This window comes from Callorhinchus milii, unplaced genomic scaffold, assembly GCF_018977255.1.
Source record: "Callorhinchus milii isolate IMCB2004 unplaced genomic scaffold, IMCB_Cmil_1.0 Scaffold3, whole genome shotgun sequence".
Classification (NCBI taxonomy): Eukaryota; Metazoa; Chordata; class Chondrichthyes; order Chimaeriformes; family Callorhinchidae; genus Callorhinchus; species Callorhinchus milii.
The window spans coordinates 51,314,046-51,417,162 of record NW_024704744.1 but is presented as its reverse complement, the minus strand read 5'-3'; the positions used below and the strand labels follow the sequence as shown (position 1 = coordinate 51,417,162).

At 41.5% G+C, this 103,117-nt stretch overlaps 3 protein-coding genes across 3 annotated transcripts; 2 read left to right on the top strand and 1 right to left on the bottom strand.

Moving 5' to 3' along the window:
* The first annotated feature begins 8,266 nt into the window (after positions 1-8,266).
* snx3 (sorting nexin 3) lies at positions 8,267-19,787 on the top strand. Its single transcript, NM_001292168.1, is given in 4 exon segments — positions 8,267-8,470; positions 16,171-16,266; positions 16,737-16,861; positions 18,817-19,787. Coding segments are annotated over 4 exon segments (489 nt in total). The 5' UTR covers positions 8,267-8,308; the 3' UTR covers positions 18,923-19,787.
* A 1,548-nt stretch (positions 19,788-21,335) lies between these two features.
* Positions 21,336-44,395, bottom strand: nr2e1 (nuclear receptor subfamily 2, group E, member 1). The gene is given in 10 exon segments (XM_007892895.2): positions 21,336-22,626; positions 24,714-24,819; positions 25,882-26,031; positions 29,468-29,564; positions 31,366-31,512; positions 34,005-34,135; positions 34,138-34,230; positions 37,211-37,298; positions 38,272-38,417; positions 44,314-44,395. Coding segments are annotated over 10 exon segments (1,146 nt in total). The 5' UTR covers positions 44,339-44,395; the 3' UTR covers positions 21,336-22,463.
* A 22,683-nt stretch (positions 44,396-67,078) lies between these two features.
* Positions 67,079-77,582, top strand: ostm1 (osteoclastogenesis associated transmembrane protein 1). The gene is given in 6 exon segments (NM_001292177.1): positions 67,079-67,526; positions 72,116-72,230; positions 73,027-73,124; positions 75,059-75,196; positions 75,856-76,021; positions 76,416-77,582. Coding segments are annotated over 6 exon segments (1,026 nt in total). The 5' UTR covers positions 67,079-67,091; the 3' UTR covers positions 76,490-77,582.
* The last annotated feature ends 25,535 nt before the right edge of the window (positions 77,583-103,117 follow it).

Genomic DNA, 103,117 nt, shown 5'->3' with positions numbered 1-103,117 from the left:
CTCCACACACTAACTACGCCCGCTCCCACACACTAACTACCCCCGCCACACTCCACACACTAACTACGCCCACTCCCACACACTAACTACGCCCACTCCCACACACTAACTACGCCCGCTCCCACACACTAACTACACCCGCTCCCACACACTAACTACACCCGCTCCCACACACTAACTACACCCGCTCCCACACACTAACTACCCCGCTCCCACACACTAACTACGCCCGCTCCCACACACTAACTACGCCCGCTCCCACACACTAACTACGCCCGCTCCCACACACTAACTACGCCCGCTCCCACACACTAACTACGCCCCGCACACTAACTACGCCCGCTCCCACACACTAACTACGCCCGCTCCCACACACTAACTACACCCGCTCCCACACACTAACTACGCCCGCTCCCACACACTAACTACGCCCGCTCCCACACACTAACTACGCCCGCTCCCACACACTAACTACGCCCGCTCCCACACACTAACTACGCCCGCTCCCACACACTAACTACACCCGCTCCCACACACTAACTACACCCGCTCCCACACACTAACTACGCCCGCTCCCACACACTAACTACGCCCGCTCCCACACACTAACTACACCCACACATTACAGGGTCAAACGAGACACCCAGGTTCCTGACGGGCTTAGTGAGGTTGAGTGTGCAGCCGTGGAGGCTGACGCTGCCAGCGCCCGAGGTGCGGAGGCACTGGCGTGAGCCAATCAGGAGGGTCTCGGTCTTCAGTTGGAGAAAGTTGTCCCTCATCCAGGACTTGATGTCGGACAGGCAGTCGATCAGGACGCCAGTAGTGCTGGAGTTAAGGATGGAGGCAGAGAGATAGAGTGGGGTGTCATCCACATACATGTGGAAATTTACCCCATGTCTGCGGATGATGTCACCAAGGGCGAGCACGTAGAGGGTGAAGAGGAGGGGACCGAGGACAGAGCCCTGAGGAACACCGCACGAGACGGTGCCGGGCCTGGAGGAGAAGCCGTTTGCTTAGGCAGCGTGAAAGATAGGACCTGAACCAGCCAAGGACAAAACCTTGGAAGTTGAGGTGGGAGGAGAGGTGGTGGAGGAGGATTGAATGGTCCACAGTGTCAAAAGCAGCGGAGAGGTCGAGGAGGACGAGGAGGCAGAGGGAGCCCTGGTCACACATGGTCAGGATGTCACTTGTGACCTTGACTAGCCTGCACTCTCTCATGTACACTAACTACAGGTTGCTCTCACGCATACACTAACTGGAGACTGCTCTCACACACACACACTGCAAGCTTCCCTCTCTGCTGGGATCAGGGTGCTCTTTCACCATAGCAGCATGTCTTGAATAAGGGATTTTTTTTTAATTTGAAAAAAAATCCTCACCGTTAAGCAGAGTTTAAAGCATCTTGCAATTTGGTATACAATTCTGCATGGGGTCCAGTACAGATGTTGACTATTTTTTGTAAATATTGGGTTCAATTGTCCAATGGGTTAATAAACACTCACGTACTAATTACCTAGTAATAACCCTTACATTTTTTACTTAATTTCTTTCTCATTCTCAAAATCATTATTTTTTCCAGTTATGTTTTCTACTTTAAATGTCTCTCCTTTCCTGAAAGGATTTTGTTCTTGTTTTCCTTCAACTAGGTGAAGTTTTCACAGGTACCTGGTGTCTGGTACTTTCTCATGTGTACCTTTCTCATGTGTGACTGTTGAGAGTAAGTGCTGGCAGTGACTGTAGAAAGCATCCTGGTTTAGCCTAGCTTGAACTTGTCTTGAAACACGTGCATCTACAACAGAAAAGTTGTTTAATGATCAGGAGCCAGAACCATGACTGATATCTCCCTCTCTAAGTTGCAGAGAATTACATAGACTGATTTTTTTAAAATCAAAATATATATATTTATTTGTTAGTATATATTTACGCTTGTCTCAGACAGTATCAAACCCATTCCAGAAGATGCAACATGTTATTATCCATTTATGGAAAGCAAACAAACCCAGCACCTTGTGGCGTGTGGGGCTTGCCTCTGCGCACTCCACTTTGGTGAAGGGACCAAGGCTTCCCTACCTTGGCGTTCTGCCGCCCTTTGCATACACAGTTAGAAATGGGGTCTTTTCTACAGGGAGCTAGTCCTGGCTCCGCCATCATTTTGCAGGATGGTGAGCCTTTACCTCACTCCCTGCTGCTCCCCCATTTCTGGGGGGAGGCAGGCAGACATACTCCTTCATGCATGCATTACGTTTTCTCTTAAATACGTTGAAGATGGGATGCGAAACCAATTTTAATGCCTCTAATGCCACCCTGGTTGTACAGCACAGATTGGAGATCAAACATGAGACTTTCAAAGTCTGTATGGCTCAGCATTCTCACTGAATAAACTTGCTGAGCTTCTGGGGAACATTTTCAATTGATGAAACAAAGCTGCTAGCAAACTGCTCGATTTGTGCCCATTACCAGCTTACAGGGGCTTGGAATAATGTCAATTCCTTTGAAACATTGTGTTCTTCTTCATTCAGATTTGAAGTAAGATTGATGTTAATTTTCAAAGCTCACCATGCATTAACTACTAGTTTATGGACTCCGAACATTTTTTCAAATCAAGTATTCATTATTAGAACTGCACTTTCAAAGCTGTACTCTATCGTCCGAGTTATTCGCCAACTTCTTGGTTTCAATGGGTTCAATACATTATAAAGCTTGTTTTCACAAATGTTATATATTTAATACATGTAAGATTACAGAGATTTCTTTTATCCTTGGTACAGAATCCCTAAGACTTTCCACTCTAAGACAAATCTATTGAGTGTTGGTTCAGGGGTTGAAGCAAACAAAAAACGTCTGATGTGTACAGCAGAATACCAAAAAGTAGCTTCTTGGTACATTCAGTTATTCAAAGCCTTTTAAAAAAACAAATGTGTATGGAGGTAATATACATTTTAAGATGTACTATATAGCAATGGACACAGAATTAGAAAATATTCTGCATTTAAATATGACCTGTATATATAAATAACTAATGTATTGCCTTGACTATATGACTACTGCATTTGCCTACAAAAGCAGTGTAAATAAATGTTTTACTCACTACATGGCTGTTTCTGGGACATTGCTTTGTACAACTTTTCTGCATTTCATCCAGAAAACACACAGTCACTACTTTACAGTATATCCTGTGAAGCATTTTGTGACGTCTGGATGACGTGAAATGCAAATGCAAGGATAATTATTATTACTTTACACACAGGAATGCGATATTTCAAGTGTTAAGTAACACACTTCTCTACCCTTTCTCTTGTATGAAGCAAGTCCATTGACAGAAAGATTAAAAAACTTCCAAAATGGAGGTACGAGTTCATTGTAACTGCAAAAGGAAGTATGGCATGCAAATTAAAACTTGCCTTTGCCAAGTTTTATGAAATATGCTAATAATAATGCATTTGATATAGTGCCTTATTATATTTTTGTCAATATTTCAAAGGACCTCTCAGGATTTTACTGTAAGGTGTAGTTACTTTATATTTATAGGTGAACACGGCAGTCAATTTGCACATAACAATGCCCCACAAAATCCCATGGAGTGAATGACCAATTGTATTTGGAGGATTGTTGGCCAGGTCACCAGTGGAACTCCCTTCTCTTTTGAAGTAGTGCCACGGGATCTTTAACATCCACCTGAACAAGCAGACAAGACCTTGGTTTAACTTTTCATGCAAAGAACAACTGGCATTTATGTGGCACCCTTCATGCAGGTAGCATCACATAGTGCTTAACAGTGGTGTGACTTGACGCCGACTGAGAAAGGGAGCGGAGGTGACTGAAGGCACGATCTAAGAGGAAAGTTTTCAGGTGTGATTTGAAGATGGGCAAAGAGGGTGGGGGCAAGATGGAGGGCCTGAGTCAGAGAGATTCAGGGCAAAGTGACCAAAAGCACGGCCTCCAATTGCGGAGTGGAGGGCACTTTTAACAAGGCAGTGCTCTCCCAGAACTTCATTGAACTGTCAGGGTAGACTATGAACTCAAATTCCCTATGGAGAAGTAGGTGATTCACCAGCATTACATTTTCTCAAATCATACTCTGATGAAATGAACTTGCACAGCAAAGTATGTCACATTTTGATAAATTACACTGTCTTTGAGACATGGTGTACCATCCTTGAGATAAAACTTTAAATCTTTTCCACAATATATGTAATAACAGAGTAAATATTCTAGGTTAGAAATCAACCATGCTTTGCTTCTGTCTTGATAGTTTCATAGATCATAGAACGATTAAATAAAGGTTACTTTGTTTGATGGTTTATTCTCTCAGATCAAAGTCGAAAGAATGTCTCAACACCAAGTAGTTGAATGGACCCAAACAACCATTGGACCTGAAGAGAAGGAGAACAATGAGCAAGCAAAACTCAACAAGGCGATTCCATCTCAGCAGCACTGTCCTCGACCCGAACATCATATGCCTGGGGCTGGGCCTGAGCAGGTCACCACCCACTCACTTAAGTGGCTCAGAGGTAGCTTAGGAGCACCCAGATCTTAGTGCTTCCATACCAGTGGAGGCAAGTCTTGAATTTGCATTTGAAGTTAATTCTTGAAATGTTGATAATCTGTTTGGCTCATTGTGCAAAGTTTTGGGGATCAAGGTAAAGGAATTTGCTCATTGTACTGCAATTTGAGTCATTATTTTGGTTCTGGAGACAAGGGCCTATTTTAGACTATATTTTCTTGGGTATATTGTTTAATACACAGTATGGTGGTATTCTATGTCTGATATTTAATTTGCATTTCAGATGCTCTCTGTTATAATGTATTATCAGTTAACCATCCGAATCTCAGACTGCCTATCACAGATAGACTCTATTTGTGTTTGTAATAGCACATTTTGTCAGCATTCCCAATTGAGTTGACCGTTTCCAATACTTACCAGTTTCCCTAAAAATATTTGATGGTTTCTGGCTCTAGTTCTCCTGATGTTTTGAGCTGCTGTATATCTTGCCTTCTCAATTCTGAGCTTGTTTATCACTCTCCTGCATTTCCTGTCAGAAAAAAAGAGGCTGAGAATACAAACAGGAGAAGGGGGAAATGTAGATTTATCACCTTGAGATTTTAATGAGTATTGGTCAGTTGAAGCTATGTCACAGGAAACAATAGCAAGGATCCCATTCCTGAAAGGGCAATCGATGGGATAAACTGTGAGGAGAAGCAGATTGAAGGTGCTAGGATTGTGCTTGTAATTGTAATAGTAAAACAGCTTCCAGTCCTCTAGAATCATACAGTACAGAAGGAGGCCATTCGGCCCATTGTGTCTGTCCGGCTTTTTGAAAAGAGCTGTACAAATCAATCCCACTTCCCCGCTCTCTCCCCATAGCCCTGCGAACGTGTTCCTCGCCAAATAATTATCTACTTCTCTCTTAAAAGTTGTTATCGAATTGGCTTCCACTCTGACTGAAAATAACATGAGTCATACATTGAGATGATATGAGGAACCTATACAACTATTCACCTGGCTACAATAGATGCTGTTATTGTATCAGCCCAACTGATCCCAATAGCACATTTGTAACAAACATCATCACTCTCTTTAACCTTTGAAACACTTAGTTACACACAATTTATTGTTCTAACTGTACATAAGCACATGATAAGATGGAAACATGAGTAGATCATTCAGAACCTGTTCCACCAATTCATTAGATAATGGCTGATCTGCAACTTAGTATAATTTTCCTGCCCTTCCATCTGGATACCCCAGCCTACCAAAATCGACCTCCCTCTTTAATATTTCAATATTCAATTGACCCAGCAGCGTTATGGAAATGTGGAACTCACTACGGGTAGTGAGTTCCACATTTCCATAACCGTTTTAATGTTGTAAGACTTAACCACTAGTTTGAAAATAGCCACAGTCATAAAAGTTAATGATACAATTTGATACTGCACCAGTTTATAGACTGCTTGAGAACCAGTTCAAATAGAATTGAAAACTGCTTCTGCCTGCAATCTACCTTGTTTGGTTTGCGATTTGGAATGCAACACCCCACCTCATCAACATGGCATCAAATATATTGTTCAAATCATGGTGGTTTTCATTTGGGAAATAAGAAACAATCAGTAATGTTTGTCCATTATGTATAATATGAGATGAATGCTAGTAAATTAGAATAATCCAATATCTGGGCTCAGCAGGGAAGAAACAATTATTTGGTGCTTACATTACAATCACAACTTGCCTTTATTTATATAACGCCTTCACATAGGATAACATCTTGGAGTGCTATAACAATGATGGGATTGGATGTTGAGAAAGAGGGGGAAGGTGACCATAGGCACAGTCAAAAAGGTGTAAAGGCAGGATTCAAAGACAGAAAGATCGAGCGAGGGAGTTCCAGAGATACAGTCACAGAAAGCACATAGCAGCCCAAATTAGCCAAGCAGAGGGCACAAGCAGAAAAGTAGGGTGGAAAATGATCACTGAAAGAGGGTGGTGCTATGGTGTTGAGGATTCACAGTTGAAGGGTGAGGAACTTGAAGTTGTTTCGTTGGGTGACAGGCAACCATTAGAGGCCAACCGGGGCAGCTATGATGCACTTGCAGAGTTTAGTGTGGATGAGGATGGCGGAGCTTTGTATTAGCTGGAACATTTGGATTAAGTTTGGAGTGTGCTTGGGTAAATTTGGGATTGGATCATGCATATTGAACTTGTACGTTGGTAGTACTCATTGAATTTTGACCTCATAGAATGATTCTGACTTGTGGATACTGCTACTCCTGGAATCTACTTCATTTAAATAATACAGCAAGAGTATCTGTTCCCAATTTAAATGACATAAAAGGCAGTAAGTGCCCTCCCTTTTACCCTTTATTCAAATTAGGGAAAATAAGTAGTGTTTTTCTATCATTTACATTTTGGGAGCAGGTTGAATATTATCCTCACATTTTGTATATTACAAGTCGTGAGAACGGCTCTAAGCTCTTAACACTGTAAAGTGGAGTGACTGTATTTTGTGGGTGAATGGACAGCCAATTATTCTTGTGGTATTTTGTGCCTTCAGTTGATTCATTTTTAATCTGCTGTATATGGATTAATATTAATGCCTGATCATTATGTCTTAGTTATGCTGTAGACACCGACTTGTTGTGGTACTTGCAACACAGGAATTGAGAGCTGGCAAACCACAATTACATTGTCTGCTTCCCATTCTTCTCGCCTGCGAGTTAAACTGGGGAAATCGGATCTCTCTGTACAAACACAATTTAAGTGGCTGAATGCTGGTAAATTTTAAAGCTATTAAAGAATTGTGATTTCCCTTGGCTCTTTAATAACGTTAAAGACATGCTATTAAATCTTGTACCATTTTAACCATGATTCCCTGGAATCAATCGATAGTCTCTGCAGTTGTAAACAGTCAGATGCCAATGACGTGAACACGAGATCTGTAAATGAAATTTTCTGTGAAACAAAAGGAAATAAAATCAAGCACTGTTGCTTTGAAAAAAAGGACAGCTAAAACAGGTATAGCCACCACTGTATTCCCAATTATTTCTATTAGTATATTTGTATATAGGAGCAGGAAAAGGACACAGGAACAGGACAAATGATCTATGGTAAACTAGTTTACTTAGGTTCATTAACAGGACCCTCTGAAACCTATTCCATCAACCTTTCTGTCTCAGCACGAATCCCTCAGCCCCTCCTGTTGAACAATTTCATAGACCGTACAGCACCCACACAGGCAATTCGGTTCAACTAATTTGTCCGGTGTTTATACTCCTTTTCAGCCTCCACTCATCCTATTCCTGTTCTTGTTAGATTGGGAATTTACACAACCACGTCCCTCCCTAAACTGTCTCCAGCTGTGGGCTTCCTGAGGCTGCTGGAGCTCTCTGCTCCAGGTTCAGGTCATCTCCAGCTCTCATCCATTCGTTTACTTCAGAAGCAAATGGCGCTTCACTTCAAGAGCCATTAATGGTTCAAGTTTGCATTTTAACTCACTCTTTACGTGTTTTGCATTTTTCTTCGCAACAAATTGTATTTTTTCCCCCTGTGTGTGTGTGTGTGTCAGTCCTGTGTCCATCCTACAGCAGCTCACTGGGGAGGCTTCACTTCCTCCAGGACTGGAGGGAGGAGAGGGGAGGCGCCCCTGGGCCGAGGTGCACCCTGGGGGCTGTAGTTCCCGGGCGCCGCCGCCTCCCGCGCTGACCGGGAGGTAACGCCTTCGCTTCCGGCGAGGACCACATTTCCCAGGGGGCTGCGCGGCGGGTTGGCGTCAGTTGAAGAGCAGCTGATGGTGGAGTAGCCGCGGGAGGAGGAATGGCCGAGGCCGTGCCCGACACCCGGAGGCTGTTGGCTAAGCCGCAGAACCTCAAGGACGCCTACGGGCCCCCGAGCAACTTCCTGGAGATCGACGTGAGCAACCCGCAGACGGTGGGGATCGGGCGGTACCGCTACACCACCTACGAGGTCCGGATAAAGGTGAGCGCGGGGCCGGGGCCGAGCGGGGCCGAGCCGGGGAGGGGAGAGGAGCTGTGGGCCGGAGTGCGGCCACACCAGGCTGACCCCCCCCCCCACACACACACACCACCACACCCGCTCGCAGGTGGAGGGACGCCTGTGTTGGCCTTTGGCCTCTGGCGCGCAGCTCCGGGGACGAAGTTACCAGTGAAAGGCGGCGATTAATTTTGCCGAGAGCTGAAGTCATCAAATGGCGTCTCCCACACTGTGCCGCCCGAGGCTGTGGTTGACACAGTCTTCTCATTACTTCCCCCTTCTTTCTACCTGTGGGACAAGTAGAAAGTATGAGTGCATTCGACTGAACCTGAAACCATGGGGCTGTGAGGGGAGGGGAGAGGGGGGAGAAGACGGCAGTCGTTTGCAGAAGTGCCAGGTTCAGAATTGTGTGCCTCCCCCATTAAACTGCAGCATTTTCCAAACATATATTTCTACCTGTGACCCCCCCAAACAAATTTGACTTCTAAATGGCTTAGTTTGCAGGAGAGCACGTTTCTTCCAGTGCACTGTACTTGCTTTCAGGCATGACTGCCGGAGTGGAGAAACGGCAAGTAATTTGGAAGGCATTCAAAGCTTGCATGGGAAGCTGGAATTAGCTTAAATATAGGGCTGGGTGATCCGATGGTTTGAATGTCAAGGAAAAAATGGTTGGGTGCTGCAAGTACCTTGAATTGGAAATAACATTCTACATTTTGTTTCCTGTGTTGAGCCACGCATTATTTGTACAGTGTACTATTTTTTAAAGGTGCAAACAATGAGAATGGGGAGATGGCCCTTATTTCAATGTAATAACTAGTAACTGGATTGCTAATGTTGACCTCTTGAAATAACAATGTACACTGAATAATTTGCAACATTGTTCCTGCGACTTGGAATAAATGCTCGAATCTTTCCTTGCAATACTGCGTTCACAGCGTAGCAGATGAGCACCCTGCTCCAAGGCCTTCATAAATGCTGATCTCCAATATTCTTCTAGGACAGAAATGACTTGTTTTTTTGTGGCTGCCTCCACTTGACTCTACACAGTGCTCTGATGTGAAGATTTTTGATGTTCACATCTGTACCATAAGTTTGGTGCAGTATATTATGTATTGTTGACAGTTAAATATTCTTGTTTCTTTATGCAGCCATTCTACTCTTCTGCAAAATACAAGTGGCAACCTTTTGTCAGGCAAAAATAACTTATTTTATGCTGTTCAAGCCTCAAAGTGTTAAATACTTTACAGTAATAATTGTCTTTTAATTGTCCATTTAGCTGGAGGATTAACATTAGGACAACTTTCAAATGTCTCTTTGGGGTATGTTTAGTGTCCCACCACCTGTCTTCCATTGGCTCCTTGTTTATACTGCAATGACCTACAATAGACCCCAGAGCTGCAAATTCAACATTTATACTGATAAGGACATTGGTTGCTTTATTGCACTGCTGATATCAGTATTTCCATTGATATGATTATTTTAAAATTATAAATAATCTTAAATTAAAATTTAAGAAATTTATAATTTTGAAAACCATTGATGATCAGAATAAATCAAATCTAAGTTTACTGCGAATAACCTGCACTTCATAATGAAGACCAGCCGATATACAGGTGTGGATTATAAAGTGTCAGCCTGGCTCATTCACTAGCACACTTGCTGCTGAGTTGGAAGGTTGTAGGTTGAAGTCTTATGTTGGGACTTTGAGCCCATAATATAGATTGATGCTAAGATGCTGGATGAGATATTACTGAGGTCTCATCTTTGTTCACATAGACTTTAAAGATCCTATGGCACTACCTGGGGGGAGAAACAAGTTCTTCTCAATGTCCTGACCAACATTCCTCCAGCTGAAATTCATTATCACTCAATTGCTGTTTGTGAGAGTTTGCTCTGTGAAAATTGGCAACTGCATTCATTTACAATTAGTAAATGCACTTCAGCGTAAAGCTTGTAAAGCATTTTGACATGCTTTGATATACAAAGATTATTATAGTCCTATCCTACAAACAGAGGTGGCCAAATGCTGAATTTCTTTCAAGGGGATTTGGATGACATGGTGGAACCATAAACCAGACCAGCAAACACCTTGGTAATGGTGAATTGTCAATATTGTAATGTAGAGTTTGAGATATTAGGGATGCTAATGATCACATTAACAGTACTTAAATTGGATCTAACTTTCCATGCTCTTTGAATCACATAATACCATTAAGATTAGCTTGCTGCACTTCTCCTCCTAAACCAATCTAACAATAATAATCCTTGCATTTGATATAGCGCTTTTCACGTCTTCTAGACATCCCAAAGCGCTTCACAGAATATACTGTAAAGTGAATTGACTGTATTTGTGGGTGAACGCGGCAGCCAATTGTGCACAGCAATGTCCCACAAACAGTCGTGGATTGAAAATAACCAATTTATTATTGTTTAATCTATTTGCAAATATTCCACTAAATCCACATATGTTCAAGTACGTTGGGGTTCATGGACCTGAACGAATTAACACTGGCTTAAACTGGGTTTAATAATTAATCCAAATCTTTGCATTTGATTTAGCACCTTATCAAACAACGTCTCAAAGAGCTTCACAACAACAAAATTACATTTATAGAGCGTCTTTCACATTGGGAGGATGTCCCAAAGCACTGAACAGTCAGGTATCGGGGCCCAAGCCTGGGGGAGGGGTGGTTTAGAGGTGAGGGAAGGCAGAGAGATGGGAGGGCGACCAAAGGCACGATCGAAGAGAAGGGTCTTGAGACCGGCCTTGAAGGAGGCAAGGGAGGAAGCGAGGCGAAGGGACCATGGGATGGGGTTCCAGAGTGTGGGGGCAGAGAGGCTGAAAGCCCGGCCACCGATGGTAGATCGGGAGGGAGAGATGGGAGCAGGCCGGAGCCTGCTGAACGGAGGGAGGGAGCGGGCAGATTGTTAGGGAGTCAGCAGGTCAGAGAGGTAGGAGGGGCAAGGCCATGGATGGCCTTAAAAGTGAGGATGAGGATCTTGAACTCGATCCTCTGGGGGATGGGGAGCCAGTGGAATCGGGCGAGGGTGGGAGTGATGGGGTCACAGAGCCTGGTGCGTGAGAGTACACGGGCTGCAGAGTTTTGGATGATCTGCAGTTTGTGAAGGGAAGAGTTGGGAAGGCCGATGAGGAGGGAGTTCCCGTAGTCGAGCCTTGATGTGACGAATGTGTGGGTGAGGGTTTTGGCAGCCTGAGGGGTGAGGGAGTGGCGGAGTCTGGCAATGTTGCGGAGGTGGTGGTAGGCAGTGCCGGTCATGGCGCGGATGTGGGGGAGAAAGGAAGGGTCAAGCAAGACACCCTGGTTCCTGACTGGCTTAGTGAGGTTGAGTGTGCGGCCATGGAGGCTGATGCTGCCATCGCCCAAGAGTAGATTGACTATATTTTGTGGGTAAAATGTGTCAGCCAGTTTGCGCATAGCAATGTCCTACAAACAGCCATGGATTGAGTGACCAATTTTATTTGGGGGATTGTTGGCCAGGATACCAGGATAATCGTCCTTCTATTTAGAATAATGCCATGAGATTTTTAACATCCACCTGAACAGGCATGCGGTACCTCGGTTTAATGTCTCATCTGAAAGGCGGCACCTTCGACAATGAAAAACACCCCAGTATTGCTTTGGAATATCATCTTAGACGTCTGATTTGAAGTCCTGACGTGGGGCTTGAACCCACAACCATCTGAGCCAGGCTGACCCCGGTGGTTCATAGTATGATACTGAGACATACAGAGAAGGCAGATTTTGCGTACAGATGTTGGGTTGTCTTTCCTATGCTTATAAGATTAACAAAGTGCTGTACATCTTGCAAGAGAAAAAAATGAAAATTTTGAATATGCAGCTCTGCATGTTTGCAGAAGGCTGCTTTTGGAGTCCTGTAGCTTATTGGTTAGAGCATTTGCCTTGCAAGTAAGAGGACCTGGGTTTGATTCCTGGGCAGAGCGAAATGTTGAGCAAGTTTCCTTGTTCCACATACCTGTTTACCTAGCAGTAAGCAGGAACCTGGTTGTTAGTCGATTGGCAGATCCTTTTTCCGGGGATAATATTCCCTATAAATAATTTGGTCACTCAATCCACGACTGTTTGTGGGACACTGCTATCCGCAATTGGCTGCCACTTTTCGTCCACAAAATATACTGTCAATTCACTTCACAGTATATTCTGTGAAGCACTTTAAGACGGCTTGAAGACGTGATAAGGCGCTATGTCAACTGCAAGGATTATTATGTAATCCATGCTTTTGCTCTATGTCAAACAAGCTTCAATGATCTACTGTGCAAAAGAGGGTTGTTAATAGTAGTCTTGGCTGTCTGACGAAAACAACAACAAACATTCGCATACTGCATTTCACGTCGGGAGAATGTCCCAAGGTGTTGGCAATAATATGACATCTCTAAAAGATTCTTTTTCAAAACTGTCCACATAGACAATATTCATTTGGCATCTAGAAGCTTCTTAAGTTGACATGTAATGTTAATTGAGAAATCTGACCATATGCTGTACAACCTCAAACTTTAATTCATGATGAATAGTTATGTTTGGAATTTGCATACTTAATCTGCTGCAAAAATCTTGCTGCCTACAACCAAGGCCACCTCTTGATCTCATTATCGCCCAAGGGCTTGATGTTTCTGAGCTCTCCATGGACAAGGCTGTCTTTGACCATTTCCTCATCTCTCCTCCCAAATCCCCTTTCCTCTGCCAAACTCTCCACTATCTCCTACTCCTGGAAAAATCTTCCTTGAGTCCCTGACAAATGCTTTTTTTTATCCTTGTATCATCTCTCACTCCTGCGTTGCACTCGGAATGATCTCAGTGCAGCCATCAAGCTTCTAAATAGCCATCTCTCCTTGACCTTCAACTCGCTTGCCCCCCTGAAATTTGGACCATCTTCCCTGCCATTTCCACTCCCTTAAATCCCAACTCTGTGCACTTGGATACAGTTGGTACAAGTTCAGGGTTCACTGTTGCATCTGCCTCAAACACCTTCAAGCTCATCGCTTCTCCCTCACAGAAGCCCAAACTCTGTTTTACTCCCAAGGCTATTGTGGAAGCCAAAAACAACCGCAAGGTCCGCTCTGTTTTCCTCCACACATTGTCTCCTCTGCACCCCCACCCTGCACCGCAATCCTCACCTCAAATACCAAAAATATCTGCTTGGCTGCATACTTTTTCACCCTCCTGACTCCTACTCCTTTTTCCCTCGGCTTCTATAACCCCCATATCTTTTGCTGCTGCCTCTATCACTACCCTCACACTACACTCCTTTGCCCCATTTCTTTCTTGTCACTCACAACTATCTTTTTAAGTTCAATATTAAAAAAATAAGCTATGCAATACTGTTAAGGTTCCATACACCAGCTAATATATAAACAATATTGCATATCTTAATTTAATATTGAATATATAAAAGTGTCTAAACATTCCCATGAGAAGAACACTTAAGACTTTCTGTTCCTACTTGAATTTTAAATGTGTGTAGGTATATTTTACTGATCACACACAAGTCTAAATATCTTTGCTGCAAACATCAAGTAATGAGATTATTTTGCTCTGAAAGCTTTTCTGAGCATTTTCAAAAACTGTACATTGTCCGCTCTGAACAATCTAGATCAGTAAAAATCATTTGGCTCTTTGCCTGCATACTAGACTGATACATAAGAGCAGTGTAAAAACCTGTAATAAGCATCTATACTTGACTGTGCTTTGTTTCTAATGGCAGTGTGCTTTTAAGAGATTTTGAAGAAACAGGCATGATAGAGGTTTTTAAGTGCATGTCTCTGAGTTGCTGGAAAACAAATGTACTGAAAGCATTCACTTCAGAGTTGCTTAAAAGCATTCTGAGAAGGAGAAGAAATGCTCTATCTGAAGTATAAATGTTGTGTACAATCCGATTTGAGGTCAACGTTAAGTAATTCTGTTGAGGTATACAGCAGTACGTTAGAGTGTGCTCTGCTCACTGGACTAACCAGCTTTACCCTTCAAGCTCCAGACCATCCAGAGCTCTACAGCCCAATTCCTCTTTCACACCAGGCTCTGCAAGCCCAATGCTGCCATCATCACCTGGCTCTACTTGCTCCCTATTTCTCAGTGGATTGACTTTGTAAGCTCCTGGATCTTTGATGGCCTTGCTCCATCCTATCGCTGTGGCCTCCTGCAACCCCACCTCTGGCCTCCTGTCGAATTGCATACCATGATTGTAATTCTAGTTCAACTGCATATATAGAACCCTTCCCTCGAACTTTCCTATCTTTCCTTAATAACCCGTGTGCTTGCGAATTGTATTTATTCTGTGTCTTATTTTGACATGTCTCCGGTTCTTACCACATGTTCCAGGCAGAGGGCGAAACCTTGGGCAAGTTTTCTTACTCCACACGCCTAATAATAATCCCTCCAAAACCCCAAAAACAATAATAAATTGGTCATTTTCAATCTACGACTGTTTGTGGGACATTGCTGTGCGCAATTGGCTGCCGCGTTCACCCACAAATATACAGTCAATTCACTTTACAGTGTACTCTGTGAAGCGCTTTGGGACGTCCTCCCGACGTGAAAAGCGCTATATCAAATGCAAGGATTATTATGCTTCTAGCATTTTTGTACATGCACCTATTTGTGCTCTTTGCCCTTTATCTTTTGGTTGTTTGTCATCTAATGGAAAGGAGGGGAGTTGCTTCCTGACAAACGGGGCTATTTCTCAACAGCACAGAATCTGCTCTTATATACTTTGGGTGGGGAAAAATAAATTGAAAAGCTGCCAGACATATTGGATCACTAAACTGAAGTTTGAAAATGGCAGGTTCAGTAAGATTATTACCTGGTTCTACAAATTCAGAACACAATGAATATTGTATTCTCAGATCACATTTTGCCCCTTCCTTCTCCCACCCCCATCCTCCTGGACAGGTAGTGAATGAGAGAGAGGTATCAGAAGTTCAAAAGGGAAATTTTAAAGGCAAATTAGTGTGGATTATCCTCTCCAGTCAAATGCTGTACCTGTAACCATGATATGTTCTACAGATTAACTTCATAGACTTCCGTGCCCACAGGTAAATGCTCTGAGTAGGCTCTTTTGACTAGGTTGATCTTTACACTTTTAAGTTAAATAGAAGCTAATCTCTTGTAATTTGAGACAGGGTATTTAAAATGCAATGCCTCATCTGAAAGCTGTGTTGTAAAGGTTTTGTTCTGTGTATTTAAGGTGTACAAAGACTCAAAGGTGAAGAGGGGGAAAGTTCAGGTGAAATTGAAGCTAGCTACGAGGTGAAATTAGAGAGTTGTAATCCAGAATCCAATTTGTTCAAATTAACTGCTTGTCTTAAGTGAGGTTTCTTTTTGTGGAAAGAAAGGTGTTCAGTACAAGAATCCATGAAGTGAAAGCCCTCAGTTTCATCTGATGTTCAGACAAATAGCAGTCCTTTTCAGATTTTTATGGATTATTTTAAATTCTCAGGACATTTTGAAATGGTCTCTGTCTTGACTTGGGGAAGGGAAAGAATGAAAGCTCATTTGAAATTTTGACTAAATTGAACTGAATGTTGTATAAAGATTTTTTTCAGTCAATTCAAAAATAATGCATTTTTGATGTATGTTTGTCCAACAACCCTTTGTCAAAATTGCAGAATTCCTTGATTTATATATTAACTATTTTTAAATTCTTTTCAGACCAATTTGCCAATATTCAAGCTGAAGGAATCTTCAGTCAGGAGAAGATACAGTGACTTTGAATGGCTGAGAAATGAACTGGAAAGGGAAAGCAAGGTAAAGCCAGTGGAGGAAAACAACACTTTTATTCTTGTTTGTACTTGTGAGCTGCAGTTATAATTCTAATTCCATCCATTTTTTTTTCTATTTCTAATTTTGTATTACTGAAAGAGGGGAAAGTGAACTTATCTATTGTGTAGGGGCCTGGGGCTGCGGGAAGGCCCCATGGGCTTGTGCATTCCTCTAATATCCCAGACACTGGCTAGCTGTACTCCTTGATCATAACTTAATTACAATACAATTTATATTACATTTTAGCACCTTTTACATTGTGAGACAACATAGAAGTAAGTCATAGTTGGACTGCAGAATAACTTGGTTTGATGGAAGTTTATAATTTTTCCCTTCACATTCTTAAAAACTGCACTTTTTTTGCAGGAAGAAGGCTTGCTCTCAGATTACTAAAATTGATCTTTTAATGCATAAGGACTTGCTAATATAGATTTGTATGTCTGGTTTTCTCCTAGGTTGTGGTGCCAGCATTGCCTGGCAAAGCAATATTTCGCCAGCTGCCTTTTCGAGGAGATGATGGGATCTTCGATGATTCTTTTATAGAAGAACGAAAGCAAGGGCTTGAACAGTTTATTAACAAGTAAGAAAAGGCTCCGTTTCCTACACCCTCTGAATGTTTCAAAAAGCAAAATGCTACATACTTGGCATTTAAAGAGCTCATTACTGTTGCAAAATTGTATATTCTATTATGAATGAGTTTTGTTTTCATAATTGGTATAAAAACGAAAGTGTTTTTTAAATTCCACAAAGTTGTGCATAGTTTCAAAAATGAAAATCCTTGATGTGTTGTTTTGATCGTACAAGATAACATAATTTTTTTTAATTGTGATTACTTTTGAGAATGATTCCATTACGAGGCTGAGGGCATGGAGGAGTCTGGCTGAGTTTTTAATTTTGTTGTGTTTTCCATATATAATTTATGTAAATTGCCATTAAAATTGTGTTCTTTTTTAAAAAAAGAACGGTCTTCTGTTATTTTTCCACTCACGTACTTTATTTTTGGTCTAAGGTGGTCTTCGTTTAAAGTGAACAATAAAAGTTACACCTGCAATTATTTCTGATTACTGATGTTACCATCTGTTTCATGTGTGAATGTGGCAAGCTCTAGTTTTGAATCATCTTAAATTGAGCTCTGAGTGGAAAGCATGTTCATTCAGACATGTATAGAGCATTGTAAAACAAATGCTGCGAATCCTTAATGTTCCCTCATACCAAAAATGCTCAAAGCTGCTGTTAAGCTTAAAGGATTTTGAGCTTTCAGCAAACTCGTGTATCTCTTTTCCACTTTCTCCTCTCCTTTCTCTCTGTCATCCTCATCATTGGAAGGAGTTCTAACTTTTCAACATAATTTGTTGCTGATTTAAATGAAATCTGGGATTTTTACCAGTCTACATTTATATAATAATAATCCTTGCATTTGATATAGCGCTTTTCACGTCGTGAGGACGTCCCAAAGCGCTTCACAGAACACACTGTAAAGTGAATTGACTGTATATTTGTGGGCGAACGCGGCAGCCAATTGCGCACAGCAATGTCCCACAAACAGTCGTAGATTGAAAATGACCAATTTATTATTGCTTTTAGAGGGATTATTATTAGGCGTGTGGAGTAAGGAAACTTGCCCAAGGTTTTGCCCTGCCTGGAATTGAACTCTGGTCTCTCGCTTGCAAAGCGAGTGCTCTAACCACTGAGCTACAGGACTCTTCTATATTTCTATACCATCTCCTAATGTATAAATAATTCAAAGGACTCTGCTAATTTGTTCAAACATTTGATAGGTGACGAGCATAGGATATATGTGAATTGAAAATGTGCTTTATTGTCAGTCTATAGCAAAAGGAAGAGAAAATGAAACATTGCTTCAGGTTAAAAGCTGAATGTCCAGGTCTGGAACAAAATGTTTAATAGGTCTTAAGGGAAAATAGCAAAATGTAGAATAGTTCTTCTGAGTTTAAATCCCAGGAGAAATTCTATTTGACTCAATTGATAGGATTTAGATCTTTTCCTTATGTTGGTGACTGCCTTACCCTGGTATTTATCTGGAATTAACTATTTTTATTCTGGCTATACTGGTTCCCTGTCTCCCAGCAGATTAAAATTAAAGTCCACTTCTCTGTATTTCCCTATCTCTGCAATCTCTTGTGATCCTACTCCCTCCAACTCTGGATTGCTTCATTCCCATCCTACCATTGGCAAGAGCTTTCACTCACATTTTTTTCCAGCCCTCTGGATCTCTTAATATTCATCTGTTTTGGCCCTTCCATCTCTGCTTTCAAGTCCTGCTCAAAAGTCTGCATCTTAGACTATGCCTTCAGCCAGCTTAACCACTTGCAGATCCTGCTCAGCCTTTGTAAGGCACTTCAACGTGTTCCCCTAACATGAAAGGTGTTATGTGTATAAATTATTGCTTAGAAAATTATCAACTAATGCATAACTGAGCCTGCACCAGTTGAACAGTGGCCCTGTATTCTATTCAAATTTTTTAATATATAACACTATGGCAACATTTTAATTTGAATATTGTTCATTTTTCAGAGTTGCTGGGCACCCTTTGGCACAGAATGAGCGCTGTCTGCATATGTTTCTTCAAGAGGAAACAATAGACAAAAACTACACACCAGCAAAAGTGAAGCTTGCATAAACAGTGTAAATGGACTATAACGCTGATCTGTCCAAAAAAAAAAATCCTTCCATGCCAACTGAGACTTCTGGGTTTTCGTTAATCCTCAGAATACCTTTCTGCCTGCTGATGTTTCTGAATAATTAACAGAATTTCATCTCCGGTGCAGATCACAGGCGAGAGAGACAGGCCTACGTTCAGGGTTAGGAGCAGCTTCTGTAGTTTTGACTTTGTGTTAGAATGTTTGCTTCATGTTGATTCTGAAGGCTTACATTTTGAGCAAAAGGAAGTCGTACACTAATGTGCTCTTTCTAGTTTATACACTATTTTCTTTTGGCAGAAATTACTGCTGCCAGATGGACCTGTGGTTATAAATAAGCACTTCTGACCATTGTATCTATTACTGCTGTTATGAAAGAGTGGTATTTTTTAGAATGCATGCTTTGTAAAGTGTAGTACAAGAATCTAGCTGAGATTATCCAGACTTGGCAAGATGTTTGGTCTGATTTTTCAAGAGTGCATGGTATACAGGCAACCGAACACAATCGCATAGCATTTATGGAATATCTATGGTAAAGCAGTCTGATTAACTTTTCTCTCTTATGTTTTGGACTGAGTAGGAAAATTCTGTTACTTCTATATTCTTCCATCTTTAAGTTCCCAGCCATAACATATATTTGTAGCTATGGTCACTTGTCTAACTAAAAGATGGACATTTGGTCAAAAGTAACACCTGTTTAAAGAAATTTGTTTAGTATATTTTTTTCTCTCCATATTCTTCAGCGAGCTTTTGTACTAAACCCTTCTGCACCTGTTTATCGCACTTTGTTCAATTTAAACTTTTTTGCCTGTAAAAGTTATGTTTTCAAATAAAGTTGACACCTTGAATAACTTTCCAGATGTACCTCAATTGTTTGGGGTTTTTTCCAAGTACTGTACTTTACATAATGTAAAACTGACCACCTTATCTGCAAGGATGAGCCATAATTTCTTGCAGCTCAATATGGATGCGATGGAAGTATTCCTCTTTGGCTCCTGTCAATGTTGTCTTGCTTCTGACTCTGACCTCAACCTCCCATGTTTTTTTTCTCTCAAAATTAGCAAACCAGTGTAACACCTTGACACCTGGTTCAATCCTGAGCTTTCCATTCTTGCATTTGATCCCTAATGAAGACTGTTTACTTCACCCCTGCCACTTCACCTACCACTGCTCCTATCTCTCATGAAATGCAGCCAAACCCTTATTCATATCTTTACCTCCCATTAAGACTTTTCATGTGCACTTTTCACTGGTAGGTATCCTTAACTCCAACTGATCCCAAATTCTGCTGCCTGCGTCCTCCCGCACACCAAACTCTGTATGGCCATCACCTCAATCCTTGTCAGGTTCCACTGTCTCCCACCTCCCAGTAGATTGATTTCAAGGTCTTCACCCATCATATGAATCCCTTCATGCCCTACCACTTCCCTATATCTCTGATCTACCACACTCTGCTTGACTTTCTGTGGGGGTGTGGGGAAGCAGGGTGTCCTTGGATCCTAGCTGGTTTCAAGCTGACATGCTTATTAGTAGAATATCCTTAGTTTGTCCACTCTGCTTGACTAACTTGAGATTGCTGTATGTTCCCTGCACTCTCTGCCATCTTATGTGCCTGAGCCTTTGGATACTATGTCCCTAACCTCTGATATTCTTTCCCTTCCCGATCTATCTCTTTAACTCCCACATTAAAACCTACCTCTTTGATTGTGCCTATAGTAAACTCCCTCTTCCCCCTCTTTGCTCAGTGTCTGACACTGCCTTTTGTAAAGATGTTATTTTACGTTGTTATTGTAGTAGGAAATTCCAGAGGTCACTCATGGTGACGGGAGACGCACAGCAAACTGAGCAGAGTGAGCAACAGAGTGGGATAAGAAGAGATCAGAGAGAGGTAGGTGCTAAGGTGTGAAGGGTTTTATATTCAGAGCGGTTTTAGCTGCACTTTCTGGAATTCCATCTAGAGTCCCTCTGACTCCCTCCCTTCCTCCCCAGCTTTATCGCCTGCCTTAAGACCTATATTTTAGTCACCTTTACCCATACCAACCCTCCTCAGCTCTCCACACGCACATATGAGCTGTCTGAAGCATATCTTCCCGATGTGAAAAGTACTATATAGAATGTAATTTTTAAAAAAATTCTGTATTAACATCAAATTATAAACAACAGAAATGTGACGAAGGAAATAGTTTGTTTTGGAGAGTCATTTTCCTGTTCTTAGTTTCAATAATTTAATGACAAGCACTAATAACTTCTGAACATTCATATTTAATTGTATAATTATACTCTATTCCAAATGAATTACAAGAGTTCTGTTTTTTTTTGACAACTGAGTTATGTTTGATCTTGAAACAGAACAGCTTCACCGTTCTGCAAGATGTCCAAGTGCTGATTTCCTCAGTGCTAAGTTTAAAGTCATTTCTCTCCATTCCTCCTGATTGAAAGATGATTTTTGTTGTCCGTATCACAGACGCCTGTTTTTCCAGAGTTCAAAATAGCAACTCCGGAAGGTTGCAATTGTTCCTGATAATTGAGCCAAATCCCTCAAGGAAAGGCACTTTTAAGGAGTCTGTGTTTTTCCCACAATATTACCTCTATCTGGAATGCCAAGTCTTTCATCTTGTCTGAGAATTGCAGGGTTGACCTTGAGATTTGAGGATCTGGCTGTTGCACCTTTGTGCATGTGGTTCACCCAGCGAGAATCAGGCTGTCATCCCCTTTGGTTTCAGCACTTCGCCACTCACCAGCGAACAGCTGGCTCGATCCTCCGTTTCACACTTCACATTTGGTTTGTCTAATTACACACCCAGTGTGAGCATACACCCATTTTTGTAAAGCATCTTTGAGATGTTAAAAAGGGAAATTAAAAGTACATACTAACAATTTCAGGGGTAAGTATACTGCAGAACACAACCACTATAATATAACTGCTTTTTATATATAGACTAAGATACAGTTGTTTTCGTATGGCATAGAGATTGTGAATGCAGAGACACAAACTGCCCCTACTTACAGCTCCAGCATCTTTCCTCAATGCCACCTTGTGATTCAGCATTTGAAATGTTCTGTCTGCAACATCTTAAGTTTTCAGGTCATGAAAGCATCCATAGTTGTCAATGTTATTCTAAAAGCCAGATCCAGGGAGACCTGAGACAAGTCACCCATTACCTGACACTGACTTGAGCATTCAACACTGGCAACAGAGGAAAAAGCCTCTCTGTCTCTTCCCCTAACTATTTTTTTACGAGACATGCCATGAGTGCCATCCTTTAAGTGAATTGTAAAAGTTCATGATTGTTTAGAAATCTTGTTTTGTTTTTCAAAGACAGGCAAGCTTCAGGGGCTAAATGGAGAGTGCTATAGAGAAACAAACAGCCCCTGTTCACTTTGTAAGTGTGATATATAAAACAAACACATTTTGACGGTCATAGTTACGAGTCCTGTTAGTTCAGCAAGTACAATGCACGAGCTTATGACAGTGCCACTTCTAGTATGATAAAGTTGGTTATCTGGATGAAAATTTTGCAGTTAAATATCACTAGATTTGTACATGTCTGACAATAGTCTTGTGATAGGGACATTTCCGATGGTTTTCTTGAAGAAGACTTCTTCAATAGTAGAGGGATTCACAGAGCGTAAAGCTGGTAGAAGTAAAAGTAATTTTCCAAAACGGCACGGCTGCGTTGGGTACCTGGTGTGCACAGAACAGAGATTTGTTAGTGTTCTCAACAGGTTACTGAATACTTTTAATCTGTACCTTTCTACATGTCAACACAAAGCAGACATATATGGGAATGCTAATAAATGTGTGGGCAATTCGGAATGGCAGTGAGTCAATGTGGGTATCCCCATGTACTCTTCTGCTATGGAACAGAGTAGTAAAACACAGGTTTGGGCCCAAGATCCTTCTCTGGGAACTACCAAATCTCAGCCACTATAGAGATGCTAGCCAGATGCACTTTGGCTCCAAGGTACATTCGGATCACTCATGTGCATCTCTTAAGTGTCTAGAGGATTAGATACCAGATACCTGTCCACCCTCTCACAGCAGGTTAAGTTGGGTAGTTTGAAAGATTAAAAGAGACAAAAAAAATTGAAACAGGATTAATTTGATTGATTTAATTGATTAATTTAAATTGATTAAATTGAAACAGGGCTTCTAAATTTTTCAAATAGCATTAATATTTCCTTATCTGTGCCTGAATCTGTATATTTCAAATATTTAGATAATATACTGGCATTGGAAAGCTAAAATATGGTTTTAAAATATTGTTTACTTTTAAATGATTCTGAACAAGGTGAGAGAATATTAGTACTGTACTATACAACAAAATACTTTTTTTCACTTTGTGCATTAATGTTTAAGTGCTCCCCATCAATATTCCATGGGATAAATGTACAGTTTGAGATCCAACAGTTTTGTTGAAAAACACTCATGGGGAAAGCAGCACTGTAAATGATGCCTTGATGAGATTTAAAGTGCAGTTGTTGTCCTGCCCTAATTTAATCATGCTGACATGTCTTAACATTTAAGGCACTATATCAAATGCACAGATTGTTATCCTCATCGAGTCGATCAACAATTCACTGGATAAGGATAAATGTAACAGAACTATGTTCCTTTCCCGTAAAAGTATATATACTTTTGTCAATATACAATATATATGCTATATTATATATCTGTCAAATCCAAGATTATAATATAAATTATGGCAGATGAATATTATATCAACAGAATAACTAAGGAGATTGCACTACAGTCTTGAAATAGTGTCCATGTCGGAAAGGAATGTTGATCAAGACACTGGGAGAAACTCCCTTGCTCTTTGAACAATATTGTGGGTGTTTTAATGTGCACCTGAGCAGGCAGATAAGACTTCAGTTTAACTTTTTATCTTATTACAAGTGTCATCTTGGCTCAGTTGGTGGCATTGTTGCTTTGGGGCCAGATGGCTGCAGGTTCAAGTCCCACATCACAGATTTTGAGCACATGGTCTATTCCACTGGGAAGTGCTGAGGTCCTATCTGCCTATTTAAGTGGACCTTAAAGAACCTAAAGAGCACTAAAGAATGTTATTCAAAAAGAACAAGAAAGTTTTCCCCAGTACCCTAGCCAATGTATTCTCTAGTTAATATTGGTCATTCACCTCTTGGCTGTTTGTGGTATACTGGTGTGAGCAAATATGCTGCCTTATCCACCTATTAAATACACAATCACTGTTCCAACAATCGTTGTGAAGTGTTTTAAGGTTCTATAACAAATGCAAGGATTATTATTTATGTCATGTAATAAGAATAATTCCTGTGTTTAGTATAATTTATATAAATGCTGAAGTGTCTCAAAGTGCTTCACAGATAATTTGTGCAGTGACTATACTTGCAAACTAGATGGAGGAACTATAAATCAACAGCCAACATGCTCTGTGTGGTGATAATCATGGTGGAGAGTTGGTGACATTGATGTCTTCAAGTGATATTATTATTATCTACCCACGATTTACTGAAAAATAAGGTTACTATAAATGTTTAAGGATTATGGCCCTAATTTCCATGTTTAGGTGGGATGCAGGGAAACCTCAGCTTGGTTTGGATACTCATGGTGATGGGATTCCACAGGTGTCAGACACCAGGCTGACTCCCCCCAAAAAAATCATTCACTACAGTGACTCTCGTTGCAGACATCTGCATGAATCTGTGGCAAAGAAGAAAGGTGTTGTACATTTACAACCTCATTGACCTGTGCCCACCCCCCCACCGCCCCCCCCTCCACCCCTGTACCTGGTGTGGATGTAGCTGTTGAGAGTGAGCTGAGCCTCGTCCTGCAGAGCTGCGATGGCCCCGGAGTTACGGAAATTCCTCAGCTCCGAGCCGCTGTGAGTGGGAACTGGGAACAAAAGAGGGATCCTGTCACTCACTGGAAACAACACAGTTTGGCTCGAAGAAAAAACACGTCGCGGTTGTTGATTTCTAAAGGGCCAGTTATTTTGAATGAGGAACAGAGGCGATTGCGCTATGACAACCCGAAGCAGCCTTTGTAAACCTCAAACTGTAAAAAAAAAAGTAACACTGCGTGTGCCCATACTAATGCCACTCAGTATAAATCAGCATCAGTTTCCCATACAGTAGTGCTAAACTGCTCCTCTACCTTTATATCACGACTTATAAACTCCAATTTGTCAATCTGTCAGTTCGCACCAGGTTTGTTTTTGGCCATTGTATTTTGTCGTGTATTTTTTTTTTCTCTCTCTGCGGAGAAAATGTATTCTAACCCCCTCCCACACTGCACGGGTTTTAGGCTGGAGCCAAAGGAACTAAACCTTTAACGGTGACCTGTGCTGGTGTGTAAATGACTGAAAGACTTCTCTGACTCGCACCCAGAGTCGGGTTGTGAATGCTCGGCGGCGCACTCGCTCCCGATGTTCCCCCATCCTAACCATAACATCCCCAAAGCAGATCCCGATCCCATTCCCATAGCTCCCGCGAACTAGTTTTGACCATTAACATCGGCGCTGCGTGTGGTTTTACAATGAGAGTGGCCGCCTGATCGCTGTACAGAGCCACTCGGTTACACAATAATAATAATAATCCTTGCATTTGATATAGTGCTTTTCACGTCGGGAGGTCGTCCCAAAGCGCTTCACAGAACACACTGTAAAGTGAATTGACTGTATATTTGTGGGAGAACGCGGCAGCCAATTGCACACAGCAATGTCCCACAAACAGTCGTAGATTGAAAATGACCAATTTATTATTGTTTGGGGTTTTTGGAGGGATTATTATTAGGCGAGTGCTCTAACCACTGAGCTACAGGACTCCCGATGTTCCCAATCCTAACGATAACATCCCCAAAGCAGATCCCTGGTGCCAAAGGTCCCGATCCCATTCCAAACTGCTCGGTTAAGGTCGCGGGTGTGGAGCTCGAGTTGTTCTGCAAGTGGCCACTCACCAGCTTTAAAAGTCACGATGCATTTCAAACAGGCAAATTCGGTGGCGTCAACTCGGAGCTGTCGGAATCGCGCCACCACCTCCTGTAAAGCGTGGATTTCCGCAACGATTTTGCTCAGTTTTTGTGAATCGGTGTTATCACTGTTCATTCCTTTAAGAGAAAAAACAGACAGAAATGCATCGATCGTTGGTCAGAAAGCGAAGTTGCAAATATCTCTGCCACCCTTGCTTTGTATTTTCTTTTTTAAAAAAAACAGGTTATTCCCATGAGAATGATTAATTTCTTTCCAAGTGTTAACATGGTCCATCCTGATACCTGACCTGTGTAAATAATAATAATCCTTGCATTTGATATAGCGGCTTCGAGACGTCTCAAAGCGCTTCAGAGAATACACTATAAAGTGAATTGACTGGTGTATTTCGTGGGCAAAACCAGCAGCCCATTGCACACACGGTGTCCCACAACCAGCAGTGAAGTGAGTGGCCAATTTTGTTTTGGTGTAACAGAATAATCTTCAATTCAGGAATACTGATAAACCTTAGAATCTTAGAATCTCTTAAAGAGGAAGTATGAGCCCCATCCTGAGTCCCAGTTCTTAAATTTAAAAAAACAGATCACATAAACTACAATTTGGCTTTTTACCATCCTGCTATAAATTAGCTGAGCCCAAACACCCCAGGGATGGAGAAGTTATATTGTCCTCAGAGCTGCTTGGCTGGAGAGGAGAAAGGTATAGAGGGTCCCTGCAACTGATCGTGGTCTGTTTTATTATTATTATTCTGTTACACTCTGTAAAATGCCCATTTGTGACTATCCAGTGATTGAAGAATTACTACGCTGCACACTGGAATTGTCCGGTTTCAGTCACGATGAATGGCCGGCCATTTGTTGCAGAGACTTCTCAAAGCGCTTAATAATAATACTTACATTTGATATAGTGCTTTATCACGTCATTGAGACGTCACAAAACACCTCATGGAATATATTGTAAAGTGAATTGACTGTATTTTGTGAGTGAAATGCAGCAGCCAATTGTGCAGAACAATGTCCCACAAACATTGAGTGATCAATTTTGTTTGAGGGATTATTACCCTGGAAAGTGATCTACCAATTGACTAACAACCAGGTTCCTACTTATTGCCAGGTAAACAGAGGCATGCAGAGTAATGAAATTGCCTAAGGTTTCGCCTTGCCCAGGAATCAAACCCGAGTCCTCTTGCTTGCGAGGTGAGTGCAATAACCACTACACTATGGGACTCCACTTCACAATACATACTGTAAAGTGGATTGACTATATTTTGTGGGTTAATGCAGCATCTGGTTTCTGCGCACAACGACATCGCACAAACAGCCATGGAGTGAGAGTGAGGTAGGAGAGAACATTGAACAGCGTACACATTAAAAGGAAGGTCTGCACATTTTACTTTATCATTATCAAAATAAGATATTGACAGGAGAACACTGAAGTATTCATAACTGCTGATTAACTGCTGAATATCTAGCCCTTCAGTAAAAGCATATTTGGGAGATTTATACTACATTTACAATTTATGCTACAGTTTTACATTTGCAAAATGCAGACATCTGTATCTATGTGTATGCTCCTTTTACATCTCCTCTCACTGGTACCAAATGAGAATTACTTTTAAATGTTATTGAAGAGGAAGAAGTGTCACCAGCTCTCCAATGACATGACAAACCACTGGACTAGATTGAATCCTTGAAGTTGAAATGTCGACTTTGCATAGGCTGTTTTCTGGCTGCAGTTATACCATAGGAATGCCGATCCACGAGATCCTGAAAATACTGAACTTCAGACACCTGTTTTTGCCAACTGCTTTCCAAATCCAGCCAATGACAACCCTCAGTTAGTCCATTTGGCACATAAACTGCATTAAAAATCTACACATTCTGTGCAGTAATAATAAACCTTGCATTTGGTATAGTGCCTTATCATATTGGAAGGACGTCTCAAAGCGCTTCACAGGATTTACTGTGAAATAAAGTTGCTGTTTATTGTTGGCAAACGTGGCAGCACAATTGCGCACTACAATGTCCCACAAATAACCATGAAATGAGTGACCAATTTTATTTGGCGGATTGTTGTCCAGCACACTAGGAGAAACTCCCTTCTCTTTTTGAATAGTGCCATGGGATATTTCATATGCACCAAAAGAGGCAGATAGGACCTCAGTTTAATGTCTCATCTGAAGGACAGCACCTCTGACAGTGCTGCATTGGAGTGTCATCTTAGACTGGATGAGTTCAAGTCCTGAAATGGGATTTGAATCCACAATCTTCTGATTCAGAGGCGAGAATGCTATCACTGAGCCAAGCTGACAGTATAACTGCAACAGCAATGTAACCTGTTAATACTATCCAGGAGGTTGGTAAGGATTTGAAAAAAGCACTACACAACCTTATTTGAACAATATCACAGTCTATAATTAATCTGAGATCAATACTGATCATAGCGAATATTGTATATAAATTGCATAGATAACCACTTATTTATCATAATTTGTAATATAAAATAGCTCAACAAATTGGCAAAGTAGATCCCAACAGAGATCCTTCTCTTTTAATGAATTGTCCTGTCAGGGCTCAGTACTCAAGGACATATCTTATATTGTTTGTTAAGGTATGATTAGAAACTATAATTTGCATTTGAAAAATATACTAGTGTAATCTTGCAGAAAAGTGGTAAATATTTGTTTTGTTGGTTGACGTGGTATTGTACCTTAAATTATACCAATATTACATTGCACTGTTTATTTCACCATTAGGTGTCACTCCATTACAGACTACTGTTGGACATACCCTTGATTGAACCTTGAGATAAGGTTGATCTTGATTCAGGGGGGCTGTAGTTACTTACTTTATTGGTTCCTTTAAATACTTTTTCAAGGAAATTGAGCATGCAGAGAACCCTGACGTCATTAGTGGAACATAATATAATCAGCCTGGCTCAAATGGTAGCACTTTTGCCTCTGAGTCGGAATGTTGTGTGTTCAAGCCCCACTTGAGGATTTTGAACTCGCTGTCTTCACTAACACTCTAATATAAAGTGCTGGGGTGTACCTTTGTTGGAGGTGTCATATGAGACATTAAACCACTATCCTGGCTGCCTATTCCAAAGTCTTTACGTTGAACCTGTGAAGCATTTTTGAGATGTGCTATCAACACGAAAGGCCTATTTCAAATGCAAGGATTATTATTAATATGTACATAGTGTGGAGTTCTTGGAGTCACCAATTAGCCTAAAACATATATCTAGAACTGGGATGAAGTCTGATGAGTACAATATATGTATATATATTCATACACAGCATACTATATAGAGATATAATGGAACAATTCTGGAACAGAAAAGTGTCTGGCATATTTTCATTAACTGACAAGTAGACACTTACTATTTCTCATGTAAATAGTTGTATCTAAAATAATAATAATGCTTGTATTTGAAACAAAATAAAGATTAAACATGTGTTGAATTATAATTGAAGTGTTATTTGGCTAAACACCTTAAATAGATTTAATTTGTTTATTGTAATTGTTGGATTTTAAAAATGGTCCTGTAACTCACCAGATACAGCCAACAGAGTACTGGAATCAATTGGAATGGCCCACTGGGCTATCCCCAGAACAAAGAGCTCCCTCCAGGCATCTTCCAGAAGTATTAGCTAAAATGAGATTTAAAAAAGCATTGTTTTAGCAATTTAGAGCAGCAAAATCGCAGTTTCTTCAAATGCCACTTTTAAAAGGGGCTGTTAGATAATGCATAAATAAACATTTTAACCAGCGTTTTCTGAAACGGGTGACGCACTTCTAAGGTTTTTATCTTTTTTCTGTTTTTCACTGAAAACTGATAGACTTCCCAACTCTTCCCATGGCTCATGTAATGGACAACCACTGGGCTTTCTGAACATCTTATTTACTGGAATTTAGTCTCTTCACCTGTAGAATTCCTGGCTCATCCTCAGTCTTGCCATTATCACTTGCTCCCTCTCTCCCTTTTACTGATCTTTCTGATCACATTGTCTTTGGGCTATGCTCATTCCCCGCTGTGTCTACATGACTTCTAACACCATGTAATTCAACAGCAACATCAATAAAGACATCTAAATTGGAACTAAATTCTTGTTTTTTGAATAAATAAGATATATTATTTAAAACAAACAAAAACATGTTTAAGCTTTATTGTTATTGGGATATGCTCCTGACATAAAATGCACTATATAATTCTAATTTTGCATTATATTTTATTTAGGTTATACCATTATGTTTATGTTTGAATCAATTCATCTGGAATCAATGGTCAAAGGAAGAAACCGTTTTCTCACCCTTAACTCTCCCTTTCCAATTCTCACTGGAAACGTTACCTTTATTTTCTTGGTTGGAGTTGTCATTGGAGCATAAGTACATACGATCGATCGCACATAGCAGATTGAAGAAAGATTATTGTTTTCTTCAAGATACACCGACACCACTAGGCTATTGAATCCCATTCAGTTACACTGCTTAGGGAAGCATTCTCTGATGAGATTCCTGCTGCTTGTCCATCCAGGACCACCCTACCCGTGGAGAGGCACTGCAGTATCTGGGCAGGCAATATCCGAAGGTGCGGGGGAGCCGTCCACACTGCTCCCAGGCACCTCTGAGGACATTGCCAGAAACCTGGGAATGAGAGCTGGTGGGTGGCCCAATGAGACCGAACTATGTCATGCCTTCTAAAAAAAAACTCCCTCAATTTTAGCTTGGATTTAAAACAAAAATAAAATAAAAAAACAAAACATTTCCAGGGAATGAAGTAGCAGTGCATTGTGACAATATACAGATGCAGGTTTCTCGTCCCAAACTCCTAATTTACATTCATTTATAATTTCTTTGACATTTGACTGCCCTTGAAACTCTACAACATTCAAGTCGGTTCCTTTGTAACATTGCAGTTGCTTAAGATTTCAATTAATATGTTTGTGGATTCCTGTAGCTCAGTGGTTAGAGCACTCGCCTCGCAAGCCAGAGACCTGGGTTTAATCCAAACCTTGGGCAAGTTTCCTAACTCCACACGCCTGATAACAAAACCCTCAAGAAAAAAAACAATAATAAATTTGTCATTTCAATGCATGATTGTTTGTGGGACCCGGCTGTGTGCAATTGGCTGCTGCGTATTGCCCACAAATATACAATTCACTTTACAGTATATTCTGTGAAGGGCTTTGAGACATCTGGAAGACGTGAAAAGCGCTATTTCAAATGCAAGGAATATTATTATTAATATGATTAGAAAGATTCGTATTTACTTTGTAATCCCTAACAGGGCTACCCTTCCAGCACTAACAGTTTCTGCCTTGGAGTCACCCTGAATTGTTGTCTCCTTAATGTGTCAATGACTTCTTCCTAAAGTTACTGTATAGCATACGGTCGGTAAGATGTGGCGGCGAGGGGTGGTGGAGAGAGGGGGTTGCAGTGTGTTGCACTCACCTGATCCTGGAATGGGAGTGTGGAGAACGCTGGCACACTCTTGGCCCACTTGATGCTCATGAAGAGAAGCCTGGCTGCAGATTCACAGACCGATTCAGTTGCCACCTCGTACAGATACATTGGCGTGCCATTCACCTCATGTGGATACTGTAAAGAGGTCACAGTGCAAATGACTAGCAAGAGAACAATCTCAAGTGAGTCACTTCCCAGTCTCTAGTGAATACTGCGTTTCCGAATACAGTATAGCGCACAGTTAGAAGATTATTAAACCAAAATAGCCCTCGTGAGATATTTCACTTATTTGATCTATCTATCGATCGATCTCGCCGTTTATTGTTTGTAGATTGTATTTGAAGAGCGAGGCTATAATTACCGTAGTTTATATCCAAACTTCATACACATCAATCAAATATCAACTTCTAAAATCTGAAAGGAGTTTCCTTCGATCACCCTTCGATCAAGCGAGGGTTATTCTAATATTGCCCACCACATGCAGTACACCAAAAAGCCCTGTCTGTGTATTGTATGTGGGTTTGGCTCTGTGATCGTTGTAACCAAGGTTTGGCTTAAGATTCTGAAACCGCAGTAACCGCTGACTTGAACAGCAGGTTGATCTTGAAGAACAGCTTTTTATTAGGTGGGGGTGGGGGTCTGTCTGTGCTAACAACTTGTTGCTAGCAGATGCACTCTTTGACTCTTTGAACTGACACAAGGCACCACTCTACTCACTGAAGCACTTGAGTTCCTGCGTATTTTGTTTTGGGGGGGCGAGGGGCATTTATATATATCAGAGCCAAGAAGAGTTAAAGTGGTTTTGTGTCAGATAAATGACAAAAGACTGAACAATAAGTAGCTAAAGGAAATTAATATATAAGTACTGCAATGGGGTTTTACAAGGAAAGCCTGTTTTGTATACGAGATGGATTTAAAAAAAACAAAAATATGTTTACTAATGGTAAAGTCCTCACGTTCCTGTCAATAAACATGGAATTATTTTTATGCCTGAGAACCGATTTGTGGAATAATTGTTTTCACTGGATTATTGGAATCCAAGATATGTTTGCGGCTTTGCTAACGAGGACAGTTTCAGTTGCTGGGATCGTGTTGCATTGAAGTCAATCAACAGTTTTTTTTTCTGCTGTCGACAGATTATATTGTCTGGAATCAATGGGAGCAGAGATTGCAAGACAACGTGACAAAAATAGCTTTCCTTCCGTATTCTGATGACGGTTTAGTCAACTGATATTGCTTTCACCCGGGGTTAGCTTGGTACACCCAGCAACAGTAGACATTTGCTAGTGTAAACACCAGGATAATCATAACGTCGCAACTACTGTTCCGGATGCTTGAAAGCGCCCGAAAAGGGAATGTTAATGCTGCAAATGGTCTTTTTGATTGTATGCGGGTGTCTTGTGTATGTGTGTCAAATGCTTTGCAATCTAATTGTGGATGGGTAGGATAACTATCATGAAACTTTTAAATTCATATTTCGGGTAAATTGGCTTATGTTGTTGGAAATACACAAGTTGTCTACTTGTAGGAACAGAGGAACTGGAGGCTATTAGCCCATTGAGTCTATTTCACCAGTTTATTAAACCATGACAGATATTTTAATCTAAATTCCCCGCGTTTCCCCCAAACCCTTAATACCCTTATTGCTTAAGCATCCATATATTTTCCCGTTAAACATCTTATGTTGAGACTGGTTTAAGTGTCCGCTGCTACTTGTGTCCAGTGGTGGGCTTTTGGCTGCACTGCAGTGGTTTAGTGACCTGTCACAGTATGGAGAGTGGGTGCGTGCAGTTGTGGAATAATGTTTGAGCTATGTGCAATATGTTGCTCTAATTGTCTCCTAGTTACTGGCAGTAAGTCTGAAATGAAGGCTAATTACATCACCAAAATTGTTCCTCATTTATCTTTCGCAAGGAAAGGTTCTCTCGGTTTCCACACGCATCAAACATGTGTCGTGTGAGAATGAGTGTGTATGTGTGGGATAGAGGCGAGTGCAACTATTCACCCCTCAGTGGAAAGTAACTTTGGTTTGCAGAAAGGAGGAAAGGAATGAGCTTGGCATTTTGATCCAGCGGGTCTGTATTTGCAGATTTAGGAAATAACGTGTTGGATCTAATTCAGTGTTGTGTTCTTTCTGATATCACCCAGCCCTAACCCCTCGTATGCATTGGTCTTCAGGAATGTTCAAAAGGTGTGGAAAATGTTTCTCTCTTTATCGCCCCCTGTCCAGCAGTCCCAAGAGACTCGAGAGTCCATGTATCTCTGACCACGGGTGTGTAATACACAACAAAGATCTATTGCAGGTTACAGTTGTGTCTCCTCCAATGGATTTGTACTGGTTGTTGGGATGCTCACCGGCTGATCTCTCTCCCAGGCCAGTCCAGCACTCGATTACCTTCTCCATTACCTTCACTGAAAGCCCTATTGCTATCAGAACTACTTTACATGGACAGCGCCCGCCTCTGTATTTTTCCACACTGAGATTCCTACCCCAGTCCAATATTGACCTTTTTTGACAAAACCACCTGAAAAGACCAAAAGAGTACATTTCCGTTTTGTTGGTTGATTTCCTTCCCGTCAATGGAAAGACACCTTTCTGTGAAGTCAAGTGCATCGGTTTAACTTACCTTCGGAGTTGGCTGTGGCAATCCCACCAAAGTCTGGCGGTCGGACCCAGGGGTCAGGTCGATGTTGTGTGTTTCCAACTGGGTGACAGCAGTGAAGAAAGCTGGTCCAGGTAATGCAGCCGCTGGGTAAGGGTGGCGGTTCCGTTCACTTCCTTGTGTCCACGGAAATAAAGCGCTACCTGTTTCCTTATGGTCGACGTCCTGGGACCTCTTTCATGTTGCACAGCTAAGAGGGAAACCAAGCAGGGGAAACTCGATTAGTGAAAGAAAGGGATCTCTTACTACCCTGACACTGATGTAACTATATTTTTGTACGGATTTCCTTGCTGTATGCATTCGGTTTCTGATAATTGTGACTCAGAAATCCCGGCAAGGTTAACAACAAGGATTGAGATGTATCCATCAAAGTGCCATTAAAATGCTTCTTGGTGACAGACCTGCAAAGCGACTTTTCACAATCTCAACGATTTCCAGTTTCAAATCAATATTGGAAACATTCTGAAGTATCTGTCTATCCCGTGGATGTTAAAGTCTTTTGGCACTACTCCAAAAATGGAATAGAGTTTCTCCTGACCAACAATTTCTCACATATAATTGATCGCTTACTCCATCGCTGTTTGTGGGACACTACTTTGCGCGAATTCGTTGTTGTGTTCGCCAAAAAATACACAGTCAATCCACTCCACAGTATATCATGTGAAGCAATTCCATGTGGCTCAACGATGTGATAAGGCGCTATATCAAATTAAAGGATTATTATTATTTAGGAATGAACAATCGCCCACAACCCAAGAGGTAATGTATCGAGTTCGTACAATCCCTCCAATGCAACCCTTAATTACAAAAGAACTAAGGAGATATTTCGCCATTTTCAATATCCCCTAAACTTACCAACAGGCTAAAATCATTCTTTCCAACTTTATCTCCCCTCCACCCCCCACTGGTGTTATTTCAACTCCTTAGTACCCGATACAGTAACTACAGTTTATAGTGTAACTTGTGAAGCGCTTTGAGACGTCCTTCCAACCTGAAGGCACTATACGAAATGTAAGCATTAGTATTATTATTATTATCCTCCACAAGTGAGCAATGGAGAAGATGCCCTCTATATATAAGTGATCAAGTGATCGTTCCGTATTTATTAATTACATCAAATTGGAAAAGCGAGTGCTCTAACCACTGAGCTACAGGACTCCACGATATATAAGTGATCAAGTGATCGTTCCGTATTTATTAATTACATCAAATTGGAAGGTTAGTTGGAACGACGGAATGAAAATGATCTCTCTGTCTATCTAACCCATAGGGTCAAAAAGAGCCACGAAATAAAATATAAAGTGTGTGTATACACGGAGATTTAATATTTCAATATTTGGTTAAATACTCGGCTGCTTGTTTTCTGTGGATGTTCAGATTCATCACTGTTCCGCTGTAACAGTTGACATGAATACGGTTGGGGCAAAACAAGACTCCAGCCCATCTCTGGTGTAAAATTACAATTTCTCCTCTTAATTCTCTACCAACGTATCCAGAAAACATGAAAGCTTGGTTAATGTAATTGGCGAGGATAATTATTTCTATCTTTCCACATACAATATTTACCAAACTCCAACTGAATGAAGACTTTGGTCTTAAAATAAGAAGCAGATTTCCAAAAGTCTGACCTGGTGAGATGATTGATTCTCCCTCAGCATTATGTGTCTAATTTCAGCACTAGGTTGTAGCTTTCTTGCTGTATATGCCGAATACTTAGTTGTCCTATTCACACAATTAAAATACCAATTAAATGACACTGATCCGTATTTGAAGTTGATTTGTTTGCAAGCGTCTCCATATGGTCTTCCAATTAAATCTTAGCAAACTGTTCATGTGTTGTTAATTAAACTAATAAACAGGAAGAGTCTGTCACAAGATAGTTAAAGAATACAGCCCGGATGAGGGAGTTACTATCTTCGGCACAGAGATTGCAAAGCGCTGTTAGCCTTTCTTGTGGCTGAATGGTGGACTCACGACCTGACTGTTGAAAACTGAAGCTACGAGAGAGCATTGGGACTGGACTGTACATTGCTGCCCATTAAGTGAATGCATCAAAACAAACCCAGTTCAATAGCAGACATCACATTGCGATATCTAGTAACGAAGCGATATAAAATGTTCCCCAATTGTGTCATTGAGACATAATCTAATTGTACCATGTTCTAGAAATCATTAAGTTGTCTTTTTTTAAAAAATGTGGACAGTGCAATTGATGGCTACTTTCGACACAAAATATTTTAGAAGAGGGGAAGTGTGAGATAATGCAACGTTAAACTTTTTCTTTTCTTTAAAAGTCACGAGAGCTGTGTAAAATATGCTCCCAATAACTCAATGGGCATTACCTGACGATTTCAGTCATGGTCAGTGAACAAACAGGTCAAAAATGGGGGAAAGGAACAAGGTGTGACAGCAATCGCACTCAATTCGTAAGTGTCTCCTTATGGAAAGGATCCGTGTGCTTTGATTCCTTTGTTGTTTCCCTACACTTTCAAGGAATGGGAATCATTCCAAATTTATTAGAGCGTGTGGTTCATGTTTTTCACTTTGCAAGAGAAAGTGGAAAGTCACTTATTTCAGATTGCGTCAACTATATGGGAATTGCAATTGTTTTAAAATAAGTAAACAATTCTAGAATTAACGTTACTTTATTTCGAGAGTTGGGTAAAAATGCTAGAAAGTGAGGAGTATCGAACACTCATCACATGTATATAGAATTAAGATTAATATGCCTGCGATGGCATAATAGAGTTGGCATGAGGACAGATAATAGAAATTAATTCAATCAAACCACTTTACAATGACTCTCCTGTGGAGCTCTTTGAGACGTCTCGACGACGTTAGAAGGCGCTATATCAAATTGCAAGAATTATTATTTATTATTATAATTTGATTATATATATACTCTAAGTATATATGATACGACGGGTATGAAACGAAATTTGAGGTTAAAAAAACGTACGTGTGTTAATCAAGGTATTACTTGGTATTACTGGTTCAGATTATGGACAGAATAAAAAGCAGTACAGTTTCTGGATCTCGATGCAGGGCAGTAACTTGTTGAAGGTCATCAGCTCCGTTTTTATTTCACAGTATATCAAAACGCGAACATTTTCGGGTGGTGATGATGGTGTATGTGGGAAACAGGAAGAGTTTCATATCAAACGTCTTACCGTCTTTGTTCATGTTAACTTCCAGGCACTTTTTTAGTCGACAGGCTCTGCACTGGTTTCTGTGAGTCTTGTCTACAGGACAACCACCCTTAAAAAGAAAATACAAAACGAAATAATTTTAAAATAGAGAAAGGAGCAATACAAATGCTTTTTTGTATGTTTGATGAAGGAATTTCGCTTGAACAAATGTCTCTCTAATTAAAATAGCATTGGAGTTACTTTATACCAAAGGGAATGAGTATTTTGTATCAAAGGAGTGATCATTGTGCTGAAGTACTTGTAAGTGGGACTGACCTGCGAGCAAACAGATTTGTTTAATTCTGCAGCAAGTTGCTAATCGGTTTTAAACCTACAACAAAAATGGCAGGACGGAAAATTTACAGTTAAGTTTCCAAATGTAATAAAGGTTTGGGTGTTAGGACTGATCACTAATATTCGATTAAAGTTTGGGAAATGGGTAAAGTTCAGCTCCTGCGGAGGTCGGGTTCATTCCTGCCCACACTATCCAATCCCCAAAGGATTACCGTAACAATCGTCCACAGAGTAAAAAATAAAGAGACAATTAATGCACAACTCTCACCCCGCCAAGTAATCAACATAAAGTGGAGTCACTTTGCTGAACACTTTGCGGAAATGTTGATTCCTTTTTTTAAATGCAAAAAAAAAATCAGACTTTTTCGTGATGCTAAATCGAATTTTTTTTTTAAAAAAACGCGCAAATCAATTCCGGAATATTCAGTCGAGTGAGCAATGTTTAACTGGGAAAGGGTAAGACATCTGACGGCTTGGGTTTTTGTGTATAAAAAACCATCCCACAAACAAAACTGTGCTTTGATTCTTTAACGCTGAAGCATTTCTTTTCGAGGGAAGGCAGACAGTGTGTGCGTCTGTGTGTGCATCACATGTGTTTGATGGGTGAATATGAACTAGAAACTAAACGTTGCTTTTAATTTAGATACAGGATGTTTCAGGTATACGTTATACTGCGGGAGAGCTTTATTACTGCCCACAGGCGAGGTGCAGGTGTCGGGGCTGGGTGGGCTCCCGGCTCTGGTTGGTACCTGGTTGCCTGATTTGCAGACATAAGTTCTGTTCCGACGAATACTGCGTTTGAAAAATCCCGAGCAGCCGTCACAGGCGTAAACCCCATAGTGTTTACCGGAGCTGCGATCACCGCACACCTTGCATGGGATATCCAAAATGCGACCTTGAAAAAAACAAGTCAGATTTTGCTCAGTTACGCTTATTGAAAAGTTTCGGGTTCTTCTTCTGCTGATGCCCCGTGAATATCCCCGAGTAAAGGCAGCAATGCAACTGAGCAGAGCTGAGGTCAGGCGCACTGCGAATCAAAATTGAATCAAAATTAACCTCACAAAGCCAGAGGGAGTCAGAGACAAGCGGCGGGGGGGTCAAATCGCAGGCAGTTTGCTGGTTAATAATAACAATGTAATATTCTAATGTATTTGATTTTAACCCTGATCATAAACCCAGACTCCTTTAATTTAAAAAGTTCGCCTTGAACACAGAGTCGGAGACAGAACGTGGATTAAAAATGAAAGGATCCAACGTATTATAGTAATCGTTTCCAAGATATTATAGTTTAACAACAGGGCAACAGGCTGGGGGGGTGGGGGGGTGTAAAACAACGAGAGAAAGAGTTGCTTTTGGACAGACAGGCGGCATATTGCAGTAATATAGTAAATAATCCCTCCAAATTCATTCCCAAACAGAGATCCACTATACCGGTTGGGGATGGAGCTCTCCCAGCCGCACTGCACCTGGAGTTAAAGTATGTCTCAGCGATTGGCGTACAGTAGAAATTCAGTTTTCAACATGTGTTGAAAGTCAATGTTTTCTGACATAACATCTTTGAGTGACCAGACAACAACAACAAATTACTTTGTACAGCGCCTTTCACGTCGAGAGGACGTCCCAGGGAGCTGGACAGGCGGGGATTGGGACTCGTGTGCACTCACTCGGGACTTGTGCGGTTGAACGTTACAAAATAAAACATGTCGTTAAATATTGCAAATGGCATCAACGTGCTGGAATCGTTTTGAAACGGAACAAAACACTGACCTCGACTTCAGCACATACACGTTAAAAGAAAACTAAATTCACTAAAGTTTCCTTTATTGTTTAAGTAAAACGATTCCAAATGGGGCATTGGAAGCAAAGGTGGAAATCCGCGCATTACAGAAGCAAGTGCTCCGTTTCCTCTCCACTTATTTGAAGGGATTTGCCCGCAGTTTGCAACCAAAACATTTCAATGTAAACCACCGTGTGTCAGAATATTGTCCCAGATGAGACTTTGTTGGCTGCAAAATACAGGAGGAAAATGAAAAAAGACAAATAAAAGGTAGCCACGGACGGACATGTTGCAACCTGAAAGGTTATAACTTTGTGAGTCAGAAATACTCTTTCCCAGCAAAGGAAGCAACACAAATACGATCGGAAGAAATAGCGGAGAGGATATTACATTTTGAAATGAAGGCTGAATTTGGCGCCCAAAATGTCAAAGAGTGATGTTTGCCCCTTTATCAAAAACCGTGACCCAATACTAAAAACCATCGGGAGTGATCCCAGTGCTTTTTTTAAAGAGAAAAACAAGTGGCCTATAGCGTAGGCAGTCACTACAGCAGATAATATCTTCGATATAGTGTAAAGTGTTTCGCTGGTTTACCCCTTGTCGCTCAGTTGGGGTTTCTTGGCTCGCACAGTGTTGCTTGTGGCAGATTGTATTCCCAGACCATGGGAATGCAGAGGTGGCGAGGCTGGTTCTGCACAGATTGCGGGAGTGGCAACAAAGTCTGGGGATGGCCAAACTACAAGGTGGGACATGGGGGGGAAAGTGTTGAGTTAATGATTTCCCATTGAACTCGTTGACTGGTCCCAATGAGGACAAGCCGTCACGACTTTCTTTAAATGAATCCCGACAGCTGCTTTTTACACACGAGCTGGAGAAACTGGGACTGCAGTGTGAGGATTAAAATGTGCTCCAAACATGGGAATGCAAAGCGATCCCAGTCAGCCAGAACAGGGAAGAGAGAGAATATCAAATCGTATTTAAAGAGTATTTTGTTGGCTATCGGGATAAACGTCAATGTCTGGTAGAAATACAATAATTTGATGAATGTGTAATTATGGGAACATATTCCCACCTGCCCATTGATTTACCAGTGACCCGTCAAAAACGGTAGCATGGGAATTCGGATATGCCAGAATGCATCCAGGGAAAAGCAACCGATTCCAGGGAAAACCCCGATCCCCTGGTTGTGATTTCACTCCACAGCTCACACAGTGCCCACACTCGTCAGCTCACACCCATCAGCACTGACCAGCGCTCACGATGCACACGCTGACCAGCTCACACTCTGTCCTGTTGATCAGCTCACACTCTGTCCTGTTGATCAGCTCACACTCTGTCCTGTTGATCAGCTCACACACTGTCCTGTTGATCAGCTCACACACTGTCCTGTTGATCAGCTCACACTCTGTCCTGTTGATCAGCTCACACTCTGTCCTGTTGATCAGCTCACACACTGTCCTGTTGATCAGCTCACACTCTGTCCTGTTGATCAGCTCACACATTGTCGACGCTGACCAGCACCGCATCACTCGTCAGAACCGACCTGCACCCACACTGACCAACTCACACGTTGCCCACACTGACCATCTCACACATTGCCCACACTGACCATCTCACACGTTGCCCACACTGACCATCTCACACATTGCCCACACTGGCCACCTCACACGTTGCCCACACTGACCATCTCACACGTTGCCCACACTGACCATCTCACACATTGCCCACACTGGCCATCTCACACATTGCCCACACTGACCCACACCAATCAGCTTCCACGTTGCTACCCACACTGACCAGCTCCTAAATTGTCCACACTGACTAGATACCACATTGCTCACACTGACCAGATCTCACATTGCCACACTGACCAGCTCACACATTGTCTACACTGACCAGCTCCTGCTTTGTCAACTGACTCCCACAGTGATGTTTAATGTTTAGAATGACATGCTAAAGTTACATTGATTGCTTACTTTCATTGTCAAACTGCAGTTCAGCTGTTTACTCTCCCCTTAGACATTTTCAACTTTCCTCATCTTCTGTACAAAGGGTTACAACTTTGATCGGACAAACTTTTTATTTATTTTGAAATCAGATTGCAATAAAAGCTGCCGGATCCCCGAATGTGTTTGGGAAGGATTGAAAGGAAGAGAAATCATACACTGGATTTATTGTAAAAACTCGAGATAGTCAGTGGATATGAAGTTACCACTGTGTGTCGTGTTTAAACTGAAGCTGTTGTGTGATGTGAGCCTACATGTGGACAAGCTTGAACTTTTCTCAGTACTGAGAGGCTGATATTGTAAGCCTTCAGTCCACAAACAACAATAAAAATTTGCTTCAAACTCACAACTGATTACAAAACAAATATAGCCTTTCAATTTGATTGCAACGTAAAAGCCATATAAGCGTCAAGACCACATAGACATTTGTGCATTTCTCAGGTGTGATATCACAGCATAACAGTGTGAAATATAGTCTAAGCCAATACCGCTCGCAAAGAGCAACTTCCAAATATTAAAAAAAGAGAAAGGGGCAAGCAGCATTTAACAAACAGGTCCAGTCACCAGGCGATCGACTGCTTTAGTCTTAACTTGTGCAAAAATGAAAAAAACGATTTTATTCACTAGGAAACATGCCTTTAACTTCTGTCAGCGGGGGGTCATTTGGCACTTATTGTGTGTAACAATTACTTAAAAGTATATGGCATATTCTATTACTGTAATTACCATCAACGTTATAAGCCGTTGAAAGAAGTTATCCTTGATTCGAGAAAAATGATTGCTGGGGGGGGGGGGAAGACTGGGTTTGTATTGCCACCCATACAGCCCACTTGTTTGTGCTCGTATAAACCAACAACGCAGAGTAGGGGAGAGCAGGTTCACCATATCGCTATCAGCCCATCGGCAACTGTGAGGCTCTTGGGGTGAAACATATAGATAAGAAACCATTGATGTGGATTAAAACAATGGGGAAGGCTCTGAGCATCACCTCACAGCAAATGGCTATTGACAGTCCTCACCACTGAATGGGATGGATGGAGCAAGGCAACATCTATGTCTGGGGTTTGCCACTTTGTGGGGATCGGGTCCCTTTCCAGTGGCTGGACTGCAAATTATTTATAGGGCCACATCATTTTCATTTGGTAAAATTAAGTACAAAGCTTCCAATTCAAAACTTTTCTGCAACCGGGAATATTTTTCGGGTATTCAAACATTGCTGGTGTATTCGAAGGAGCAAAACGTTTCCAGAAAATCTGATATATTCGGCGCTTGGGGAATACCTAACACTATATTTTCGTGAACTATTGTAGCATACCTTTCATCTTGTGTTCTTCCCAACCGTTGTGATTCTCTGTGATCACGAATGCCACCCTTTCCTTGTCTAATTTTTTTCATTTAAAATGTCCTTTTTATAACACCGCTTTCTATTGCTCCTTTAAAAATTTTTAAAAAAATGCCAATATGCTATTTGTATTTGTCAATATCTCCTTTTCTCTCTCAACGATTTCTGTTTTCATGTAATATAATTAATCTAACTGGGTGCAGTTGCATAGTTTTTTCATTATTAAGAAATTCCCGTTCCTTTAAAATGATGGTTAGTTTCAGATGTCGCTGTGTATGTGCATAGGCCAAAGTACGTGGATTTTAGTTTGGGGAAAACTTTAGGCTTCATTTTAATCCGTCAAAATCGCCTCGAATTGTTATAGCGCTTCTTACGTGGCATTTTGATTGATCCCACCCAAGTGGTGCTAACTTTAATAAAGATTTCCTTTGCGTGGCCAATTGCCAACGGTTTGTTATGACCTCGGGTTTTAGACTATAGGAAAGTGGTTACTTTCATTCAACCTTCCAGACATTCAGTGTCCAGTCGCACGGTGTAAGATAATGATTGCACTGCAATGTAATTTAAATTCAAGTTTACGACTTCAAGATTAAGGACAAATAGTTATGACGTGCAACGTTTGGATATAAAAATCATTAAGTGGTTCATTGTCAGAGTGAAATTGCATGGAATAATGTTAGTATATTTCAATAGAGTTAAATTATTGTAGTCCAATGAGAAATCTATCTAACCAGTGTTTCATTCCCATAACTCACGAAGAGCGAAGTGACGTACAAATAAAGTTCATAATACTCTGCCATTTCAATACTGAACTTAGATATATTCTGTTGCAAAGGTACGCGGCTCCAAAACAAAATATGGACAGTCTATTTACGCTGAATATGTATTTGGAAGAATCTGGAAGTATGAATGAACTTTTTAAACGGTGTAGATACTGCAATAGGATAAAGGTACACATACCCTACCCACTGTCCCTAAATGTAAAACCATCTATGTGTTCAAAATATCTTAACCATTGTTAGAACTGTTAACCATTTTAGCAAACAATTGGAAGTATCTCAATTAGCTTATATTTTTATGAAGCAACTAACTTCAAAATGTTAAATAGTGCTCTTTCGCTTTCTGATTCCTTTCTAAAAAAAAAGTTGTGAGACTTAAAGATAACAGTTCCCCAACATTATCCACCTCCTGGTCAGACTGATTCTGAATAAGAATATATTCAAACAATACACTGACGGGTAAAATAGTTTGTTTTAAATTAGAGGACTGTCTCAAAATCAAACTGTAAACCCCACGTTAGAGGCTAAATCTTCGACAGCGAGGCCACAAAAACCCCAACCGATTGCCAAACACTGTCCACGTTCTGCATAATATATCTGATTTTCAGTGGGTTAAGTTAGAACGAATGGTGGACTATCTTAACTTAAGTGTTCAACAGTGAGTCAGTTAACAAGGAAAATCTCGTCTCACTTCAACCACAGAATGCGCCCCAACATCATTCAGTCAAATTAAATGAGCTCGTCACTGTGGGTAGAAAACCTTTTGGAAGAAAACATAAACCTACATTTGTTTCCCCCGCAATTTCAGGGCACATTACAGAAATGCTTCTTCAGCCACCTGAGTCTGAAATCATTAACACGAATCCCTATTTATACACATCACCCACTTGTTGATCCGGCGGGCTTGCTCATTCTTGCAGTTCTTGGGTGTAGGGATGGCTGGGATATCGGGGAATGTTTTGCTGTTGAGTATATACGCGCTTTATGTTTGGAGCTGTGGTTGATCCAACAATCCCACAACACAGATTTCTGCGACTCCCTTCCCGTCTCCCGGCGATCACGAGCAGCTCCGAGCGCACCGGGCGAAGTGGTTTAACTTCTTGATCGATCCTCTCAGCCGCTTTTCCACCACAGCCCACTCTGCCTGCAGCCGGCGACGTCCATGAGTGCCCAGATCGCTGCTTCGAGTAGGAAAGGTTGATCCGTCGGTTTACGATCCCTCTCTGTCTCACACGAAGCCCTTTTTTTTGGGGGGGGTGGGGTGGGGGGGGGGGGGGGGGTGGGTGGGGGGTGGGGGGCAGACAGGCGGACCAGCGCAGCGCCGATCCGCAGAGCTGTCAGCGAAACGCAAGTGTCTTGACTTGGATTCGGCCAGGACAGAAAGAGAGGGCTCCCGGCAACGCCACTCAAATCATTTATCAACAACCACCTATATGTTTTTTTTAAAAAGTACTCTGTGGGGCGGTGGGGGGGTGGTGGTGGGGGTGGGGGAGGTGCACCGTGGCAGGGCTCTCCTGGATCTGGGGGGTAAAAAAAAATCAGGATGTGCATCCAAACACACGTTGAGGGATCAGCAGGGTAATAACTTTCCTACCCAATCTGGGCCATGCATTTCGCTGCTTTCTTCACTCCCATTGGATTACTACGTCAGCATGCTCAGGTTTTAAGATGCCAATGGGACTAAAGTTACAATCGCTTCCCAGGAAGACTGGGGGGGGGGGGGGGGGGTGTGGGTGTGGGGGCTGTCATCTGATCCGCACTGGGGAGAGAGAAAAAAAATCACAGCAGCTAAATGTTTGTACAGTATTTCAAATCGGAGACTCACCAGGGCATGTACTTAAGTAAGGCACAGGTCAGAGGCACCCGCTTATTTTTAAAATTATTGTTTCCTGGATGATTGTCTGTGCAGCGAACCTTACCATATCATTTAATTTCAATAAAATGCTATAAACATTGCGGTTGTGGGTTGTCCAGCACATCCAGGTGAGTCCATTTTTATTTAGAAATATATTAGTCAGTGCATCGGGCAGTACGTGTGCATTAAACATAAAGTGTATGTTTTTTTTTGGTCCAGGCGGTTTGGAGCTGCAGGGTGGAAGTAAAGTCAAGCTATTAACAGTAAAAGCAGTGAGTGTACACATAACCTGATAGTAGTCATAGAATCTGCATAGAAAACACGCCGCGTGTTTCTTTTTAACAAACTATGGAGAGTTACATTTATTTTTGCACCAAAAAGAAAACGTTGCCTTTTGCTTAACCCGGTACAAGTGGTCTGGAATGAGCTGGAAAAAAACGACAGAAATATACTGATGTCTCTCGTGGGGAGGTCACAGCTCCCAACACTGGAATTGCGAGTGAATCAGAGCCCCTCTCAGCGGTTATAACCTGTAAAGCCAGAGGTTGTTAACCTCTTTGAGGGGTATTATAAGGTTCGATACACCTCCGGAGCTATCACTCGATCGGCGACTCGCGATTAAAGGCTCATGGCATTGTTCCTGCCCATTCCTGGGAATGTTTTGGCCCCGGGCGCCGCAAATCTTGCTGAGTTTCAGCACATTTAATCTGCTACAGTTCCCGACGACATAATGAGCGCGGATCGGGGGCTCTTGGCTGGAGTGGAGTCTGCTGTAAAGGGTTTTCGTGATGGTGGATGTTGGGCTTAGATTTGGCGCAAATCCCCTTGTCTAACACTGCCGAGGAGCATTCAATCGTTTGATTGTGATCTCCTCTAGGTGATCCAGGGTATCTGTTCCTCGATTAGTGCCAGGAGTCTCATTCAAGGAATGCAACCCCCCCCCCCCCCCCCCCACCACCACCACCTCCCCCCCCCCCCCACCACCCCCTTCATTCAACATCACCGGCCACGTGACCTTATCCAGTCTCTCGGTATCAAAAAGTAGTTTAATGCTATTTTGGAAACATGAGTATGGTTCAGTGAGGTTATAGTGTCATCAGTATTTCTCTGCAATTCAGGTCACTGTATGATGCTATCATTCCAATTGTTTCCATGCTTTAAAGTGACAAAGCTATTTGCTGTTGTGTCATACTGGCTCAAACACATACTTACAGACATACATACATACTGTATACACACAGACATACAGACATACATATGAACATTGAACATAAATATTTATGTACATATACGCAATTGCATGTACGTTGGTACAGACACGTCCAAAACATAACAAGTGCTTCTGCTTTCATTGCAGAAACAACCGTAAGAACTATTAAAAATGACGTGTGTGAAATAATTTAGGACTCACTTTGATTTCCCATAAAACTTCCTCTACTTCCTTCCAATTCGCTTGCTTTACGAATATTGGACATTAACATGTTCTGTCTTGTATTGAAAAGCAGGCTGGTGTCGACACAGAGCCAGAGAATAGTAGTCTTTGTGGGGTAAATGCATTTCATTAAAAGTAAAATGAAGATTTTTTTTAAAAAAAGCTTATCCCGAAACTTTCAAATCTTTCAGTTAGTTTGTTGAATAAATCACACCGAAATTGTTGTATGTTAATTTTTTTTAACCTAAGTAGATGGTGATTTTATTTAACTTATATACTTTGATAACTTGTAATAGCTTCTCCATACTTTTAAAACACAGAAACAAAGTTCCGATGTGATCGTGTCAATATAATTAAAGTCTATGGAGCAAATGCTGATATCATGTATGGTGAAATGCAAACCTCTACATGCCCTTATCATGGGATACTGAATATAGGGTCGCATGTCACAACACTTAATCTCTTCAAAACATAATAGCAACAACAACGACCACAAATTGCATTTATATGCAACTTTTCGTTTTAATTTGATTTAAAGCAGATTACTAACAAACTGAGAGAAAGATGATTTTGTATAAAGGTTTCTAGAATCGAGGCGGAAGATTATTGGTGTATCGGTGTTCTCCCTCCATCTATCCTCCCAGCACGTGGACCAGAAAAGAGGCTTGTCCCTCCTTGACATAACCGGCTATTACCTGTAATGCAAATTAATCAAATCTGACATCAAATGAAATGAAAAGATACAAGTGTATCCCAGGGCACATTGTATTAATATCATCGTCACATCCAGGCTTGAGTCTGTGGCATCGCTAGTACCTTGTCATTGAGTCAGAGAGCAGCCTCCAGCTCCCAGAGGTAAATAGCCTCTCCTTCCATGTATGCAATCACTTACTGGCAGCAAGAGACAATGATGTGTGTAGTTTTTGCAGTATCGCGTTTATAATGTGAAACTTAGAGCAAGAACTCGTGTAAATAAAAGTGCATAGATCCTTCAAAATACAACCTGAGTAATGCGGATTATTAGGCCGAAATATTTATTTTAAATTTTAGTCTGCTGCGAGCATCCTGTGATGCAGTCCGACAGGAATTAAAAACGTAACTTTATTTGTAAAGAAACATTCCCACCTCCATCAATCCTAATGATGCGAATTCAAATTAAATTTTGATTAAATTGATTTGTAACCAATTACGTCGATAACTCCAAAAAGCACGTTAAAGTACTTCTGCAGTGAAGCTGCTCTGCCAACTTCTCTCTGACATCCTTTCACCATTTACATCCCTTTTGTATAGGGAATAATATCGCTGCAGTGAGATCCATCTCATGGTTTTGTTCCGATGTGTATTAGGTGATTGACCCACACTTACCTACACATGTGCTATAAGACCTCAGCACAACCACATTGATTGGGTGCTTTAATGAGGCATTATCATTTATGCGATAAGGTTTAAGAGACAGACCATTGTTTGTGGCTCTGCACATGAAGGAAACTTACCAAACCTGGAGCATTCATGCCCTGGTTATCTTAGGACAATTAGTTTTGCTCAAATAGTTAATTAAATGCGGTTAAAGCACAGTTTAGGGCTGCATCAATCGTTAAAAGCTCTCTTCGCCAGGGTTTCCCCCAAATACCGTGCAACATTTGAGAAAACAAGGCGACAAGAAGGTTACAGGTGAGGGTTTGATGGACAGTGATTTGCGGATGTCCCAGCGAGAGGGACGCCTCTCCTTTAATAATGAACGATCTGCAGCACTGTCATCTCAAAGGCACCCCTATATTTTTTACACACACACACACACACATATATATATATATAAAAAACACGATAGCAAGTTTACTCGCGTCGTGTTGGACAACACTGTACCCAACCTGCCGCAGGTCGACGATCATGACAGATTTATCTATTTGGGGCAAATTGTCAGTGAGAAACTTCCGCTCGAACTATTTCGGACAAAACTTTGCTGTTGAAATGGATAAATCCCGCCACATGAAGGGTCTGAACAATGGCCAAATGCAGTGTGGTGGCTGTGGCCGAGCTGGCTCAGAGCTCACAAAGAGCGGATTAATTGGTGCCTTGGCTGACTGATTCGAGATGGCTCCAGTCATTCAGCACCGCGGGGAGTCTCATTGTCCCCCGCCTGATTCTCAGTTTTCACAAACTCGAAACAAAAGTCAATTTCTTTTCAAAATCATCCCCGTGTTTTTGCTCTATGAGGTGACTTGTCGGAGTGGCGGACAGGCTCGAAGCTTGACTCTCTCTCTCTCTCTCTCTCTCTCCCCCTCTCTCTGTCTCTCCCCCCCCCCAATCACATCTAGGTACGTCTCTAATGAGTGTGAGAAAATCGCATTTTTTCTCGCAGGCACTAGTGACTGGAGGAATGCACTGGCACTCGAAAAGTGCAAAAAAGGGGCTTTCATGGAGATGTTGGTCCGCAGAGTCGCATGGAAAGCAGAGTCACTGCACACACAAATGGAGATGCTTCGAGAACTGCACTCTATGTGACTCTGACTGTATCCCAGGATTTAACCTGCACCTTTTTTCACCCTTCCACCCCCCCCCCCCCCCCCAAGTCTTCAATCATTCAATTGCTTCTACGATTTGATCACACTTAAGCAGCCCGCAAATACATATGGCTGCAAATTTAAAGATTATCATGTCTGATGACTTTACTTGGGGGGGAGGGAGGGAAAAAGGCACTTTAAACTTGACTGCAGTTAAAATAAAAGATGAGTTTAAACAACTTAAAAAGGAGAGCAGAAAACGGATACGCGTATTTCTTTGAAACCACAATTATTTCCGATGAATAGAGAGTATGCAATGGGTTTATGAGGCTCGGTAGAAATGTGTTCGCTGTGTGCAGCCACAATCGGGCCTAAATTGAGCCTTTTTTTTCCCCCTTCTGTGCTTAATCTCTCGCTCAGGCCAAAAAAAAAAGTAAGTTTACAACTCCTCGCACAAAGCCAGCCTTCACTTTTAGGTTGGGAGACCTGGGTGACCTACGAAAGTTAATTAGGAGGTTAACAAAGAATAAGCTTCAGCAGAATACATCGCCTCTCATCTGGTGAAAGATGTTATCTATTAATTAGGAAAATCGTTAAGGTGGCTTTATTGTAGATGTATAAAACCTGCGGTTGGCGGTCGACAGTTTGATCAATCCGCCCAAACAATGATGTCGTTTAGTTTAAATTGAGGGGGGATTCCCCCCTCTCCCCCCCCCCCTCAAAATCGGCGAGTATGAGTTTCAAGGAATACAGTCGAATTAAATAGCCGACAATTGTCGCGGCTGTGATTCTCAGGGTATTGCAGACATGCTTTGGCCATGATGTAATCTGCTGAACCTGTGGGGGGAGAGCGACCCCCATAAACCGGCAGACCATTCACAGTTAACATGTTTCTCAGCCGCAGTTTGTTTGACTCCCTCTCTTTCGCTCTCTCTTTCTCAATAGACTTCCACTGTGTTTGTCTCAATGCGAAAACCCAGAGAAACACGCCGTGCCTCCCCCCTGTAAACCGAACGGAAGATATATAGTTCACGCATGTGTTTGTGCCACATTAAACTCGCCAATTCTTTTTTTTCATAAAATCAACCGGCTGTGTGTTGGACTTTTATATTTATATCAATTAATTGTCTTATAAACCCTCCACGCATTGTCACACTATAAAAGCGTCCCCACGCCAATTACAACTCATTATCTGACAAACAGCACCATTTATTTTATGGTCACTGCAACTGACATTGCAACTAACTAACTAACTAACTGGTGGTAAAGGACAATACCCCGAGAATCGGTGTAAAATAACAACATAAAACACGCATCCTGTTTCCCCCCGGTTAACCATTTAGGGTATTATAACCGAATTCCCCTGCCCTGCTCTGTGTAAGGCTGACAGACTGCTCCACGTCCCGCTCTCACTGGGGAAATGACCTGTGCCTCCACTTGTGTAATATGAAGTTGAACACTTTGGCAGCCGAGTGCATAAACTCTACCTAACAGAATTAATTCAGATTTAAAATGAAGACTGCCACCCACTGCATTCCGGGCACGCACGCAACCATTTCTTTATGTATTTATTTGTTTGTTTATTTAAATGCACATCATATTGTCACCATTATTGGGACGCTCTTGGGATGTCCTCCCGACGTGAAAGACGCTATATAAATATATTTTTATTGCTGTGATTTGTTATTCTGTCTCATCCAGTTGACTGTATTTACGAAACAGAGACGCACCAAAACAGAGCTTACCTGTGGCACGTATTTTTAACGCTATTGAATCTCCATCTACGGTATATAATATATATCAAAGGATTGTCATTGCAACTAAATTACCCCCAAGTACAGCATTTGACCTAAATGATCACACCAAACTTTGTGCATCACCGGTTCGTACTATACCCAAAGTATCAGGGATTTCAGTCACCAATGCACAATTCCCTAATTAAATATTCTATATTGTTTAAGTATTGTAAATTATATACTTGATTCAAGGGCGTTCAAATGACAGCAGCAAAATATTCAGATGATCTGATGTATAATTAGGGAACAAATAGCAGTCTAGCTGTATTGAAAGCTATTTGACTCTTACATTTAATACTCTATAATACTCACGTAAAAGCCTACCGGGGCTCCCCAAATGAACATCAAAGTCATCAGTGTGATATGTTCATTATATAAACAGATTGTAGTTCCATCGCCATACACTAATATTCGTGTCATTTCTCGAAATTCGACTTTAAATGAAATGCCATCAATTGTTATCCTGTATCCTGTATGTACCTGTATTCCAATGTAGGCATTTGTAAGCTGATTCCCTGCTTCCCACTTTTCCATCTTTCTTCAAATACATTGTGATACTTTATATTTTGAACATAGTTCTGTGAAGAGCAACGCGATCACAAATAACACAAATCACCCGTAAAAAATGCTATTTTCTTTCTGGATGAATCAGTAACTGTATACCTGTCTGGGTGCTAGAAACGTGCCTGTACTCTGAAAGGCTTTGTATTCATAGAGGATAGTGTTTGAGTGTCTCTTCAACATGCTAAAATAATTTGCAATCCGTGAAACGGGGGTGGAGGGGGGGGGGGGGGGGGGGCATGGTTGTTCTACTTTTGAATTGCTCCTCATATTTGTGTGACTCACGTATGATTTGGGTGTAATTAGCTTTCTCTAAGTCACAGTTGTAAATTCATTAAAACCCAATCTGCATCTTGTTCCTTTGTGTATATTCTGATAGAGGCTACGAGAAGCAGAGATGCTGTCAAACCTCCAATTTTATTCTTCCCGTGCACCTTAAATACCTCAAACTCCACACATGACAGCTCCACTGGGAAGTTCTGCAGCGTTTAGAGCCGCCATGTTCCTCTGTCGCTCGATTGGGGTCAGATCTGCTCAGCCGGCACCAGCATAGATCACTCGGAGGGGGAGTGGGGGGGGGGGGGGGTAAGGGGGTATGAAACGCCAAACGCGCGTTAAAGGAGTTTGCTGTTTACAGTCTCATTCCCCGGGAGTTGCATCCCAACACAAGCTCAGGCAGAGGCGAAAGGTTTTCAAAATGTTTTTACATGTAATAAATAATATATACTGTATTTATATATCTCCTGCGAATGCATTGTACACCGTCTATTCTCAGCTGTGTGTTAGTACCATAAAATGAGGTGGATGCTATGGACAGTGTTTGCCCAATGACAAGGCAGAGGCATTGCTCGAGTCCTTCCCCGCAGATGCAGCGCGTTTCCCTTTTCAAAGGGACCTTTCACACGAGTTCCAGAATTACAGTTCATGAACCATTCAAGCAACTGACCAGCATGAACCTCCCTTGAATCGCCTAATCTGATGGGTGGATCTATGTGTTTTGTTGCTTGTCAAAAACAATCACTCCTCAGCCCATTACATTTACAGCACGTCGTCCTTTAATTGGTGTAACACACTGGGAATTCAAAAGAAGAAAGTTCGACCAAAGAACCCGAGTGAATGAGCCCTGACGCAAAAAAATGCGGCTCGTTGTTCTTCAAAGGTTCAGACTTGGCCACTAACAAGGAGGTAAACAGTTATTTAAAGGGTAATTTCAACCAAAGTGCAAAGCGATGCGCCACCTTGGAGGTGCTCTGGCTCTCTCCGGGAGCTACTTGGGCAAGTGCTAATTGGAAAAGGCTTCCCTCCGCCGTCCAGGAGTCTGCAAAATGAGCCCTAAATGACTGGTTTGGGTGTGGGGAGGGGTTGGGGAAGGAGGGCAATGAGATGCAGTAATAACGTCGAGCACTGTGCTGACAAATTTGATTAGTTTGATCCGCAAAAAGCCTCCCAAAGCCGGGACTGCTGTGGCCCAGAGTGTGGCCGCGCTCCGCTCTTCCGCAGGACTCACGTAATTAGCCAGTGCACAGTTTGGAGATTGTCAGGAAGGTTTTATTCCCAGTTCAGTAGAGCTGAAAGAAGTCAGCTCCGTGTCTTGTTATAAAACAAGACGTCTCCCGCTCCTGTTTTTTTTTCAGGATGAGAGGGAGTGATCGACACAAGCTGGGCGAGCAGGGGATGTGCTCCCATCTTTGAGGCGACCAGCAGCGAATAAGTCAAAGCCGCCTTTGTGCGCTCCTCCCGACTGCGTGTTTGTTAATTATCCCCTGTCTGAACCCAGGGAACCACCCAGTTACTGAGCAGACAGCCCGCACTTAGGGAAGATTAACTTTGATTAGGTAATAAAAACTTCATCCTTCAACAACTTTTCACTGAAGGCCCTACGTGTGCCCACAGATAAGTAGTCATAAAATGATGCCCGACTTTTTTTTCATTAAAAGACAACTTACTTCTTTCTCTCCATTTAAATAGAACATATCGTCTTTCTTCCCGTCTGTCTACCTGTCTGTGTGTTATTGTCTGTCTGTCAGTCACTATCTCTGTCTGTCTGTCTGTCACTTTCTCTCTGTCTTCTGTCTGTGTGTTATTGTTTGTCTGTCTGTCACTACCTCTGTGTGTGTGTGTGTGTGTGTGTGTGTGTGTGTCTGTCTGTCTGTCTGTCTGTCTGTCTGTCTGTCTGTCTGTCTGTCTGTCTGTCTGTCTGTCTGTTATTGTCTGTCTGTCACTATCGCTGTGTCTGTCAGTCACCATCTCTCTGTCTTCTGTATGTCTGTATGTTATTTTCTGTCTGTTTATCTGTCTGTCATTCGCTGTGTGTACCTGTCACTGTTCAGTCGGTCATTCGCTGTGTATGTGTCTGTGTCACTCGTCTGTCACTGTGTATAACTATCGTCTGTCTATTGTCTATGTGTCCGTCTATCTCCGAAACTCCAGCTATCTATTTTCAAGCAGATTAAGTTGATGACTAGTCTCTGTGTATGAAAATTCTGCTGCTTCTGCTCTGGCTCCTAACTCCCAGAATTGTAATCCGTCAAAAAGCCATTGATAACTGAGCGTTACTTTTTAAAACGTTAGAGGCAATTTGCGGGGACCTTTTCACTGAATGCGTTTCACCAAATGCCTTTATTATGTGCCTCAAACAGCCTACTTGATGAGTTGGCTGGCACAAATCAGTTCTTAGCCGGAGAATGGCAATCCCTTGATCCACATCAATTGTCATATAGAGTTGGGGCACTTTGACCGCGAATAGTGGTGAAGTCAGAGCTAATCCTCTGAAGGAATCACGGGAAAAGAAAAGCAACAATAACTAAGTCAAGCGTAAAAAATGAAAGAGAAATCTCTATTATCAGTCACTACATTTCCCAGCTATGTACTGAAAAATAAGCTATTTTGTCATTCGAGTCAGACACCTAGAGAAGAATATGAGGTCGTGGTGGGTTGGGAGACTCACACGACGTATAGACTAATATTTTAGACCAAAGGCTCCCACATTTGGCACAAACCCCCTCTCCCATCTCGTATTTCCATTACATATAGAGAGCCTTTATTTCATAATCACCGGTGTACAGAGCCATTGTACCGAATGAACGAACTGGGTCTGGGGATTAGGGTAATGGTTACACAGCCTTTTTCTCCATAAACATATAACATTAATATGCTAAGGTACTTGTAGTTTATGTTAGCTCCGATTGCAGATATTGGCCGTTTAAACAAGTGTAGTCTTCGAACTTCCCTTCTTTAAAAACAAATCTTAGAAACCCTCCATAGATGTCCCTTCTTAATCCTTATTTCTGACAATTAAACTGAGACAACAAAAAAGAGTCTGCCCATTTCTTTTTGAACTATTCTCTCTGCCTTTAATTTTTTGGCTCCATTCTCTACGAATTATATCTTTCTGAAAACTTTTCTGTATCTCTCATTTCTATTTCTTTCTGAACACTTTTATCTATCTCCCATTTGCAGCGTAGCCTTCAGTTTTAGCTGCTAACTGCAGGTTGCATTTAACGTCGGCCAACATTAAAATGAGTGACAGACGAGGCTCAGAAACAGACCTCACAAACAGTCGCACAATTTTTATTCACATCCCAAGCAGCCTGTTAAAATACTTAAATGCGTTTGTCTTTTATTTGGAAAATAGAATCGAATATTTCGAAGGTGTTTATCATTTATTTTGTTGCTTGTTAATGCTCTGCACATAAAAAGTGTGTATGGGGGCGGGGAGGCTTGAGGGGAACGAGTAGGGATCCGAAAGGATCTCGTTAAGTGCAGATAAGTAAATAACCTACCTTCAAATAAGCTCTGTATTACACTGCGTTTTTAACATGTACCAACGTTCAGTTTAATAAAACAGAGAGAACCCAATAGTACGGTCATCATTCAAAGGCCATTTCCCCCAGTCTCTTTTCTGCTTCACATTTGCTTTCCCTCCTTAACATTTGAATTGAAAGAGAGATGCTGTTTCTATCTATGCTCTGCGCTCACCCATTTAATTAAAAGGAGGAAAATCCCACTAATATCCGGGTTAAATGTAATATCTATGTGTGTAAAATTATTAACATAATCAATTCTCTTACAAAAAAAATCAAATTGTAATGTCCTGCCACAAATTTGCATAAAAGCGTTTCTGCATCACCCATGTACTTGAAACAGTGCTTGAAGCTCACAAGAAGCTCTGAAATCCTAATTAGTGATTTTTGTCCCCTTGTACTGGGCTCGGTATCTAATGCAAATTAACACTTCATTGCAGACACGATTACGTTCATGTAAAATTAACTGCATGTTATCTTTAATGATATGCTGAAATTCTCTTATCTCGGTTTCCCTTTTTTTAAAAAAAATCCTGATTGCTCTAAATCAATACAAAAATTAAGACCAGCAATAAACTCGATTGGCTTTTAGTGCTATTTCCGAAGCAAGGCCCTTCAAGCGATGTTGCTGCTCTCGAATTTTACAACACGCCATCTTCAACAAGTTCTTAGTTAAAAATTCAAAAAAGATGGTACTTTAAATATCAATACCCCCCTACTGTTTTATGCATAAATTACACGATTGTTGCATTCCGCCTTTGCTGAGTTTTTTTTTAACAATGAAATAAAATTAGTACATTGAATGCATTACATTTATTGATCCATTATTTCTGTGCAGAATGACAAAACACAGAAGCGCAGGTAGAGACATAGTCGGTAACATACTTCACTGCCAGTGGATGCAATATAAACACAAATAAAACAAAACAGCAGGCTCCTTTGTCACAAAGTTACAAGAGGCGGCTCCCGCAATCTGGTCATTTCTTTGTTGGAATCGTCCACTATTGAGGTATTCAATTTCGATAGGAGAAAAAATAGCTTCAGCTGCATCGCTGTGTTAGAGAAAACTACCGTATAACTTTCAATTTGAAACGCAGATACAGGCAGCTTGTTCAACTGAGGCGCACATCCCCTGACTGCTCTTCCACCAGTTTCATCCATCCATCCATCCACCCACCCACCCAACCATCCATCCATCCATCCATCCATCCATCCATCCATCCACCCATCCATCCATCCATCCATCCAGGTGGATTGGGGTTGTGGATATTCGCGCATTTATTGAATCTGTTCCCTTTGCTGGTTTTACCATTAATCATTCGCAGAGTCCGCTCTTTATACGAGACACGGATTCAGACATATAAGTCGTCGATATAAATGTTTGCAACAGCAATGACGCGGAAACACAGTTTAGATACTTTCTCTTAAATATGATAAAATATGTTTTGAAACATCAGATCAGGTGTTTAAGGGCAGGAGTTATTAACAAGGACTCGAATAATTTGTTCTATTAAAAAAAAGTTCAGTGAAACTGGATTATTTTCAAACGATTAGACGTGGAAATTATCACTGATCAATGTGAACTGAGGGGAAAGCAGTGCGCTTGTGCTTTCAATGGTGTTGGTGAAATAACAAGGGAGAAGTTTCAGCCGCTGTCAATATTTGGAGACAGTTTACAAACTGTAAAATTTTTAAAAAATATTTTCCACATTAAAATAATTTCCTCAAAACTTTATATGTCATTAAATTACACAGTGACCTTTAATTTCTGTATATGTTTTTTTTCTAAACCTTGTTTGTGAAAAAAATAATGAAGTGGGTGCTTCATTCCAGCGTTGTTTCAGTTTGCAATATAAAGAAGTTTAGTTTGCAAAGTAATGTTACTTCGTGGTAAGATGGTGGCGTTCTGAGATTTGGATTTAGAACCGTAACAACACTTTTTAATAACTTGCAAAAGCAATAATTGGTAAAAAAAAATTCACCAGAAAATTATACCAGAGCAACTGGTATACCATAACACAATGTTGTTATTACTGTATACATTCTCTAGTTATACAAGGCATCAATAAATCCAGGCGGTTTTCACTTCGGCCGATACTTCATTTCAACTGTAGTTAAAGAGTGATATTAAACAAGTAACAACTGGCCATAACGTATGCACTGATAATGGTAACTTATTTTTGCTGCAGTTCAGTGCTTTATTTATAGATTTAACTGAAATCCTCCAAAGGTTCTTAGCTTTTCTGTATTCTTAGTTCGATTCACATTTGTAACCCAGTTTTAGTTAGTCACTGAAACTATGAAATAGTCCTAGTAATGTCTCATTTTGCAACGAGGTGCACATTGTGTGTAGACACTGGTGAGCATGAGAAACCAAGGAACCCAGAAAAGGTCATTCACCACTTTAAATATTTCGCTTTGCAGATTATGCATATCGGCTCTACTCCTTCAATTTAATCTTTTAAGGATTGTTTTGCGTGTGTTTCCCTGTGCCCCCTTCCCCCAAACCCCCAACCTAGATAAATCAATAAGTCTCCAGAATATTAGTCTGACCCTGCATCCCATGTCAGTTACATTGAATCTCGTTGAGCTGATATGTGAAAAAAGTGACAAATGTAGACATTAGAGGCTGTATTGCCAATGAGAAGACAATAAGAGGCGAAACCCACACACCACACAGATGTAATTATGATCTTAACATTTAAGATTGTACAAAATATTGGAACATTCTTAAACTCAGTCTCAATTTGGAAGCGGGTTTTCCCCAATCCCTTTTCCAAAATTATGTACAGTTTTAGTACTAAACTGTTCTGGTTCTCAGTGGGTTTTGCACATGCCTGCATTCATTTGTTACCATTGGTCTAATATTCTGAGCATGTTAAACATATTACTGCATTAGAGTTCTGTTTCTTTACACCCTGTAAGGATCTTGAATGCTGTAATAAGATCTCCCCCTAGTCTTTCTTTTGTGTGAACATTCCTTGCTTCCTTCGCCTCTTCCTTCGCCTCTTCAGCATCTTGGGACATCCTCCTGACATGAATAATAATAATAATAATTCTTGCATTTGATATAAAGCTTTCCACGTCTTCTAGACGTCTCAAAGCGCTTCACAGAATATGCCGTAAAGTGAATTGACTGTATATTTGTGGGCGAAATGCAGCAGCCAATTGCGCACAGCAGTGTCCCACAAACAGTCATGGATTGAAAATGACCAATTTATTATTGTTTTGTTTTGGAGGGATTATTATCAGGCGTGTGGAGTACGGAAATTTGCCCAAGGTTTCTCCCTGCCTGGAATTGAACCCAGGTGTCTTGCTTGCAATGCGAGTGCTCTCACCACTGAGCATTATGCAAATGTAATTTTGTTGTTGTTGTTCTCGTAATTCAGATGCCTGTATAAGGTGATTTATACTCTATCCCTTTAGATTTACACCCCGATCTTGTTCTCTTATTGACAATGGGTTCAGTCATTTATCCACCAGTACCCCAAAATCCCTCTCCTGAGTTATATCAAATCATTTCTTATATTTGTACTGTTTATTTTCCCTCCTTGTGGTCATTAATCTGCATTTATCCACATCAAACAATATTTGTCACTTGTCATCCCAACTCCCTAATCTATCCAGATGCCTCTCATTTACATCTCCTATTCCCTGGTATTTGCAGCTTCCTCCAGTTTGGTAATATCACCTTTGTTTTGTTCCCACTTCCGGATCATTTATGTCCGTCCAATGTAAATAACATTGTCATCAACACAGATTCCTGAAGCACCCCTCCAGAAATTACTCCCTTCTATATCGATGCAGCTCCAAGAACAACTAGAAATAGACTTGTTAAACCTGATCCACCATTTCAATAGATCATGACAGATCTTTATATTGTTAGTCCTATTTTCTCTATACTCCTTAATGCACAAGCTTTCCACGCATCTTTCTAATTTATCTTTACCGTTGCCAGAAATTACAAATTTGGGGGGCAAAATGGTTGGAAACCCACAATTTATCTAAACTCTTCAGTTGTGTAAACTGATGTAAATAATTTATTCAGCCCTACTACCATTTTCTGATTGCTTGTAATCCATTTCTACCTTACAAATACCACAGTCACTGTACTTTTCAATGAATTGTCATGTATAAGTGGCATGCATGGAACTCTCAGTTTGATTTAGACACTCTTACACTTGGTGACCATTGGTTCTGCATGTGTCAGACACCAGGCTGATCAGAAACAAGCTTTAGTGTGAATCCTGTGAAACACTTTGAGACATTTTGATGACATAATCAGGCGCTGTATCAATCGCAAGGATTATTATTATAAATATCCCTTGAAGTAAATTTCCTTTGTGGTATCCATTAAATTAGCTTTCTGGGGAGCTAATGGGGAGCTGCTGGTACTAGCAAACATAATTTTGCCATTTAACTGGGTATTACATCTTGCACATACATGCTACATTAGGTCTTACCCTTAAATATAAATTAAATGGAAATATAAAATGAGTATTTGAACCCAAGTTTTGACTCATTGAAAACGTGCTGCTCTGGTACACCCCTAAGTATTAAATATAATATAGCATCTAGCCAGCTCTCTGCTTCAAAGGCGTTAAGAGGAATTTATTATACGTATGAAATTCTTCATGGATCCACCCGCATTCTGGTTGTCTCTTGTGATTCACTTCCCATTTCCTTCAGCCTTACCCAGTTATTAAACTAACTCTCTACCTAGATGTTCACCTTGCGCTGGCAGTCAGTAGGTGTTTGTGTGTGACTCTCTGAGCCTCAGTCTCTGTGCCTATCTGGGTGTATATGTCTGTTTAAGTAAAATGTAAAACAAATACGACTCCTGCTGGTGGCGGCAAGCAAGTACCACCTTTTGGCTCCAGCGGTTCTCAGCCAAAGATGTGCTTTAAAGCCACCAGCAGTGTCTCTTGAATAAAAAGGCGAAAGGCTTGGCCCTCTGATTATAGCTGAGGCTTCTAGTGGTGTGTAACTAGTTCCAGAATATTAGCCATTAACAATCAAAAAATGGGGATAGATATCCAAGTCATGATGTTGAGGGGAATTTTGAGGGAGTGATGTTCCCAAGGTACTGTTGTTATTGGCAAGGGAGTGAGTCTTGACCTGAGCAGCCAGAGTGGCAATCAAGTGAATTGCTTTCTCCTGGGTGATGTTAGGTTTCTCTCGTGTTCTTTTAGCGGCACCCATCCAGCTGAGTGGTGAGTATTCCTTCTCACTCCTGACAAACCTTGTAGATGGTGGAAACACTGTGAGTTGTTGAGAAGTGAGCTACTCTTCACAAGTAGCTAGCCTATAGCAGTGGTGTTAATGTGGTTAAGCGTCTTGTCAGTAGTGACCCCCTGGATGTTGGTGGTGGGGGACTTAGCAATGATTGTGCATTCGAAGGTCAGGGGGAGGTGGCTGGACTCTCTCTTGATGGAAGTGGTCATTGCTTATGGTGAGAATGTTACCTACTACTACTTGATAGCTCAAACCTGGTTCGAGTGCTCTATTGTCTGACAAGGTTCCTGCTGCTTGGCCACCTAGGCTTGCCTTATCCATTAGGGCTTTGGCTTGCAGGGTTAACAGGAGCTGAGTGGGAAGGATCCCTGCCCCCAGTCTGCCCATCCAACTCCTGACAAATTAGGCTGGCTGTGTTGTCATCAGCAGTGCCCCGGAGTACTGCGGACCCACCTGGCTCAGGAACTGGACTACCGAGATCGTCACAGAGAGTTGACTCAATTCCAAGTTACATTACCAAGAATGTGACTTTAAGCCAGCTCAGCTCCAAACAGGTGCCCGCTTACCTTTCCCTCAAGGAGGATAATCAGGTGCTCAGAAGAGGAACAAGACTAAATGAAAAAAACAGGTGTTATGTGCTTGCTTGTCAAATTACATATGTGATGAAGTAGTCTGTACTAAGCAAGTACTCTATGCCTTATTTCTTATTTAGAATAACGAGTCAAGGAGAATTAAGATGTGAGGATTGTACACTTTGATCTAGGAAAATTTTAATTCTAGAAAACCATAATTTTATGGTTCAGAAGAAATGTTTTGGTCCTGCATAATACATTGACAGGGTAGTGCCTTCATATATATACTCTTTGGAGATAAAAATAAGGCACCAAACCTCAGGCACTTTGTTATACAGCACTTTACCAGAATATCAATAAGTCCACATTGAGCGAGAGCAATGCTCATTTCTAAAGTGTGGTAAGTATGTAATGGAGCTAAACAATAGCCTATCAATTAAATTGCTTAAATTGAACAAATATACAATGAAATGAAATGCATTCACCCAGCTGGCAATTGTGAAGGTTCAGAAAGGTCTTACGTACAGTAAGCGGAATTGTTTTGCAAAAGTTCTTTTGTTCTCAAATGATAATTGAGTTATCATTGAACAAGGCAAAACTGAAACCAAACCATAGACTGGGAGAGGCTCACATTACTGTGTGCGTTTTGTCCAGAACTTGCAATTGGATTAGGTTTTGATTGAAGCCTTTTTCATTATTACATTGTGCAAAAAGAATACACAATTCAATGGGAATTCAAAAAAGAACTCCTGCAATAGTTTTTGCTAGCAACATACTGAAAATGGCACATTTAAAGAACAATACAAAGTTCATTAGCAACATGTGTTTTAAAAAAAATATTTTAACACAGGTTTATCAACTGTTGACCTAAATAATATTGTGTGATTTGATGGTCCCGAACACAATCAACATCCAGTAACAATATCTAATTTTAGATAAGACAGAAATAACTTGAGCAACTTGGCCAGTGTCAAGCCTCTGGTGTGATGTCAAAACATAGTCAGAGTTCTGGAGATCTATATCTCCATGGTTGGAACCTCTTTCTTTCCATATTTCACATGGATTGAGCAAGTGTGGGGGTTATTATCAATCAGAGTGGGTAAAATATTCTCTCACTTAGCTAAGCATAAATTCTGCTGCGAATGTTCTCCCTCTTTACAATATCATGCTCAGGAGTCAGCAGTTGGTTCCTAGATCAGTGGGACATAGAGTCTTTAGATCAACAAGAAGATGAATTCCAGACCAATCCCATCCCTGCACACCTTTTGTTTGTTCAAGTAGATATGTTGTTGCGTGTTTTTGTGTGTGTAATGAGATATACTCGTTTGTGTAAAATTAATGGCTATTAGTTGCTAACTTGATAAATTTCTACAAGGGAGAAGGAAGAATAGAAAAAGCAAAATTGAAGTAGAGAGAAAAAGGAATGGGAGGATCTAGACCTTGATAGGATCAATGATAAATGAGGTATATAAACCTTGTGTGAATATAACTGGGAATCACAGAGCTAAGGTGATGAGCCCAATTGGCTTTTTTCTCATGCGTTCTTATGCAAGAGGCATTATAAATAAGATATTAGTGGTATTATATAGTCTTTAGAACATTATCCACTACTACAGTATGTAAAGAAAATTCTAATTAATGAGAACTTTGTAAGAAATTTGCTAGTTTTGTCCAGTCACTCTGTCTACAAGACAGAGCTTATAGAAGTGTAAAACATTTTAAATGGGATTGAAAAAGTAAACCCTGAACAATACTTTATGATCCACCAAGATGATAGAACACGGCAACATAGGCTTAGAATTGCAAAGGGAAGTTTCAGGACAGATAACAAGAATTAATGACTCAAACAGGTTGCCAGGAGGGTGGTTGAGGCCAGGACAAATGACTCATTTAAAAATAGCTTGATGCTGTGATTGGAGGATGAGAGGTAACAATACTACTCCACTATCAGTTGCAGTGTGTGACTGTTATTGTAATCATTGGGAGAGTGACTGCTGTGTATTTTCACTCCAAGAATGTTATCTACTTAAGTAACAAACCCCATGTAAGTTATCAGAGCAAAGTCCTTCTAATATACTGTACTATAGGGTAAGGGGTCATCCTAGAGTCATTTCAATAATTTAATTGGGACGCTTCAGTGTTTGTGGAGGGAGATCTGAAGGCAGCCTAGATCATAGTGATTAATAGTCAAAAAAGTCAGAATAAAATGAGTAATCATGAAATAAGGGGAGTAGGGAATCCTAAGACCTTTCACTGATGCAAACTGGTTTGCTGAGAGTTTTCCCATTACAGCAATTCACTTAATAGATAAATGAGCCAATGATCACAATTTTATGGGTTTAATTAAGAAATGTCACACAAAAGATGTTACCATTCCAGGGATTTAAATTAAACATTTATTAAATTATTCATAAGAATTGTTTCAATCAATATCATGTTACAAAGATTTACAAAGAATGTACAGTATGGAAACAGGTCACTCAGCCTAGCCAGTCTGTGCAGTGTTTATATTCCAAACGATTCTCCACCCACTCCTTACTCCCTCCTTCTATTCCCATCTCCCTCATGTGAAGATCTAGCTTCCTCTTAAATGCATCTTGTGCTCTGGGACACTACCAACAACAACTTAGATTTATATAGCGCCCTCCATGCCGGACGGCGTCTCAGAGGGTTTCACAGTAACAATACAATCCTGGGGCTGAGCCAGGAGGAGGGGGAAGAAGGTGACCAAAGGCGCGGTCGAAAAGAAAGGTCTTCAGCTGAGACCTGAAAATGGGAAGAGAGGGGATGAGGCGAAGGGAGTGAGGAAGGGAGTTCCAGAGCCTCGGGGCACAGTAGCTGAAGGCACGGCCGCCGACGATGGAGCAGAGGACTCGGGGGACAAGGAGGAGGCCAGACCCGGTGGAGCGAAGGCAACGGGCACTGTTGTGAGGAGAGAGGAGGTCAGAGAGGTAGGGGTTGCTGAAGAGTGGAGGGATTTGAAGACAAAGGTGAGGATCGTGAAGTCGATCCTCTCTGGGACAGGCAGCCAGTGCAGTCTGGCAAGGACTGGGGTGATCGGGGAGCGGAGTTTGGTGCGGGTAAGAATGCAGGCAGCAGAGTTTTGTGTGACCTGGATTTTATGAATGGTAGTGGAGGAGAGACTAGTGAGGAGGGCATTTGAATAGTTCAGTCGAGTGGTGACAAAGGCATTTTGTCAGGGTTTCAGCAGCTTTTGGAGTGAGGTATTGGCGGAGACGGGCGATGGCATATAGATCAGGAAGAGGAGGGAGCCAAGGATGGATCCTTGGGATACCCCACAGGTGACCGGGTGAAAGCGGGAGGAAAAGCTGTTTGTGCAGATGTACTGCTGGCGGTTTGTGAAGTAGGACTCGAACCAGGCGAGTGCGGTCCCACTGAGGTGGATGACGGAGGAAAGGTGGTGGAGGAGGATGGTGTGATCGACTACTGTCTCTGTACTGTGGACAGGGCGGAAACTGGAATGGAGGGATTCGAAGAGGAAGTGGGAGGAGAGGTGTGTCTGGAGTTGATTGGCAACAATGCGTTCTAGGACTTTGGCGAGGAAGGACAAGTTTGAAATAAGGTGGTAGTGGCTAGGGTTTGAGGGATCTAGGGACGTTTTTTTGAGGAGGGAGGTGATGACAGCAGTTTTGAGGGGGGCAAAGACTGAGCAGAGGAGAGGGACTGGCCTACATGAGAGGTGCTATATAAATACAAGTTCTTGTTGTCTTTGTTGTATCTGCATTATCTGATTCAACCACCATTTCAGGCAACAAGTTGCACAATTTCACTACCTACTGGGTGAAGTAGTTCCTCCTAAATTCTCTTTTAGATTCCCAAGCCACTATCTTATATTTGTGTCCCTTGGTTACGGACTCCTCAACATTGGAAACAACTTATTTATGTTAACCCTTTTATAATTTTAAACACCTCTATCACCCCTCTTAAGTTACCTGCCCGTACCCTCCGTTCCTCTAGCTTCGGTCTGCTCCACATCCCCCACCCCAACCGCCCTACCATCGGTGGCCGGGCCTTCAGCTCTCAGCCCCTAGGCTCTGGAACTCCATCCAGAGTCCTGCATGGAGTCCTGTAGCTCAGTGGTTAGAGCACTCGCTTTGCAAGTGAGAGACCTGAGTTCAATTCCAGGCAGGGCAAAACCTTGGGCACGTTTCCTTACTCCACACGCCTAATAATAATCCCTCCAAAACCAAAAACAATAATAAATTGGTCATTTTCAATCTACGACTGTTTGTGGGACATTGCTGTGCGCAATTGGCTGCCGCGTTCGCTCACAAATATACGGTCAATTCACTTTACAGTGTGTTCTGTGAAGAGCTTTGGAACGTCCTCCCAACGTGAAAAGCGCTATATCAAATGCAAGGATTATTATTATTATTTATCCCCCAGTGCCTTCGCCTTGCTGCCTCCCTTTCCTCCTTCAAGGCCAGTCTCCAGACCTTTCTCTTCAACCGTGCCTTCAGCTCCCCTCTTGACTCTCTACCCCTTCCTCGCTCCCTCCCTTCCCTCCCCTCACCCTGACCATTTCCCCCTGCTCGGGTCCCGACCCAATTGTCCAGCGCCTTGGGACGTCCTCCTGACGTGAAAGGCGCTCTATAAACAAAATCTTGTTGTTGTTGTTAAGTGTCTTGAGTGAGGAAAGACCTAACCAGTCTGTCCTAATAGCAGTAAACTGCCTTAATAATCTTAATAACTATTGTCTCCAGATGAGAAGGCACAAAAAGCAAACCATTTAACTTAAAAACATTTAAGTTTTGTGCTTGCTTTCTAGTTTAGAAAACTGAGACAACGTACTCAGTAATTGAATTGTTCAGTTTTTGCAACTCTAGTTGTTGGCTCCAAGCAAAAACACTTAACATAATATAGTTAACAAGACTTCTGTGGTGGTCTCAGTAATCCAATACTGAGGGAGATTGGTCCACAGCACCCTTGGGAACTGCTAATGATAGACCAACCAACAGGGCTCATCAGCAGGACCAGTCACTGGAAATAGGAATTCCTCCCATTTAGCTCCTGTTAACCCTTAAACCAAATAATAATAGTACTTGCATTTGATATGGTGCCTTATCACGTCTCAAAGCGCTTCACAGAATATATTGTAAAGTGGATTGACTGTGTATTTTGTGGGTGAAACCAAAGCCCTGAAGGCTAGGGTGGTCCTAGCTGGACAAACTTGGGGTCCAGCAGGACTCAAATGCACACTCAAGCCTTGGCTCTTGCCAACCTGCACCTAACACTCTCCAGAATTGGGTAAACTCGGTGCGTGTCCCCAGGGAGAGTGCACCTTCCGCTCTGGGCACCGGGAAGTTTCCACGTGTAGACGGCACACACACGTGGACCTCTGTCTGGTTGGCATACCCTAAGTCCTGTAGTCCTGTAGCTCAGTGGTTAGAGCACTCGCTTTGCAAGCGAGAGACCTGGGTTCAATTCCAGGCAGAGGGCAAAACCTTGGGCAAGTTTCCTTACTCCACACACCTAATAATAACAATCCCTCTAAAACAAAACAATAATAAATTGGTCATTTTCAATCCACGACTGTTTGTGGGACATTGCTGTGCGCAATTGGCTGTGCGTTTTGCCCATAAATATACAGTCAATTCACTTTACAGTGTGTTCTGTGAAGCGCTTTGGGACGTCCTCCTGACGTGAAAAGCGCTATATCAAATGCAAGGATTATTATTATTATTATAAAACATGTTTGGTTGCACGTGAGCCAAGGACCCAGTTTGCCCGAAGCACAGCAAGTGACCAGCCCACTCCAGCCGCGTGCGCCCCGCTGCCCTTCCTGACGTCACTGACCCCGCCCACCCCCCACCCCCGCTGCGGCGGCCGCTCAGTGCGCAGGCGCTCCCGGCCGGCTGCGGGCTCTGCGACTGCGCAGTACGGTCAGACATGGCGGGCGTCGCTGTTTTGATGGCCGTGTTGCTGAGCTCGGTGTGGGGGCGCGGTCTGGGCCGTCTGGCCGCCGCCGCCGCCGGGGAGCCGTTGGGAGGAATGTCCCCGGTCGGGGGAGGGGTGTCGCTGGTGGCGGAGGAGTTGCTGTGGGACCGTTTGGTGGTTGGGCCCCTCGCGGCCTCACAGGGCGGTGTTGGCGGCGGCGGCGGCGGCAGCGCCCCCTCCTGGAGGCTGAGTTGGCCTCTGGCCTCGGCCCCGCCGCTGCTGGAGGAGTTGGCGGTGGACGAGAGCTGCCGGGAGCTGCTGCGGGACTTCGCCAACAGCTGCGCCTCTCTGGTGGATTGCGCGCTGAAGAACGCGCGGCCCGTGCGGCTCTGCGAGGACTGCATCCCCCAATTCCACAACTTCTGGGGGAACTTCGACAACATCTCGGTGGGTGAGGGAGGGAGTGAGGGGGTGAGGGAGGGAGGGAGGGGGTGAGGGAGAGGGAGGGAGGGGGAGGGAGGGGGTGGTGGGTGAGGGAGGGAGGGAGAGAGGGAGGGAGGGGAGGGAGGGAGGGAGGGAGGGGGAGGGAGGGGGTGGTGGGTGAGGGAGGGAGGGAGGGAGAGGGAGGGAGGGGGTGAGGGAGGGAGGGAGGGGGTGAGGGAGAGGGAGGGAGGGGGAGGGAGGGGGTGGTGGGTGAGGGAGGGAGAGGAGGGAGGGGGGGAGGGAGGGGGGGAGGGAGGGAGGGGGCGGGTGAGGGAGGGAGGGAGGGGGTGGGTGAGGGAGGGGGTGGGTGGGTGAGGGAGGGAGGGGGTGGGTGAGGGAGGGAGGGAGGGGGTGAGGGAGGGAGGGAGGGGTGGGTGAGGGAGGGAGGGGGTGGGTGAAGGAGGGAGGGGTGGGTGAAGTGAGGGAGGGGGTGGGTGAAGTGAGGGAGGGGGTGGGTGAAGTGAGGGAGGGGTGGGTGAAGTGAGGGAGGGGGTGGGTGAAGTGAGGGAGGGGGTGGGTGAAGTGAGGGGGGTGGGTGAGGGAGGAGAGGGAGGGGTTGGGTGAGGGGTGGGTGGGTGAGGGGTGGGTGAGGGAGGAGAGGGAGGGGTTGGGTGAGGGGTGGGTGGGTGAGGGAGGAGAGGGAGGGGGTGGGGGAGGGAGGGGTGGGTGGGGGAGGGAGGGGGTGGGTGAGGGAGGGAGGAAGGGGTGGGTGAGGGAGGGGGTGGGTGAGGGAGGGAGGAAGGGGAGGGTGAGGGAGGGGTGGGTGAGGGTGAAGTGAGGGGGTGGGTGAGGGTGAAGTGAGGGGTGGGTGGGTGAGGGGTGGGTGGGTGAGGGGTGGGTGAGGGAGGAGAGGGAGGGGGTGTGTGAGGGAGGGAGGGAGGGTGAGGGAGGGGGTGGGTGAAGTGAGGGGCTGCGTTGAATTCCTTCAACATGTGCAGAAAGTGTCTGTAACGCTCCTTTGCTGAACGAGGGCTGATTGATTGATTGAATATGAAAGCCCTCTTACATCTCGCAGAACAATTCAATTGTCACACAATTGAGGAAGTTCTGAATTGTTATTCTTAGTTACAGAGTTTGACCAATACTGTATTCACTTCCCTCCCGTGTTGTGCCCCTTTATCTAATTTCTCTTATAAGTCTCTTTTAGGCAAAGGGATTTTGGGACTTCAGAGGTTTACAAAAGTAGCAGCACAGATGGAAAATACTATAAATAATGCAAATAGAATCCTTGGCATTGTGTCTCAGGAATAGAGTACAAAAGTCATGTTAAATTCATGTAAAACCTTGGCAGATCATAATTAGAGTACATCGTTCAGTCTAGTTGCTATACTACAAGGAAGGAGTCCTGTAGAAATGGGGAGTACATCTTGGATTTATTAGGATGTTACTAAGGATGAGAGAATGCAACTACTGTATGAAGAAAGACTGGACAGGATGGAGTGTTTTTTCTTTAGAGATGACATGTTTGAGAGAGGACATGATGGAGATGTTTATAAAAGGGTTTGATAAAGTGTTTTTAAATAGGCTGTTCTCACTTGTTGGCGAGACCATAACAAGAAGAAATAAATACACTAGTGGATCTGAAAGAGAGTGTAGGAGAAACATCTTTACACAGATGGTGGTGAGAATGCGGAACTTCACTGCCAGAAGCAGTGGTTGAAACAGAAAGCATCATTGAATTTAAGAGAAGTCAAGGCATATTATAAGGGAGAAGGGAATAAAAGAATATGGTAGGTGGAGAGGAGCTTAAGATGAGTGGCGGTTCATGTGGAGTATAACATTTGGCCAACTGCTGTAATAAGATCTTGCCCATTCTGCTGATTGTGATTGAAACTGCTCGATAACCCATTGTGATAATGGAGCAAATTGTCTCTCACTAAGGAGTATGGGTCAATGTAATTTCCTTTGGAATAAACTGACTGTATTTTGGACATCACAGGTGAGATTGAGACAGGTAAAGCACAATGTCAAAAAATAATGGGAGAATATCTGAAGGATAGAAGATGTAAGAGAAAATTAAACAAGCAGAGAAATAAAGAAGGAAATAAAATGTTTAAGGCATTTGAAGGGAACAATGAAAAAGGTGTTTAAAATGGAAGAAATTGAATTAAAAAGGAAATATAGTAGAAAAATGAATGAAAACATTCTGGGCGATGACAGTATTTTGAATGACAGACGGTAATGCCTACTCGAATGGTGAGCTCCATTACCCTTTATCAAAAATGTAGTAACAATCCTGAATGGTTAATTCTTTACATGAAATATTCCCAAAATTATTTGACCTTTAGTTGTTCCCTAAAACTCAGGAAACCAATTTCTTTGGTAAGGAATTGGGAACAGAAATCTGAGGGAGGGGCTGAGACAACCTTGCCACACTAGTGCTGGATAATGAACGCTGGAAGTGCAGGGAAGAAGTCGACCATTCTTCTCTCTTCACTGGGGTTGTCGTAATAATAATGATAATCCTTGCATTTGATATAGCACTTTATCACCTCTTCAAGACATCTCAAAGCACTTCATAGGATACACTGTAAAGCGTAGTGACTGTATATTTTGTTGGCAAATCGTGGAGGCAATAGCATACAGCAGTATCCCACAAACAGGAGTGACCAATTTTTTTGAAGTAATTTTTAATCCGGAAAATGGTAAGTTGCTATATCAAATGCAAGGATTATTATATTATTATTCATTGTATTGATCATTTAAAAATAACTTCCCCAGGAAGAATTAGGACATCCTATTAGAAGTAGATTGAAACAGTTCAAAATAATCATCTTAACTACAGAACGTGAAATGACTTATAACCCTCCCTCCAAATCCACACAAGCACAAGCTCCTTCCCTCTGCTGAGCAAAGACACATGGCAGAAATCAATATTCATTAAACAGTACACTGAATGGAATACAAATTGTTAAACATACATAAAGTTACACACTACCAGCAGGAACCCATTAAAGAGATTGGAACATTGTAGCTGAGAGGTAACAATTGCTCTACGGTTGCCAGAGGACATATATGTTACAGGAAGTGTTTTTATCTTATTTAAATTTATTTTGAAGGAACTACCCCTGGAAATCGATTTGCTAATTGACTAACAATCAGCATATATATTTATATTTTCGTCCATAGAAAATTCTCAAACACTTCACAAGACTAGTGTTAAGCACAATACCTATTATAGTTGTTTCATTCATGTATATTGTAAGTCCAGTTGGGGGGAATTACAAGCTGTAACATGTTCTTGTGGTTTAATATTATCAAAACTTCTTAATTTTAACATTGAAAAAATGAGGTTTTTGTACATTTAAATTTGCACTGAAACAGAATGATACCCACTCAGGCTGCATATTTAACATCTGTCTGGGTTACTCTTCATATCTCTTGTGAGGGGAATTTGGAGAGCCAAAGGATCTCATAGAATTTTTTCATAATCGTCTTTTGAAGCACTACTCCATGAAATTGTTATTGAAAAGAATAAAATAAGCAGATTATTGGGGCACATGAGATCAGAATGGAGGGAATTGCAGCATTTTCTACAGGTTTTGTCTTGCATGGAACCGATTTCAATTATACTTGATAATTATATATCAGCATAAATATTACATGCTTTGCAGCCCATTTGTTTGGCTTTGGAAGTGTGGTCTGGGAAAATTATGTTTAGGGAACCCCTTGCCACTTTGAAAATTGTTGCTAAGTGCATAGGACCTGGACTTGCTCGAGAGCCATTTTTGCAGACCCATCCTGAAGAAAAGTCTGATGAATTTATTTTTAGAACAAAAAATCCTTAAATAATTTTCATCCTCTGTATTCAATACCCAGAGAGAAGTCACCAGAAGACCTCTGTTGAGGAGGTCCTATGTTAGCTTGGTTCAGTGGTAGCTCTTGCCTCTGCGTCAGAAGGTTGTGGCTTCAAATCCCACGTCAGGACTTTTAACTCACATAGTCTAAGCAGACGCTCCAATGTAGTGTTGGGGGTGTGGGGCATTACCGGAAGTGCCGTCCTTCAGGTGACAGGTGAGATGTTAAGCAAAGGTCACTTCTGCCTGTTCAGGTGGATGTTAAGGATCCCATGGAAATATTCAAAAAGAGAAGATAGTTTTTCCTGGTATCCTGACCAACAATCCCTCAAATAAAATTGGTCATTTGTCTGTTTGTGGGATATTGCTGTGCACAATTGTGCTGCATTTGTCAACAAATACGCAAGTCACTCCATTTTTATAGTAATACCGGTGAAGCACTTTGAGACGTCCTTCTGATGTGATATACCAAATGCAAGGATTATTATTGAGGAGATAACGCCTTCTGCCTAGTTGATTCATAGCAAAAATAATTATTTATTCCAAAGTGCATGCTATGTTTTACCACTGCACATTGAATGGAGGATCCATATTTGCGTGTGATCCAGAGAGCAATATGATTTCAGAATATGCAGTTATATTTTGGCTAGCCACAATAATTACATTTTCTTTGTACCATGAATTTGCTGTCTACTTCATTGAAATAAAATCTGTTTTTTCCCCCCATTATTTGTAATTTTTGTTTTTACCTTCCAGAAAAGCTCCGGGAACATCAGCTGTTCTACGCAACTTTTGAGATCCGACCGTTTGCAATTAGTCCTTAAGTTATATAGATTTCTGCAGGAAATTTGGAGCAAATCCAATTGTGATGGTCAGTTTATTTACTTGCATTTGAGCTGCATAAAATATCTTATAGAGTTGTTCTGAAATTCTTATTTAGAGCTACATTTATCATTAGTATCGCTCTTAAAATGAACCTTACAACGTATGGTATATTTTGTATGAAACATCTCAAAAGCACTTCAAAGATTTTCTGCAGTGTAGCGATTGTGCATTTGTAGGTGAATATAGCAGTCAATTTGTGCATCGTGAAGTCTGACAAAGAGCCTTTGAACCAACTTCATCTGGTGAGGATTATTGATCAGGACAAATAGTGTTGTGCAATCTTAACATCCACATGAACATGCAGATGGTACCTTAGTTTAACATCTCATCTGAAGGGTGACGCCTCAGACAATGTTGTACTCCCGAGGGTCCGGCTGGACTTTGAGCTCAAAGTTGCAAGCTGGGGCTTGTATCCAGAACTGTGTAGGACAGTGAGTACCCCTCTTGTCTATAGTGGGGCTTTGAAGTTTTCTTATTTTTAAATTCTGTATTCTAACACGGTGTCTGCATTTATTTTAAAATTTATGTCTGAGTTAGTGTTATTTTAGTCTGCTTATTTAATGTAAAATGTTGCTCAAAAGCTGTGAACTGAGATCCACCATCCATTATACCACTTTTTTTCTTTTCCCTGAAAAATGTATATTATTTATCAAAACAAATTCTGTCAATGCTTGCATTGAAAATGCATAAAATATTTAATGTAATAGAATTTCTAAGTACAGCTCTATTAGCAATTTTAAGTTTTCTTATTTTCTAACCTGTTTTTGTTTTGTTTCAAACAGCCTGTTTAAATGAGAGCAAAACGGAACTCTCAGCGGACAGTCTAATCTTCAAGAAGATGCTGAATAATTCTCTGAATTGTTTTGAACAATACTCTTCGGTAATTTGAATATTCAACAGAGGTTCATTTTTCTAAAGCTAGTTGCATTTATAGTGCTTGGTAATGAAAGGATTTCAGCACTCCCACGCAGCATCAAATGCATCAGTCCTCTAGATGTAAATTTAAAAATTGAAATTGATTTTTGTTTTCAAAGCCTTTTTTCCATTGCTCACTTTTAGCAACAGTTGATCTAAATACTCTTGTTTCTAGGTCAGATCTTGCAATTTTACAACAAGCTTTGCAGCTTGAAAGGCCAGCTTTGTCTTTTCCAGTCAGGTCTTCAGCTGCAGTTGAGGGCTCAGCCTGCTCTGTTGCTGTGTACTTGTATCTATTAGAAGCTGTGACCCTTCTCAAGATCCTCCTCTTCGACACTGCCTTCGATCACCCCCTACGCCTACCCTCCCTAACCTCCAGCCCTCCTGATCCCAAACCCCTACTCTGGTCCAAATCCCTACGTGAAAGGTGCTATACAAATGTAATTTGTTGTTGTTGTTACAGTGCCACTCTAAGAACAAAAGCTGCTTTGCTACTTCAAATCTGGACCATAAAACACAAACTAACCTAAGAGGAGAAATAAATGGGAGCTTTTAAGGAAGGGAAGAAGCTTCTCTCATCTAATTTTTGTTAGATTTCAAGGTCTCCATTTTGTGTTAAAAAAATAATTTGAGAACAAATTAACGAAAATTGTTTTTAAAAAAAACATGATTTGCATTTTCTGTCCTTGTTAAAGGTAGTTGGTTCATTTTATCACAGCACATCTCTAAACAGTTACTTTCCTCTTAGATAGCAAGTGTTTCTGATGCATTTCTTGGTGCTAAATAATTGCATAAAATCCATCCTGAATCAAGCATTGTGAAATTCTGAAAAAAAATAACTTTAAAGACCCTACATGATTGGCCTTTAAATTTTAAATTACATTTATCTGAATGGAATTGTTTCCCAGGAAATATTTTTGCTGTTTGTATCAGTGCTGACTGCTCCCCATTACATTAAAAATCCATTTGGTTCAGTGGCATGAAGCAGAGATTAGCACTCAAATATTCATAAGCTAATTTAAAATATTTATGCTACCATGCTGGGGAGCAATGATCACTCACTGAGCAAGATTCAAGGGGAGGTTTATTTCCTAGTCAGAGAAATTAAGGAAAATTATTCAAAATGGCACTAATGCTATTGGTAATTATTATCATAGAATGTTACGGCACAGAAGGAGGCCATTCGGCCCATCGAGTCTGTGCCGGCTCTTTGACAGAGCAACTGACTTTTATTAACCCCACTCACCAGCTTTCTCCCCGTAACCCTGCAAACCTGTCTTCTCCAGATACCTATCCAGTTCTCTCTTAAAAGCTGTTATCGAATCGGACTTCACTACCCTTTCAGGCAGATCATTCCAAATTCTTAACAACTTACTGAGTGAAAAAATTTCTTCTAACTTCCCCTCTGCTTCTTTTGGTAGATATCTTAAGACTGTGACCATGGTTCACAGACACACCTACCAGCGGAAACAGCTTTTCCCTATCTCGCTTGTCGAAACCTTTCATGATCTTGAAGACCTCTATCAGGTCCCCGCGTAACCTTCTCTGCTCTAATGGGAACAGTCCTAACTTCTCCAGCCTGTCCTCATAGCTAAGCTTCCCCATTTCTGGTGTATTGTTCTAACAAAGTGTACGAATGACTGTATCTGTGGTGTGACTGCTGAAAGTAGTTTAGCACAGCAATTGCAACAAACAATGGGTATTTTCCATTGTGGTATTTTGTGGGAATCTTATATTGCTCTTACTCTTTTTCAGGGAGAAAATGCTACAATTTCAGTCAAGTATTAAATTTACTGTTATAGCCATGATACCAATGATATTTGATATCGGTGCTAACAGGCTTGTGCTGCAGAATGAGGTGAAATACAAAGGCAATGATTTAATTTCTTTGTTCTGTAGGACCACCCCAATCATAATGGGCAACCAAGCAACCTGTCTATTCTCTGCACTAACTGTAAAGAATCTTACAAGAATTTGACTGCCTGGTACAACAAAATGCAGAAAAATCAGAATCTGTGTATAGACATTGAGGATGCAGTAAGTATAACATTATATGTGACTATATATCTTATTTTAATCATGTAAGTCTGCCAAATTCCAGTGTCAACCAAATTCTAAATATATTGCAAGAAACAAATGGTTTTAGCAATGATTTACACTCTCACATGCTTTATCAGCATAAAGATGGCATTCCAGTTGAATCAAATGACAGCAATAGTTGAGTATGAAAAATCAGACTCGTGGAAGTTTATGATTTTTCGGTCCTTTTTTAAGGCTGTTCCTTTTCCACATTTATACAATATATTGGATGATGTTTTCTTTACTCTGCACACTTAATAAACCCAGGGAGGGCAATAAAATGCAGTCGGTGTTCACAAGTGTAAAGCAGTGGATCACCAGTCTAGACCTAGAAGTACCTATGTGTAGACAACTGGCAAAAACAAGAACATGGTAGGGTGTAATGGTCAAATAGCTTGTTGACACTCTTTATCAAGTTGCTACTAAAAGGAAAGTAGAACTTGTGAGAAAGAAAATAATTCTCTCACTGGAACACTTAATATTAATAGGTTTGGCTTGATGAATTGGAAAGAGTTGATAGATTGAAGGCTACTGTGATCTTTAGTCAGCGTCTGTTGTTGGAGTTTAAGCTACACTGTATGCATAAACGACTAACGTACTTCCATTGTTGATTTCAGATGAACTTGACTCGACAACTCTGGAGCAAAACCTACAACTGCACTGTACCCTGCAGTGACACGATCCCAGTCATTGCAGTGTCAGTTTTTCTTCTTTTCCTGCCTGTCATCTTCTACCTCAGTAGCTTCCTTCACTCTGAACAGAAGAAGTGGAAGCTGATACAACGTGAGTACCTGCTATATACACTATAGTTTGCTCTGTAATAAAGTACTGTTGGAGTCAGACTAATAAACATTATTTTGTAAAGCTAACTTCTAAAAACCTACTAAAACTTACTAAGTACTTTGAGACGTCCTCTTGATGTGAAAGTTACTATACAAATGTAAATTGAATTGGAAATGTGTGTTTGTTGAAAGCAATTCATTTAGTTGCAGTCTTACTATAGTGTTTTGTCACACCATTGACCTTGGTGGCAGGTTCCTGTTTTAATGGCAGTAAGAGAGATATGAGTGCTGGTTGGGTTATTCCTTCCACAAAATGCTTTTCTAAGATTGAAGTTAAATAAGACCATTACCAGCTGCTTTACTGTATTGTTAATTAATTTTCTCTCCATTTCTAGCTAAGCGCTTAAAGACGTACAGCAGTGTTCTGAATATTCAAGACCAATCCAGCTGTTCATCTGCCATCACATAGTGTAGAGGTTAAAAGATGAGTATATGCCCTACAAGAGGAGAGCAGCGTTTGTACGATCATTTCATGCACTTTGTTTATCAGTATTTAAGATACTGAAAAATGTCTACTAATGATTTGTGTATCCCCAAATCTTTGAACATTTAGCGTTATGCTTCAACTGCATACCTTGGGCAAATGCATGGATCATTGAACAGCTACACACTGAGTCTGAGGTAGATAAGAACTTGCTTCAATTTAGTGGCTGAATAAAAGTTGTTTCTATTGGCTCAGCAAGAAGTTCAGTTCTGATGGGGATGGAGCTGTTGGAAAAGCTTGGGATTAAAGCTGGTAGAGCCAAGTTCTGCTGAATCAGTCTATTTTTTGGAAAACGTTAACTTCCACTTCAGTTGTTTTCATTCCTGCATCCCTTCAATTTTTTTTAATGTATTATGGTTATTGCAAAGCAGAAAATTGATGAAGAAAATTAATTTTGTTTGAATGATTAGTAAATTCACGCTGGGGCCTTGTGAAATCTACTGGAGATTGTCTCAGGAATGAATTTTATTTTTTCTGGTTTGATTTTTGCCTCTATTTTTAGCCTTACTTGATCCCAAATATTTTTTTGATGCAGCACTGGAGTTTGCTTTTTTTCTTTAAAAAATACCTTTAATAACTGAACAATATACAGGGATCAGTGTTCGACACTAATTCAATGGAAAATGTTTTCTTAAATACTGCGAACAAGATTTATTTGGATTTGTTTTCATGACTCAAGACCTGTGGTTCAGTGTGTAAAGGATTACTTGCAAGATAGTAATGGTTTCAATCAAATTAATTCTTTACTGAGAATAAATGTAATCAAACGTACATAACAAAATCCCAATAAAGTAGTCAAGTATAGTAACGACAGTTTGATGTTACGATAACATAATAAAGGAGCAACATGTGGACCACTAATTTGACTGAGAATATTATGTTGCCATTTACATTCCATTAATCCTTTGTGTTCAGTTATTGACTTCAAAATGATTAGCATTTTTTGCTATTTTTGTAATTTGTTTAGTGTTGTATACTTGTCTCTGTTGTGTGTGATTTTATAAAATATACTATGTACAGAACTAAACTGGTATCATTGTTTTCATTCTAAAGAGTTGGGGGCAATACTCTCAAATTATGGCTCTTGTTGATCCAGTTTTTCTGTGTAATTGCTTTATCAGCAAATGGGGGTGCAAATGCAATAATTCGGTGCATCTAGTGGACTAATGAATTGTTCACTAAGCTAAACCATTTGTATTGTAGAGTGTTAGTTAAAGACATGTTTATATGGGAATCTTGATAGGTTTTTAGAACATGAATAGCGACAAAAAGCACTGAGTGGCTATAATTACAATGTTGTCTTGCAATACAACCTTTCACAGGAAGAACCTTTCACAGGAAAAAATGTTATATTTTTTACTTGAAATTGGAACTTAACGCACTAAAAGTAATTTCAAATTTGTGAATGCCACATACATAAACATTTAATCCACACACAAATACTCATATTTCAACCAAATTTGCCCTATTGTATTGTTGCTTGTCATGGTTTCACGAGGATGCTTCCTCTACCTTATTATTCCTCTCATTTTTGCAAAATACAGTCAAACCACTTTACAGTACATTCCACTTTACAGTATATTCTTGCAGCAGTACCAGGATTTTCTTCCTCTCTCTATTTCATGTTTCTCTTCTGAACAGCTACTTGATTCCTATCCTCTGCTTTCAATAGAATAACAATTTCTCACTGAAGAGCCATGTGCGGGCCGCTGAACACACCTGCCTCAAATCTGGTTTAACAGTCCACCGGGAAATCTGGATGGACCTCCTTAAAACCTACTGCTCCACTCTAGCCTCGGCCAAGTCGTCCTTTTACTCCAGGATAATCCTGGAGGCGAAGAACAACCCCAGGCTTCTGTTCTCCACCATATCCCGACACCTCCATGCCCCCCACCACCCCGCGCAGGTCATCTCCAACCTTCACTGTGAGGAGATGCTGGATTTTCTTAATCCAAAATCAAGGGAATCCGCTCCGCAGTCACTGCCCCTCCAACTTCCCCTCACCCCTTCCCTCCCACACTCCGACTCCTACCATCATCCCCTACACACCTTCAAACCCGTTTCCCCACCCTCTGTCACCAACCTCATCCTGTCCTTGAAACCTACCACCTGCTCCCTGGACCCCATCCCCACTCCACTCCTTATCTCCCAGCTCCACCTTCTTGCCCCACTTCTCCCAGACACCATTAACCTGTCCCTCTCCTTTGGCTCTGTTCCCATTCCGCTCAAAACAGCTACCATTACTCCCACTGAAAAAACCCTCCCTTGATACGTCGCAGCTATCAAGCTGCCGGCCCATCTCCAACCTCCCCTTCCTGTCCAAGGTTCTCGAAAGAGTCGTCCCTCCCAGCTGCGCTCTTTCCTCTCCACCCATTCACTTTTTGAACCCCTCCAGTCGGGTTTCCGTGCTGCCCATAGCACGGAAACTGCCCTGGTCAAGGTCACTAATGACATCTTGACCATCTGCGACCAGGGCTCCCTCTGCCTCCTCGTCCTCCTCGACCTATCGGCCGCATTCGATACGGTCGACCACGCTATCCTCCTCCACCGCTTGTCCTCCCACCTCAACCTTCAAGGCCCTGTCCTTGAGTGGTTTAGGTCGTACCTCTCCCACCGTCTTCATTTTGTCTCCGCTAACGGCTTTTCCTCCACCCCCCGCACTGTCTCGTGCGGTGTCCCTCAGGGCTCTGTCCTCGGTCCCTCTTCACCCTCTATATGCTCCCCCTTGGTGACATCATCCGCAGACATGGGGTTAACTTCCACATGTAATCAGATGACACCCAACTCTACCTTTCCTCCTCTACCTTCAACTCCACAACCACCGATGTCCTGACAGCCGCCTGTCCGACATCGAGTCCTGGACGAGAGACAACTTTCTTCAGCTCAACGTGCGCAAAACTGAGGCCCTCCTGATTGGCTCACGTCAGCACCTCCGCACCTCAGGCGCTGACAGCATCAGCATCCAAGGCTGCACTCTCCACCTCTCAAAGCCAGTCAGGAACCTCGGGGTTCTGTTCGACCCTGAGCTGTCCTTTCTTCCCACATCTGCGCCACAACTGGCACTGCCTTCCACCACCTCGGGAACATCGCCAGACTACGGCATTACCTCACCCCTCACGCTGCTGAAACTCTGGTCCACGCCTTTATCACCTCAAGGTTGGACTACGGGAACTCTCTTCGTTGGCCTTCCCGGCACCTCCCTCCACAAGCTGCAGGTCATTCAGAACTCTGCAGCTCGTGTACTGTCCCGCACCAGGCTTCGCGACCACATCACTCCCACCCTCGCTCGCCTCCCCCAGAGGATCGAATTCAAGATCCTCATCCTCATCTACAAGGCCATTCACGGCCTCGCTCCCTCCTACCTCTCTGACCTACTATCCCCCTACTTACCTGCCCGTACCCTCCGTTCTTCCGGCTCCGGTCTGCTCCACATCCCCTGCCCTAATCGCCCTACCATCGGTGGCCGGGTTTCAGTCTCTCAGCCTCCAGGCTCTGGAACTCCATCCCCCAGTGCCTTCGCCGCCTCCTCCCTTTCCTCCGTCAAGGCCGGTCTCAAGACCTTTCTCTTCAACCGTGCCTTCAGCTCCTCTCTCGACGTTCTACCCCCTCCTTGCTCCTTCCCTCCCCTCACCCTGACCATTTCCCCCTTGCTCGGGTCCCGACCCAACTGTCCAGCACCTTGGGACGTCCTCCCGAAGTGAAAGGAGCTCTATAAATTCAATCTTGTTGCTGTTGTTGTAGTGTCACTGGGTTTCATGAGGATGCTTCCTCTACCTTATTATTCCTCTCATATTAGTAGAAATACAATAGAAATAGAAATGGGGTAATAGAAAATACACTATTATGCAGAAGGATGGAGGGGTAGACCTTTTTTCATTTTGAGCTGTACATGGAAACACTTTCAGTCTTTATGGTACTAGAAAAGAAAATCCATACAAACATTTTCCAGTGGTGCTGTGTATTACACTTCACATGTACACAATCAACACTAAGTTAAGAATATATTTTTGGTCAGCTGACGCATGCAGAAACCTATCACCATGCTTACGAGTATCCAAAGCAAGATAATAATAATAATTCTTGCATTTGATATAGCGCTTTTCCCGTCTTCTAGATGTCTCAAGGCGTTTCACAGAATACACTGTAAAGTGAATTGACTAATTTGGGGCTAAATATTTAACTAAAAAAGCTTTTCAGTTTTGTTTCAAATCACTGCACTGTTGTCTCACTGGCCTATACTAGAAAACCTAGTTCAAACAGTCACATAATCCCAAAACACTCGCAACAATTTGATTCAAGCATCCAGTGCATTTCTCATTCCAATTGTAGTTAGCATGGAATCGAAGGCTGAGACGTGAATTAAAAATGACCAATTTATTATCGTTTTGTTTTGGAGGTATTATTATTAGGCATGTGGATTAAGCAAACTTGCCCAAAGTTTCGCCCTGCCTGGAATTGAACCCATGTGTCTTGCTTGCAAGGCGAATGCTCTAACCACTGAGCTACATGATGAGAATTTCATGCATCCCACCAACACGTGGAAATCCCAGAGTGAAATTAATGTAAGAATAAGGTACATATGAGTTACTGATTGAACAGCAGCAAACCCCAAAATAAACATTTTATTGATGGGTGATGTTCTCACAGGAGGAGGTGTACAGATTATTGCTTTCAAAAATTCATTACACATCAGCCTGGTTATTCTGAGTATTGTGGTTCTTGTTATTTTATTTAGTACAGTCATTACCCATCACATTGTGTCTAATAGCATTAGGTACATATCCTGAATCATATGATTCCAGACTGCTCAAAGCCATCATTCATTCTGCTAAAGCCAGTTTACATGTGCTGGGTTCAAGAATGACAGCTTTGATACTGTAAGCAGTGGCTTTTTGAACACATTCACGTTAAGTAGGTCTGAAAGTCATTATATTTGGATATGGCCTATAAATGCTGGTTGAAAGCGGCTTTGCTGGTTTTAGTGCCTGATAAGCCAGAGGAAAATATTCATGTGACTTGAAAGCAAAGTTCAAACAACAGAGCAACTGCAAAAGAAGAAAATAAATGCTGGTAAATCTACAGCAGAGTAACATTTTCAAACAAAGTTCAATACAATTGTTTGACAAACTAAAAGCAAGATACCAGTAACTCAGGAGAACATTTTGTGAACATTGAGGGATTTAGGTGATGTTATAGACCTTGAGTAAAGCTCCAGATGCATCTGAGGATTGTCCGAACCCAATAAAACACTCTTGACAGATTGTTCATCGTGCATAATAAATAGAAGATATACCTGAATGAGCCTTATTTTGTTGAAGTGCTCGTACCAGAGAATCATAATAACCCGGTTGCTCCTTTCATTCAACGTTGTGTTCCCAGGCCTATCTGCCCTACTGTCAGTGGGTGAGCTATCAGCCAGTCTGCCCCACCCTTTGGACTCCATCCCAGAGTCCTCGGACTCCCTCCCTCACTTTGTTCAGCACCTTGGCACGTCCTCCTGACTTGAGAGATGCTATAGAAATGTAATTTGTTGTTCAAGGCCAGTCTCAAAACTCATCTCTTTGACCACGCTTTTGATGATCTTTCCCCTCCCTATCTACCTCCCTCAATTCCTATCTCCAGTTCGGGTGCCCAACTAGCATTGTTAGTGCTCTGAGACATCCTCCTGATGTGAAAGATATTGTAGTCTCCTAATTCTCAGATACTTTTGCCCCAAATTTCAGTTTCCCCCAACAGCAATTCCTGACCAGAAAATTGGGTGGCCAACATGTCCTTAAGCTTGTGCCAATGCAACTCTGTTACCAGCATTAAGAGATATGAGAAAGTGATCTCAATTGACTCACTCTCTTGATTTTCCCTCACTATTGTGTGTGAGAGTAATATTACAAATATTACAAAATTTGAGGACATTTTAGTTGGTGCTTTTATTGTATTTATAACTAACCAATGCACCGTATTCAACTTCTATTTTGTTGAGAGTCACACACTCTGGGTCATCACTGGGATGAATTCAATCCATACTAAACAAGAGAGTTTACCTTATTACAGCACAAGCACCTGGGAAGGATTTCTGCAAATAAGAGCCATGAAAAGACATTTGATGCTGTGCACAGCCAGAAGTGGGTGTCCCTTATTTAGGTTTATTCATCCCGCACGTGGTTAGGTTGAAAGGCACGGCCTTGGCTTTTAAAGCAATTAAAGGCACTATTGACATGAAAATGTTAGCTCCCGTTTTTAAATGTCTGTTTATTTTTAAAAAATAGATTGATTGATTCATTCATTAATTTCAACTGAAATGGAAAAACATTTCCCCCTTTCTGATCTGCGATCAGCCATAGAAAGGTTTGTTGCTCCACAGTGATGACAATACAGTGGATAAAGTAATTATGACGAGGAATTATTCCTAATACGGTTCTTGGGCAGCTTTCCCACCTGCCTAATCTTTTTAAATTTTCATGAAAGAGCTTAGAAACAGCACTGAGTACTTCCACCCTAAATGAGGAATTATTAAAAAAATTAATGTGACACTGTAAACTGATTTAATGTGTTAGCCTCATGTAACATAATTAACTTATTAATATTAACTGTGCCTGGTGCTTGGCTGTATTATTAAGAAGAAGCAAGATTAACAACTGATTTTTCAATGCTGCGATTACAAGAAACTAGAAGGACCCAGTTTTTCCCTCCAATCAATTCTGCCAGTGAGGATTTTCCACAGGGCAAAACCACATTATCTTTCCATGTGGGCCAGATGCAATTGTGCTGAACACCTACTAACCAATTAATCTCTTATAGCCACATCAGCAACAACAAATTTAATTTATATATCGTGCAGGATAAAGTCTTGAAGTTATTATGTTTTGCCCACAAAATATACAGTCGATTCATTTTACAGTATATTCTATGAAGTGCTCTGAGACGTCTTGAAGATGTGACAAGGCGCTGTATTAAATTATTATTAGGATTATTATTTCTTCTAATTGAGATTGCAAAATGACTGACCCTGTGATCAGAATATCACTTCTTGTCCTGTTTCCATCAATTCCATCCAGAATTTGTCAGTTCTTTTGCCCGCAAATTCCACTTTGGGGATGTTCGCTCACGTTTAAGATCTGATATTGGGGAAGGACATTGCACCTGCTACACTGCTCAGAATCGTGATCCTTGCCTGCGGTGGTATGCCGATTAGTTATTGGGTGAGCGGGAGATTTTTCCTTCAGATTTGTATTGAAGGTAAATATGAATATATTGTTTGCTGATGGTCTTTTGGCAGAGGGAATTGTGTCTGTATTGGTTTGTAAAGATTCCAGCTTCAAGCAATGGGGCAAGATCAGTGATTTAGTGCTGAGTATCCATTTTATTTTTAAAGGTCTTGTTTTCTTTCCATTGTTGAGGCTGGAGTAATGGCCCACTATAGCTGTGCTAGTCAGTGGTTGAAAGAATAGTTTCCTTTTCAACTTTCCTTTTATAGTCACCTCCTTTTTTTCGCTGGCTTGGTGTCAAACTAAGCCATTGTTAAGCGCTCCATGTGAGGCACACTATATAAAATACAAGTTGCTGGTGTTGATGATGGTCCCAATAACCCAATTCTCAGTGTGTTGGGGGGGATTTGGGACACTTTGTCAACTGGCTAAGAAGGATAAGTAGAACTATAAGTTGTCTCCAAGTGTATATAAGTACTCTTTGTTACTGATGCCCACTTTACCAGAGGGTTGCAGTATATCAACTACAAATTTATTGTTAAAATCAGAGAGTAAATCTTGGTTATGAATGACAAAGTGCTTTTGGGCATCAATATCTGGCAGCTGGAGTCCACACTGAAACCCACAATCAAAGCAAAACTCAGACCCCAACCTAATTGAACCTCTTCAGAAATAAGACTGTATGGACTGTTAAAAACAAAGCAACAGATAACTTGCAATAATTGCACAATGATTTAACTGTGGGGTTCAGATGGTGAACTGTATTTGGACATTCAAATTACAATGGATTTTTTTTAATTTTCCTTGAATCCATTACAAATGTTATATATCAAAGAAGGGTACAATAAATATCTTAGTGGAGGGCATGCTGCTTTCAGCTCGCTTAAACCTGAAACGAGCATCCCCACAAAGCAACAAGAGAGAAGTGTCACTTACAGTTATACACTCTTTTCAATGTACTAATACTTCTGGTTATACAAGATGTTACATTGACATGGAGAGCAGCCTACAGTTCCGTTGTTCAAAGGAGGCCAATTAGTTGCCTGTTCAAAGCCATCCCTTCCGGCTGTTGCTGTTTGGCTGCTGCCCTATCCCTGTCTGAAAACACACATAAAGAGCATAAGAGAGGTCAGATGGTACATGAGTGCTCCTGTCTTTCTCTCAGCAGCTCGACTGCTGCTCCACCCTGGGAGCTCTAATTTGTCCCAGCAACATCAGTGAGCTCTTTGCACTGTGAGACACGAGTGGTTGTCAGTGAAGAGGTTGTGCAATAACAGGAACAAAAGTCAGCCGCTGCAGGTTTTGACATATGATCTAACAACTGCAATGTCACCCACAGCTGACCTGTCATGAGATCTCAGCGTGGAGGCCGCGGGTGGGGATGTGGGGGAGGGAGAGAGAGAGGGAGAGAGATTTTGTTTGTGTTTTTCCAGTATTTGCCATTCTGCTGTTTGAAAATGGAAAGCTTACCGCAAGAGAGAAAATTTAAATCGGCTGTAATACCATAAGCTACAGACCCACACATCTTGACCTGTGCAGATATAACGAGAGAAAGTTCATTTATTCAAATGCACATGTGGTAAAGACACAGGAGCTTTGTGTTGGAATAATCCAAAGCAAAATGCACTGAAACAAAGCCCGATATTCATAGGTAAAATCTGCTGGGGTAGTTTAAAACCTAGACATGCTCTTTTATTAGGCAGTTAACTACTTAACTACTTAACATACTCCACATGGTATGCTGCTTGGATATTGCTGAGCAATTATACCATTAATATTTGAATATTCCAACTCCTATTGTGAAGCACTGCAAGATGTGTTACTCTATGTGAAGAGTGCTATAACAGGGCAAGTTATATTTGTGGCAATTGTGAATAGGGACTTGAACAACGAGACACAATAGCAATTGAAGAGGCAATTTTTATAAACAAGTGTTCAGCAAATAATTTCTAATTTCTTGACAAATACTTAATGCAATAATGCAAATTACATTGTGTTCCACTATCAAATAGGAACTAGACAAATTTGTCTCAACAAAAAGCATTCCGCAGCACTACGTGCAGAGATCTATTGAAGCTATCTTGCAGGAAAGTATATGGAAAGATTAGACTATTATGAAGATACTGCATAACTAAATACATAAATAATGCTTGCATTTGATATAGTGCTTTTCACGTTGGGCTGACAACTCAATGCGCTTTAATGGATTTAATGTAAAGTGTCGTGACTATATTTTGTAGGCGAACATACACAGTAATCAGTATGTACACAGCAACGTCTCATAAACAACCATGGAATTAATTTCAAGGATTGATCGCCTGGACACCAGGAGAAACTTCCTTTTCTTTCTGAATAGTGCCAAAAGATCTTTAACATCCACTTGAACTTGCAGATGGGATCTCGGTTTAACATCTTATTAAGGACAGCACTTCTGACAAAGCAGGGCTCCCCCAACACTGCATTAGCTCTTCTACATATCTATTTTATTGTGGGGATTGTTACTATTTCATGTAACATTAAACTGAAGTCCCATCTGCCTGTTCAGGTGGAAGTCAAAGATCCCATGGCACTATTCGAAAAGAGAAGGGAGTTTCTACTGGTGTCTTGGCCAACAAATCCTCCGAATAAAATTGGCCACTCACTCCATGGATGTTTGTGAGACATTGCTGTGTGCAAATCTGTTGCGTTGTTTCACCCACAAAATACATAGTCAGTTCACTTTACAGCATAACTTTTGAATTGCTTTGAGACTCCTTGACAACGTGATAAGGCGCTATATCAAATGCAAAGGTAACAATTATTGTTTGCTTTGAAGGTGGACCCATATCACAAAACGTAGCACTTCTAATGATCCTGCTTTTGTTTGTAAAATTGGTTTGAACTCTCCTGTGTTGCAACAAATCAGTATTTGCAGACGGTGAGCAGCAGCATTTAGCATTCTTTGTGGCCATCTAGTGGTGAGTTACTGAAATAAACACAGAAGATGTTGGAAATTACGTAGGTTTCAATCTGTATCTTAAGGATAGATGAATCTTCTTCAGAACATTATCAGAGAAATTAACCTGCGTTTCTTTTTGAGATGATGATCAATCTGCTATTCATTGTCATGGGAAGTTTTGTTCCCAAATTAGCTTGTTTATTTCCTCCTTCATTCCTGGTGTTGACCTTTTGCTGGGATATAATAATAATAATAATCCTTGCATTTGATACAGCACTTTTCACGTCTTCTAGACGTCTCAAAGCGCTTCACAGAATATACTTAAAGTAAATTGACTGTATACTTGTGGGCGAAATGCGGCAGCCAATTGCGCACAGCAGTGTCCCACAAACAGTTGTGGATTGAAAATGACCAATTTATTATTGTTTTTGTTTTTTTAGATATGGAAGGATATGAAAAGTGAGAACAAGGATCTTAAAATGATTTGGGGGGCACAGAAAGCCAGTGGATCTGGCTGAAGATGTGGATGATGGGCTCACAGTGCCTAGAATAAGAGGAGAATATGACCTGCAGAGTTTTGTATGGTCTAGAAATTTAATATTATATGGAATTTTAGAATACAGTCTTAAATTCAGTCTTAATTTGGAAGTTGTTTTTCAATGTTCAGCCAATTTATTCTCACCCCTGAGGATACTGACCCTACCATGCTCCCATTACAACATCAAGCTGATTCTTTAATGAGAGCTCTTATCTATCTGGTTGTTTCTCATAGCTCATCCCTCTTACAATAAGAATCAGCCTATTGCTCTCCTCTACAGTGCTTCATTGCCTGAGCCCCCATTTACATCACAGAAACCAGAATTGCATGCAACACTCTTGTATCGAGCAATTTCAGGTTTCATTGTATTGAAATGATGTGGCGTGTCATTGAATTGAAATGGGCTGACTCTCATCCCAGTTTAGATTCCCAGCCCAGCTTCCCAGCTAGCTCTGTCAAGTTCTTTCAGACATGAAAAGTGCTATACTCTATAGCGTCTTGTAAATGATCTGGGGGTAACATTTGAAATGATCTGGGATAACATTAACATCAACTGCAAATAGCTGTGGCAGTCTTCTATATTGGTAAATACAACAATGAAATGCAACCTGTCATTGCATGCTGTGCAGGTATAGCTGCTAATGTTTATTTTCAGATATCTGGAAGACGTTGCCTGGTGATTTTTAGGCAATACTTAGAAGATACATCTTCAAGCAATTTATTTCTTTATTAACAATCTTACTGAATTTTACAAAAAGCTCAGAAGATGCGACCAGGAATGATTTCTCTCTTCCTGATTGAACCTCGGACCGTTTAGAACTCTTCCCTTGTCTCCAGCATTATTTCCTGGCCAGCTATCAGTCCATTCCCAGTCTGCTCAGAGATCTGATTTTCTCAGTCAGTTTTGTCTGCATATGTACATGATTTTTTGAATATTCATGAATTCCTTAGAAACCTTTATGGGTCAAACATGTGCTTTTTCTCTTTCATAAAAATATTGTGCTATTGTTTCCAGAAGACTGTTTGGGGGACACTGCAGTGCGCAATTGATGTGATAAGGGGTTACATCAAATGCAAGGATTATTATTATATAGAAGCATTTACCACAAGGTGAATCCCAAGTGAATCTTCATTTTGCCTCCAGAGGCAACAACGTCTGGGAACAGTGAGGTAAACACAGTAGCAGCAATGTGTTTCTTGCATTTGTTGTACTCATCTCTCTTGGAGATTCAGAAACCCCTGGAGACTAACAAACACAGTTGGGATTTGCACCCTAGAACACTGTGTGCACCAGCTGGTGTGGCTGCAGTTACTTCCATGTTGGTCCTCTGTAATGTAATGTAAGTAGCATAAGATTGCAGAATTAGCAGACTCAGACTACTTCAATATCTTGCAATGTAATCTGGATAAGAAAATGCCCTTGCGTTTTCATTCCATCACAAGCTGGAGTTCTCATTCATCCTAAAGTCAGACACTGGTTGTACTTACATAAACATGTAACATTAATTAATCGTTGATTGGAGAGACAGTCTTTGTCACAAGTAGAATTGTGCCTAACATTGAAGTAAATAACTTGAAAATCATAACTACTGCAACATTTTTATGTTGTGTCCTAAAATCTATGGATGCTGCCTAATATGTTATTTTTTGTGGTGAACGTATTTGAATTTGACACCCCCTACAGGTTTAGTAAGCACACTAACCTGGAGCACAGTGAACTGTCATGTGTGCAGTGAGGTTCACTCACTGACCTCATACAATCTCTATGATTAAAAGTAATTCCAAGAGGCCTTGAAAATTGCTACTTCCTCCACTCCTCCTCCAGGATAAATCGTCAACATCTTCCTACGGGTGAGCAGCTCCTACTATATCAGTGAATCAAAGGGAATATGTTGCTAAGAGCAGAAACAAGAGTTTGTCCTGATGTCCTGGTCAATATTCCACCAAATAAAATTGGTGATTCACTTCATAGCTGTTTGTGGGGCATTGCCATACAAAATTGGCTGCTGCATTTTTCTAAAGAAAACAATCACTACACTCTCTCCTCGCCGGCCTTCCCGGCACCTCCCTCCACAAGCTGCAGGTCATTCAGAACTCTGCAGCTCGTGTACTGTCCCGCACCAGGCTTCGGGACCACATCACTCCCACCCTCGCTCGCCTCCACTGGCTCCCCATCCCCCAGAGGATCGAATTCAAGATCCTCATCCTCATCTACAAGGCCATTCACGGCCTTGCTCCCTCCTACCTCTCCGACCTACTATCCCCTACCTACCTGCCCGTACCCTCCGTTCCTCTGGCTCCGGTCTGCTCCACATCCCCCGCCCCAACCGCCCTACCATCGGTGGCCGGGCCTTCAGCCTCTCAGCCCCGAGGCTCTGGAACTCCATCCCCCAGTGCCTTCGCCGCTTCCTCCCTTTCCTCCTTCAAGGCCGGTCTCGAGACCTTTCTCTTTGACCGTGCCTTCAGCTCCTCTCTCGACTCTCTACCCCCTCCTCACTCACTCCCTTCCCTCCCTCACCCTGACCATTTCCCCCCTTGCTCGGGTCCTGACCCAACTGTCCAGCGCCTTGGGACGTCCTCCCGACGTGAAAGGCGCTCTATAAATGGAATCTTGTTGTTGTTGTTTATAGTAAATCCTGTGAAGCATCTTGAGATTCCTCCCAATGTGAAAGGCGCTGTATCAAACGTAAGGAAGCTTCAGTCTACTCACAATTCACTCAACTGCTATCATTTGACTATGAATTTCTAAATTAGCACAAACTTGGGATCAGCCTCTACCAAATGACATATTAATGGAAATCTATTGCAATCATATTTAACCCAAATGTCTGAACAATGACTTAAAAGCCCACTTGTTTCAAAAATGTTCAAGTTACATCGGTAGGTCATTGATATTGACTAAATACCTTTGTTCTATTGAGAGCTTTTAGTTATTAGCAGTTGTATGGATGTCCCTGTATTGAATTATTAAAATAATTCAAAATATTATAAAATAGTTGCATACACATAAGCTCTACATTGAACTAACATTACAATCATATCATAGCAAGAGAAAATAATCCATAAAGACTGAAATCTGTGGGGTGCTGTGTTTCCAAAAAGCTGGTTGTAATACAATATGAAATGCATTTGAAGTGGCTAAAGTAGGACATTGCGAAAGTCAACCAATACCTCAGGGGACCCAACTGTTCAAAATATGTGAGAAGTGTTATGAGGAAGAACACTGTGAAATTACCGATAAATTAACTTGCAAAGAAAAAGAGTCCCTTCACTAAACTCCTCATTATTTCCAAAATGCAATCCAGTTAGTACTTCAGAGTCAGAAATAATCTACCAAATGATATTATTGTGCTCCAATTAATACCCTGACCTACTTGATGATGTATAACAGTGTTGGGCAGAGGAAGGCAATGACGACATCAAAGAGGAATTTGAGTCCATTTACAATAATATACATAGAACTTGCATGCAGTTGTACAATAAATCAAGAAGGCAAATGTATAATTTAACAAGAGTCAGACCTACATGTTCCTTTGTAAGCTTAATTTTCAAACGGTTGCATGCTTCCAGTACAAACTACTGTGCAGCTTTGATCCTTGACAAAAGCTAGTGAATAAAATGTATTTCCTATCCTTTTGCTTTAAACTAAGGGCATGATGGTTTCATAACTCAAGCAGTTCTCAGAAGCTCAACACGTACTGAAGCAAGAGACTGCTATTTGTATAGTTTCGCAAGCACTGTGCAAAGAAAAAGGAAAAGGGAAATACAGACATATAGCAAGAGTTGCATTTAGCACCCATAAATTCTTAACTACACAGCTGATGTTTCCTCCAATCTTTAAAGACAGCCTTCAGATCTTTCCTTTCCACCTTTCCCACCTCCTCACCATCTATCTCAGATCTCCCCACCTCCATTTGGGGCTTTCCGTTGGCTCTGTGAAGCATTAGAGATCTCCTTCCAATGTGCAAGTGCTTTATAAATGTAAAATTGTTATTCTCCTTATATTTGTGAATTATTACTAAACAGCTGGAGATCCTCTGAATATCTGTATTTTACACCTCACATTCTGTCTCTCAAGTTTATTTTCTTGTTACAGAAACTGTCCTCTGTATTATGATCTATTTTTTATCTCTTTGCTTTTTAATCAATGGTAAGTGGTGCTGTTAGTACCTGCAGCCTGAGACTCACTCAATGAGAAAAGCATAGAATTAGACTCCCTTTGGTGGCACTGAATGCAGTGTAAGCAAACAGATACAATATTCCTGTCCCACACCACTTTAGCGGGCTTGTATTAAAAACTCTGCCATTGAAGTTTTTTGGGGGAATCTTAAGGTGCAAGCTTTCTTTTATTTTGCCAATTTTGAAGCCATTGACTAACTGAGAGGTATTGGAATATGATTCTGGGGATGAAGGGCATAGGGTTTCTCTTTAAGAAAAAGCCTACATGTGAAAACGTATCCAAAGAATGAACTATTGACTCCATTTCTGAGATATTTAGTCAAGTTTTACGATGAAAGGGAAAGAAGATACATCTGTAATTTTGTCTGTGCACATGGTTTCCACATGGTTTACATTAACATTCATGTTCCCACCCTATCTGCTCCAATATCAGCGAGTGGTCTTTTAGCTTTCTGCCCTCACTCTCTGAAACTCCATCCCAGAGTTCCTCCACCTTGCTCCCAACCTCTCCTTTTTCAAGGAACATCTGAAAATGGCTCTCTTCAACTGTGCTTTTGGTTATCTTTCCACTTCACATCCTCTCGGCTCCCAACACCAACTCAGGTTCCCATCCAGCAATGTGAAGCACTTTGAGGCATCCTCCCAATATAAATTGTATTGTGAAGTATTTAACATATAAAACTCTCATGTAGATGTACCAGATTATTTTACTGTGTTAGCAGAGAATTGAAGGATGGGACCATTTGAATTAAAATCTGGGTATTGCTCCCTTCAAATTAGTCAAACTGTGGTGGCGTTTGGTAGAATTTTGCATTTTGAAAGTTGTTTCATTGCTTTCCTCTCTCTTACTTCCTGTCTATACTGACACTGCGATACAGTGCTAGGGGCACACTGCATTGTCAGAGATGCTGCGATGCACACATTGGCTTCCACGTTCGTACAAGCACGTTATTGTTACGCACTAGCTGTATCCATTGCAGCTTCACTTGCAGCCGAAGGATCCAATATGGAATGTAGATTGACACATAGACAGACATTTCATCTCTAGCTACACTCATCTGGGAGGACTCCTTTTGGGATGACTCAATGGGAGGACTCGGCACTTTAAAAATGTAATTTTGTTGTTGTTGCCGTGGCTTAGCTTTGTCTGTGTTCTTTATTTTGTTCCGTTGCTTGGCTACATGCATGCTCTGTGATGCAGGATGCCACCAGGTCAGCCACCAGGTGTAACTGCCATTTTGCCACAGCGCCACTTTGACTCGGCGGCCACCAGGTGTAACTACAGCAAAAAAGGAAAATTGAAAATAACTCATGAACGATAGTAGATACCAAAAACAAGTATGCCCATGTCACTCCCACATGTAAGACCTTTCCGAGGAGGTATCAATCATGCCTCTACATCAATCGGTTATTGAGAACCTTCTTGAAGCGCAGACAGACATTGTTGTTATACATTATATGACAGATTAAAGTAAAATTCTGTGAAACACTTTGAGATGTTTCAATGATGTGATAAGCTGTTTAATAACTGAAAGAATAACTATTATTATTCAGGAGACTTGCAGTGGCTCGCAGCTTGCCTGTACCAAAGTACTGGCTGAAGACATCCTTTCAAACCTCCATCTATTTTACTCTGGAACTGATTACCGAGGCATTCACAACTGCAGCTTTCCAATTTCCTGTACTCTTCGTGGGAGGCACTTGATACCAATTCAGCACTTCCCATTAATTATGAGGAGCCTGTTTACAATATTGTTTTTTAGTTCAGTGCTTTTTTTGGTCAGCTGGATGTCTGACATATGCAGAAACCAGTCACCATGCTTAAGAGTATCCAAATCAAGCTGAGATTTGCAAGCATCCGACCTACATATGGAAATCCCAGTGATAGATTGTTGGAATTGAATGCGTACTCTCTCCCTGGAGGGATGCATTCTGTTTACGTAATTCTGGAAGTATTAGGCACAGATTGGCAAGAGCCAAGGCTTGGGGACCCCAATTTCCTGCATGCTGAGGTACTACTGGAGTGTAACCATCTAAAACTGCAACGCCAAAAGGTAGCTTGCCATTGATATTGCTGTCTAGCAAGGACCACCTATCCATTAGGGCTTTGGCTTGCAGGGCTAACAAGAGCTGAGTGGGATGACTCCTTGCCCCCAGTGACTGTTGAAGCTAGAAGACATTGGCCACTTTGTCACACCTCACAGGCCTAAATTAAGCACAATATGATTCTGGTTCACTTGTGTGTGTAGAATATAATACCAGCATCAAAACGCCAAAAGGTTGTTGATATTTTTACCAGTGTACAGTATGCTCCAATAGAAACTTATTAACAATGATTGATCACATCAGCAACAGAATGTTTATCTTGCACTGAGCTTATTTATAAGGACAGCGTTGTCATCAACACTGCAAAACCTAACCATGGAACTCAAGGTTTTGAAAGCGTATCAGCCCATTTATACATTTACAGAAAGCAATTAATATTAATTTAAATGCACTCTTGTGATTTAGGTGATAGAATATTTATTTTATAAGATGTAATTTGTACATAAGCAAATAGAGACAGGAAAGAGCAAATAAATACTCAGAGCCCTATCAGGTCCACTTACATACTTTCAGACTAAATAAGACTTGTGCATTTTCATATAGGGAAAATGAAAATGGAGTGCAAATTTTATTCCATGCTCAATGATAAAACAGCTTATAATGGAAACAGAGGTTTTCTTAATTTTTATAATCTTTAATGTTTATACCCAATGAGACTGGGGAAACTGTGACTATTTTGACCATCCTTTTTCAGCACTGAAGGCGTCAGAAGACACTGCAAGTGCATATTGTATTTACTGTTGTGCCACCTCATATGATGATAATATATAACCCTTGCATTTGATATAGGAATTATCATGTCAAAACATCTCAAAGGTTTCTATAAAGTGTAATGGCAGCGCATTTCTATACAAAGGCAGCTGCCAATTTACACACAGCAATGTTTCGCAAACAACCATGATGTGAATGACCAATTTTTTTTATCTCTGTGCACTCTGGTCATTCTTATCTCACTTTAATTGCTGTGCAAAATTGGCTGCCGTGTTTCACCCACAAAATACACAGTCAATTCACTTTACAGTATATTCTGTGAAGTGCTTTGAGACGTCTCGAAGATGTGATAAGCCGCTATATCAAATGCAAGGATTATTAAGAACAGCAAGTGAAGGTTACACTTGTGCCATACAAGACCTAGAAACAATACTCCTTCATGGTTCCATGCTCTTGAATGGCAAAATTGCTTAATGTTTCTCGTTCTCATGATATTATCTTCATTGTCCAGGGCTTGTAGATGCTGTAAATCCTGCAAATCAACAGACTATTTTGGCAGCAGGGGAAACAGCACAATCAATTCTGAAGTAAGAATGGATTTGAAGAATTCTGGTTTAAATCTTTGAAACTGTTCCAATGTTGTTGCTAATTACTGCAGAGTTTCTTTTACTCTACAATCCCATTTCACTTTCTTGTGCCCTTCAGCTCATTTATTCCAGCCCAAAATGGAAAATAGATCACTGTCCGCTCTCAGGTTTCACAGTATGCAATGACAAGCCCTACTGTTTTATTTCCCACCCATTGGCATCCCATCTTAACTGAGGTTAGCAGGAGGCATGGAATGGGGAAAAAAGCTATTTGGCCCATTATCCACTTTTTCCTCATGCAAAATTCATTGCACTCCTGAGGGAGGAAAACTTCTGTAAAGTGTACTCTTGCCTTCCAATGTAACTCAAGCAAAGCTTCAGAATATCTATCTAACATTACATCGTTATGCATCTCTAACTAGTTGCCTTCTTTGGCATGACATGCCCATTGTACCAAACAGCAAGCTGCACAAATTTCATGTTCTACAGAACTTCAGATATCTTTATCTGTGCATGTCCTTACACCTGCCTTCCATTTCTAAACCAACATTAATCTTACTTTTCTGGGGCTTTTTAATATATGGAAAATAAGCCATTTACCAGCAGTCCATCCCATACATGAACATTTTGTGAGGGAAAAATTCTTCCAATTTCATGTTTTGCTTGACACTAATAATTTATCTTTCTGCCCTTATAATTCCACTGGTTGATAAAGCTACTCGAGCTTAGTCTCACTTAACCACTTAACTTATTTTGTTTTCTCTCCTGCTTTCATTTTTATTTCTGCACTGTTATGTGGGTCTCCATCTTTCACATAACTTTTGAGCTGAAAAAAGGGAAATATGGTGTGAAGAGCGTGTAGAGAAATGTAAAACTAATATCTAGTTTATTCTACTATATAACCTGTTGGTCTGTGCCATATAATCCTTCCAAAAAAAGACTTGGAGCACACACAGCAAAGTAAACACAGTAAAGCATAAACTCTGGCAACCTTAGAGCAATTGTTACCTCTCAGCTACAATGTTCCAATCTCTTTAATGGGTTCCTGCTGGTAGTGTGTAACTTTATGTATGTTTAACAATTTGTATTCCATTCAGTGTACTGTTTAATGAATATTGATTTCTGCCATGTGTCTTTGCTTAGCAGAGGGAAGGAGCTTGTGCTTGTGTAGATTTGGAGGGAGGGTTATAAGTCATTTCAACTTCTGTAGTTAAGATGATTATTTTGAACTGTTTCAATCTACTTCTAATAGGATGTCCTATTTCTTCCTTAAGACACCTGGGGAAGTTTTTTTGAATGATCAATAAAATGAATAATAATATAATAATAATCCTTGCATTTGATAAAGCTACTTATCATTTTCCAGACTAATAATTTAATTCAAAAAAAGAAAAAATAATTGGTCAGTCAATCCACAACTCTTTGTGGGATACTGCTGTGTGCTATTGGCTGCTGCGATTTGCCAACAAAATACACAGTCACTACACTTTACAGTGTATCCTATGAAGCGCTTTGAGATGTCTTGAAAACGTTAAAATTGCTAGATCAAATGCAAGGATTATTATTATTATTATGACAATGCCCCAACCCCAGTGAAGACAGAACAACGGTCGACTTCTTCCCTGCACTTCCAGCATTCATTATCCAGCACTAGTGTGTCTCAGCCCCTCCCTCAGATTTCTGTTCCCAATTCCTTACCCAAGAAATTGCTTTCCTGAGTTTTAGGGAACAACTGTCCTGCTAGAGGTCAAATAATTTTGGGAATATTGAATAATAATAATATAATAATAATCCTTGCATTTGACATAGACCCTTATCATTATCCAGGGTAATAATTTCTTCAAACATTTTTTAAAAAATTGATCACTCAATCCACGATTCATTGTGGGACACTGCTGTGCGCTATTGGCTGCCGCATTTCACCCATAAAAATACAATCAATTCACTTTACAATATATTCTGTGAAACACTTTGGGATGTCTAGAAGATGAGAAAAGCCCTATATCAAATGCTAGTATTACTATTATTATTATTTTTATTATTATCATCTGTGTGGTGTTCAAACTGCTCCACTTGCAAATAAAAATTAGGTTTCCTGATGTTGGGTGGTGGAAGAATGTATTTTCTAAATAAATACTACAGGGTGACCAAAAAGTCGTGAAGTTACCCTATTACCTAAAAAAATCATAATTTCTTTAAGATTTATTAGACATTATAATGATATCACAACTTTTTGGTCACCCTGTAGAAACATTAGATGACACAGTGCTCAAGCAAGAGCGAAAACATGTATATGCTAAACACATGACAATGACATCTTTAATGTCTTTAATCTTTAAATACACAGTCACCAGCAACGTCTGGTTAATATCAGCTCCCCTCTCTCTCTCTCTCTCTCTCTCTCTCTCTCTCTCTCTCATAATAATAATAATTTGGTCACTCAATACACAAATGTTTGTGGGACACTGCTGTGCACAATTGGTTGCTGGGTTTCACCCACAAACACAGTCAATTCACTTTACAGTATCTTCTGTGAAGCGCTTTGAGACATCACAAAGACGTAATAAGGTGCTATATCAAATGCAAGGATTATTATTATCTTGCATTTATATTTCGCTCTTCATGCGGGTAGTATCACGGAGAGCTTGACAGTGGTGGAGTCTGACCCCGAGCCATGGGAAGAGGGGAGGCGACCATAAGCACGATCAAAAGAAAAGGTCTTTAGGCAGGTTAATCCTGCATCTTGGTTTTCAAGCATATAAAATATACTTGACAACCAAGATACCAAACGTTTTGAGTATCAAAATATCCAGGCAACCACAGCCTAAAAAGTCATTAATGTCTCCAGCACTCAGAAGGATGCAGAGGATTTCCACAATGCCTTAACAACCTGAACAGGGATGAAATTGGCCCACAGGAAACAAATCAAACCAGGAAGCCCAGGGTACAAATTTCTGAGAAAAAGCTGGTTAAAAAGCATTAAATCCTCTGATTCTGGCAAGGTTTTCATTAAATTGAACATTTATTTGTGCCCTGCGCTAAATAAATAGCAAACATATCATGCTGGCTATTATATCTGTGCCAGTAACACATTGCATGGCATATGAAAGCCCACATAATGCTGCTCAGTTCCTTTTCATATCAGAATGTTTTGTAAGGAAGTTAATGCAGTGGTTATGCTGCATTCTTAAAAATAAACTTCTGATATAATGCTAGATCATCTGATCCTAAATCAATGTTTCACATCTCTGCAGATGATTGTGTCATGGGCTAAATCTTTTGCAGAAGCTGGTTGATGCCCGCCTGAAACTGTTACAATGTTGTTACATAATACTGTATCTGGATACTGTGCTTCTATCACATACAAAAAAATGGCTGCTTTACATCATAAGACACCAAATTAACTAAACAGGTTCTGCAGTTACTATTATGTCAATACTGGAACAGGAGCGGCTTCACACCTTCCACACTTGTCCTCCTAATCTTCCATACAAAAGACGAAAGTTGGCTGTACTGCTGTTAGCCAGTGAGATTACCAAGTAATTGGATCAACATCTAGCAGGTACAACAACAACAAACAAAAAAATTACATTTGTAAAGTGTCTTTCACGTCAGGAGGACGTCCCAAGGCGCTGAACAGTCAGGGATCAGGACCCAAGTGTGGGACGTAGGGTTGGGATGAGGAAGGGCAGAGGGGGTAGGAGGGCGGCTGAAGGCACGATCGAAAAGGAGGGGATTGAGTCGTGCTTTGAAGGAGGGAGCGAGGCGAAGGGATTGTGGGATGGAGTTCCAACCAGTGGGAGCAGGGAGGCTGAAAGCCTGGCCGCCGATGGTAGGTTGGGTTGGGCTGGAAACCTGGAGCAGGCCAGAGCCTGCTGAGCAGAGGGAGCGGACAGGTTGATAGGGGATCAGCAGGTCAGAGAGGTAGGAGGGGGCAAGGCCGTGAAGGGTCTTTAAAGTGAGGATGAGGATTTTAAATTCTATGGGGGATGGGGAGCCAGTGGAGCCGGGCGAGGGTGGGAGTGATGGGGTCACGGAGCCTGGTGCAGGAGAGGACATGAGCTGCAGAGTTCTGGATAATCTGGAGCTTGTGGAGGGAAGAGTTGGGGAGGTCGACAAAGAGGGAGTTTCCATAGTGGAATGGTGGAATGGGCTGACATGTGGCAGATGGATTTCAATGTGGATAAGTGTGAGGTGATACACTTAGGTAGGAAAAATGATAGGAGGCAATATAGACTTGGTAGCTCAATCTTAAGGGGGGTGAATGTACAGAGAGATCTGGGTGTTCAAGTAAGCGAATCATTAAAGGTAGCGGGGCAGGGAGATAAGGCGGTAAAAAAGGCATTTGGTGTACTGAGCTTTATTAGTAGGGGCATAGAGTATAAGAGTAGGGAGGTTATGGTTAATCTATACAAAACACTGGTTAGGCCTCAGCTGGAGTACTGCGTCCAGTTCTGGGCACCTTACTTCAGGAAGGACATTAAGGCACTGGAAAGGGTGCAGAGGAGATTCACAAGAATGATACCAGGAATGGGGAATCTTAGCTATGAGGACAGGCTGGAGAAGTTAGGACTTTTCCCATTAGAGCAGAGAAGGTTACGCGGGGACCTGATAGAGGTCTTCAAGATCATGAAAGGTTTCGACAAACTAGATAAGGAAAAGCTGTTTCCGCTGGTAGGTGTATCTGTGACCTATGGTCACAGTCTTAAGATATCTACCAAAAGAAGCAGAGGAGAGGTTAGAAGAATTTTTTTCAACAGTGAGTTGTTTGAATTTGGAATGATCTGCCTGAAAGGGAGTGAAGTCCGATTCGATAACAACTTTTAAGAGAGAACTGGATAGGTATCTGGGGAAGAAGGGTTTGCAGGGTTATGGGGAGAAAGCTGGTGATTGGGGTTAGTGAAAGTGAATTGCTCTGTCAAAGAGCCGCACAGACTCGATGGGCCGAATGGCCTCCTTCTGAGCTGTAACATTCTATGAATCTATGAAAAAAACGTTGAGCCTTGAGGTGATGAATGCATGTATAAGGATTTCAGCAGCCTGAGGGGTGAGGCACTGGCGGAATCAGGTAATGTTGCAGAGGTGGGGGAAGGCAGAGCAGGTCATGGCATGGATATATGGGAAAAAGGACAGTTGAAGGTGGAACAAGACACCCAGGTTCCTAACTGGCCTGGTGAGATGGCTGCTGATGCTGCCAGTGCCTAAGGTGCTGAGGCTCTGGCGCGAGCCAATCAGGAGGGCTCCGGTCTTGCTGACATTCAGTTGTGAAAAGTTGGCTCTCATCCAGGACTTGATGTATGACAGGCAGTCTGTCAGGATGTCAGTTGTCCTGGATTCAAGGGTGGAGGCAGAGAGATGTGTAATCTGAGTACATGTGGAAGTTGACCCCATATCTGATGATGATGTTACCAAGGGGGAGCATGTAGAGGTTGAAGAGGAGGGGACAGAGCCCTGAGGAACACCGCACAAGATTGTGCGGGGGCTGGAAGAGAAACCGTTGTCAGAGACAAATTGCAGACGGTGTGAGAGATAAGACCTCAACCATTCAAGGACAGAACCTTGAAGGTTGAGGTGAGAGGAGAGGCGATGGAGGAAGATGGAGTGGTCCACTGAATTGAAGGCGGCAGAGAGGTCGAGGTGGACAAGGAGGCAGAGGGAGCCCTGGTCAATAAAATGTTGTTTCTCATCTTGACCAGAGCAGTTTCCGTGCTGCTCACAGCATGGAAACCCGATTGGAGGGACTCGTGAAGGGAATGTTAGGAGCGGAATGAGCAAAGCTGGGAAGCAACGACTCGTGAAGGTAAACCTTCACAGCCTGTATCCTCTTCTGCACCAAGCTCCACACACCCAGTATCTCCATCTTCACTAGGCTCTAACTGGCTCCCAGTGCCCCAGTGGATCGACTTCAGAACCTTTGACCTATTCTTTAGAATTCTGTAATTTTAATCCCTTCACACATTTGCTCCTCCCTGCAATCTCCTCCAGTCCAATTCTCCTGCCAGTACTCTGCTGTTCCATTTATGATCCACTGCATGTCCCTCATTCCCGCTGTCCCACCATCAGTGGAAGTGCTCTCAGCCTCCATGCCCTTGCTCCCTCTGGAACTCTCCCCATTTTCTTGTCTTCAAAACTCTTTTTGCCCATATCTTTGGTCAACACCCTCAATCTTGTCCAACTTTCCTCTCTGCTTGGCGATCGCAATTGTCCTTGGAAAGCAATCTGAGACGTTCATCCTACATGAAAGACATATTATCAGTCTAAATTGTGTGGTGGAAGGTAGGGGAAAATAGTGAAAGCAGATTAATTACAATAGGTAGCTTTATCTGTTGTAAAATAGCATTTGAATTACACCCATCAGTGCATTCTGAAGGAATCCACATGAATTTGTATTTTCACAAAATAATAAAGATATAAATAATGTATATTTAATATATGTATCATATTACAGGCATTGGAGATTTTACTGCCATATGTCTTTACCATTACCTGTTTGAGCAGAGACTGGAGGAACTGGGCCTATTTTCATTGGAACCTGAGTCTTTAAACTTATGAGACATTTTGACAAGCGCAGAAAGGGAGACATTGTTTCTGTTGGTTTGTGAATTAGTGACTCGAGGGCATCAATTTAAGATAATTACCAAAGGAGCAGAGGGAGGAGAATAGAAGGATTTGTTGTTTTACACAGAGTTGTTCAGGTTTGGAATGTCCTGTTGGCAGGCGGGATCTATATTAGCTTTCAAAAAAGAACTAGATAAATAAATAATCCTTGGATTTGATACAGCATGAAGAATGTGTCAAAGCGATTCACAAAGTTGCAGTGAAGTGTAGTGGTTTATATTTTTTGGTGAATGCAGCAGCTAATTTGCACACAGCAACAATGTCCTACAAACAGCCATACCGTGAATGATATATTTATCTGAAGGAGTGTCTGGGAAAAACTCCCTTCTCTTTTTAAATAAGACACTGACAATATCAACCTGTCTAGTTGCTGCTTCCAATTTACGGAGTTTGTATGAAACCTTAGAATTGTGTTCTACCCTCATCTTTACTTCAGATATTTAATCTGGGCTCTGAACAAAATTCCATCACCTCCATAGCATTGCCTGCCTCTGCCTCCATCGACCCAGCCAGCTGTGCAAAGCGCTTTGAGACTTTCTCCTCAAATGAAAGATGCTATTTAAGTGTAAATTGTATAATAAATCTCACCTCTAACACAGTAAAACCCTCATCTATGCTCTTGTCACCTCCAGATATTATTTTCCCAAAGCCCTGCTTGCCAGCATCCCTAGCTCCACCTTCCACAGGCTTCAGAGCATTCAGAATTTTGCAACCTGCATCTTCTCTTGCAACAGGCTCTGTGAGCCTATCATCCCCATTGCCTCTCTATCTCCTAGTAGATCAATTTTAAGAGCATTCCCTCATCTTCAAGTGCATACATAGTCTTCCACCACCACTCTGAAACTCCCACCCTAAATACATCTCACCCCTTCCCTCTCTGCTTTCAAATCCCACCTAAAGAACCATCTGTTTTGGCTGTTCCATCTCCACCCTCGGCTTGCTCCTAACTGAGAAAATATTGATCTCCAAAAGTGAAAGGCAATAGACAAATGCAAATTGTTGTTGCTATTGAATAGTGCTGCTATGGGATCTTTAACGTCCACCTGAAAAACGGCAGATGGGACATCAGTTTAGAGATGAATATACAGTATATACTGAGGCAGTGCCTTTTATGTTGGGAAGATGTCTCAGAGCACTTTACACTTCTGTCTAGGTACCAACAACCAACAATACAGTCAATACAGTATATTCTATGAAGCGCTTTAAGACATCTCAAAGATGTGATAAGGCGCTAAAGAAAATGCAACAATTATTATTATTATTACCCAAGCTGGGGGTGGAAGTTGAAGGGAGTGGGGAGGGGAAAAGATGACCCCAAAGCATGGTCAAAGGGCTACCTCCAAAGAGATACGATGTATACAAATGAGTAAAGTTGAAAGAGTATGCAAGTGAGAGACCTGAGTTCAATTCCAGGCACAGGGCGAAACCTTGGGCAAGTGTCCTTACTCCACACACCTAATAATAATCCCTCCAAAAAACAAAACAATAATGAATTGGTCATTTTCAATCCATGACTGTTTGTGGGACATTGCTGTGCGCAATTGGCTGCCGCGTTCGCCCACAAATATACAGTCAATTCACTTTACAGTGTGTTCTGTGAAGCGCTTTGGGACATCCTCCCGACGTGAAAAGCGCTATATCAAATGCAAGGATTATTATTATTATTATTATGGG